General features: G+C 48.2%; 2 protein-coding genes and 1 pseudogene across 3 annotated transcripts; 1 reads left to right on the forward strand and 2 right to left on the reverse strand.

The window, feature by feature from the left end:
- Positions 1-8,601: 8,601 nt before the first annotated feature.
- Positions 8,602-15,859, reverse strand: LOC308260376 (small ribosomal subunit protein uS2B-like; annotated as a pseudogene). Its single transcript has 2 exons — positions 15,819-15,859; positions 8,602-9,360 (listed from the first exon to the last, which is right to left on the reverse strand). The product of its transcript is annotated as a small ribosomal subunit protein uS2B-like (transcript).
- A 328-nt stretch (positions 15,860-16,187) lies between these two features.
- Positions 16,188-95,747, forward strand: IL16 (interleukin 16; the record flags this gene model as incomplete). Its single annotated transcript, XM_080691671.1, has 20 exons — positions 16,188-16,227; positions 35,096-35,404; positions 35,459-35,559; positions 60,275-60,383; positions 63,445-63,587; positions 65,468-65,578; positions 67,930-68,044; positions 73,237-73,310; positions 73,992-74,208; positions 75,090-75,207; positions 77,363-77,495; positions 78,371-78,458; positions 80,742-81,223; positions 83,674-83,812; positions 85,788-86,874; positions 87,548-87,716; positions 89,632-89,733; positions 92,481-92,739; positions 92,912-93,034; positions 95,554-95,747. 20 exons carry the CDS (start codon positions 16,188-16,190, stop codon positions 95,745-95,747), a joined length of 4,113 nt encoding a protein of 1,370 aa, XP_080547797.1.
- Positions 95,748-98,553: 2,806 nt separating this feature from the next.
- Positions 98,554-106,588, reverse strand: STARD5 (StAR related lipid transfer domain containing 5; the record flags this gene model as incomplete). Its single annotated transcript, XM_080692527.1, has 6 exons — positions 98,554-98,701; positions 100,708-100,801; positions 101,483-101,600; positions 105,200-105,332; positions 105,691-105,740; positions 106,490-106,588. The coding sequence occupies 6 exons, from the start codon at positions 106,586-106,588 to the stop codon at positions 98,554-98,556; spliced, it is 642 nt and encodes a 213-aa protein (XP_080548653.1).
- Between the last annotated feature and the right edge of the window lie 6,082 nt (positions 106,589-112,670).

Below are 112,670 nucleotides of genomic sequence, written 5' to 3' on the forward strand. Positions count from 1 at the left end.
CAAATAGGACAATTCACAAAGAGGAGTGGGGGAAAGAAAGGAGGCGGAGACTCCGAGATGCTTTTGAAATTAGGCAGGGCTCACAGAGTGAAGGCCGTGCAGGGGGGGAGGGAGGACCTACTGCATAATCCTGAAGGTCCGCTTAGAACTGAGCTTGCAGGGGTGAAGTCTGCCGAGCTGTCCAAGGACTGTTACCTCCCTAGCAACTGAATTACCTGTGGACTTCAGTACAGTTTTCTTCTGATTAAAGAGTAATAAATGCTTACTGTAGAAAATAGAAAGAAAAGGGACAAGCCTGGCTGATCTTCGGTGTGTCCCCTTGATGAGTATTTTACAAAGCACAGACAGAAGCTGCCACCAGGCCCGACTCTAGGGATCCCAACCAACCAGAATCAACCACTCACCCCAAACACCAAACAGAAAAGTAATGTTGAAAGGCAGGACAGGAGGGATGTTTGTTTTGTTTTCTGCTGTGATATTGGGAATTAAACTCAGGGGTGCTCTGTCTTTGAGCTATAATTCTAGCTTTATTTTGAGACAAGGCCTCCCTATGTTTCTGAGGCTGGCCTTGAACCTGTGATCTAACCTCAGCCTCTGAGTGCTGGGATTACAAGCGTACACCACCCCACCCAGATCAGACAGGAGCTTTAATCAATGTAGCTACACCAGAGAAAAACAAGGGACCTATGTCCTTATCCCTGTCAGGAGTACTGGTGTTAGCTTCCAGATTACATAGGTGGAGAAACAGAAATATGCACAGCTAAGCAGTTTTGATTAAATTGTGGTCTGGGTGACCATTATTTTAGGATTGATCAGGAAAGCTGCTATGGCCCGGGGATACTTTTAATTCATCATAAGATGTTTATCTATTGAGCCTGTTGTTTGAACATTCAAGATGCTCAGAGCAAAGGAGACAGGTGCAAAACAGAAGCAGACACGCAGAGCTTTTTCTCCTGCTTTTCATTACCCAGGGACAAAAGCGAGGAGTCTGAGTCCTGTTACCTTGCCACACCCAAATTCGACTTCATGGGAGCCAGCCAGCGACTTGTGTTAAGCCACTGAATATTGGGATTCATCTGTGACAGCTATGGCTTGTCCTCTCTGAACCTTGTGTTGAAATTGGATTTTTGGTGTCACAGTGCGGACAGATGATGGGACCTTTAAGAGGCGTGTGGCTCCTTCATGCCTCTCTTGCAGGACTGGGCTAACTCCTGATGGGGCCAACACTCCTGCTTCCCAGGGCCCGGCTCCTTACTGTGAGAGTTCGGTACAGAGCAAGCCTGCCCCTTTTGTTTGTCTCTTTTGTATGTGCCTAGGAGTTCAAGCCCCAGACCCTCACTACCACCATGCCCTTGGAGTTGATACTTGTACATGATTCACATAACACAATTTTAGCTAGGCAAGGCGGTGCATACCTGTAATTCCAGTACTTGTGAGGTTGAAACAGGAGTTTGTGCAAGTTTGAAGTTAGTATGTAGTAACTTAGAGAAACCCTGTTTCAAAATTAAAAAAAAAAAATAGCCAGGCGTGATGATGTACGCTTGTACGCGCTTGGGAGGCTGAGACTGGAAGATCACACAGGTTTGAAGCCAGCCTCAGCTACTTAGGCTCTCAGCAACTTAGTGAGACCCTGTTTCTAAATAAAATATTAAAAAATAGGTCTGGAAGTATAGCCCGAAGGTCGAAAGCCTTTGGGTTCCACCCCCAGTACCACCAAAGAAAAAAATAATAAAATAAAAATAAAAAAATACATAAAATTACCAATACCAGTCTCAGTAGCTTGTATGGGGAAAGGAGAGAGTGGGTGGGATCTAGAGGAAAACATATCAAGTGTTGTGTGCATGTATGTTTCTATCCTCCTGAACCTCATTATGATGCATAATTATAATGCACTAATACAAATATATTAAAATCAACTAATTAATTAATTAAAAAGAAGACTGGGGTGTAGCTCAGAAGTAGAATGTTCCTGGGTTCAATCCACAGTTACACACACACACACACACACACAAACACACACTCCATAATTTTATATTCATTTTATTAACAGTCCCCATACTGTGTAAAATTAAAAACATCTTTAAGACATGATTTAAAAGAACATGATTCTTAATAACTTTGTAATGTTTCGTTGGATTATTTCATTGCTAATGTTCCATGCTTGGGAAGGTGCGGTGAGAAAGGTAAGCTCATTTGCTGTGCCGCGTGTAGGACAGCTTAGTGCAATTTTTCTGAAACGCAATTGAACAACGTGCTTCTCCCCTTGGGTCCAGGAATTTTGAGTTGCACAAATGTTCCCTTAGGAAAGTGTAAAGTTTATGGACAAGGTTTTTGTGGTGGCGTCACGTAATCATGCCGAAATTGGGAATCTTCTGTATGCTGGTGGACGGGACTGTGTAGGGTGGCCTGTCTGGGATGGAGAAATGAGCGCGGATCTGCTGCAACAGCTGGCAGGTCGGATGCCTGTCTCTCACACTGGATCTATTCATTCCCTGCCGACGGCCTCCGATTATGGATGAGGCTGGCCAAGGTTTTTCTCCTCTTAATTTCCTTGGCAACTCGTGGCTTCTGGCTGCAAATACTCTTCAGATGGTCTCTTGGGCATCAAACAGCTACAGCCCAACATTTGGTTACATAAAGTGCAAATGAATCATGAACACGTGGATCGTATTTCTGTTCAAATATGCAGGGATTTCAAATGATGGGAAACCGACTATGGGCTCTACAAATTAGCGCTAGACTGGGGAAAAGAGTAGAATTACTGAACAGATCCTCAATTTTGCTATGTCCATCTGCTCTTCCCCAAAATATTTCCCCTTAGCACCCTAGAAACGAAAGCTATTTAATTCACGGGGATGCAGAGAGCTAGTTCTTCCTCCAAGAGAGTTAGGAGGCCAAGCGAATTAGCTAAAGGCTCTTGAGGGTTACTTGTTTTGTCTCAAAGCCAGCAAATACTAAACAACATGCAAAACAGTCCCTCCCTTCCCCTTGGCTTCTGTATTGGAACTTTCCTAATTTTTTGTCTTTCTTTAGTCTCTTCTTTATTTTGTTATTGCCTGCCTCTTGCCTTGGTCATCCCTCAAATCCTGAGGGTCCTCTAAGTTCCTTTGTTTTTATTGTCCTTTCTAGGTCATTTTATGTCTGAACCCTTGACTTCAGCTGCTTTGTATGTGCAGATGATGCTCAGATTTTCTGCCCCACCGCAGATCTCTCTCCTGACCCCTCATGCCTGCAGCCCTGTACCCACTAGGCAGCTCTCCTCTCTGTAGTCCTGGATGCTCAGAACTCTGTGTGTCTAGACTAAGCTCACTGGGCTCTTCCTCCTTCTAGTCGTTCTTCCTGCACTTGCTATTTTAGTAGCTGGGAGTGTCAATCATTTGAACCACCCATGCTTATTTAATTCATTCAGAAAGTTTTGAGTTCTCGGTGTATGCCTGGCTCTGAGTCACATAAGAGAACAGAAAGATGAATATGACCTAGGTCTCACCCTCAATATGCTCATGTCTGGGTATGGGGGGAAGGACCTATAAATGAATAGGAAATGCAGAGCATCCAAAATATGCAAGAATGTTTAACATGAAAAAGGTCATGGATCCTATCAGCACTGGGTGTACCCAAAGGTGGCCTTGGAAGGATGATCCCTGAACTGAGAGACACCAGGTTTCCCTAGCTGCATAATCTGAGATCATCTGCAGGAAGTAGCAGGGCAAGAGAAGTCAGAAGGTGAGAGGTGTTGAGAATAAATAGGTGTGGTAACTTGAGCTGGAAATTGACAAGAAAAAGAAGTCTAGTAGCTCGTGGCTCGCCTTGCAGTTACTCCTCAGGGAGCATGGAGACCTTTGAGGCCCAGCCCTTCTCTCTTCCAGCTCATTCCCTCTGCAGGGTCTAGTCTGCTCTCACTGCTGAGCTGCTCTCTCTTTTTGTGCTCACTCCTGACCCCTATGTTTTCCAATCCACCCCACACTGCACTCTGGGCTCCCTGGTGCCCTTTCACTCTGCCCTCCGCATACAGGACTGAGATCCCTTCTTCATAACTTGACTCTAGAGCTTCCTTTGGGAACCAAGCTCTGATCCTTGGTGCCACCTCTCTGTACTGGAGTCTTCTTTCCTGGAGAGGAGGCCTGGCCATGCTGGACCCTGGCCTCCTTCTGGTCAGCATCCAAGCACATCCAGTGCCCCATGGAGAGGTGGGGTTCAGACAATGGTCTTCTGTCCCCTTGGCTTAGCACACTGCGTCGGCCTCCAGAGCAGCATTCTTACCAAGCCGTTGCCTCCCCCAGCATTCCCCAACTGAGCCCACAGAGTGATACAAGACCAGACTGACTCAATGTAGGGAGAACAGAACTTGCTTGACCCTCCCCACCCCCGGCCACCAATGGAGAAAAAGTGCATTATCTGCCTACCCTCCATAAAGAAGAACAAAGATATGATGCCCCTGGGCTTTCCATGAGGCTTAACTGTTGGTTCTGTTTCCCAAGACATTCCTGGGCTCCATATGCCACTCTCTGTATTGTCTATTGCTTCCTGGACCCCTGTCTGGACTGGTCCTGGATTCCCTTTAATTCTCATTTTCTGTAGTATAACTGACAGTCTGCCTGAACCTCCATGGCTATTTGGCCAGCCAGAGGGTGATGGGTATTATTCAGTAGTTCTTCACTTCCAGCCCAACTTCATTTCTAGTTTGGTGGAGATAACCAAGCTTCTGTGACATTCTCCAGTGTGATGCTGACCATAGTCTGCCTTAATTAAGAAAGGTCATAAATGTAAAGTGATTAAGATGTGCCTGGCATAGAGCTATACACCAGGGAAATGGTAGCTGTCATTATCATCACCACCACACTTACCGTCATCACTACTATCATCATTACCACTATCATCATTGTTACCATCATCACTGCCAGAACCATCATTACCACTACCACCACCACCACCACTAATACTACCCCCATCTCCATCACTAACATCATCATCATCATCATCATCATCATCACCATCACCATCTTTATCACCACCAATATCACCACCATCAATACCATCATCATCAACAATCACCATAATCATCATCATCACTGGGTACAGGTCTTCAATGGTCGGTCTTGAACTGGGAAGACACTGGCATGAAAAACTGAAGCTGGAATCAAAGAGGGAGGGGTTAATGTAGAAAGGCCAGGAGCTGAGCAGCAAAGGCCTGGTTCAGAAGTAGCCTCATGAATGGATGCATACCCTGTAGTGTTCCCATTCTACCAGCAGGTGATTTGAGTAAGTCCTATGAGGGCAGAAGGCTTGATGGAGGACAGGCATGGGGCTGCTGTGCGGATACCCCCACAGCATCCCCAGCAGTTCTTGCTGCATTGAGCAGACTTCCCGGTAATAGATACCAAGGTGGATTTCTTCCCTGCTACCTGTGCTTGCTTCCAGAACTCATACATAGTTAACTGGCTACTTTGAGAATTTTATGTATTGTCAATGGATAAATAATGATAAATATGTATGTATGTGAGCATATATGTAAATATAAGTACATATACATAAATACTTGTACATATATACACATAATGTGAAACATATGCACATAACATAAAACCTTCATATTAAAACAATAAAAGGATTCCAGGATAAAATACGTCTTTGTATCTTTGGGTTTGCAGAAAATATTTTATGATAAATTGAAAATAGAAGCTGAGACAGTATTCAGGAATGTGCTTGTGCAGGTATAAAACACATGAAAGACTGACAAAGAAGATCTATCCATTCCTGCAGTTTGCTGGAATGTCTTCCCACTGGGGAGCCCCATGGACAACGGAGACTTTGCCTGGGGCGCTTCTGGGCTTCTCTAGCTAGTCTTAGCTACAGCACATTGATTGCAGCAGGACTGTGTAGTAATGTTTCTGCACTCCTCTGCCATCAGCATGGGTGATGGGGTAGATTCTAGTGGCAGAGGAGTGGTTGGTATGGGTGTTTTTCAAGGTTCTCAACTACTTCTGTGGTTTTTTTGTCCTTGAGTGAGTCACCTTTCTGTCCAGACTTCAGCATCCTTAAGCCTGTGGTGAGAGGGTCAGTGTGAGACATGAGTTCCTCCAACATGCTCAGCAGAGCTCTAGGGGACTCTGAGGCAGGCTAGGGGTCAGGACAACAAACCTGTGACCTGTGGACACTCTGCATTCAACCCGAACCACCTCACTTTAATCTATTTTAGCTCTTGCTGTTCTGTGTATATTTGCTTGAAAACAGAGCTCTAGTCCTCTTAAAGCACATGTATTAAGTCATCCCTAGGCCATTCCAGCTCTGGTTCCATGATGCTGCTCACTCAAGCTGTAGATGGGGTACTTGAATCCATGCAGACTTCTTTGGGGAAAGGTGAAGTTGGTCTTTTTTGTTGATGTGGCTATGGAGTTCTTAGTGAAGAAACTGTCACTTGTCTGGTAACTATGCAAGAATGTGTATGAGAATATTGGGTGTGAATCCCATCCCCATCATCTCTTAGCTCTGTGACTACTGGAAAGTCCCTGTATCTATTACTGAGCACCATTAGTTGGTGGTTGATAGCTAAGCAAGTTCTGAGGTTTCCAGTATGATCATGGATGACCTGATGGAATTTCAGGATTTTCCCCCTGAGACCTGTGGTCAGCAAATCTTCCAGGTTGGAGGATGTCTTTTTTATTTTTTTGATGGTCCTGGGGTTCCTGGAAACCCTTTTACTTCCAGGTTACACTCCGAGACTTATTTTTATATTTTTTATTTGGAAACAGGGTCTCTTAAGTCAGTGCAGCTGGCTTTGAACCAGTGAGATCCTCCTGTCTCCACCTCCCAAGCGTGGGGATTACAAGTGTGTGCCACCACACCCTTGGATGATGTCTTGATCAACATTCTTACTGATATAATTCAAAATGAATGACCATACAACTTAGAGGAAGGAAGATTTAATTGATCAGTTTTCTTGGAGATTTTAGGTTCAGTCCATGTGAGGCTGGGGACTGTAGATCTCAGGGCATGGTGGTGGGAAGTGGAGAAAAGGAGAAAGCAAGGGTTTGCTCTCACATCATAGAGGCTTCAAGTAAAGAATGAGCAAGCACGGGAAGGAGGAACCATATACCTCCAAATCTGCACCACCAGGAACTCACCTCTTCCATACATACCCTACTGGTCTAGATTCCCACCAGGATAAATGTAATCTACTATAATGGATTTATTACCGATGAGATTGTAACCTTCACGACTTAACTATATTAACCCTGGGCTCTTCAGGGGACATTCTGTATCTGACCATAACATTCCATCCCTGGCCCCTGAAGAGCTCATGCCCAGTTTGGAATGCAAAATTTATTTAGTCCATCTCCAAGATTTCCCAAAGTTCCAACACAGCTCAAAAGTCCCAAAGTCTCCTCTGAGACTCAAGGTGAACTCTTGGATGTAAGCTCTTGTAAAAATAAATAAATAAATAAATAACAAATGAGTTATATACATCCAAAGTACAATGGCACAGAGTAAATATTTGCATCACAAAAGAAATAGGATCATAGAAAGAAGGAATGTGACCAAAAAAGTATTGAAATCCAGCAGGACAAGCATTAAATCCTGCAGCTCCATATCTGGCATCTGTGGCACATGGTGGTGAGATACAATCTCCAAAGGGCCTTGGCAGCCCTGCCCCTATGGCCTGGTTGGTTGTACAGGCAGCACACTTGCGCTTCCAGTCTGGCTCCATTCTTTGCAGCTTGAAGTTATTTCTTGTGGTTGTTCCATATTTCTTGCATCTCTAAATCTTGGTGGGGGGGTTGTCTTGAAACCTTGCCTTCTCTAGCACAGCTTCACAAATTGCCCTATTTGGGGCCTATTTGCAGGGATTCAGACTCTGCCACACATTTCCTGGCTTCCCAGGCCTTCCTTTGGAATCTGGGGAATGGGGGAAAGAGCCCATGACCCCCTTTCTTCCAGAAAAGCCAGCATTATGTGACCACTGAAATCAACCACCAGCAGGAAAGGCAGTCAGGACCTTTTCAGTCACTGCCGCCGGGCCTGTCTCCATCCTGACACCTTTGGGTTTGTCTTAATCCGGACTGCATCCAGGTGTTTTTCAAGCATAGCCACCACCACTGGGCCTTTGTTTCCATGTTTCTACGCTTGGACTTGAACTGCCCCAACCACGTTCCTTTCTTTGTTTCTAGGCAGAGCATTCCACCTCCCTTCAGCCATTTTACTTTCTTTCACAACACCATCTCTGTGGGCCCCAGCTTTAAACTTACCTTTCTGACCAAACTGAAAAATCTCTAAAGTCTCTTTGCTTTGCTTTCTGTTCCTGAAATTTGGTGTACAATTCGCTGAATGTGATTATCAATATTCATAATGCAGGTTGGATATTTTGCTGTTTAATTTAATATTTTGCTGTTTAATCAGCCCATTATTTTTTTTAAAGTGATATTTATTTTCTGTCAACCTTATTTCCCCTTTGTTGAAGTATCTGAAGAACAACAGCCTACGATCACTCTGTGGTTGTCCTGACCTTCTCTGTACTTGAGCAGTAAGAGCTGCAGAACAGTATTCAGCGTCTGGATGCGCACTCCAATTTTCAGCGGGGAACTTATGAATGGGGACAGAGGACACCTACATGCCTTTAGACCTGTCTGCAATCTTAGGCTGAGTAGCAGGAACTCAGGAGTTGGAATAGTCCATTCACCCTGAAATTCTTCCATAGGAATACATTTCTCAGCAGTGGCCTGGTCTTCCTTTTCAATCTCTTCATAATCTCTGTAGAAATAGAGACCAGGCATGATCTCCAAGAGTATTTCTGGTATATGGTGCCATCCATGCACAAAACTTCCCAGGCCAGCATCCATCACATTTGATCCACATAGTGAGTTCCCTTGTTATTGCATGGAATAACAATGTCCACATAGTACAAAGAAGAATCTATGTTGCACAGTGCATTGGAAGTTAGGTTGACATAGATTCCTCTGTGAGAGACTGGTGGTCAGTGCTGGGGTCAGTTACCACCAGAAGATGCAGCTCTCGAAAGGCTGCCTGGATCTGGTTGGTGAAAGTCCCAGAAGTGAAGAGTCAGTGATTGCAGTGGCTCCAGTGGCTGTGGAAAAATTAATCACAGCCCACTACCCAGTGTTCCTGGAGAATATGACGCTGACATCAGCAGAGTTTTCAATGGCATGAGCTATCAGCAGAAGCGTCTCCCAGGTTCTCTTCAGATTTATGAGGTAGATGTCATTGCCTTTACTTATGTACATATAGTGTTCCATCTGGAAATCAAGATTAATGCCACCTAAGTGGGTTCCTGCTGTGAGGAATGTGGGGACATCCTCCTCCTTCATTTGCAAGACATCAAGGGCTCCAGATGTTGTGGTAGTTTCCCTTTAAATTAAGCCAACAATAAAGAACAATGCTGTGCAAACACTTCCCTTGGCAGTGTGGAAAGGGCTGTCTATCATCTTCAAGTTCTCACACAAAGTTTCAGGACAGACAAAATGCCAATAAGGATTTTTTTTTTTTTTTGCCAGAATGTAACATGTGTGGCCTCTACTTTATTTTTCCATGGAGTCCTTTTTTCCCTCCAAAGTCTCCTGAGCACATTCTATCTTACTAGCCACATTCTATGCCTTCCGATTTCCTCTCAGAAACCAGTGCCAAAGACTCACAGAACACACGGTCAGACTTGGCTATAGCAGCAACCCCACTTCCGGTACCAATTTCTGTCTCTGTCAACATTCTCTCTGCTATAATCCAAAACAACTGACTATAAAACTCAGAAGAAGGAAGATTTATTTGATAATGAAGATTGTGGGTGCAGTTTATGTGAGGTAGGGGACCATGGATCACAGGGAATGGCAGTGGTAAGTAGAAAGAGGGAGAGTATAAGACTTTGTCTCTATCACATTATGGAGGCTAAAAGTAAAATGTGAGCAACCAAGGGGCAGAAAAACCTATAAAGCCCCCAAGGCTGCACCCCCAGGGACACCCTACCACCTCCAGCCACACCCTACCAGCCTAGGTTACTACCCAGATAAATCTTATATTAACCCTGAGCTCTTATATAGGGAATATTCTATATATGACCATAACAGAAGGCCAATCTGTGCTTGAAATTAACATAAATGTTGAAAATGATGAAACATTTAATATGCTATAAATTATATAATATATTATGTCTGTAATATTATGTAATACAATATGTCTGTAAAATCATTAAAGAAGTCAGTGAACATCTTAAGACTAATGGGTTGGTTGAATGGAAACACTGATTTTGGGATGCATTTACCATCCATAGGGTTGAAAGAGATTGGATTAATGATTATAAATCAAGCCAAAAAACAGTTGGCTGACTTTTGCTGGGCTGTCTCACCTCCTCTGGACCACTGCCACCGGGGCTGACGCCTATACTTCACATGGTGTGGATGCTCTGTTGGAGAGTGTGGGAAAGTGGCCGATGGAGAGACTGATTTCTTCTGATGCAGGACACAGCAGGCTGCTTACTATACATCCCCAACAGAGAACAAAGAGGCAGAGTCTTAGGAGTTTGTGATCTTGGGATGGTTCAGCTTTCTCTTCTGTGTTAAGTGCAATTTGACAGTGTCAGCAGGGAATTTGGAGAATCAGTGGGTTGTGGGAACTGGCCCCAGACTGCTGTGGGTCTGCTCCTGGAGAACACCATGGGTCAATTATGTAACAGGGAGTGGAGAGTTGGACTCAATGTAGGCCAATTGCTCTGGTGAAGTAGCCTGAGCTAGGCTCTGATGGGGAATTTAGCTTGCAGCCTTGGGAGAATAGAACCTGGGCATGCATCTTAGCCCAGTCTCCAGCTAGAGGCTGCCAAACTAGCTGGAGACTGTGTCAAGGGCCAGAGACTAGGACAGGCTCCAGGCTCAGAAATGGATGGCCTATTCACAGGAACAAGAGGCAGGCTTGGTAGATTCAGCCAGGACATGGGACTGAGAAGATGTTGGGCTTTCCAGCACTGCAGCTCCCATGCCCACAACATTGATGTCATCATGGGCCTCAGTGGCCAAGCTGCCTAATCAGAACTAGCTCAGTGCTGGGTAGGACCTGCCTCATAACTAAGGGTCTGTATCCACAGCCCTGATAGGAGGGGGAATTTGAGGAATGCTAAGAAAGGGCCTTGAATATCTAAGGAGAGCTTGGATATCTAAGGGAGGGCTGAGTAGGTGGGAAACTCAAAAGTTCAGAGCCCCAGGATTCTTACCCTAAGGGCTATCAGAGGCATGCCCAGTGGCCAGAAATAGGATGGAGAAGTGGAGTAGGGTGGGCCCCATTACATTTTTCCCTGGGCATAATCTGAAAGGAGAGATGGGACTTCTCTGGGTTGCAGAAACCTGGGTATCACAGAAGATACTTGCTCAGTCTCCCTAGTGCAGGGTAGGAATGATAAGGATTTGGGTTTGTGTGTGTGAGAACATATAGAAAAAATGGAAGAGATGGAGAGGTCACCTCCCTGAATATGGGAGCCCCCTTTATATTCTAGCTCCTCTAACTTGCCCTAGTTATTGAGGTTGTGCTGTCCAACACGCTCCCCATTTATTTATACTGGGGGTGTATTCTGAGAAGAAGGAGCAGTGCAAGGAAGCTTGGTAATCTGAGGTCACTGTCTGCAGCTGGTGGTGGCCAGGAACTCAGAAGCCAGTGCCTTCAAACCTAGACACACTTGCCCAGATTCTCCAGCCAAGCAGCCAAGAGTAACATGTTTGCCCCTTAGTTTCACCACTTGTGTAAGCTTTGGAAATGTCAACCTCACAGACATGGCATTGATCTAATAATTTCTACAACAACTCTGGAACTTCCCACTGAAGCCCTGGCAGCATGATGAATGAGATGAAGACTTTATCAACACTGAAACCAGGGCGACCAGGTTAAAGACATGTAATGGAGCTGAGGAAAGCATTCAGCCGCATTTCTTGAGCACTTTTTGATCAGCATTCTTACTGCTATAAACTAAAACAACCGATCACACAACTCAGAGAAAGAAAGATTTACTTGCTCACAGTTTTTGGAGATTTCAGGGTTCTGTTCATGTCAGGCCAGGTCTGTAGAGTTCATAGAATGGTGGTGGGAAGAAGAAAGAGAGAGATCAAGAGCTCTTCTTTCACATCATGGAGGCCAGAAGCTAGAGAGTCTAAACAAGCAAGGGATTCAAAGACAAAAGCACAGCCCCTAACAACACACCTCCAGGGGTCCACTTTTCCCAGCTACTCTTCATGTGCCTAGGTTACCATCCAGTAAACCAATTAGAATAGATTAATCTACTGATGTGATTATAACCCTCATGTCTTAATTACATCAACTTTGAACATTAATACATGAACTCTTCCATATTTATATATATATAGGGGCATTCTATATCTAACCTCAACACCTACTATGTATCAAGCATGATTCCAGGCTCTTGGAATAAATCAGTGTACAAAACAAAGATCTCTTTACTCATTGAGAGCACAACCCCTAAACCTATGTGTTGTTCTGACCCCAAGGCCTAGGGATTTCTATGTATGTATAGATTCCAGGAAACAAAATCTATTCCTATAGGGGGAGGAACAAATTAGAAAATACAAAGAAAAAGAAATCAAAAGAATGCGCAATCCCACCAGCCAGAAATAACCTGCTTACACCTTAGCATAGTTAAAGAAAAGAAAATATACACAAACACATAATCTTTATTTCTGAGATTGAATATAACTCTGTGTGTGTGTGTGTGTGTGTGTGTGTGTGTGTGTGACCTATGATCCACCTGACTCAGTCTCCAATTACTAGAATTACAAGGCATACATCACTATGCATGAATAGAGTTTTTTTTTTTTCTTCTATACTAGGGATGAACCCAGGGATGTTCTACCACTGGGATACTCCCAGATGTTTGTTTGTTTGTTTCTTTGTTTGCTTTGAAGCAGGGTCTCGCTAAGTTGATGAAGGTCTTGCTAAGTTGCTTGAGGCTGGCCTTGAATCTGCTATCCTCTTTTATCAACCTCCCAAGTACTGGTATTACGTGTGTGTGTGCCACCACACCCGATTTGGATGTAACTCTTAACCCTCCGTGTTTGTGGAAGATGGAAATCACTTTTTTGTCAATTTGAGTTAAATTTATTAATTCCCAATTGATGACTCAGCCCCCAAGTAACTAACCAGCAGGTTCCCTGCTGGCTGCTGTGTGCTATCCTGGAGTTCGCCAGGTGTGCACATCCTTCTGGCCTCTTGCTGGAATTCCTTTCGGAGATTGCCTGTCAGCTTCCCCATGGTTCCATTCTCACCATGTTGGCCTCAGACACATCTGTTTTCTGGATCCATAAAAGTCACTCTGGCCAGTTTCACATACTTTTTCAAAGCACAGAGGACATCCAGTTGCATTTATACTCCTCATGAGACTCAGGAAGTCTCTGTCCCAATACCCTGGTGGACATTTCTACTCTGGGTAGGTCAAGGACACTCAAATGTGGCTCTCTTCTTCTGGAATTCCAAGAAGAACATGGGACACAGGTATAGAAAATCATGCCTCTGTTGGTGTTCCAGCTCAATCTCTGGGTGGCAACTTCAGAGGAGGGCAAAGTCCTCCTGGGATCCCAACCTGTGGCTTTGAACCCGGTCCTCCCACCCACCAGGCAGATTTATTTACATCTCCTTTTGGATAAGACAGCTGCCCTGATGTCATTCTGTATTCTCCCCAAATCTATGGTTTATGACATAAACTTAAAAGCTCTGTCCTGCAGGCTTTTCTCTTCATAGTAAAGCCAAGCTTTTGACATCAAAGAAACGAGTAAAATAAAAACAAATGCAAATCGATGCATTTCCACACAAACTTAGCAACTTGAAACAACATAAAATATCATCTTACAGCTCTGGGGGTCAGAAGTCCAAAATGGGTCTCCCTGGGCTGTAGTCAAAGTGTTGGCAGGGCTACGCTCCTCTCTCTCGGAGCTAGAGGGGAGAACAGTTTCCTTGCCTCCCAACCTCTGGGGTGCTGCATTCTTGGGCTGGTGGCTCCCTCCTCCATCTTCAAAGCCAGCAGCGGGCCTTCTTAATTCTCTTCCTGACTCTGGCCTCCTCTGCTGCTGCCCTCTCCCATGTCTAAGGATGCTGCTATTGCATTGGGCCTGTGGCGATAATCCAGGGGAAAACCTTTTTTGTGGGATCAGTAGACTCACAACCTCACTTCCCCCTCATCATGAAGTGCAAAACATCCACAGGTTCCTGGGATCAGATCGTGGATGTCTTCAGAGAGGCCATTCTTCTGCCCCCACATGGGATAAATAATTCCTTTGTTCAAGGGCTTGATTCATATGACCCAAATCCATGACTTCTAAGATTATAGTCTTTGCTCTTGATTTAACAAAGTCTACTTGGGAATTTCAAAGGCAATGATTGGACTTAAAACATTTTTTTTTGTAATTTAAATTTTTTTCTATCATCCCATATATGGTCTGATTGAAAGCTATTGCTCCTTCCTGAAACATGAGTAAATATGATGGGTAAGAAAGTGGATAGCCCAAAGGGGTTTTGGTGAACATGGAAAATAACTCAATTAAATTCTCCAAATTTAATCTTGTTTCATGTATGTGAGTCAACTGTACACTTGGTTTTTGTAAACTATTTTATACCCTTAGCAATATCATGAAGATGTCTCTTAGGACCAAACGTGTTACCTTACCACTGCTACTTAATGTCTGCGATTCCTCTCCAGTTTATCAAGCCCTTCCTTTGCTGCTGAGGTTGGGGACTGCTTACAGGCAAGGCATCGTGTGGGTGTCCAGGTGCTTCTGCCCAGCTGTGGCGTCCTGCAGTCCCAGGGCCCCAGCAGGTAGCTCAGAGCAAGGCAAGGTAGGCCAGATCCCTACTGGCACCCGCACCCACAATGGGTGGGGCCGGCTCTAGGCAGCTGTTCTGACTCCAGGTGCAGACACCAGAGATGGCCCCCTCCTTGAGAAAGGACCGTCTAAGGCGGAGGCTGGCACATCCCAGTGACTTGGAAGTGGCTTGCAAGGTGACACTAATTTGGAGGCCTGAGAGGCAGCGGTGGGCAGCTGGCAGGTGATGGGCAACTCAGGACCGGGCAGGGTCTGTCTCTGGTGAGTTTTTTTGTCTGTCAGGTAGAGAGCGCTTTCCCTTCCATCCAATCGCACATCGCTGTGAGACACTCTTTAGACATCAGAGGTATTAATCCCTTCCCCCGATTTCCAGTTCTGTCTGCCCACTTATATGTTCTTTTGGTCTTTGCAGTGGGGATCCAAAGATTTACTTAACCCAGCAGTCAAATTGGTCATTTAAAATAACAGTCCATCTTGGCCAAGTCCAAAAATAAAATCTCCTGGTAGGACAAGGCAAGCCGGGGAAATTGAGCAGAGGGGGCAGAGAACATTTTACAGCCCACTTACTGAAGCCAGGGCCCCTGTCCTTTGATTCTAACATAGTGGGGGTCAGAGTGCCTGCTGTTTGTCTTGATGAAAGCCAGTCTCCACCTTCCCCAGAAAGACTGCCCTCTGGTACACAGGCGGCATTCAGCTCTGCCAGCCTCTGCAGAGTTATGAAAGGCGTTTTCACTTGGATTAAACAGGCCCTGTGTGTGCGTGCATGTGTGTGTGTGTGTGTGTGTGTGTGTGTGTGTGTGTGTGTGTGAGGGAGAAAATGAATCACTTCAACTAGGGCAAGGGCTTTAGGTGTGTTTGTCCCATGCAAGTATATAAACACACAAGAACTCTCTAGAAATACTGGGGGGCGGGGTGGCAGAGAGCAGGGTGCCTGGGATGATTCCTCCAGGGGAATGCATTTTCCATACATTCAACCTCCGAGGGAACTGGGTTCTTCTCCCTCACAACGTCTTCCCGGGTCCAAAGGAAAGTTTGAGGTTTTGCATTGCTGCTTGTGGTACAGGAAAAGGCTTATGATCCGAGGGCTTGAGTCAGTGAAATAACATCAGCTTCACACACATTCGCCTCGCAAGGCGAGCAGGAGTTGGAAGCGACCGTGGTGAAACGTTAAAGATTTTCTGGCAGAGGGAAAGGGATTTTTTTCCCCTCCCTCCCCGCCGAGGAAAAACAGTTCTAACGAGGAGTTACTTTTGTCGTCCTTAACTCCCATTCAAATACTCCCACCCCTAGAGGCTGCGGTTCATCCCTCCGCGGCGTCTCGTTCCGGGTCTGGAGGGACTTCTCCAGCTCGCCTCATCCTCCAGCTCTGTGGTCATGAGTCTGCAGAAGAGAGTGTTCCCCAGGAGGGAGCCCGGTAAGTGGAGCTTCTTCTTGTGTCTCAGGGGCTTTGACGGGGAGGTGGGTCGGGGGCTGAGCCATTGTGACATCCTCTGGGAGGATGGTTTTGGTTACATGGCGCAGTATTTGCGTGCACATGTCTCCTGCTACGGAAGCACAGCCTGCCTGTCCCGTGGAGGCTGGCTAAGCTCGTGGCATGAGCTAGGTGGAGGGTGCATCGTGGGTACAGGGCCCCCCTGGGACCAGAGTGGCTTCCTGGGCATCCTCCCTCTGTGAGTGCTCCTGGCAGTGCCCAGGCAGGAGCATCCCTGCTGGCATGCTGTAACTGTCAGGGTCCCTCCTAGCTGAGCTCCTAGAAGTGGAACAGAAGGGGGAGCTGCAACGGGAAAGGAGCTCTGGTCTCTAGAGCAGAGGGACCCTGGACTTGGGGGGTCTGAGAACCAGGATGCACCTCGGCATTGGCTGGACCCCTGCCTCCCTGCAGGTACAGCCCCTCAGATGAGACCATTTCTCATATATAGCAACCTCCTTCTTTTGCTCCAGAAGCATAAACAAACAGGCATGAGGGCAAAGGATTTTAACCCTCTGCCCAACTTTTAAAGTTGATGCTGGCGAAACCTCAGCTCTGTTTTAACTTTGGCTCAAGAGAGTAAACACATGGTTTTCTTTACAAAAGAGAATGAGGCAAGTCCAAGGCATATTCTGACTTTTCCGGCTCCAGAAAGATATGGCTAAAACCTTTGGGATGGTTTGGTCAGGTTCCATTCCTCTGAACTCTGAAGGCAGGCGGAGTGGGTGGGGGGACTGAGCGAGCACTGGGCTGGGTGTCCAGCCACCAGGGCTGGAACTTTGGCTCCGTGAGGAGTGAGCTACTCAGTCTGAGGGTATTCCCCTTTACTGGGGCTCAGTTTCCTCCTTTGCAAAGCAGCCGTTGTCCAATTCTATTTCACAGGGTAGGAGAGGCAAGGATGAGACAAAGTCTGTGAAAAGCCCTGAGTAGCAGATGGACACATCTGTCCTCCCCAGCAGGCTGCTCCCCTGGAACACAGCAGCCATCCCAGATACCAGACCTTGGGGTGAAGGTGGCTGCGGACCTCCCTCTAGCAGAAAGATGCCTGGGCGTTGAACGCCTTCCCTTGAGGGAGAGAGGACATGGACATATGCCCTGGTATTCAGTAGGTGGTCAATGTCCAGCACAACCATCTCTCTACTGGTATTCACAGGAGGTCTTACCACTTCCTGTCCCTGGCTACACCACGTTTGGTTGGTTTCCCTGGCAACAGACTCTGGGGCAGAGATTTATGTGTAGGATGTTGGTTGCCCAGTGCTGGGGAGCATCTTTGAGGGCATAGCAGGCAGGACTGGAGGGGCTGACTACAGCTCAGGCCTGGCCTGCTGACCTACCTAGTTGATCCCTCGGGCTCTGTGTCATTACACAGGGTGACCTCGGACCAGGCGTGGTCTTGGCAGGGTGGGTCTCTGGCTAAGGGCAAGGCCTGGGGATGTATTTCCCCTGAGATATCATGTCTTACCTGGGGGGACAAGTGCCTTCATTCTGGGACCAGGACTCCTCAGAGTATCCACCAAGCAAGTCTGGCTGAGCGCCTTCTCAGAAGATGAGACCTGAAGTATACAGACACCTGATCCCCTGACTTCTTCCACAGCAGTGGGATCTTGATGGGGCCCTTTTAATATCTGGGACTCAGTGTACCTGTCTGTAGTGAGAACAGAGAGGGGGCTGAGCTAGAGGCGACAACAGGAACCCTCCACGGTAGGTCTTTCGCTTTACAAGCGCAGATTTCTGAGCACATGACCGTGGCGTTGGCTTGTGTCTCCAGTTGTCATAAGGCCACAGGACCACAGGTACAATTCCTTCTTGGGGAAACAGGAATCCAGGTCCCTGAAGATCCTCGTGGGGGGACCCGTTGCCTGCAGAGGGGTGCTGGGTTGGAGAAGCAGAGGGAAGCGCCCCCTGGGGCTGTGTAGGTGGGAAGAGGAGTTGGGAGAAGTCTGCTGCCTGCAAATTCCCTCGGGCCCAGCATTTCCCCCCCAACAAAAGTACAACCACATGAGACACTGCATGCGCCTTTGATAGTTGAAAGCTATATAATGCCGCTTGTGACAGACATGGATATAGCTGGATTTGTTTTATGACTTTCCTTCCCTGACCCCCTCCCAGTTTTCTAGTTAGTTTTCAATATAGAGAGAGTGAAATCACTTTCCCGAACACTTGGAATTCATTTTCAACAAATTATTTGTTTAGAGCGTTCTATGCTCCAGGCCCTGTGCTGTGCTCTGGGGATATAATTGGACACAGTGGACCAACAAATAAATCTGCAAAGATGTAAAGACAGAGAGGGCTGCGGGGCACTGACCTGCCCGGCCCAGGGGAGGCTCTGCCTGAGCTGTTTCCACAGGGCAGGTGAAGGTCTGGGTGGGGTCAGGGTGGGATGGAGGAGCCCTCCCTGGGTGAAGGGACCAGAACACTGTTTCTGACCCACCAGCTCAACCAGCTGCCATGCCCTTTGCCAGGAAAATTTCATCCAGGCTGGTTTTTTGGTAGCATCTTAAAAAATAATAGTCAAAGTAGCTTGTTAGCTCAAGGACTGAGCGATGTTAGCAGATGAGGCAAGCTTCTCCCTGCATACCAGCTCACAGGACTTTCTTTCTCACCCTGCCAGCTGCCCTACTGAGCGTGCATGCTTAGTGGGGCCTCACTGCTCATGGCTTGAGATCCTTCCTTTTGGGTAGCAGTTCTATCTTTTGGTACTGGCAACACAGGCATTGGTTTAGGGCCTTGGTGAGCATGGCCTCTTCTCATCCTCCCCATCCCATGGGGGCAAAGCTCCTGTCTTTATTATACAAATGAACCAACACAGGGACAGGGGCTTCCGGGGTGCTGAGTGGCAGGACTGGGATTTGAACCTATTTGAAAGTCTGTGTTTGTAGCATGCCCTAGTGTTGGTGAGAGATAAGAGTGATCATAACAGATGTGGGGTTTTACACAATAATGTTTCCACTAGATGCTGGGTTAGGAGTAGCTTCTCATTTCTTGCAAAGTTCCCAGATGCACCCCCTGCAACCAAACAGCCTTGGATGCTATTTCCCACATTTTTTGACAATTTGGCTTGATTTCAATTTTATTTCTTCCAAAATATGATTGTAAAGATTTTTAAACATATAGAAAAGTAGAAAGAATTATAGTCGTATGCTTAATATCCACTCTTTAAATTCTAAGGTTGGTAACTTATTCCCAGATTGTGTCTGCGCACCCCTCAAACTTTCTAGCGACCCCTGCATCTATATTTTTGGGATATGGTTCCATATTGTCAGGCACCTTTGCACTTCAGGATGCGTGTAGCCAGCTTGAATTCAAACAGGTATTTTGCTGTTCTTTTAGATAAGATTTGCATGGAGTGAAGTGCACGTATCTGAAATACACATTCAGCTATCTGTGAAAAGCAGATATCCCTGTGTCAGGCACAAGACTAAGATTTGGAATGTTGCCACTACCCCACACAGCTTGCTCAGGCCCCTTTGTTTTTTGCCAATCAGATACAATGTGCTATTAAAATTAAAGACCTGGTTAAATAACATAGAACTTCCCCCTCTCTTGGCCACTGGGTTGGGGCCCTTGCTGTGGAGGACTCAGCTGTGCACAGGCCACTTGATAGGTTCAGGTGCAGACATTGGCTGGGGTCAGGGTCAGGTGTAGACTGGGCAGGTTGTGGGACATGGTCCAGGCTGCCACTGGGTGATGGGTTAAGTTTGTGCCTCTGGGTCCTGATGGTGGTGTAGGAAGAGGCCAGGGAGAAGATGGAATGGATGCCTCATAATGGAAACCCAATGGGGGGTGTCAAGGAGCTTCCTGTGTGTACTCGAGCATCCAGAGGGCTTCCTGTGGGACCCAGGCATCCTGAGGTAGAAAGGGGTGCTGAGTCGGGCTCTCTGTGCCTCCTGAGGCACAAGGGGAGGAATCAAGAAGCACCTGGAGGAACCTCAAGCCAGGGAACCAGCCCGTGACTTCAGGTTGGGACTTAAAACTTTTACATATTTTATGAGTCTAGCTAATTTCAGCATCATGTTCTGCAGTTTCCTACACTTTCTTGCAAATGACATAATTCACACTTCTCTCTGGCTGAGTAAAACTCTGTTGAGTGCTTATATCACATTCTCTTTATTCATTCATTTGTTGATGGATACCTAGGTTGGCTATTGTGAATTGTGCTGCTTTAAACATGGGTATGCATGTACCACTATAGTATTCAAACTTTATTTATTTTTGCAGTACTAGAGGTGGAACCCAGGAGTATTCTACCTCTGAGCTACACCCCCAGCCCTATTTTTTATTCCTTATTTTTAAACAGGGTCTCACTGAGTTGAAAAGGGCCTTACTCTGTAGCTGAGGCTGTCCGCGAACCATGATTCTCCCATCTCACCCTACCAAATGCTGAGATTACAAGCGTGCGCCAGCACACCTGGCTTCTAACTTTAATTCATTTGGAAAAATACTAAGGAGTGGTGTAGCTGGAACATATGGGTGTTCTATTCCTAGTCTTTTGAGGGCCTCCATACTGAACTCTGTAGTGGTTATACTAATTTACAGTCCCACCAAATGGCATAAGGGTTCCTATTTCCCCACATCCTCACCAGCATTAATTATTGTTCGTATTCCTGATGACTGGCTTTCTAATCGGATTAAGGTGGGATCCAAGCAGTTCTGATTTTTATTTTCCTATTTGCTAATGATGTTGAACATTTTTTTGTGTGTGTTGACCATGTAGAGCTCTCTCTTTTTTTGGGGGGGGGTTTCTATTTAGTTCAATTCCCCACTCACTGATTGGGTTATTGGGGGGGGGTTCATGTTAAATGTTTTGGATTCTTTATATATTCTGTATATTAGTCCTCTGTCAGATAGTAGCTGGCAAAGATTTTCTCCCATTCTCTGGGCCCTATCCTTGGGTTCTTGATTATTTCCTTTGCTGTGCAGAAGCATGCTTTTTCTTATATATGGAAGTTGGAAAAAAGAAGAAGAAAAAGAAAAAGCAGCCTCATGAAAATGAGGAGAGAGCCAGTAGAGTCACTGAAGGGAACTGGAGGAGGTGGAAGGGGAAGGAAAATATGAGCATATATGAATGTATCGCTATGATTCTATCATGTACAATTACAATACACCAACAAAATATTTTTAAAATATGTATTTTTTAACATATTGAGTCAGTTATGGTGTGACAATAACAAATTATGGAAAGAAAGAGGAATTTCTTCATCTTTTAAACTGCTGCCTTCTGATGCAAGGCAGGAAGCCACATTCCTCAGATAATTGTGTGGGCAGAGGCCGAAAGAGTGGGGTGATCAGCTGCCTGGCACGGCCAAGCGTGGCCCATCTCGGACTCCACTCCTGCCCAGTCTTCAAAAATACCAGGGGGCCAGACCCCCACCTTCTCTGGGACATCTCTGGCATCTGTAAGAGCCACATAAGTGGAGGGGCTCGGCTACCTGCACACTCTTGTGAAAGGCAAGACCTCAAATCTACACCTTATTCCTGCCATAGCCTCCTCAGGGCACCCCCACCATGTGCCCTTCATTGACTCCTGGCCCAGTTGCCAGGTGGAGAGATAAGGTGCTGGCGATTTGCAAACCCTTCCAATCTCAGCCTTAAAATAGCATCACCCAACTCTCTCTAGTGCTGGTGTTTAACCTTTTCAGAGCCCGCCTATTACAGGCTCCCCAGATGTTTGCTTCTTCTGCTTTCCTGGCTAGGACAAGGACTGCCAGTGTTGCCAGGTGACCTCAGGTCCACGCCCTAGCTCTGAGTCTCGAGAAAGTTGCTGTTGCACCCCACAGTTGTCCATCCTCCCCTCCTCACATGGAAGGGGAGTGACTGTGGTTCACTGGGGAGGTGGGTCTGTGTCAATGGTGCACAGACCCACAGCATGGTGTCTGACTCACAGCAGCGTTGCACAAACACCAGTGGCTACTCTCAGTCCAGCAGGGTTTTGCATCTCCAAGTGTTTTTTGTTTTGTTTTGTTTCCTTTGTCCTGTGGCTGTGAGTTAAACCAGGTGGTTCTGCTTGTCCAATCCAAAGGACTGCTAATGCTCTTGGAAATAAACTCTCTTCTGTTGGAGAGAACACGCTTACTATTCCCTATTGTATGGCCTTGAGGAGCTGGGATTGAAGATATGAGTATTTTGTTTTGTTTGATTGAAGTGCCATTTAAACCCAAGTCTAAGCCTGTAAGTTAGGTGGAGGAAATGTCTGTAAGCACTCTTTGCAAACTCTCAAGTACAAACAAGTGTGGAATATCATAGTGTGGCATTAGTCATTTATTTATTCATTCATTTTGCGTTGGTTCAGTCAGTAACTGTTTATTGAGCCCTTATAGGCCAGACATGTACCAGAGCTGGGGACCCTGAGCACGGCCCGTGAGCTCCCTGTTGGGGCTCAGACTCTAGAAGGGGCAGACGCATGCCACACAGCTGCCCAAATGGACCAAGAGGGCGCCTGCTGACGGAGGCGGGTTCCATGGGGAAAGTAAACCAGGGCCATGTAACGGAAGCCCTGTGGCTACTTTAGACTGAGAGGACAGGAAGGGCCATATTTAGGAGGTGGAGGTGGGAAGGAGCCAGCCACATGAAGATGAGAAAGAGAACCTTCTTGGAAGAGCGGCAGCTACAGCAGAATCTCTAGAGCATATCTTGGCCTGTTTAAGAACAAGCTGGAAGTTCTGCAGATGCCTGGGCAAGAGGACGGGCTATGAAAGTCACCAACTCCTGGGGGCTGTGGTAAGGATTTGGGCGCTGTCTTGTGGAACACAGAGCATTTTTAGAGCAATGAACCCATTCTTCGGGTTGATGCTAGAATGGTGGGTACGTGGCACCATATATTTGCCAAACCCCATAGAATTGTAAACACAGAGGGAACCTTCATCTCAGCCATGAACTTTAGTGTGAAAACAGAGGATCACAGGTTCAAGACTAGCACAAGACTTTGTTTCAAAATTTAAAAAATAATAGTAATAACAAAGGGTTGGGGGTACAGTAAATACCCCTGAGTACCAACCCCCAATACCAAAAAAGGAGGGAGGGTATCACATGAAAATACAGGTGGTTGATGATGAAACTTCAGAAATCATCAGAACGCTTGTTGAGTGTACTTTGGGGCTATGCTATGCAGCTGGAAGGGCTGATAAGGTGAGCACCACTCCCTCCTCCACACCCCCAGGCAGCAGCCCTGGGGCAAGGTCCAAGAGCTTCAAGAAACACAATATAGAGCAGAGTTGGGCAGCGATACACCGCAGGAAAGCCAGCTGCTGCTTCTTGAGCCTGGTCTTTCCACCTGGGAAATAGGTAGAAATAAGTAATAGGTGTGGTGGCCCACGCCTGTAATCCCAGTACTTGGGAGTCTGAGACAGGAGGATCGCAGGTGCAAGGCCAGTTTCAGCAATATAGTGAGACTCTCAGCAACTTAGTAGGACCTTGTCTCAAAACAAAGAAATAAATACCAATACCAATAATTATAAAAATAAGAGAGATTTGGGGATAAAGTTCTCTTGGAGGTAGGTAGATGTGTGGAAATTACTTCATAGAGTTGCTGAGATGGCCACATAAAATAGAGTGCTTCTAGAGCAGCCAGCACCTGGAAAGCTCGGTATGCGAGGTCACTCAACGTGTGTACATGTGCATGTGTGTATATGTGTGTATGTCAGAGTTGATAAGGAAGATCCGGTGCAGGCACATTTTTTGATTGGCTCAGGAAAAACTAAAGTACCAAGAAAAGCAGCCAGGCTCGCCCCCCTGCCCCTGCCCCACACACTCACTACAGAGCTGTGAGCAGGCCCCTCCTGCCCTGGGCTGTGCTCTGCAGCCCCTCTGTAGTGGGGCCCCTAGCTCACTTGCTCCTGCTGGGCCTCTGTCTCTGACAGCAGGGAGTGGGCCTCGGGGTGTTGGGAAGGTAGGGTTGCCCCTTCCCTGCAGGAGGCCCCAAAGGGCCCAGGTGTGATGGAGTCCTTGCCTTGAGCTACTGGCCACTCCGTATGGGTGGGGATGGGGCAGGGCCCCAGCACATTGGAATAGTGAGAAAGAATTATCAGCTGAAGCTAGAGGGAGAGGGGCGCTGCGTGCAGCTCAGGTACAGAGAGGGCTCTCCGGGAGGCTGGCCTCCAGAGGCAGAGGCACTGACATGCTGGTCGATGCCTTTCGGAACCTGGGCTCCAGCCTGTAGATCTTGGAGGCTGTGGGTGTCTCGGGCAGCAGCCCTGATGGACACCCCGCTCCCTGACTTCAGAAATCTCTCTAGCATACTCCAGCCCACAATGTGGCCCAGTCCCCGAGCCACCCACAAAGGCCACTCTGTCTCAGTCAGCCCTGGGAGGCCTCACTGGGTGCCTGGCTGGGCCCCGCGGCTGCACCTCCACAGCCAAGTCTGGTATTTCCAGGGCCTCCTACGGCTATGCCCCCATTCAGCCCCCCCAGCCCTGAAGTGTTCAGTGGCCAGCATCACAGGACATTCTGTACCTCAGAAAAGGTGGTCACATAGGTCCTAGCTGGCATGCAGGATAAGTTCAGGGGTCTGTGTTGCTCTGGGGGCAGGTGCCCAGGGTCACCCCGAGGTCAGGCACTCCGGGGGCTACAGGGCCCCCAGCCAGCACGTAGGACATAGGATGAGCTCAGAGGCCTGTGCTGCCCTCAGGAGCAGGTGTGCGGGTCACCCTGAGGTCAGGCACTCTGATCACAGAGACAGCCGCAGGCCACACAGACGTGCTACTCGCCTTAGCCTGTGGTTTTCAACACGCTTTGCCCGCATCAGGCTGTTGGTTCTCTGGCCTGCGCACCGGATCACCTGGGGGTGTTTGAGTGTGAGTCACCTGGAGGAATGGCTCCGCCTCCAGGGCCCGGGCCTGAGAACTGGCATTTCCAGCAAATGCAGCCTGGGGACCAGACTTGAGGACTTTTGTACTGCACAGGCTCCCAAGATCCAGTGTGACACTTGGGAAAGTCTGCCACAGAGAGGCCGAGACTGGGCTCTGGGGCAGGGCGTCTTGAGAGCTGGCTTGGCGTCTGGCTGGCCCTGTGACCTCGGGGAAGCTGCTTGAGGTTGTAGAGCCAGTAAGGACACAGGATCACCAACAAACGACACAGGAAGTAGGTGCTCCATGAGCTTCTGGCCGCGACTGTCTCCACTTGTAAAGTGGGTCTGATAATATTTACTGGATTGCTGGATTGTGCAAGATGAAGTTAATGGAAAGCTCCTAGCGTGTTCCCGGCACACTGTAGGCACCGAGCAGTGCCCGGGACCTTCCTGCCCTTCCAGTTCCTTGCTGTGGTCCAGGGAAGCGGGACAGCCTGGGATGGAGCAGGAGCCTCTCGGTGGCTCTGGAACGGGCTGCCGCCCACAAGTGCCCTGCCAGCCCAGCAGATGGTGGACTCCGCTTGGACGCTGAGCCTCCAGCCCTGGCAGCCCCTGGTGGACCAAGCCTTTCCACGTGGAGGAGTCAGATGGCTCCGGCTGGGGGTCTTCCAGCGAGTGTGTGCCAGGCTGGACACACTTGCCGGGAGTCACCTGTCCAGAGCAGGTGGTGAGGACCGCGTCCGACTCAGAGTCCCATCCCTCAGAGCTGGGTGTCACTCCGGAGCTGGACTGCAAGGGAAAGGAGCCATTCGTTCGTTCTCTGCAGATCCAACCCAAACCAGGCCCTGGCTTTCAGAGAGAAGCCAGGGAGTTGGCAGCCCTGCAGGGTGGTGCTGAGCGAGGACACCAGTGGGCTCCAGGTGAGTGACCCTCCCTCGGGCAGCGCTTGGGCTGAGTTCAGGAGCTGGCCTCCTGGCCTGAACAGGGGGTATCTTGGTCACTGGGATGTGCAGGCTCCCAGGGGATGGGATGGGAGGCTGAGCAGCAGAGGGAAGCCGCTCTTCCCGCTCCACTCGGTAGTGCTGGAGCTGGTCTTGGGCTCTCTGACGTAGCACCCCAACTCATCCCTGGTCCTGGGATGTGGATGGAGATGGAGGCAGGAAGGAGGGGGCAGAAGGGCAGTGGCGCCTGAGTGCGGCTTTCCAATGCCAGGCAGGTTTTCTCTCTGGCCATGAGCAGAGTGTTCTGTTGGCCTGCTGCCTCTCTTGTGCTTCAGGACAGGGTGTTATGAACGATTCCCACGTTGGTTCTCCCAGGCTGGGTGTTCCTTGGGTCCAGAACCTGCTTGTGTTCTGTTGCTGGGTTTGAGGTGGCCGCTGAATTGAGGATGCGCACAGGGACCCCTGAGATCACAGAAAGTAGCAAGGCTCCATGTTGGCTGGGCAAAGTCCTCTCTTCACAGGCCGAGCTATCCAGAGGCAGCAGCTTCCTCCAGGCGCTGAGCCCCGGGGAATGGCTGGCACTGGCTCCTCTTCTTCTTTCTCCAAACTCCCTGGGCAGGAGAAGAGGTCCTGGCCCTTATTCCTCCTCTCTGTCCTTATTGTCTTGGAGTTTGGGTTAGGAAGGCAGCTTGAAATCAGGAATTAGCTTCTTGGCAGGGTGGGTAGAAACGTGAAGAGGGCTCTGCAGGAAGAAGCTTAGAGCAGATGGGGATGCTGGGCACAGCTTGTGGCTGAGCAGGCGCCTGTGGGAGGGCAGAGTCCCGGGAACCCTGTGCTTGTTACCTGGAGAGGCTGGAGGGGCGGTCTGGACTCCAGGGGTGGAGTGTCCCTGCAGTGTGGTCCAGCTGCTGGGGGCCACCCAGCGTGGAGGTCCTCCGAGGTGTTGCTGGTGCCTGAGACTTGGCATGCTTGGTGGGGCCAGTAGCGCTCCTGTGATGGACAGGCAGTGTGGCTGGGATGTGGCTTCCAGGCTCTGCTCCTGGAGTGGCTGCCCATAACCCAGTGTGCTCTGCCACAGATTTCCCCACTGCTGGGGTGTGGGCCAGCTCACAGTTATCTTTCTGGGCAAAGCAGAGGTAGAGCAAATTCTAGCCCCTTCCTCAATCTTGCATTTGCTGTGAAAGATTCCACCAGGGACCTCAGAGCCCATCCTGGCCCCTAAACCTGGAAAAATCAGAGGTCATTGAGTCAGGACTAGCGAATGCAGGGCAGTCCATGTGCACATGAAGGGACTCTGGAAAGGGACCATATGAGACCTGAAAGCAAACGTCCCATTAAAAATTGCTTAGAAGCCAGGCGTGGTGATGCACGCTTGTAATCCCCGCACTTAGGAGGCTGAGATGGGAGAATAGCGTAGGTTCGAAGCCAGCCTCAGCTGGCTTAAGAGACCCTGTTTCCAAATAAAATATAAATAGGTCTGGGAGTGTAGCCCGGAGGTAGAAGGCCCCTGGGTTCCATCCCCAGTACCACCAAAAAAAAAAAAAAAAAAAAAAAAAATTGCTTAGAGCCAGGCGTGGTGGCGCACGCTTGTAATCCCCACACTTGGGAGGCGGAGACAGGAGGATCGCGTAGGTTCAAAGCCAGCCACGCTGGCTTAAGAGACCCTGTTTCCAAATAAAAAAAGTACAAAAATAGGTCCGGGAGTGTAGCCCGGAATTAGAAGGGTTTCCAGGAACCCCAGTACCACCCCCCAAAAAAATTGCTTAGAGAAGTCAGGAAAAACTTCAAACTAGTGGCTTCCAAACATGTCCCACTAGTGGACTCAAAAGCAGTGCAGGGGCTTGGGACCAACTTTGTGGTTGTTGTTAAAAAAAGAAAAAAGAATAAGATGTAGCAGAAAGTACCAGGTACTGAGGAAACATATTTTATATGAACTTTTTATGTTTTTGCACCACAGGAAGGGCATGGTTTCGTAAACCTTTTGTCTCGGTGACTACATATTTATGCAAATGTCTTATTTTTATGCAATATATGTACTTGCGTGGTATGTGCTCTGATGTGAAATTCTTCCCTAGGTCAAGATTTTTTTTTTTTTTTTTTTTTTGCAGTACTGGGGATGGAACTTAGGGGCTTTCTACCTCTGAACTACACCCCCCTGCCCTATTTTTTATTCTTTATTTTGAAACAGGGTCTCACTGAGTTGCAGAGGGCCTCGCTAAGTTGCTGAGGCTGTCCGCAAACTGTGATCCTCCGGTCTCAGCCTCCCAAATGCTGGGATTACAAGCGTGCACCACCATGTCCAGCTTAAGTCAAGATTTTAAAAGCTCGAACAGCAGCACCCTGGAACATCGGGTTGTATCTGGAGTGGTGGAGATGTATTAGGAGAGAACTTCCATTCTAGGTGTTCCCGGCCTCTCTCTTGATGAGATGGCCCACTCCCCATTGTCCTCGGCAGGGAGCCCAACCTGGTCAGCTATGGGCTCCTCTCCACCTTTCTGTGCCTCCCTCCTCCAGAGTGAATTAGTGGAGTCATGAGCAAGGGTAAGGGTTGGAGCAGGTGGGCTGGGGGTCCAGCCTCTGTGCCTGCTCTCTCCTGTCTGCCTCCTCATCTCCAAAGACAGTTGTAGCCAAATGGCCTGGCCAGGGACACTGCTGAAGGAGGTAGGGGCCTCTCATTTGCTAAGGCAGCACAGGGCAACATCTATCCTGCACTGAGCCAGCTTCCAAAGCAGATAATAAAAGTGTAAAAGTGTATGCGTGTGTTTTCGTTTGTGTGTGCGTGCGTGCGTGCACGCGCTTGTGTGTGTGTGTGTGTGTGTGTGTGTGTGTGTGTGTGTGTGATGATACACAGCCATTTGCCACAGAACATTTTGGTCAGTGTCAGAATGTATATATGATGGTTCAATGACACTTTAAGCAGTCATATAAGACACTAGTTTACCAAGTAATTGTCCACACAACCAGCAAATGAAAAGTGTCCAAGACACATCCTGTGGCCACGATGTAACTAAACTGGAATTTTCTAATAAAAATCAGGGAAGGAATTGACCAAATTATGTCATGGGCATGTACAAATATGTAACAAGGAATCCCACTATTATGTCTAATCATCATGTACTGATTAAAAAAAACTTAGAATAAAAATTTCAATTATAGGATGACTGAAACTTGGCAATTTAACCACTTAAAATCAACAATAGCAGTTTTCTGAAGAACTGAGTTTAATCTGGAAATCCAAGCTGCAATTACAGACCATTTCAAAAACAACAGTCAGAACATCATCTTTCAAGATGCCTGGGTTGTGTGGCCGAAGGAATCTTCAGAGGAGAATTTCTAGTTATAAGTAATAATGATGCTGCTGCCCACAGCGGCAAGAGTGACCACCCCACACACTGCTGGGAGATGGACATCCCGTATTCAGTTTATTATCACAATGTTGCTGCGAGGCGGCTACTGCAAACCTCTCCATTCCGTGGGTAAGGAAACTGAGTCACAGAGAGGTGAAGTAGACTTCCAAGCTTGGATATAGCAAATAATTGGACCGAGCCGACTGAGGTTTACCTGGGCTCTCAGATCACACACGTCACCGCTGCACGACATGCCCGTTTCTAAGATCGAAAGGATAGATTGGAGGAAATAGACAGCAGGCTCCAAAAGATGCGAAAACAGATAGAAGCAAATAAAATAGAAGAGGGAAAAAGTAACTGAAAAGAAATGAATCGGTTGGAAAGCAAACCAAAAAGAATAGTGCTGTTTTCTCCTTTCTTGTTGTTCCTCTCTTCTCTTTCTCCTCTTCCCTTTTCTTTTCATACTCAGGATTAAACCCAGGGGGATTCTACCTCTAAGCTACATCTCAGCCCTATTTTGTTTTCTGTTTTGAACCAGAAAACTAAGCTAAGTTCAGCTAAGTTGCTGAAGGGCTTGCTAAGTTGCTGAGGCTGGCCTTGAAACGGTGGGTGTTCTGTTTTCTACTTCTAAGAACGCGTCCTTTGAGAGGACCCATTGAACTTTGTCTTGCTGAAGACAAAGTAAAACATGGCAGAGGGGAAACAAAGCAGAAATCCACGACAAACAAGAAATCCATGACACTGGTGACCAGAGATGAAATGCACACACCGAGCTTCAGAAGGTTTTTAAAATGGTTAAGTCTGTGATGGACCAGTCTACACTAGTAAATTAGAAAATCTGAGTAAAGGAGCAATTTTATAACTGGGCAAGTGGTCAAAAAATTAACAAAGGACACAGGATTTAAAAAAATAATACTAGAAAGCTGGGCGTATTGGCACTTACTTATAATCCCAGTACTTGGGAAGTTGAGATGGGAGGATCCAGGTTGGTGGACAGCCTCAGCTACTTAGTGAGGCCTCCCTAACATAGTGAGACCCTATTTCAAAAATAAAGAATGAAAAATAGGGCTGTGGTATAGCTTGGAGGTAGAATGCCCCTAGGTTCAATCCCCAGTACCACAATAAATAAATAAATAAATAAAAATAAAAAAAAATAGAATAGACCAGTAACCAAGGAAATTATGGAGAAAGTTTCAGATAACCAATAAAAGCAAGGCCAGGACCAAAAGATTTTATGGAAAAGTGTTTTAAGCCTTTCTGGACTAGACACGTTTAATCTGTTGAATTAGTTCAGAAAGTTCGGACAGGCATCTGACTTCAGGGTCTTGATGGCAGTGCAGGTAAGGCGCCAGGCATGTCTCCGTCACCTGTGGATATGGAGACAGAACCCCACCATGTGGCCTAGAGCATGTGTGAGGGACCCCAGGCCTGACTTAGTCCGTGTCCTGGTATCTCACCACTTGCAGAGGATAATCTTCCAGGAGGCAGGAGGTGAGCCGCTCACGTGAGGCACCCATGCCATGCCCTATGGATTGTGCAGGGCAGTGGCTTCCAGAAGGTCTTTCCTGACATCTGATCTTCTCAGGGTCAGCTGTCTGTAACTTCTCATTGCTCTGGAGACCTTCATTCTGTCGCCTGGGGGTGGCTTTTCTGGGACAACCATCACAGTGCATTGGAAGGAGAGTTGAGAAGGAGCCTCTGAGACGCTCACCTGTGGTCATTTCCCAGCACACAAACACCCTACGCGTGCACAGCCCGCCATGTTCTGGGAGGTGAAACCAACAAGAGGAGTCTCTCCCCACCAGGAGGCGACGGGGGAGAGGAAGACAATCATCAGGTGTAAAACCAACTCCCATCCCCTGCTCTCCTGGCTGGTGGGGAAACCGAGGCCCAGCAGCTGCTTAGCAGGGACTGGGGCCTGCATCGGGCCAGCTGGCCGCCATGCCCTAAGATGTTCTTCTAGAGGAGGAGGACCCGCGCGTTGCCTCCTGGCCTTGGTTATCACTCAGGCATCTCTGGTTCAAAACACACACAAAAAGACCCCCTGGGCTGGGGTGACCAAACTTACAAAATTGCCTTTGATACAGAACGCTGTTGGAGAGCTCAGAAATTCAAAACACATTTTATCAACTAGTCCCCTCTCTCCAGATGGCTGTCCACCCTCTCCAAGTTCTCTAGTGAACGAAAGATGTTTTATCCAGATGGAAATGCTGGGGCCTTTCCTCCAGGGGTGAGCTGTGCCCAGCACTGCAGGCAAAAAGCATCTCTCAGCAAGTGCCTGCTGGATGGGGAGGAGGGACAGGGAGGGGAGGGAGCACGAGGAGGGAAAAGAGGGGAAGGAGAAAGGAAGGAAGGTAGGAAGGGAAAAAGGAGAGAGAGAGAAGGAGGGCTTAGGGAGGGAGGACCCTGCTCTGGCAGTCTGGAGCTTCACACCCATGCAAAGGAGAGCTACTTTGCATTTCAGGCTGTCTGGGCCATGGATGGCGGCTCACCAGGGTCTGCACTCTGAGATGCTGTGGGGAGCTGGTCCTCACCCCTGTCTGCACCGTCTGCTCCCGTAAGATGGGACAAGGAGACCCCTTCCCGCTCTATCTGGGGAGCAGCATAATCGAGCAAATGCTTACAAGGTTTTTTGGGGGTGGGGGTCCCCAGGCAGCGGAAGAGCAGCGTTCAGGAGAGTAGATTCACGGAGCTGTGGGGCTGGACAGTGAACAGGGTCCATCCTTTCAGAGTCTCTCCAAGCCTCCTGAGCAGCTGGGGAGGCAGAGAGGCCAGAGGCCATGTGGTCGAGGCTTGCAATGACAGGGAGTTTGGCCAGGCTCCTGGGGCTTGGGCAGGTGTGTGTGGGGGATCATTAGCTGCCTTCCAAAGGGAGCCTGGAGCAGGCAGGGCCGGTGTGCACTGGGCCCGCCCATGCTAGTTCTGAGGGGAGTGATCCGGATCCAGGGCCCTGAGCAGCTGCACAGCCGGGCAGAGCCACGTGACCACGCGTGTGTTTCCAATTACCCTCTCCTCCCCTGTGCCAGGCCTGGAGGGAAGGCCATCTCCGCAGAAGGCCAGCCCTAGCCTCTTAGCTCCAGCCCTTTGAAACTGTTCTCTTCCTTTTTCTCATTTTCCATTAGGACAAGCCTTGTTTTGAAAACTGTCTTTACTCTTAGCGGAGGGAGAGGGCCTTGACCCGTCCCACACCACCCTGTGCCCCACTATCATCCGGGTGCAGGCAGAGATGCGGCTATCTCTGGAAAAGTTTATTTTTAAGAACAAACAGTACTCTTGGGATATGTCTGCAAACAGCCTCTGGGGATCAGCAGTTTCCTCCAAGGGCCTGGATCCCTCTGCCCCGAATCCTCAGTGGCTGATCTTCTCACCTCCGAGTGCTACCTGTGATGTGCACCTGGCCCCAAAGCCCCCTGGATGTCTTTGTCCTGGAAGGGTCCAGTGATGGACCTGCCCTGGCCAGGACCATAGCTGTGGGTTGGGAGAGGGAGGAGCAGGAAGGGAACTGGGTCTGCATTCCAAGAATCCATGGAGACTGTGGCAATGTTTGGTGGAAGGAGAGTACAGGATCTGGCACTAAAGTGGGGACGGGAGGAGAGCTTGAGTTTGGCCTGGGATCACTGGCTCCACCCTGGCTTGGCATAGGACAGGAGTCTCTGGGACCTTCAGTGTCATTGCTTCCCAAGTCTCGTGCCTGCACCATCAGAGTGAAGAACCATTTTTCCACGAGAATTGTTTTTAAGTCATCAAAGGATTTTATTGGTTTACCTATCTGAATAGATAGAATTGGTTTCAGGTATGGCTGGATGTAGGTGTCTGTGTGAAGTCATTGGACTCAGTCCTTCTCATATTTCTTCCTGTCCTCCTCCCTCTCTCTCTCTCCCTTCTTCTTCCTCTCCACCTCTATGAATTCTGTACCTTCTGTGCTGGCTTCACTTTCAGGCAACTTGCTCCGCATGGTGACTCTCAGAAGCTCATGTTTATATCCTTCCTGCTTGATACTGGGGAGATTCTAGAAGGATTTTAACACAAAACCATTCATCTTTCAAGTTTTCAAATGACTAAGGGACTACTGCTCGCTGTGACTAGTACACACACACACACACACACACACACACACACACACACACACATACACACACGTTTTTCCTATGAATTTTAAATGCACCCTGAGGCTCTAATGAGGCTGATAAAAATGGAAAGAGGTTTAGAAATATTACTATCTTTAGTGATATTGGTGCTAAGGGTCACTAGTTGAGGTATGCATATATATATATATATATATATATTTATAGTATATATATAGTATGAATTGGCAGAGTGCAGGTGGAGAGGGGAGATGTGGATTTGGAAGGGGTACCTGCAGTACAGGAGGATTGTGGGGAGTGAACTCGGGGCTCCAGTCCCAGCCCTACCAGCCCTCTCAGCAGAAGCAGGGCTGGACCCAGCAGACCACACCCTCTGGACTCTGGGTTCCCTGCACACACAGCACTTCAAAAGCAGAACCGATAAAACAGAGTTTCCCTGGCTTCAGGGGAAGGAAGCTGAGCCTGGGTGGAGCTGGGTGGGTCGGCTTGAGGAGGGAAGGCCCAGAGTGCAGGGCGAGTGTCCAGTCACAAGGGAGTCAGCTCATGGGCTTTAAAGGACAGAGCAGAGCTGGGCACAGTGGCATGCGCCTCTCAACCCAATACTTGGGAGGCTGAGACAGGAGGATCACAAGTTCAAGGCCAACCATAAGCATTTAATGAGGCCCCTGGCAACCTAGTGAGACCCTGTTTCCAAACAACAACATCAAAAATAAATAAAAAGGACTGAGGGTATAGCTCAGAGGTAGAATGCCTCTGGGTTCAATTCCCAGAATCAATAAAATAAATCCTTCTGTGGGATGCTCACTGCATCAGGACTCCGGGACATTGGAAGGGAGCACTTGAGGAAACAGGGGTGCAGGTGGCTCCCACAGAAGCACCCTGCTCAGTTCCGTTGCAGGGCGGGCTTCACCGGTCCCTTTCAATCTGTCCCTCTGGTCGCTGGAGATGGTTGGTGAACTCACAGATAAAGCAGTAGATCTGTGCCATGCAGGTGTGAAAGATGGTAGGCGTGTGAAAGAGGGTCTACGCGTAGAGGTACCGGACAGTATCTGCTCCTCCTTATGCCAGCTGGGTGTGCTTGGACGGGCCCGGGGAGGGTACTTGGGCCGACCTTGCGGGTGGCCATCATGCGAGACAATGTCTGTCTGGAGTCTTCCTGTCAGCACGGAGGGCAGAACATCTGCGGTCTTTAGGCCAAGTGCGCTGGGTTCTGGGGTTTCTCTGGAGATGCTCTGGGAGTTACTGAGCAGAGTGAAGGAACAAGGCAGTTGGGGCCTGGGGCTCCTGCCCCTCCTGGTCTACTCTGCAGCCTGGTGTCGCTGTGAGCTGTTTTTGAAGACTGGTTCCAGGTTTAGGAAGCCCTGTGCCTGATCACTGGCCCTTCCACTAGCACTGTGGCTTACACTTCCCCCTCTCTGCCTCAGTTTCTCTGTAGGATAAGGGATGGCACCAGAGAAGCTCTGGGAGTGGAGAGTGTGGCCTGCTTGGGGGCACAGAGCCCCATTTGCTGGCAAGCTGGCAAGCTGGCGGCCCTGAAGGAGAGCTGCCCGTCTGTTCTGCTCCTCGGGCGCTGGCACCCACGGCCTGTTCCAGGCTGGGGTCCAGCTCCACTGTCAGCAGCAAGTCACATTGTCTTTCCCCGTTTCCTCTTTCCTCCAGAGACTCATGAAGGGGCGGCCAAGGCCGGCTCATTCACCGTCCGTCAACAGAGGGCCAAAGATCAGGAGAGGAGGAAGAGCGGCTTTGCTTCCTCTCTGAGGATGGAGCCTCATGGCCGATCTGGAAAAAGCCGCAAACCCACCACGTTCCGGTCCATCTCCCGCTCCCTGATCCTCTGTAATATGAAGACCAGCGACGACAACTCCAGCCCCGATGAGAAGTGCCCAGACCCCTTCGAGAGTGCCCTGGGCCAGGGCCGGCAGGGGGCTTTCCACTCATCCGTGCAACTGGCAGACACATCAGAGGCAGGCACCGGTGGTGGTGGTGGTGGTGGTGGTGGTGGTGGTGGTGGTGGTGGTGGCGGTGGTGCTCCTACCCCAGCACCAACGTCGGAGGCTCAGGCTCCACCCCGGGCAGCCGGGGGCGATCGAGGCAAGCACTGCCGGAGGATATTCTTCATGAAGGTACGCCTGCAGGTGGGGGCCGAAGTGCCGTGTTGATGTGCGGCGCTGTGAACTGGTCTTTGCATCCTTTCCTTCAGGAGACAGGGAACCAGAGACTTAATTCGAAGCAATAGCAAGGAAGGCGTTGAGGCAGGGCCCATGGAGCTGCCACCATGAGCACAGTAGCAAGTTGGGCTGAGCCAACACTCTGCCTCTAGGGAGATACTGGGTCGGTCCAAGATACACTGAGCCTAGATCCCAATGGAAATCGGTAGGGGCAGTCATCAACACTGGTAAGCACTCATCTGCACACAACCACCTGTCCTGTAGACTTGGGGAACGCCGAGGCAGGAGCGGGCTGAGGACCAGCAGCAGAGGGGGTGCAGGATGAGGGGCCTGGATGCTGGCTGAGCAGCTCCAGGTGCCCACTGCCAAGCTCAGCATGGTGTCTGTGTGAGGCCCCAGGTGGGCTGTGAATGGGGGGTTAGGGAGCATTTGGGCCCTTGCCAAGGTTCAAGATATTTCCTTTTCTGTTAGATGATACTTCTGTTGCAGAAGATTCAGGCTGGTCAGAGGATTTATTCCCCAACAGGCATTGTGCCTTTGTGCCTCTGTCCAAGGAGCCATTTCCCCTTGTCCAGAGGGCCGTGAGACAGGGCCAGTGCTGCTCCCTCAGGGATGGACCAGCTGGGCCTTCTTCCCTGGCCTTGGATCATCTCGGGGTTGGGAGCAGCATGCGGGGAGGGCACCTTTGCACAGCTCAGCTGCCCTCCTGGTGGGGGTGGGGAGCCACCACTAAACCCTGATGTAATATACAACGGCAAGTAACATTCCACAGCACGCAGAAGGGACAGTCCAATAATCCTCAGACACAGACAGCCTGAGGGCTGCTCCAGCACCCGTGATGTGACTTTCATCCGCAAGTCCTGGACTCACTGGATAGGTGGGAGGAGTATCCAGCATCCTCTGGGCTTGGAGGAGGCCCACCAGGCTCCTGTTTGCCAGGATATATGCAGTGCACTGACCGAGTGTCAACTTGATTTATAAGAGCTGAAGTCAATGAAATTAAGCAATCATTTTAAGATCCTAGGAGACCCTTAGAAGGGGTTCTTGGCTTGCTTCTGTTTAAATGAATAACAGCTGGGCACGATGGCATGCTTGTAATCCCAGTACTTGGGAGGCTGAGACAGGAGAATCAAAGTTTGAAAGATAGCCTCAGCAACTTAACACGACCCTCAGCAATTTAGTGAGACCCCGTTTCAAAATAAAAAATGAAAAGGGAGCTGGGCATGGGGTCACACGCTTATAATCCTAGTATCGAGGCTGAGGCAAAAAGACCATGGTTCAGTTACTTAGTGAGGCCCTCTGCAACTCAGTGAGACCTTGTTTCAAAGTAAAGAATAAAAAATAGGTCTGGGGTATAGCTCGGAGGTAGAATGCCCCGAGTTCCATCCTCAGTACTGAAGAAAAAAAAAATAAGAAAGAAAAGTAAAGGGCTGGGGGTGTAGATTACCCCTGAGTTCAATCCCCAGTACTGAAAAAAAAACCTTTTTTCATGGCATTTCCTAAACACCTACTGTGCTTCAGGCACTTTGGGATCCTGCATGGCTGAGCCAAGTTCTAGCAAGGATGGACCTGGAGGGAAGGGAGTGGCAGCGTCCAGCTCAGAACCAGGCTCCCCCTACTGTCTTGAAGGGGTGCAGGTGGTTCTTCAGGATGCACAATGGACCCTGAGCAAGTCAGGGAGCAGTATTCTGAACAGGTGTAACCGAAGGTGCCAGGCAGCACAGTGAGAGGCAGTGGTGGCCCCCATACCCTTTCTAGAAGCCCCTGAGTAATGCACAGATGCCCGCTTGCTCCTGGGGTCCCACTTGGGCTAGCTCCCTCCCCAGGGCCACCATGCACTGGGGCGTGACTCAGTTGGCCCAGACAGACTCCTCAGCATTCGGCGGTGCCAAGGGTACACCAATTTCAAAACAACATCTGGACGGAGGCCCTGTGACATCAGCCTCTCTTCTAGAAACGCTTAATGCGATGATTAAAGAAGAGGAAGTCCTATAAACAGCCAACTTGGACAAAAAGCCTTATTGGCTGGGTCCTATTTGGCACAACCAGGGCCAACCAGATCCCCAGGGTGCCAGTGCTGGCCCAGGCACGTGGAAGCCACGGTAGGCATTGGAGTCTGAGCTGTGCATTGGGGTGCTGGTGGACTTGTCTCGGGGGGACACTGTTAGACTCCGGGGACAGGTTCACATGGCAGAATGTAGAAGCCAGACTTTCTAGCTGACAGACTCATGCATGTGATTGCCCAGACATAAAACTGAAGGGAGGACCCCACTGGCTATTCCAAACCCACTGTCTGTTTTCAGATGGAAAGAGTCTTCCTAAACGCCCTTATAAGCAGGCTGTGAGGCCAAAGGGGAGAGAGATTGCCAGGTGGAACTGCAGCTCACCCACTCTCTTTACCCACCTCCTTCCTTCCCTTCCTTCTCTCCCCACCATTCCTTTCTCAGGCTCTCCAAATATTGGAAAGCCTCAATTTTAAGCTATCTGGAGATAAATAAACAAATCTGCTTCTGTAGCGTCAGGGAGCTTGTGGTCTAGAGTAGATGGGCGTGGTCATAATTCCTCTTTTCCCCTCTGCCCCTCCCACGTTCATTCAGTGTTTTTAAGGAAAGAACTTGTGCAGAGGGTGAGTGGTAGGGGAGTTGTAGCCCTATAAAGAGACTACTTTTAGGCTATCGTCTTGTTTGTTTTCTGTTGCTATAACAAAATAGCAGAGACTGGGTAATTTATAAAGGTAAAAAAGTTTGCTTGCTGTTCTGAAGCCTGGGAGGCCCCAGGGCACAACACCTGCAGGCGGCAAGGGCTTCCTGCTGCATCGTATCATGGTGGGAAGCAGAGCAACAGACAAGAGGGTGCAGAAGAGAGCACGGGGCAGGCTCGCTTCCTAACAGCCTGTTCTTGTTGTAACTAGCCTGCTCCTGTGGGATTGCTGATCCATGCACCAGGGCTCTGCCCCATGGCCCAGCACCTCCTCTAGGTCCACCTCCTACTGCAGTTTCATCCACAGATTTTGATATGTCATACTTTCATTAATTTACATAGAGATATATTTTTCCTATTGAGACTTCTTGTATGACTCATGGTTTATTTATAAATGTATCGTTTACTTTCCAGAAGGTTGAGTACTTTTGAGTGTGAGCACTCTATCTTTAGGTGTCTTGATTAATTCCCAGATGAATTGTTCTGTAAGAATAATTAGAAAAAGAAGAGTTAAGAAAAAGAAGAAAATATATTGTGAATGATCTTAATCATTGATAATTTGTTGAGACGGGACCTATAGGCATGTGTGTTGCTGGATGGGGTGGCCATACTTGTCTAATAGGATAACTCTGATGACGCTGTTTTCCATATCTTTATCATCTTTCCAATTTCATCTCTAATTGTTATTGAAAGACGTTAAAGTGTCCCCTTCTGGTTATAGATTGATCATCGAATCTTTTGAGTTCTGTTCACTTTTGCTTAATGTATTTCACAGCTGGGCATGATGGTGCACACTTGTAATCCCCATACTTGGGAGGCTGAGACAGGAGGATCTCAGGTTCACAGCCAGTCTCAGCTACTTGATGAGGCCCTCAGCAACTTAGTGAGACCCTGTTTAAAAATAAAGAATAAAAAACAGGACTGGGGATGTAGTTCAGAGGTAGAATGTCCCTGGGTTCAATCCCTAGTTCTGAAAAAAAAAAAACTATCTTTACATGCATAGAATTCTACAACTTTCTTTATTTTCCGGGTGGATGAATAGTCTTAGAATTTAGAAATTTGTCTAGTGATTCATTTTGCTCAAGCACACTAATATTGAATAGTGTTCTTTACTCATCTGTGGTTAGTGTCTGCCTGGTGTGGCCTGTCTCTCCTTTACCCTCAGCCTGTGTTCATGTAATTAAGGTATATCTTGAGTAAGTAGCACATATTAAAAATTACTTTTCTGGCTGGGCGTGGTTGGTGCACGCTTGTAATCCTCCCGCTTGAGAGAGACAGGAGGATCATGCAGGTTCAAAGCCAGCCTTGCTGGCTTAAGAGACTCTGTTTAAAAAAAAACAAAAACAAAAACAAAAACATAAAATAGGCCTGGGAGTGTATCCTGGGGGTAGAAGGGTTTCATCCCCAGTACCACCAAAAAAATAAAATTACTTTTCTTCCATTTTACCATCTGTCTTATAATTGTGTTTTTTGACACTATATTTAAGGTAATTTCAGATGTGTTTGGATCTTTATCTACTCTATTCCATGATTTCTAGCTCTCCCAAATGTTTTATATTCTATATTCTGTCTCTTCTTACTCTCTCTTGGATTAGTATATTGTCAACTATTCCATTTCCCTTTCAATTTCCCTTTAATTTTCCACGATCATTTTCATACTAAGGTATAAAAATAATTTAACACAATTAAAACAATTTAATTTACGTTAGTCTCATGTAAATTAGTATTTTCTACCATTCTCAGGTGATGCTAAGAAGTTAGGACACACAGCTGGTTGTTTTTTGTTGTTTTGGTCCATCATTATACATTTGAATCCTTCCGTACACATGAAACTTCAGAATGTGTCATCATTGTGACTCCGTTGCGTCAATGTCCATTTGTCACGCCCACCACTTTCGTTTCTTCCTGCCCCTCTGTGTTTTGCACTGAAATCCCCTCCCTCTGCCTGGAGCAGGCTGGCCTGTAACTCAGGCAGGACATGAGCCACAGGCCAACCAAATAAGTATTTAAAATTTATGTGTCAGGGTAAAAAAGTGTTTTGATGCCTGTATTTTCTCCTCCCGCCTTGTCAAATACACCTTTATAGGAACTCTCATGGCCAAGTGCAGCCGGATCCCTGGGCAAGTCGAACTGGCCCTGGAGGATGGTGGTCCAGGCAGCCCTCCCACTGCAGCTGTTGCCCACTCCCTCCTTTCCTGCCCTTCACAGCATGTCCATCACCACGGGGCCAGCACACCAGCATGTGGGTGACTGGGATTCTCTGTCCACCCGGATCCGTGCAGCCTGGAGCCAGGTGCACTGGTGTGAGATTTGTTCTTGAGAGCACAGCCCCGGGAGGGTTAGCGGGGTACAGGCCTCCCCGCTGGGCCCTTTGCTGCCTGTCTACCTGTGCTTCTCAGCCCTCTATAGCTGATGGTTAGAGGATCACCAAGTTCCTGTGCCTACTCACTCTGAAGTGGACACTCTTCATGACACTGCAGTACACAGCTTGTTAAGGCTAGGAACTGGCACATAGAAATTGCCCTCTACACAGTTGTGGAAAGAGCAGCTTCCAGAGAGGGGTCTCCGGGGGCCGCCCTTCAGGCCTAGACCCGAGTCATTTCTCTCGGACCCACACATAGGTTTATGTGGCTTTTAGCATTCCCGCTGGCTGGGATTGAGAGTTACTGAGATCCATCTTCAAGAGCAGCAGCAGATGAGAGCAGATGTGTGGCTGCTGGTCCTTCCCTCGGGAGGAAGGGAAGACCTGGATCTACTGAGAATGGCCTCCCTGGGGTGGAAAATCCTGCCTTTCCTGACAAATTCAAAATACTGGCCCAGCCAAGTCGCCACTCCTGTGGGGTGACTCAGGACATGATGAAGTCACACCAACTGTATCCCTGGCACCCACTGGGGGCGGGGAGGGATTCAAGGCCTCCTAGAGCAGACCGGCTCTTTTCTTGAGCTGCCTGAGCACAGCTCAGCTGTGGCTTGGAGGCCCAGCTTCCCCGGCCAGTGGGAAACCCAATCCCCTGGCGGCTGGCCTCTTCTTGCCACACAAGAGCCACTTGTGGGTGCCTAGAACAGCCCCAGAGGGAAGCTGGGGCTCCAGGACTCCCGCGGAGCCGGCCGCATGCTGGAGGGCAGGCAAGGAGGCGAGGGTGGTCTCAGGGCAGGAAGCAGGGAGGGGCTGCCCACAGGTATGACTAATGCTGTCTTGCCGACTGCCTCCCAAGTGCCATGTGAGGCCTACTTGCCGTTCCCAGGGCCAGAAGACATTTGCAGCCATTTTTCTAGAAGCTGATTTGATTGGTTAGTATTTTGAAACTCATTGGTTCTGGCAAGATACCATTTTGGCTAGGGAAGAGGGGTTTGGTGGGAGGGAGGTGAATAAAGGAAATCAGCAAGCCAGCTACCTTTCCACCTCTGTTTCTCGGTGTTGTTCTTCCCAGGTACACGCCAACCTTGGGCTTCTCCGGGCCTGTTAGAGTCTGGATAGGAAATGTCCCTGGAGCCTCATGTGTTGAAGGCTTGGTCCCCAGTGCAGCAGTGCTGAGAGATGGGTTCTTTGGGAGTGGCTGGATCACGAGGTTCAGCCCACAGCGGTAGATTAATCCATTTGTGGATCCATAATTGAATGGCTTGTTGGGAGGTGGTGGAAGTAGAGGAGGCTGTGGGGCCCAGGAGAGGGAGTGGGCTCTTGGGGCATGCCCCTGGGGGCTTTATCTATCCATCCACTTTGTTTCTGTCAGCTGTGATCTGAGCAGTTCTCCTCTACCATGCCCTCTGCCACGATGCTTCTGTTCTAGAGCCAGCTGTGATGGCTCATCTGGATGTCAATTTGAGTGGACTGAGAGGCACCAAGGATTAAGAGAATTCAGTGCTGATGAGATGATTGGCACATGGAATAGCAAATGGAGAGGGAAGTCCCGCCCCAAGTGTGGGCAGCACTCTCCAGTAGTCTGGGGACCCAGATGGAACAAAGGGCTGTAGAAAGAGGAAGTGGCGTGGCGGCAAGCTGGCTTCTTCCTGAGTGGGCATGTTCTCTAGTGCTGCTCTCATCTGAGGATACTGGACTCCAGGTCTTTTACTCTTCCAGCCTGGACGTTCACCAATGGTTCTCCAGGGAGTTTCTAGGCCTTTCCATCTTGGACTGAGGCTGCATCACTGGGCCCTCCTGTTCTGAGACTCTAGCTTCTTGGATCGAGAAGCGGCTGGCACCCCAGCTTTCTATCATGCACATGGCCACCCTGGGACTATACAGCTTCTGAATGTGTAAGCCAACTTGACAGATCCCCTTTTATAACATACATATCCTGTGGGTTCTGAGCCTCTAGAAAGCCTTGGCTAATACACCGATATTAGTCCATAAATGAAGTCTCTGAAACTGTGAGCAAAAACAAACCCTTTCTGCCAATTTGTTCTTCTCAGGTAATTGTCAGCAAAGAGAAGCTGGCTAACATGCTCTCTGTGTACACCGCTCACTGGCCATTGTCCCCAAGCCTCTGTTGCCACGCCAGGCTGGATACCTTCCTCCTCACGAGAACCCATTAGTTACCTTCCTAGGCTCAGTTGCAGTGGAGCAGTGGCCATAAAGCTTTCTCCAAACTTCTTCCCCAGTCTGCACTCCTAATTTCCACCATTCTCACTTGAAATAGCCAGCAATAAAAGATTTACATGTTTCTGCCAAAAACTAAATCCCATGTAGGTAGGAATAGCTGACCCTATCAATCTGTTTCAACTACCAGTGAAGGAGATAGTCTGAAGACATGTTTAAGGCTCCCTGAGATTCCCTCTATTGCATGGATACATCATGATTTGTTATCTTAAATCTTTAAAAATATTTTATTAAATATTAGGCATATAAAATAAATTTACAAATTTAGGCTGAGTGTGGTGGCAGACACCAGCAGCCTCAGTACTTGGGAGGCTGAGATGGGAGGATCACAGGTTCAAGGACAGCTTCAGTAAGTAGTGAGCTTCTTACCAACCTAGTGAGACCCTGTTTCAGAATAAAAATAAAAATAGGGCTGAGGGTATAACTCAGAGGTAGAATGCCCCTGGATTCTATCCCCAGAACTAAAAAAAAAAATACATACATACTCTAAAAAATAAAAATGTCCTATATACTTGTTTATCAATCATCAAGTTTAAGAAATAAACCTTCAATAAACTAAGGTACTTCTTGTTTTTTTATTTTTTCCTACTGAGTATTGAACCAAGGGCCTTCTCTCTCTGAGTAACACTCCTAGCCCATTTTATTTTTTGTGTGAAACTGGGTCTCACTAGGTTGCTGAGAGTCTTGCTAAATTGCTGAGGTTGGCCTCAAACCTGCGATCCTCCTGTCTCAGCCTCTCAAGTACTGGGATGACAGGTGTGTGCCACCATGCCTGGCTAATTCTAAGGTCCTTTGAGAGTCCCTGAATGGCACCATCCATTCCCACTCCTCTAGGATCACTGCTATCCTTTGTTTTGAGCATATCCTTCCCCCACTTTTATGTGTAGTTTACTGTATCTATTTGCGTACCTGAATGGTGTTTGCTTAAGCCTGTAACTTTTGGATTAATGTTTGCCTAGTATATTTTTTGTGTGTGTGGTAGTGGGGATGGGACCCAGGGATGTACTATCTCTGAGCTACACTCCATGCCCTATTTTTTATTCTTTATTTTGAAACAGGGTACCACTGAGTTGCAAAGAGCCTCACTAAGTAGCTGAGGCTGTCTACGAACCACAATCCTCCTGTCTCAACCTCTCAAATGCTAGGATTACATGCGTGTACCACTATGCTCGGCTACGTAGATTTTTTAAAAAATCCTTTTACTTTCATCTATCTATGTTATTGTGTTTCATATGAGTTTCTTACAGATAGCAATAGTTAGGTCATTTAAAAACTTTACCCACTCTGCCCATCTCTGTATCTTACTTGGTGTATTTAGACCATTTACATTTAAAGTGATAATTGATATGTGAGGACCTAAGCTGGTCATTTTATTATTTATTTCCTAGAGTTTTTTCTACTTTTGTTTTCTTCATTTTCTACTTCTGTTTTCTTCGTTTCTTTTCTCTTACTATTCTGTGAATTACTTGAACATTTTTTAAGTTCACTTGATTTACTTATAATGCTTTTTATTTATAATTTTTCACTTTTCCTAGCGTGTATCAACATTTATCCACATAACTTATCACATTACCTATTTATACTGACAGTTTTCTATTTTGAGCAAAGGATAAAAATCTTATTTAAATTTAGGCCCCATTCAACTTTCTCATTACTTAAATGTCATTTTCTTAAGTATTTCTTTGTTAACCATATCAGATAATATTAAATTTTTGCTTCAACCTTAAAATATAACTACAGAAACTCAAGGGGGAGAAATAATCTATTATGTTTACTCATTGTACTGTTTTTATCTCCTTTCAGAAGGTTCCAGCTGCTTTATCATTTTCTTTGTATTTGAAGAGCTTCCTGCAGGGATTCTTTAAGGTAGATCTTCTGACAAAAAACACTCTTAGTTATTGTTCATCTGAGAATATCTTTTTTTTCCCTTTATTCCTGAAGGATAGTTTTAACAGACATAGGATTTATGGTTAACACCAAGTTTTCTACGCTAGGAAAATATGCCTTTCCTGTGTTCAGATGTGAAACCCACTGTCATTTGAGTTGGTGTTTCTTTAGCGATTATGTATCATTCCTCTGTTTGTCTTAAAAAATTTCTTCTTTGTCATTATTTTTGAGACACTCAATTTCTATATGTTTTGGTGTCAATTTCTTTGGGTTTATTATCTTGGTTCTGTCACCTCCAATTGTTTCTTTTCAAAAACAACTCCTTTTGCTGGGCGTGGTGGCGCACACTTATAATCCCTGCGCTTGGGAGGCGGAGGAGACAGGGGGATGACGCTGGTTCAAAGCCAGCCGCGCTGGCTTAAGAGACCTGGTTTCAAAAAATATATATAAAAAAACTAGGTCTGGGAGTGTAGCCTGGAGGTAGAAGGGCTTCCAGGAACCCCAGTACCACACACACACACACACACACACACACACACACAAAACAACTCCTTCCCCCCCCCCCCAATATTTCATGTGTTTCTAGAGAGCTTGTAAATGATGGCTGAAGCACTTTAATGAGAGTTACTTTATTTGTCAGACAATTTTGTTACTGGATTCACCTTAGTGTTAGTGTTAGTCGATTGCTCTTGTCTGAATTCTGGATTCCTAGGTCTGGACTTTACAAGCGACTTTACGTTGCATCTTGAACATTTCGATTATTTTTTAAGGAGACTCTTGATGTGGTTTTGATCTTTTGTTTTGGCAGACAGCCATTGGGAAGGCAGAGCAGGGGAGTTTGGGTCTGCCTAGGTGGAGCATGTCATCTGGGTCTGCCCAGGTAGACTATGTATGGAGTTTGGGTTTGTTTTTGTGGGCTTTTGTGGTCATGACATCTTGGTTTTCAGAGCCCTCCCAATCCTATTTTAGTCTGCTTTATTTTCTGGCACGATGTGAACACTCACTCAGGTTCTGCCTACTGGGGCAGAAAGGCCTTTCCTGAGCCCAGGTATCACTGGGCGACCATCTGCTGCTTGGCGTGAGATGGCAGAAGCTGCCGGGCCCGGGTCGCCTCCGTTGCCCTTTCAGGTGGAGGGCGGGGGGTGAGGCACTTGCAGTACGCCGCCCCTGCAGGTGGACTAGACCACCTGCCCATGCCCCGTGGTGGAGGGGGGCGCGCTAGCTTGGGTCTGCTTCCAGGGCAACAGATTAGCCCACTCTCTGGTGCTGGCCGTGCTGGGTGTTTTCTGGCCTTCTCTAATTCCTGGTACTTTCACCAGGCTGGAGGAACAACCTTGTTTGCTTGCTTGCTTTCCTTGTGTCTGCCTATTGGCAGTTCTAGGCTGCAGCCCTCCCAGTTCCTACTCTGGGGAGTAGAGCAGATAGAAAGACAGCCAGGAAGCTCACCACATCGTCCCTGAGTCCTGAGGTTTCTCGTCAGTTCTTTGTGACTTGCAGAATCCCTGTATTGTTGCCCATTGAGTAATTTCCAGATTATCGAGCAAGGAGGAGGGAGCGAGCCTGTGCTATCTTGCCCTAGAACTGGAAGTCTCAGTTCTGCTAATTTTGGGCCATGACATCAATGGGATTGCATCGCAGTTCCTCTCTGGCTGCCTTGCTTCGGTTACTCAACAGCACATTCCAGAAGTTCATTCACGTTATTTTCACTTTGTTGTGCTCTGTTGGTTGGTTCTCATCCTGCTATGAGCCAAACTGTGAACTCCATACAATTTATGCAACCGGATGGACATGTGGCACGTCTCCCTTTTTTCTCCTTTAAATTAGCAGCTGTACAGCTGGGGACATCCTTGTGCAAGCTTCCAGGGGCTCTTGAAGTCTCAGGGGGAGTGGCCCTAGGTGCGGACTGGTGAGTCACAGGACGTGTGCTCTGTCATCTGTGCTAGAAAAATGCCAGCTTATGTTCTGAAGTGATTGTACTGATCCCCCACGAGCAACTGTGGATTTCTCGCTTGCTCTGCGTCCTCATCAGTTCTTCTTTTGTTGTTTGGTACTAGGGATTGAACCTAGAGGCATTCTACCTCCAAGAGACATCCCAGATATTTTTTTAATTTTTAAAATTTGAAGCAGGGTCTCGCTAAGTTGCTGAGGACCTTGCTAAGTTGCTGAGGCTGGCCGTGAACCTGCGATCCTCCTGTCTCAGTTTCCCAGGTTCTGGGATTACAGGTTTGAGTCACTGAGCCCAGCTTTACCAGTTCTTGATATCATCATATTTTAAACGGTTTCTAGTCTGGAGGCTATGAAGTTATTTCTTACTTTAGTTTTAATTTGCATCTTCCTGGTTATTAATAATGTTGCACACATTTTATATTTGTGAGACTTTTAAAGCCTTTTTCTTGTTTTTAATTTTTTATTAGTGCATTATATTCAAACATCATATTGGGGTAAAAAACTTGTGTGTACAAACATGTACACATCACTGATTTAACCCCTCCCCAATTCCCACCCCATTCCCTCCCCGTCCCTCCCTCCCTTGCTTGGCTTGGTGATTGACTTCGATATGTTTAAGTACATTGTGTGTTTTAGAGATTTTCCTCTCCCCCCCCCTCCTTTCTCCTTCTTTAGGTTGTCTTGTTTGCTCCTCTATAGGATTTCCTCTTTCAAGAGTTCCTCCTATGACCCATTTCTCCCTAACTCTCACATATTAGGGAAAGCATCTGATTTCTTATTTTTTGTGACTGACTAATCTCACTTGGCATAATGTCCTCCAGTTCTGTCCATTTCCCTGAAAATTATGTAATTGAGTTTTTTTTTGATGGCTGAGTAAAATTCCATTGTGTACATATCCCACAGTTTTGTAATCCATTCATCTTGGCTGGTTCCATAGTTTGGCTATGGTGAATTGGGCAGCTATGAACACAGATACACATGCATTAGTTTGGTAGTTTGGCTTCTTATCTTTTGGGTAGATACCCAGAAGTGGTATTGCTGGATCAAATGGTAGATTTGTTCCCATTCTTCTGAGGATTCTCCATACTGTTTTCCAAAATGGTTGCACTAATTTGGACCTATGCCCTCTTCAAGGAGCTTCAAGGTCTCTGGTTTGATTTTCAAGTCTTTGATCCATCTTGAGTTGACTTTTGTTCAGGGTGAAAAAGTGGGATTAATTTCCAATTTTCTGCGTATGGTTAACCAGTCCATTAAAACCTTTTTCTGCTGGGCATGGTGATGCACGCTTGTAATCCCCGCGCTTGGGAGGCGGAGACAGGAGGATTGTGCTGGTTCGGAGCCAACCTTGCTGGCTTAAGAGACCCTGTTTCCAAATTAAAAAAAAACATAAAATAGGTCTGGGAGTGTAGCTCAGAGATAGAAGGGCTTCCAGGAACCCCAGTACCACACACACACACACAAAAAGAAAACAAAAACAAAAAACCTTTTTCTACTAATCTTTTGGGTTGATATTCTTTTTCCTTTCTTCTCCCAGCTTTTAAGTTTTCCCTGTATTCTAACTGATGAATAGAAGTACTTAATTTTAATGTAAAATTGATCAATTTTTTCCTTTCTGGCTTGTGATCTTTGCTTCTCATTCCAAATTTTACCTTTTCCCAAAGTAATAAACTTATTCCATTATCACATCTATTTCCTAGTTTTCTGGACATCTAATAGTTTTGCCTTTTGTGTCTATATTTTTAGTTTACCCGGAACTGATATTTGTAAAGTAAATGGGTATTTGACCATTTTTTTTCCCACCTGGTGAATGAATTGGCCTCGGACGGACTCTATGTGAACTGTCTTTCTCCACAGAGCTAAAGTGCTAATTCTGTGAAAGTTCAAGTCTCCTCTTGTCATACGAGTCTATTTCCAGGCTCTTTACTGTATTCTATTGGTCAATTTTTATCCTATGAACATATGCTACTGTTTACATTACTCTGTTTTTAAGATAAGTATTATTCTCTTGTATGAATATTTCTCCTTCCCGGTGCTTATATAAGTATGCTTCTTTATTTGAGGCCTTTTTCTTCTTGATAACAATTAGAATAGGCTGGTGATGTTTTAAAAACACTTGAAATTTATTTAGTACTACATTCAATTTGTAGACAAATTTGGCGAACTGACATCGATTGTTTTCCATTTTTATAAACATAGTACAAAACTTTCTAATACTTGGGTCTTATTTAATGTCTTCTAGTAAGCAAGATTTGTAAAGTTTTTTGTTTCCCCAGAAAGGGCCTATAGATTTTTCACTAGATTAGTTCTCTTCTTTGTATCTAGTTCTGCCTTTTCCAGACTGGCATGTAAAATGAATTCAGATGCTATATAACACTGTGAGATCATTTGTCTTCTTTATTCTGTTAAAGGGGAAGATTATATAATATATTTCCCATATTAAACAGTCCTTTGGCTCCCTGGATGCAGTTGACTGCTATTTTGTTTGTGAATTTTATATTCACGTGTGTGGTTGGTCTGTGATTGCCTAAAGACCCTGGTTGCAAGGTCCCACTGATACCAGAACTTCTTTGCTCCCCTTTCCCTGGTCATTACTTCTTCTCCCTCGTCAGGTCCCTAGATCTTCTAGTCTTACAAAATGTGAGATGTGGGCTCACATTGCCTGTACTCTGAAATACTTTATCTACATTGGGAACTATTTATTTTCCGAACAATTTGTAGAACCTACTGTTTACAACCATCTGATACCAGTGTTTTCCTTGCGGGAAAGCTTAAAACTACTCAGTTTCTTTAAATTATACAGGCCCAGAAAGGTTTTTGTATTTTTTTTCTGGGGTTGATTCATCAGCTTTTTTTTTTTTCTCTCAGAATTTTTCTCATTTCATCTCATTGCTCAAATGTATTGTGCGAAGTTGTTTACGACGTCTCCTTAAGCATCGTTTTGCTCTTTAGTGCAGCTCTGACGGTCTCTCCTTTTTAAACCCTCGGGTTATTTGTGCTTCCTTTTTGTCTTGAGTAATCTTACTGGAGTGTCATCAACGTTTTAACTGCGTTTCACAGAACCCACTTTTAATTTTGTCAGTCCCCTATTAAGTTCATTTTTATTAAAAAATGTCTTCTAAAAAAAAAAAAAAGCTAAGCAATGCGGCGCACGCTTGTCATCCCAGCATTCGGGAGGCTGAGACAGGAGGATCGTGGTTCGCAGACAGCCTCAAATACTTAGTGAGGCCCTTTGCAACTCAGTGAGACCCTGTTTCAAAATAAAGAATAAAAAATATGGCTGGGGAGTGTAGCTCAAAGTTAGAATGCCTCTGATTTCCATCCCCAGTACTGCAAAAATGAAAAAGAAAATTTTTGTTCTAACCTTTACTATTTTCTCGATCCTACTTTTCTTTGATGGCTATCTCATCAGCTATTTTTAGCTTTTTCCTTTTTTTATATCAACATTTAAGATTGTCATTTTCCTATGCATATAAGGGTAATATGCATTCCTATGCATATGCATATTACTCTTAGTTGCATGCCACATGATTTGATATGTAAATTTTCATTATCATTTAGTACTAAGTGCTTTTAATTTTTGAACATGATTTCTTCATCAACCCATGAGTCATTTAGGATTAATTATGTTTGAAAAGACATCGTATTCTGCTATTAGCCTTACTGATTTTTGTCTGCTTGATCTATCAGTTTCTTAAGGAAGATCAATTAAAAATCTCACACTTCTTTTATTTATTTATTTATTTATTTATTTATTTATTTATTTATTTATTATATTTTGGTGGTACTGGGAGTGGAACCCAGAGGCTTTCTATCTCCAGGCTATACTCCCAGCCCTATTTTTTATGTTTTATTTGGAAACAGGGCCTCACTAAGTTGCTGAGAGCCTCACTAAGTAGTTGAGGCTGGCTTTGAACCTGTGTGATCCTCCTGTCTCAGCCTCCCAAGCGCAGGGATTACAAGCGTGTGCCACCACGCCCGGCTACACTACTTTTATTTTTAATCATCTCTGCACCTAATGTGTTATAAAGTGCAATAGATTTGTATTGCCTTCATGATTTAAAGTAGTTAATATGTAGTGGCTTAATCTCTATTAATTCTTTTTGTATAAATCTACTTTTTTTTTTTTTGCAGGTCTGGGGATGAAACCCAGGGCATTTGGCCTTCAAGCTACACCCCCTGCCCTACTTTTTATTTTTTATTTTGAAACCGGGTCTCACTGAGTTGTGGAGGGCCTCACTAAGTAGCTGAGGCTGTCCACGAACCATGATCCTCCAGTCTCAGCCTCCCAAATGCTGGGATTACAAGCGTGCACCACCACGCCCAGCTAAATCTACATTTTTATACAGTGGCACCAGCTTTGTTTTGATTAGCATTTGTCTTCTAATTTTGATTCTTTTCTTTCTACCACACCTGCACGTATACGTGTCTGCACGTAATGTTCAATTAATTGTTTTGCTGTCATTTGATGCACACAGTTTCTGTGAAGTGAGCCATAAGTAATTGTTTCCCATTTGAAGACAGTTTTGTCATTTCTCTATGACTGCTGCCAGAGTATTAAACCATCTGTAGAAACTCTTGAGAGTTGGACTGTTCTTTGGTCTATCTGGTAGAGAGCCCGTGGTTTTCTCAGGAACTCTATTTGTCTGGGTACATCACTGCAAAGACACCCAAGCTGACCCTGGCAGGTTGGAGGAGATGAAGGAAAGGTTGCTACGCACACGGGACAGGCCGCACTGGGTCCACTGTAGGAAGTGTGAATGAGCCGGGCGCAAGGAGCTTAGGTCAGGCCGGGGAGTGTCCGTGGGGGGAAGAATCATGGATGACGTGCCAGAAAATCTGTGTTTGGTCTTGAGTTCCTCAGAGACAGACCTGTGGGATTTAGCCAGGAAATCTCATGGGTTTCACTTGCATTTTGCAAAATCACGCTGGCAACTGGGCACAGAGAAGTTCAGGGAGAAAAGACCAGAGGCAGGGGAATTAGGAATGGATTAATGGCGAATGCGTTTTTAATGGTTTTATTAAGTCCCAACTCATATATCACACAACTCAATTATTTAAAGTATAATGTTAAAAGGTTTCAGGATACTTAGACTTATACAGCCATGACCACTCACTGATTTTTAGAATATTTTTACCACTCCATAAAGAAACCTGATGCCCTTTGGCATTTGTTCCCAAACCCCACACTTTGGCCTCATTCCTATCACTCACCACATTCGGTCCCTACAGATTTCCATGTTCTGGTTATTATATGCAGCATTAGTATATGTGGTCTTCTGCAACTGACCTCTTCCACTTACTGTAACATTTAATGTGACTTAATAAACTGCGCTGTCCCCAACGCCCGTGTTAGTACTCTATTCCTTCTTGTTGCCAAATCATAATCTATGTGATTAAAACACAGTTTATTCTTCCTCTCGTCAGGTATTAGACACTTGAGCTATTTCTACCTTGGGGATATTACGAATAGTACTGCTTTGCATGTTTTTGCATACATTTGTATGTGGATATACTTTTCTATTCCTCTTTGGTAATTACTTAGGAATGGGTTTGCTAAATGGCGGATGCACCATTTAAATTTCTGCCATCAAGGTCTGAGTGCTCTTTTTGTATCAATTCTATACTTCTTGGCACAGGGTGGGTGTGGTTACAGCCATCGTTGTTGTTAGAGTGAAGTGGTAGCTCATTGTCGTTTTGATTTGCAGTTCCTTGCTGCAAAATGACAATGAATTTTTTTTCATGTTGTTCTAGCCTTCTTATATGTTTTCTCTAGGAAAATGTCTATTCAGATCCTTTAAGATCCATTTTAAGAATTGAGTTGTCTCTTACTATTGAATTATAAGAGCTTTGCATATATTTTAGCTATCCCTTACCAGATATATGATTTGCAAATATTTTCTTAAGTTCTCTTGGTTTTTTTTTTTTCCATTTTTTAATGGTGTTCTTTAAAGTGCAAATGTTTACTCAGGTGTTGTGGTACACGCTTGTAATCCCAGTACTTGGGAAGATCGCAGGTTTGCAGGCAGCCTCAGCTACTTAGTGAGGCCATCTGCAACTTGGTGAGACCCCGTTTCAAAATAAAGAATAAAAATAGAGCTGGGGGTATAGCTTGGAAGTAGAATGCCCCTGGTTCAATGCCCAGTACCTCAAAAAGAAAAAAAAAGTGCAAACATTTTAAATTTTGGTGAATCACATTTATCTATTTGTTCTTTTGTTGCTTTTACTTCTAGTACCATGTCTGGGGTGGCTTTCCCTAACTCAAGGCAATGACTTGAGAACACTCTTGCTGGGCGTGGTGGCGCACGCTTGTAATCCCCGCGCTTGGGAGGCGGAGACAGGAGGATCGCGCAGGTTCGAAGCCAGCCGTGCTGGCGTAAGAGACCCTGTTTCAAAAATAGAAAATAGGTCTGGGAGTATAGCCTGGAGGTAGAAGGGCTTCCAGGAACCCCAGTACCACCAAAAAAAAAAAAAAAAAAAAAAAAAAAAAAAAAAAAAAAGAAAAGAAAAGAGAGAGAACACTCTTGTGTTTTCTCTTAAGAGTTTTATAGTTTCAGTTCTCACCTATAGATGTGTGCTCCGTTTGAGTTATATAGGATGTAAGGAAAGGAGTCCAATGTCATCGACCGCCATACTACCCTGAACATACCCAATCTTGTTAGAATGAATCCAACTTCATGGTTGTTCTGGCACTATTTGTTAAAGGTACTCTTTTATAAGACAGTTTTCTTAGACCCCTTGGGCTATTGAGATAGTCCAATCTAAAAAGAACACCCTGCACAATGCCGTGGGCAGCGAAGCTGGGGCTAGCTGGGGAAGTTGAAGAGGCAGGATTATAAAGATTTGCTGTTTGTGGTCAGGTCAGGCATCAGGAGGAGTAGGGGACTTCAGGAGAAGTGCTAGGTCTGGTCCCCTTCCCCCTCCACACCAGGAATCGCGTAGCCTTCCACCACAGGACCATGTGGCCATCCTTGTGACTTCATATCAAAGCCTGTTGCTGCAGGATCCACTGGATATCTGGAAACAAGCCCCAGTCAGGACAGTTAAATTTCATTTTGTGGTTCCGTACACTGGAGCAGCTATAGTTTATCAGTTCAAAGAGAAAATGCAAAGAAAGTTTTGTATGGAAGGAATGCAGTCAGCAGCTCTAGCCAGGTTCCCCATGGAAACCAAACACTTCAAACAGCAATGGACCCTCTCATTCTTGGGGTAGGAGGTTTGCCCCAGGATACTTCATCTTAATTCTAAGCACATTCCCCCTGGTTATGTGGGGATAATGGGATTTTACATTTCTTGGGGTTGGCTATTAAGCCCTCATAGCTGCACAATTAATCCTGACTTTGGGGGAAAATATGGTAAAAAGATCTCTGAACAGTTGATCTAAACCCCATTCAGTCACCACCGGGACCTGTACCCCAGTAATGACAGGGTGGGTCACCAAAGAGCAGCTGCCCAGAGTCAAGGTCCAGGGAAAGAAGGAGGGGAATGTGTTGTGTTTACGTGTGTGTGCGTGCGTGCGTGCATGCGTGTGTGTGTGTGTGTGTGTGTGTGTGTGTGTGTGTGTGTTACTGGGGATGAAACCCAGGGGCATTCTATCTCTGAGCTATAACTCTAGTCTTTTTTTTTTTAATTTTGAAACAGGATCTCTCTTAGTTACTGAGGGTCTCACTAAATTGCTGAGGCTGATATTGAACCTGCAATTCTCCTGTCCCAGCCTCCTAAGTACTGGGATCACAGGCATGTGCCACCACGCCTGTAAGTCCTGTTTCTGAGAGACTTTGCCAGCTCCCTAACCTCAGAGGAATCCTAGCTGCAAGAGCAGCCCCACCTTGGAGGCAGGAACAGAAGGGTTCTGTTCAGTGTGCTGGGGAGGAAGTCATGCTGTGCAAACCCTCTGACTCCTACAGAGACTCCTTTGATGAGAAGCCACTCCACCCAGGATGCACTGCCCAGGAGTGGCCGAGCTCCCCTGGGAGCCCAGGAAGGACAGCTTACCATGGTGAAAGACCTTCTGACCTGTGAGGGCTTTAGAGGGGGCGGTAGTCTGCAGCCTCTCAAGCAATATCAGGGGTCACATTCAAAGGCACAGAGCCTCCAGTGCCGATGGGGGTGTGTGGAGCACCCCTCCATTACAGAAGAGGAAACAGTGCCCAGTGGACAGGGTCAGAGTCAAGAAGGGGATCACACTGCAAGTCTCATGACCCTTTCTTGACTCCTACTCTTCACTATTAAGCTTGCTGTTTTAAGAATGAACAAGAGCAAACAAGACTTTGAAATGGCCCCAGAGCATGGATGAGTACTGACCCTGATAGGGGTTCCAGAAATAGAAAGTCCAAAAATGTATGTATCGCCTCTCTTTCGGGCTCTTTTAAGAGTCATACTTTTTAAGGGTTTTCTCATGGGTGGTAAAATTTTTCTCTTGGATCTCATCTTTGGTCATGCCAGCCCATCTTCATTCTTTCCTATAGCAGCCAGCCAGTGAGCCTGGTGCCTCGTATCAAGGCGATGCACCTCAATTTTACACTCTTCCCTGAGAGCTTGACGGTGGCAGCCACTAGATACAACTAACTGCAGCCTCCAGGTAGTGCAGAGACCGGCTAGTGGCAGAGGGAGCAGATCAGCAGCCTGTGGTCTCCCTCTTGTGGGGGGACGGAGTGGAGGAAGAAGGAGAAGGGCTGGTCTGCACAGCCTGAGCCAGCGCAGGAGCACTGTGGCTCTCTCTGCAAGAGGATGGAGTCCTGCTCTCCGTGGGAAGGGGTTGGACCACTGGAATGTAGAGACCTCCGGGTCCTTCGTGGGTCTGGCTGACTCTTGGATAAGGCTTTCTTCAGCCAACATTAAAATCCCCAAAGAAAGATTTCCTCCTCTGAATATGGGTGTTTGTGTGTGTGTCAAACTTTCCCTGCTTGTTTGTGAGATAGAGGAGGCTCCACTTCTATGATTCTCCTGTCATTGACTGGTTTTACTTATCAAGAAATTTCTAAATCATGTTTTGGGCATGAGACTTTGCAAGGGGGAAAAGAAAGAAATTTAGCTATAAATGTATGTTACATCTAGTAATGTGACCAGTGAAATAAATGTAAAATGAATACATGCTTGCTGTAGAAAATATAAAAAATACAGAAAGATGTAAAAAAAAAAAAGGCACCCACAGTCTCATCATTCAAATACACCCTTGCTAATTCACTAGAAACAGATCTTGTGTCTCTTGTGTTCTTCCAGGCTTAGTAAACATTTATTGACTGAATGTTACTATGTCTGTGCTCTTATGCCCATGTATATTTTACATGATTGTAGTCAGATATCATATGGTAGCCTAATATCTATAATATATAGATATTAATAATATTAATAATATTATATTTAATATTAATAATATATATATATATATTTTGCGGGTCTGGGGATGGAACCCAGGGGCATTGGACCTCCGAGCTACACCCCCTGCCCTATTTTTTATTCTTTATTTTGAAACCAGGTCTCACTGAGTTGCAGAGGGCCTCACTAAGTAGTTGAGGCTGTCCACAAACCATGATCCTCCAGGTCTCAGCCTCCCTAATGCTGGGATTACAAGCGTGCGCCACCATACCCGGCTCTCATAATAATATATTTTTAACCTATTATGATAACATAGGTACGCCCATGCAAAAAAACTCTTTAGAAACATATTTATTTTTAAAATTTGTTTTAAGTTATTATCATTCTTATTGGTAGTGGTAGTAGTAGTACTAGGGATTGAGCCCAGGGATGCTCTACCTCTGAGCTACAACTCCAGACCTTTTTATTTTTTAATATTTATTAATTTACTTATTTATTTATTGTGCTACTGTGGATTGAACTTGAGTTACATACCCAGCCCTTTTTTTTTATTCAGAAACAGGGTCTCATTAAGTTGCTGAGGGCCTCACTAAGTTGCAGAGGCTAGCTGTGAACCTGTGATCCTTCTGGCTCAGCTTCCTAAGTACTGGGATTAGAGGTATACACCACCACACCGGCTTTACTTTTTATTTTGAAACAGGGTCTCACTAAGTTGCTGAGGTTCACCTCAAATCTGTGATGCTCCTATCTCAGCTTCTCAAGTACTGGGATTATAGGTGTGCACACCGGACCTGGCTATAAACATTATCTTTAATGATGCTTAGTGTTCTCTATCTTATGTGTACCTAGTTTACTTATTTATTTACTCTTATATTACTAAACATTTAGAGGACCACATACGCTTCCAAGGTACCCTGTAACTAAGGCTTACCCTGGGACAAGCGGGTCATTATTTGCTGTTTTAGGGCCTGCTGTGCTCAGTGGACCCATAAGTGTTTTTGAATCACATTCTGTTATTTACTCCCATGGCCCCACTGTAGAGCATAAAGAAGTGGAAATAATGCCAGAGGGAAGTCTTGAAATTAGAATCAGGACATGACCTCATCACACTATTGTAATTAGGAAACATCTTTTGAATATTATGCTGTATGAAGAAATTGATTCAAAGATGTGGTCATGTGAAATACTGGAAATACAGTCTTAAGAATTCGACTAAACAAAATCACCTTCTATGTAATTCTGAGCGTTCTCTTTTCTCTCTCTCTCTCTCTCTCTCTCTCTCTCTCTCTCTCTCTCTGTAGTGTGGATTGAACTAAGGGACATGCTACTTCCGAGCTATACCCCCAGCCCTATTTATTTTAAAACTAGGTTTTTCTAGGTTGCAGAGAATCTTGCTAAGTTACTGAGGCTGGCCTTGAACCTGTGCTCCTCCTGTCTCAGCTTCTCAAGTACTGGGATTACAGGCATGTACCACCGTGCCAGGGTGTCTTTTGGGGGAAGTTTTACTGGGGATTGCATTCCAGGGTAATTCTACTTCTGAGATAAACCTCCAGACCAATTTTATATTTTATTTTGAAAAAGGGTCTCACTAGTTGCTGAGGGTCTTAGGGTCTTGCTAAATTGCTGTGACTGGCCTTGAACCTGAGGTCCTCCTGTCTCTGCTTCCCAAGTAACTGAGATTTCAGGGGTGTGCCAGTATGCCTGGCTCGGGCTCTCCTTTTAATGAATTGCCTTGCTAACCCCATAAAAGATATGTGATTTTGTTTAAGTTAATACAATGCCATCTGTTGCTAAAAGAAAAAATGAGCACAATGATACGGGGTGTCGCCTCTTACTGGGCTCTTGTCCGGTGGATTTTGACGAATGAATTCCAAGGAAAAATGAAGGGTGTAGGAATAGGAAAGTTTATTTGTAAGCCAAGGAAAAATAGGAAATAGAAAAACAGAATGACTCCCACACAGAGGAGGGGCTCTCAAAAGGGAGTAGCCCTCAAGAGTCTCAGGGGCCAGCTTTACTGCTTCCTGTAGTTTCTCCAATTCCCTGGTCAGAATTAAGTAATGGAGACCCAATGTCTCTTGCCCAGTTTCAACCCTTCATTTGCATCATTACCTTGCAGGATGGTGGACCAGTAGGCTCTAATCACCTGTCTGTCTCCCCCTTTGATCACCTTGGGAATTCATTTATATCCATAGATCTTGCCTGCTCGTTGATTTCCCCCAAAGCTTATCTCTCCTTGTTTTTGTTTCTTTTATGAATGTTTTTTCTTTGTCTTTTTTCCCTCCCCTTCCCATTTCTAGGTCCTCTGCTCTAAATGCTTAATTTTTCTAGCTTTTCACTAGGATTTCTCTTATTTTTGAATACTGACATATAAAAAACAATAGGGAATGGAGACGTGGCTCTTTCCAGGAGCCTGATGTGTCAGAACTGGATACGTTTTTGTTTTGATAAGTGGACTTCTACCTCCAACCCACTGCGGAGTCCACCTGACTAATCTCTCCATCTGTTAGAAGCTCCTATCAAAGTTCCAAAGGAATGCGCAAATGTGTCTGAACCCGACACAGCCACATTTTGGAACCCAAGGGACTCTGCCCAAAGCAGTGCAGGTGCCGATGGTCAGGGAATGTTCCTCTGCTGCCACTAACCACCAGGAGAGTCAGAGGAGTGAGACTGAGTGGGACAGTCTTGGCAGAGCCCCAAACTCACCAGCTCACAGTGCAGGGCTGGAGGTGAAGGCGGACTGTGGGCACACGGTGAGAGGTGAAAGGAACCTTCCCTCTGCCCGTGGAAAGGCACCAGATGTTGGAGACTGAGCTGACATGGAGTTCAGACCCAACTGCTCCTGCCTTCTGAAAATATAGTTCTTTTGGTTAAGAAAGGATGTCGGTGTCTCCCAGCAAACTCTTCAACAGAACACTAAATCCCGGAAAGCCGTCTATTATTTTTGGATCTAAATTAATCCCAAAGATTCTAAGCTCTGCCAATCACTCAAATGTGACAACTACAGAAAGACATTCTCAGACATTCAAGTACTCAGAGAGCTTTCCAAGCGCAGAGCTTTTCTGAAAGAAAACATGTACACACATCCAAGAATTATGGTAGTAAGTAATAAAACCATTCTAACTAAAAAGTTAGGTTGAGATCTTTGTAGCTAATAACGTTTTGTTGTTGTTGTTGTTGGTACTGGGGATTGAACCCAGAGGCATTCTACCTCTGAGGTATGACCTCAGCCCTTTTCATATTTTATTTTGAAATAGGGTCTCACTAAGTTGCTAGGGCTGACCTCAAACCTGCAATCCTCCTGTCTCGGCCTCTCAACTACTGAGATTACAGGTGTGTGCCCCCATGCCTAGCTAATAACATTATAAAATAGATTAACAGTCTCAGGAAGAGAAGTAAAATAATCAGTGCCATTATCCTCAGTCTCATTCTCTATCCCTACTGTACTCTATTCCTGAAATCCCAGGGTAAAGAGAGAGAAGAGAGTAAAAATTGTCTTAGATTTTCATCTTACAGAAAGAAGAGTATTATATTTTCTTCCTTTATTGACCCTGATAGATATATGAGCCCAATTATGTTGTTTAATATACTCCTTATAAGTATAATCCAGTGGAAATTATTAGTATTAAATATTAGCATAAAAAGGAGAGAAATTTAATCTAAAGGTACAGAACGCATAGATGGTTCAATATTTAAAAATCTATAAACATTCACGCAGCAAATGCTTTTGTCGGTGCATACTATTAAATCCCAGAGTAATGTTAATTATTGCACAGCTACCAGGCATCCTGTTCATGTGACTCCCTGTTTTCTTTTTCACTACAATGTTCATTCTCTGTAATTACCACCCACCTTTATTTGTTTGCTTGCCTACCATTGACCTTTCTCCACTAAAAGGCCTTCTCTCCAAAATCACTGTCCTTGTCTGTCCTGTTCACAGCCATGCCTCGTGTCTAATAAAGGACCTGTCATAGCTGATATATTTAGTGCATTTGTCGAGTACTTAAGTAATATCTATTCATTTAATACTTTCTCTTAAATGGATGCATGGACGTGTGTGGGTGAGTGGGTGGCAGTCACTCTACATCCTGGACCTACAGTGCCTGCCATTTAAGGGAGACAGAGAATCCACCCTGTGCTGCCGTGGTCAGCGTCAAAGCCCATTTGCTCAGTACACTTTCCCAATCTAATGAACTTGCTGAATAAAAGTTGGAAATTGTCTTGCAGGAATCTTCCACAGCGTCTTCCAGAGAAAAGCCTCGAAAGTTAGAAGCACAAGGCGGTAACTTCCTATTTCCTAAAGCCTGTCACCAGAGGAAACGCAGCAACTCTACCAGTAAGTACATCATCGACACTTCTCAGGAACAGAGCTCATTCCACTCTGTTGGACAGCTGTGATGGCGCCTGCCATTTAGGGGGAGACCAGCAATCTACCCTGCACTCCCCCGAGTAGCAGGCATACCAAGGAGGGAAGGAGGTTTGGGTATGGTTGATCTCTCTCAGTCTAGTTAGACTAAACCTAGGTGGTGGCCTGCTTTCTCCTACACTGGCTCAGTTTACCAGTTCTGAGATTGTTTTCTGCTTAGATAGACTTTTTTTTTTTTTTTTTTTTTTTTTTGCGGGTTTGGGGATGGAACCCAGGGGCATCTGACCTCCGAGCTACACCCCCTGCCCTATTTTTTGTTCTTTATTTTGAAACAAGTTCTCACTAAGTTACAGAGGGCCTCATTAAGTAGATGAGGCTGTCTGCGAACCACGATCCTCCTGTCTCAGCCTCCCGAATACTGGGATTACAAGCATGTGCCACCACTCCCGCCTTAGACAGAATTTGTTGGACAGTGGTACCTGTGGGTCCGTGGAGGAGGGAAGGCTCCCTTCCACTGAGCTGAAAGAAATTCTCCCTCTTAGTTTAAGAGAAACAGACACTGTGGATTGGCAGTCAACTCCATGCTGCAGGTTTCACTGGTTTTAACTTCCCCTGCATTGAAGGTGATAATTTGGATGCGTTTCTTGGCCGGCTGGAGTGCATCCACAAGTAATTTTTCAGGAAGAGTGGAGGATGGCTCAGACCAGCTAGACATTGGAGAAACTGCTCTGTCCTGATTCAGCCTTCCTCCATGCCCATCTGTACCCCTGGCTGTAGCAGGAGCCCCCAAATGCATGAGGGTCCTCTGGGCCAGGGAAAAGCAGAGCTGGGTGTGGTTTGTGCCCTCGGGCTGGGTTTGTTACAACTTTGCAGGTGGCCTGCTTTGTGAACCACTCCAGAGGGGAAGCCGGGTTGTCTTTATTTCCTCTGAACTCACACCATGCACGACTGCCCTCCCCAACTCACAGGTCGCCTTGAGCTGCCATGGATGGGAAATGGAAGAGACTGGCTCCCCGAAGCCTTTTGCTGCTCTGGAGCCCCTGAGTTTTCATTTCCTTACTGATGCCTTAGGTGTGAACTCCAGTGGGGCTCCCTAAAAAAACCTAAGATGGGCTGACCGCATCAGCTGGAGGGCCTGACAAGCAGACCCCACAGGGCAGCCTGGATCCAGCAGGTCCGGCCTTCTTGTTAAACACCTGTGTGATCATGTTGTGCAGGCAGGCCTAGGATAGATGGCCTCCCAACACCAATCCACGATTCTGTATCCTCTCTTTCCAGTACGTGGTTTTCTAAGTCCTCTGGCTTCTCCGTCCCAGTCCACCTGGGAGCCATCAGTCCCTGTGAGTCAGAGAGTCCCCCTATTCAGGCTAAAGTGGCTGATGGGGGTGGTTGTCCTGGTGGGAAAATGTTTCCCCAGCCCATCTCAGGAACCCAGCCTTTCCCTTTGCTACTGCCAGTTCCTTTCTAACCCTCCTCTAGCATCTCCCGTTCCCAGGGCTGCCCATCTTCCCTTTTCTTCTCCACCTACCCTGACCAGTAGCTCCCTCTCTTTAACCTATAAAAAAATATTAAAGTCTGTACTATCCTAAAAATAAAAACAACCCCCAAACCTTGGCCCATTCTGCGTTTCCTCTGAACCACCACCAGCCTCGCCTCTCCTTGGGGGAACTTTCCACAAAGGCCTGTCCGCGCACTTGAGCTGAGGGTGCTGGAAAGCCCTGTGCTTCTGAGCATCCGGTGCTCTGGCCACTGTGAGCCCTGAGCCCTTGAGCCTCTGTAGCTCCTTCTGTGGGCGGGAGGAGGGAGAAAGAAAAAGACACTGATTTGAAGACTAGGCACTGGAAAAAAAGGATATCAAAATCTCATTAAGATTTTTGTAAATCGGGCGTGGTGGCGCACGCTTGTAATCCCAGCATTTGGGAGGCTGAGACAGGAGGACCCGGGTGCTCAGACGGTCTCAGCTACTTAGTGAGGCCCTTTGCAACTCAGTGAGATCCTGTTTCAAAATAAAGAATAAAAAATAGGGCTGACAGTGTAGCTTGGAGGTAGATAGAATGTCCCCGGGGGGGGGGGTGTTCCACCCCCACTACCACGTGAAAAAAAAGATTTTTTATGTATTATGTATGTAATATATATATATATATATATATATATATATATATATATATATATATACAATAGCTTATGTATACTGAATTCTGTGAAATATATTATTAAAATTAACATCTCTTATTTGTTTTTACTTTTTTTTTTAACCATGGATACTAAAAAGACTTAAGCTGCCTATGTGGCTGACCTTGTACTTGGCTGAGAGCTGCTGGCCTAGGCAGCCACAGGGTAAATCAGATGGTACTGAAGTTTTTCACCTGTATACAGTGTAGAGTTTCTGGTTGGACACAAGGAAGTCTGGGATTCCCACAAAGAAGAGACTGGATATTTTGCATTTTGTCAGATCCCCAAACATTTGCGCGTCGTCTCTTTATGAATGCATATGTGTGAGTACGTGTGTGTGTGTGTGTGTGTGTGTGTGTGTGTGTGTGTGTGTGAGGCAGGGGGCCTGTTTGGGGCTGCTCTGCTGCTCCATCCCTGCCTCCTCCTCCCCTTGCATGGTCCCAGTTCCACCTGTCTCGGGACCCTTCTGGGCTTTCTGGCTCTATCTCCTGAGTTGAGATAAAAAATTCCAACATCCCAGAGAGGATGTGCTGTGTTTTTCTGAGAGATCAGCACCCAGTTTGACGAGCAGGAGACTCCTCACAACTCTTGCTGCATTGAACTAGATAAAACAGGGTCTGCTCTCTGGATGCTAGAGCCTTGCCTGCCCCCTGCAGCATGAGAGGCAAGAACGGAGAGAATAAAAATGCTCCGTGTCTTCGCAGGCCACCTCTCCCTCCACGCAGCCTGTACTGAGCACCTGAGGGCTCTGCTCACCGCAGCCCCTGGCTAATGAGGGGCGGGTGGGATGCTGCTCCTTTGGAGCTTTGTATATTGAGAGCCCAAGTTGATTTCTTACTATTTTTCTCTCTTGGTTTAGGTGTGAATCCTTACTGCACAGGGGAATCTGATTTTCCTGTGACTAAGACATCTGCGGCTTCTGCAGATGGGCAGCCCTACTCTCTCTGTAGTAACAGGAAGTCCCTCTCACAACAGCTGGACAGTCCGGCAGGAAAGTCTGTGGTAAGATTGGAGGGGGGAGAAGTGGCAGGAAGAAGGGAGGGGCCCAACGGAGCGAGGCAGTGGCTGAAGAAGGCCTCCTAGGAGACTTAGGTCCACAGAACTCCAGAGAAGTTTGCTTGGCAAGCAAAACAATCACACCAGGCAAAGAATCACACCAGGGATGGCCAGCTTTCGAGCACCCCCTGGTGCTAGCCACAGGCAACTGCTGCCACTTCTGTGCCTTTAGGAGCATGCGCTGGACTCAGGCTGATTTGCATGCCCTTTGTTTCACCTGCACAGTAACCCCAAGAGGTAGACCAGGGACTAGGGTTTGGACAAGTTAAGGAATGTATGCAGGCTCACATTGCTAATAGTGGCGGGGCTGGGACCGAGTCGCCTCTGACCCCAAAGCCTTGACACTAGACCCCTGACGGTGATACAGGGACCCACTTCATCAACATTGCCACTCATTCTGAGAACAAGCCTAGACAGGAACGTACGACTGGCTACTTGTCCCAAGGCACAAGCAAGCTGGCTAGCAGGCAGCCCTCTAAGCTCATAGGTCTTAAAAAGTGAGGGACCAGGATTGGCACAGCTCCCTGGTCTATATCCCTCCCTCCAAAGGACACCAGCTTACAGGTCAGGACGCAGTGCAGGTGCCCTGCACGTGCACTTCACCTGCCCATGACTTCCTCCTTCTTTCTCCAAGCTTGGGATGGTCTGTGGTGTTTTACCTCAGCAGTTTAGCCCACTACTCCTGTTCACCAACACCTCTGTCCCCAGCACCTTCCCCTCCTGCAACCCTATCCTGCCCTTCAGAACCTTCCCAGCATGCCTCTGCCTGGGAGCACACCAATTACCTCCCCAATGAGTGTGCCCCTCAATCTCTGATGCTGGCTGTCGGGTATCAGGCATCTAGACTTCCCACAGAGCTCACCAACTGGCCTTGCTGGTGTCCAATAAGTGAGGAAGTCATAGCATCCTGACAAGTGGGTGGGAGCTGTAGGGTATGCACACCGGCGGCTCTGAGCCTCTGTGGCTCTCCTGCCTTCTCTGTCTGGGCTCCACAGGGACAGCATGGGCCTGGGAGCAGCAGCCGGGCCCTGGTCCCTTCTGTTGGCATCTCAGTTCTCAGTGACAGGGCAGCTGGTATGTCCACTTTGGGGGCACTGTCGGCAGCCCCAGTATCCAATCACACAGTGCCCAGAGCAGCAGGTGCTAACAAGAAACAGGTACAAGGTCTTCCCTACCTGCTGGGCCCCATCCTAAGCATTTGCACAGAGCTGTTCTCCAACAACACCTGTAGGTAGACCCTGCTCAAACCTTGACCTTACAGTGGAAGAAACCAAGGCACAGAGGGGCTAAGTCACTCCCCTAAGGTCACCAGCTGAAAACTGGCTGAGCGGGGAGAAGCCAGACAGGGGTGCTCTCACCAGCACGCGGCACCACCTTCATCGGCGGCTCCTGGCACACACCTATAAGCATCCTTTGCTTCTCTGTGCAAGGAGTCAGCCATCTTTCTGCCTCCTTGGAATTCAGTGCTGAGTTTATAGGTCTTTGGGTTTCTACCTCTTGACCCTCTTGCCTTCAATGCATGTGTCTTAATTTGGACACAACCTATAGGGGGCACTCTTGCCACTTGGGGACTTGCCCCACGGCAGTGTAATCTGCAAGGCTACCCTTGACCTCCTTCCTTGGCAGCCTTAGGAACCTTTGCTGCTGGTCTGAAGGAGATCAGTCTGAGCAAAGCCAGCTCTAAGGGCCCTGGGGCCAGCCCTCCCTGCCAGTCCTACTATACCTCATCCCCAGGCTCTGCGAATGAGGAGGGAGGGGCCTCCTCTCCCCAGGAGGCACATGCAGACAGGAGACTCAGCCTGGCCTGTTCTGGTTCCTCACTGCAGGGAGCTACGAGACCCACAAGGTCGCTGAGCACGGCCCAGCTGGGACAGCCATCTGGGGGCCTGCAGGCTTCGGTGATCTCCAACATCGTGCTGATGAAGGGCCAGGCCAAGGTAAGCACATGCGTGGCCAGCTTCCACGGCCGCTGTGTCAAGGGGGCGGCAGGGGCACTGGGCACCAGCTGAGCTCCCAGGACACACACCCTTCTGACCAGACCTAGGCATTGTTTCCATTCCCTGCCAACAGCCATGGCTCTTAGATCCTTTCCTAATTCCTCCCCAGTGCTATCTTCCAGGACTGTCTCTCTGACACATAAACCACATCCTTAACATAGATCTGTGGTCTTCATTTCATGTCCACCATGGAGACATTGGAGGGAGAAAGCTGAACTCGTACACAAGTCAACCAAACATGTCGTCTGCTCCGTGTGGATGGGTCTGTGGTCTAGGCCACTGCCTGGAGCTTCCTGGGGGAGATAGAAAACTCTGGCTCCTCTAGCTGCTGAGGCACCGTGCTGAGAAATAATCAAAGAAGTATGGATGGTGAAGGAGCATCCCAAATGTTTCTTTGTGTTGATCCCAAAACCTAGAGCATGGGACTGGCGTGCTACTGCAGTAACTGGGGTAGGCACAGGGGGTAGCTGCAGAGCTCTCAGTCCATCCCGTGTGGCCCAGGTGCTGAAACCAAGAAAGATGGTCTTCTAGTCCATCTCATGTAACTCTGGCATGTGGTGCATGGGGAGGAGTTGCTTGTGGCCTTCCTAGGGGAGTATCCCTTCTCTCCATCTCCTGGGACGTGAGGAAGGATCCATGGGGAACCTGGAACAAAGGCCCTCAAGTCCCCAGGGACAGCTGCCCCCTGTGTATTTTCTCTGAGCTCTCTGATTAGAGAATATCTTTGGAAATTTATTTTTTAATTTTTTTGGTAATGCTCAGAGAAAGCAAAATGGAAAAGGCCACTCACACTGATGGAAAGATGACAAAATGGACTCAGATTATCTTAGTGCCCATGTAAGTGACCTTTAGGGGGCAGAAGAGAATGAAGTGTGTTACTCGGTGTGGGAAACCTGGCGTACAGCTCAGGGAGGTGGGTGCAGACGTGAGGGAGGCGCCCCCTGCCTGATAGAGGACCTGCACCCCTGTGGCCTTGGCTGGAGTTGGGGGAAAGAGGGAAGGAATCGGGGCTGGATCAAGCAGCAGGCCCTCCAGGCAGAGCAGAACCGAGTGAGCCATGGCATCGGCCACCCAGGCCCAGGCCTGAGGCTGAGGGTTGTGAGGGCAGCTCTTTCCCCATCTCCGAAGTGCTGTTAGCATCTTTTTTGCCAATGAGTAGGTTGAGGGCTGGGATGAGTTGGACCCAAAGACTCAAATTTATTCCTCAACATGTCTGACTCCATTACTGGCCAGAGGCCAGACACTGACCAGCAGGGCACCTTCATTGCCCCCAGAGAGCTTGCTTGCAGAGGCCCAGCTAAGTGCACCAGGGACACGAGGGCTCCTTTGTCTTTAGCTATAAGACACTGTTGTGCGTGCATTTTCTTTTCTACTCTCTGAGTCTGCCCTGGTCACTGGGCTAGCCCACTGGCAGGTTATGTCCTGGTCCCAGGGATAGCCCTCTGATGTATCTGCAGGGAAGCTCGGCCTTCTCTGCATCTGCCCTGGTCACTGGGATAGTCCACTGGCAGTGCTGCAGGAGAAGCCAGGTCTTCTCTGGGTCTGCCCTGATGTCTGGGCTAGACCACTGGTGTATCTGCAGGGAAGCCAGGTCTTCTCTGAATCTGGCCTGGTCTCTGGGCTGGCCTTCTGGTGAGTCTCCAGCGAGGCTGGGCCTTCTCTCATCCTCCTCTGATGTAGATTCATGCCTACCTCTCATTCTATTCTCCTGCTCCTGACCTTGCTGCTGCCTCCTGGTGACTTCTGCAGCTGAGAACTCTTTTCAGACCCTAGCTCCTCCAAGGGCTACCTGCGCAGCTCCTGGGCATGACCTGGGAGACTGGCAGGGAGGACTGGTACAGGAGCAGCCAGTGACTTGAGTGGTGTCTAGAGAAGGGTTTGGGATGTGGCATGGAGGGGAACGAGGCCTTGGGAAGAGAGGGGATGCTTCCCCATCGTGAACTGCACCACTGTTGCTGTTGTCGCGGCTCTGTGGTGTGGTTGCCAGTGTTTTAGTTTCAAGCACAACTTGGGAGTCGGGCAACATTGTCATCATTGTACAAGGGGACACTGAGGCTCACAGGCAGGAAGTGCGTAGACAGAATCGCCAGCTAGAGCGGCAGAGCCTGGGCACCATCCCCCAGCCTCCTCCTGTGTGGGATCAGCTGCAGACCCTGCACAGTGAGCTGGCCGGATGCCACTGCTCCTCCATGCCAGTTAAACCTTCTCCTTCCTGACTCCTGTGCCCTCCAGTGTCATTCTTGGGAATAGCAAGAAACATGCCTGAATTTCATTTTCTCTTCTTTCTCCAGGGCCTGGGCTTCAGCATCGTCGGGGGGAAGGACAGCATTTATGGCCCCATTGGGATTTATGTCAAGACCATCTTTGCAGGGGGAGCAGCGGCTGCTGACGGAAGACTGCAGGAAGGTAGATTTCCCACCTCTGATCAGACAGTGGAGGAGTCAGAGGCAGACTCCAGAATGGTCAGGTCACAGCAGATACTGGGAATAAAAAATAAGCTTGAATTTCCAGAGCATGGCTTCCATGGACTCTGGCTCTGCCAGCAGTGGGGACTTTCTCCCCCAAGGGCTTCCTGCTGGTTGCCCCTGGGTCGCCCCTGGCGCCATCACCTCCTGCTGGTCCTGTGGCCAGCCTCCTTTCCTGCTTCCTCCTCTGCCCTCAGCTCCTTCCTTCCCATGCTTACCCTTCTCCATGGAGCAGAAGCCCCAGCCATGCTGGTAGTGAGGGCCGGGGAGACAGAGCTGCCTGCCCTTCTGTCCTGAAGGGCCAGGCATCCCTCCTCCATCCTCAACCCCAGGCCATGTCTGGATTATTGGATCAGAGGCTTGGCCCAAGGGGGGGAATCTTCACTTCAGGTGGGAGGCAAAGTTCAGGGTCAGGTGGTTCCAAAGAGCAGGGAGGCAGAGCAGGCCAGGGCTGGGTGCCCACAGATGTCTACAGAGAAGCCACTTCTCAGAGTCCCCCTCTTCCCATTAGGTTGGGGTCTGTAGCTGCTGCTGCTGGCCTAACCATCTTTAACCTGCTTAGGGGAGGACAGACACTTTGCAGCTTCGCCACCAGATTTTATACAGCTCACTAAGAAATACAGGCATTGATCCTTTGACAGCTGTGAAATGGGAGGAAATTTAAATTTCAGCGTCCACAGGAGCACTCTGCCGGGACGCAGCCACGTCCCCTCCCTTCCCCGCTGTCTCTGGCCAGATTGTTCATAGTGACCATGTAGAGGAGTTGTGACAGAGACGGTGTGACTCACCAAAATGAGAAAATCCATGGTGTGGCCCAACTTGGAGAAGCACGAGGCGTATAGATCTAGTGCCTGGACAGCAGGTGCCTTTGGAGGATTTTACCATATGGAAGGGACCAGCTACAGACTTTGGGTGATTCAGGGAGCAGCAGAGTATAGGAGGGAGTGGGCAGCAGGAGACCAGAGGTAGGAAGAGTGATGGAGGCAGGAACCTGCCAAAAGCCAGGGGCAGGTAGGGGAGGTCAGGAGAGCTTGCGCTTCAGGCTTCAGTCCACTGGAGGAAGATGATACTTTGTCCAAAGAGGAGGCAGTGGGGAACCAGAAGGAGGAGGACCAGTGAGATGTCTGAGTTGGAGTTGCGAAGGACAGGATAGACCGTGAGGCGGTGCTATCCAGCAGGCCACTGAGAACTCAGGCCAGGCTCAGGAGGGTTAGAGGTAGACTCTGAGGCTCTTGGAAGCCTGGAAAATAGCTGAGGTTAAAGAACATGGGAAGAGAGCATGGAGGAAGAAGAAGGAGAAGCAAGGATGAAGGCATAGCTCTAGAGGAACCCCTGCATCAGGAGAAGGCCAATATAGAAGCCAAAGAGAGAAAGAAGAGAGGGGGTCAGACCTGGCTGCCCTGGTATGTTTCACCATCTTTCCTACATGGGTGGGTTACAGGAAGGGTGAGGGAGGGTTGAGGCTGCAGGAGAAGAGAACGTTGTGTTTTGTTTTCTTTCCTGAACTCAAGCCCATCCAAGCTGAGCACCATTGCTTTTTTTTGGGTATTTCTCCCTCAGTTAAGAGCCATCATAGAAGTGGGGAATTTCAGCCAGCCAAGACATCTCTGCTAGTACCCAGTCCCTGGCTTTTAATAATTGGCCAAATCACTTTTGGTAACCTCTTTCAAAAGCAAGGTTTTTTGAATCTGTTCTTAAGTCTTCGGGGACATGTTGGTTGCAACAGAGTTTTGTTGTGCAGATCAAGGCTACTGATGGCTTATTTTTATTCCCCTTCCAAAAAAATGATTGTGTAAGATGCACTTGGCAAAACTGAGGCCCATCAGTTTTCACCCAATATGACCCAAGAAGGAAAGGATGGAAGCACCTAATACTACCTGCGGGGCCCTATCGGGAGAGCCATCTAGTAACTTGAGAAGGAGTCCAGACTTTGTGTGATTACTGACATTCTGAAGTGTTTTCTTTATATTTCTTTGGCATTCTTTAATTATGTTTTTAATATTTTTAATGTTTCTGTTCTCGCTCCTGGACTTGGAGTCTTGTGAGGAGCAGGACCAGGTCCTTCCACATTTCCCTACGGTTCCACGGCTCACCATACAGAGCTGGTCTTGATCCTCCCCACCCTGCCTCCGCTCCACACTCCAACACATAGACAATTTGAATAAAACAGCATGTCTGAACTCAAAGGCAAGAAATGGAAATGCCTGGCTACTAGAAAAAAAAAAAACAACAACAACAACTGTCAGTTCACATTTGGCAAACTCAGGAGCTGGTGACATGGCCCCAGGGGTATCTGGAATGCAATGGACCTGGGACTAGACCAAGGACCAGAAACCCACACAAAGACAGGGCCAGGGCCAGGGCCATGCGAGGCTTCGGAATCCTGTGAAAATCCTTCATATACCCCTCCTGCAAGGCCGACAGGCCCCAGAGCAGAACCAGGAAAATGTCCCTCTGCCCATGGCTCCTGCATGGGAAACATCTCCCACAGGAAAATGAATTTCAACCTTGCTTCATGTGTGGGTGTGCAGCCACATACATAGTCTCTGTAAGTGAAACCTGATCAGGGAAATCAATATTAGGACTAGTCCAGAGTTAGGCATGGTGAAACCTTATATAATTTCAGGACTTGGGAGGTTGATTCAGGGGAATCTCCAGTTTGAGGCCAGCCTCAGCAACTTAGTGAGACCTTCAGGGACATAGCAAGACTATTTCAAAAGAAAAAATACAAAGGGCCGGAGGTGTAGCTCAGAGATTGAATGCCTCTGGGTTCAGTCCCCAGTACCAAACCAAACCAAACCAAACTAGTTCTGAGCCAGCAAATCCTTGGTGTGCCTGGTGGAAATGAAGGAAAAATTGGTAGTACCCTGAGGTACATGGGAATCCCACAGGAAGACAGAAATACTCTGAAAAAAATGCATTCACTGTAAAGTCTATACACTATGCCAAGTCATGTAGAAATTAAAGAGAAATGTGAGCCTTTCAAGATTTATGATAATGAAACAATATAAAAGAGACTATGGAATTTTTACTGTGTTTAAAATAATTTTAAGTGAAAAAAGGAATATAAATTGCAAAGGAAGAACAGAACACAGTGAAAAATCAGCTGAATATAAAAAAGTAACTTCTGGAATTTTTTTAAGCAGTCGTTGGAATAAAAATTCAATGAATAAATGAGACCGTGGATTATAGATAGAGCTATATGAAGAATTAGTGAACTGGAAATTGTTCAATAGGCCACACAGCAATAAAAAAGTAAGTGAAGAGAATTAAAGAAACACAACAACATCAACAAAAGAAAACAGATTGAAAAGAGCCAAAATCTATCTAGAAGGAATTTTAGAAAAAAATGAGTAGAGCAAAGGAGAGGGACAATGTATAAAGAGACAGTGACTGAGAATTTTTCATGATTGATCGAAGGCATGAAACTGTAGCTTGGGAAACATGACTTCCTTCTGCCCTAGTACCTTTTAGGTAGTACCTTTTAGTTTCCTTTTAGACAAAGGAAACATCCTGATATGTAACCAGAGTGAAAAATGTATTATATACACTGGAACTGTGATTGGTGACAGAGAGTGAGGGTACAAACGGTGTTTGCATCTGCACTGCCTGGCGCAGCATGGAATGCAGAATGTGCTCCCTGCTTGCACATTGACTAAGAGGAAGAAAGTGTTTTCATTCACATAAAAATAGATTTTTCAATAGAGGAAAAAATATCCTCTGGAGGGTACAGTGCTGTGAAGAAAGAACGGGGATTCAAAAGACCCAAGTCTTAATTCTTTCTACCATGTGACTTGTGGCTTCTCTAAGCTCTGTAAATGGGCCTACACTGAGTTCTGGAAATATCATATCCAACCCATATCTGCTGAGCATTTGGTAGACCTTACCCAGGATTGGCCCTGAGAACCCACTGTATGTCATATGAGGCAGTCCCTTCTCCTAAAGAATGGCTACCCTGGCCAGCAAATGATGTTGGAAGGTCACCAGTTACCCATACTGTAGTAGCAGTAGGTACTGGGAGCCGGGAGCATTAACAAACAGGATAAAGAAAGATTAGGAAAGGGCTGAGCCAGGCGTGGTGGTGCAGGCTTGCAATCCCAGTACTTTGGAGGCTGAGACAGGAGGGTCACAGGTTCAAGCACAACCTCAGCAAGTAATGAGCAAGTCATCAACCTAGTGAGACTCTGTTTCAAAATAAAAGAAGATCTGGCTGGCTGTGCAGCTCAGAGGTATAATGCCCCTGGGCTCAATCCCTAGAATCCCCAGTACCCCCCCCCCATACACACACATACACGAGAAAGCAAGAAAGCAAGGAAAGAAAGAAAGAAAGAAAGAAAGAAAGAAAGAAAGAAAGAAAGAAAGAAAGAAAGAAAGAAAGAAGAGGAAGGGTTGAGCCAGGCATGGTGGCTCACAACTCTAATCACAGTACTTGGGAGGCTGAAACAGGAGGATCGTAGGTTTGAGACCAGCCTCAGTAACTTAGCAAGATCCTGTTCCAAAATAAAAAGGGGCTGGGGGTTTTGCTTGGAGGTAGAATGCCCCTGAGTTCAATCTCCAGTCTCCCCCTCCCTAAGGAAAAAAATGAAAAATCAACAAAGGGCTGGATGAGTGACTCGGGTAGGTGAGAAGACCAGCACAGGTATGTGCCGCCTAGACCATTGTGGGAAATGCAGGTTCTGTGGCCTCAGGGCTGGCTGCCTGGGAGTGAGGTGTGAGGGTCAAGAGGCGGGAGGGACAGAGATGAAGCTGAGAGGCCCCGTGCTGCCCCGCCTTCCTCCAGGGGAGGGAACACTCTTCCCTATGCTTTGCACTCTGTACCAAATGCTAACTGGGTGTGGTATTGCACATCCAGTTACTCCAGTACTTGGGAGACCAAAACAGAGGATCGCAGGTTTGAGGACAGACTCAGCAAGTGGTGAGACTCTTATCAACCTAGCGAGACCCTGTTTCAAAATCAAAATAAAATAGGACTGGGGATGTAGCTTGGAGGTAGAATGCCCTGGGTTCAATCCTCATTACTACGCAAAAAATAAAAATAAAAATAAAAAAGCCAGCGGGTCCAGAGTTCAAGGCAAGGGCAATGTCTCAGCTGGGCAACACTGTTCTTAGCTACTATTCTCCCCATCCCAACAGGTGACGAGATCCTGGAACTCAACGGTGAATCGATGGCTGGGCTCACACACCAGGCTGCGCTGCAGAAGTTCAAGGTGACTGTCTCTTATCAACACACGGCCCCAGGCCAGGGCTTCAGGCCACGGTGCCATGCGCTCAGCATCACCCTCCTTCACCCTGACTTTCAACTCAGAGATGCAGGATCCTTTATGTGGGCACAGGGTTGAAACGACGTTGCTTGGAAAATTAAATAGTGTAATCAAGATGGTTGTTTCAAGATCTTTTAAACTACTTAAGATTTATTAAGGCTGCTTTCAAACACTCTATGTGTTTATGCTAATATATTTACAAATATGTTTTGAGTTTGCAAGACATTGCTAAAAGATATTTTTGAGTCCTTAGTATGTCACATATGAACAATACACACAGTTATATATCATCAGTACACGGTACATTTTCTTTTTCTTTTCTTTTTTTTTTTTGCGGGTCTGGGGATGGAACCCAGGGGCATTCGAACTTCAAGCTACACCCCCTGCCCTATTTTTTATTCTTTATTTGGAAACCGAGTCTCACTGAGTTGCAGAGGGCCTCACTAAGTAGCTGAAGCTGTCCGCGAACCACGATCCTCCGGTCTCAGCCTCGTGAATGCTGGGATTACAAGCGTGTGCCACCTTGCCCGACTTGGTACCTTTTTTTAAGAAGCATTTCATCACTGTTCCTCACGGGGCCAGTGTCCTTTCCCTCTGGCCATCCTCACTCCCTCTCTCTCCTCTCAGCAAGCCAAGAAGGGGCTTCTTACGCTCACTGTGAGGACCCGCCTGATGGCGCCGCCGGCGCTGGGCAGCCACCTGTCCCTGCCTCTGTGCCGCTCCCTGAGCTCCAGCACCTGCGTAGCCAAGGACAGCAGCCCCTTTGCCCTGGAGGGCCCCGCATCGCCTGCCAGAACCGCCAAGCCCAATTACAGAATCATGGTGGAGGTTTCCCTGAAGAAAGGTAAGGCGCTGCCTGCTGGAGACCTCCCCGTCTCCTTCGCCTCCTGAGGACGGTGTTCCAGCTTCCCTGTTGGGATTGGTCCAGAGTAGGGCAGGATGCTGATCAGGATCCAGGGCAGGGCAAGATGCTGTCGATTAGCAGATCCTAGGGTTCTTGTTGGGCCAGGCAGAAATTCCAGTCCTCTTTTATTTATAGAAGCTGAAGATGTGCCATCCAAACTCAGTCACTGTGTTCTGATGCAGACGTTAAAACAAAACAAACACGGAACACATATGCACACACACAGTCATGAACAATGGCCCAACACACACACACACACACACACACACAGTCATGCACAATGGCCAGGGTTATAGCTCTGCAGCTGCTGTGCTTGGTGACCTTGGGGGAGGTCACTTATTCTCCCTGGGCAGAAGAGCTGAAGCTCTTTCTAGCTCTGACATTTGGTGACGCACAGCCATTGGCTTTGCCACTGCAGGTGGAAGGCAAATCCTATAGGCTCAGGAAGCCCCGTCTGCCAGAGTGCAGCTGAGCGGAGGGGCAGAGGAAGGGGCGGCCTGGCCAGAGTGAGGCGGGCAGGGGGATCCTTGAGATCCACACACTTGGCAGAGGTGGAGAGAGACCAACTGCACAGAACTCGGCAGGTCCACTCTGCCCCAAGTGCAATTGAAAGTCAATAAGAAATTCTAAGCAGGATGAAACACCCCAGGGCACACTTTGAAAAATATCTCCTGGGTTTCTCTGTGGAAAATGTCCTGTGCCATGATAGAAGCAGAGGCTCTCAAACTTCTTGGGACCATGTGGGTCAGAGGATGGAGGTAAAGCATTTGGAGAGAGGTGGCAGGGTGGTGGTTGACCCTGACACCCATCCTGCCTTGCAGAGGCTGGCGTTGGGCTGGGCATCGGCCTGTGCAGCGTCCCCTACTTCCAGTGCATCTCGGGCATCTTCGTCCACACTCTGTCACCAGGATCAGTGGCACATCTGGACGGACGCCTGCGGTATGTCCTCGCCCCTCTTGTTGAAAAGGCTGCAAGTTTCAAGGGAGGGAAAGAACTCCTTGGACTATCTGTCAGAAGATTGACTTGGAGATGAGCTGTTCAGAGGGACGAAGTTATGGCTCAGAGCTGTGCTCCTCAAAATATCTAGACCAGCATCATCTGGGCCCTGGGTTCAGTTCTCAGTGCTCCTGGGGCGGGGATGCAAGATCTCGGATCACTCAGAATCTGCCTTTTAACAAGACCCCTGGGGATCTGCATGCCATGATAGATTAAGAAGCCAGTCTCAGAGAAAGCTAGTCTGCAACAGGAAGTAAAGTGAACAGACTTTAACTCAGACTTAGCTAACAGAGAATTCGTAGGGTCACAGGAGTTTCCATGGAGCTTACTGTGAGCTATATATAGAAAAAGCAGCTTCCTAAGCAGATCAGCGTATAAATATAGTTTCTTGTTGCCATACATAAAATAGGTTCAGGCAACCCAGGTAAATTTCTCTCCAAATAACTTCTAAGAGAAGTACAGATCTAAATTTTCTTTTCAGTAAGTGATCTGATTTTCACAAAAATATCTTTTTTTCAATTAACTTGTTATAATACTTTATACTAGTTCCAAAATTCAAATAGTACCAGTATATCTTCTTTCACTGGATTTGTATTTTGCTAAATTGGGAGTTTATTTATTTATTTATTTATTTATTTAGCTAAGTCAGGAGATTTATTATTTATTTATTATTTATTTATTTATTTATTTAGTGTGTGGTACTGGGGGTGGAACCCAGGGGCATTCTACCTCCGAGCTACACCCCTAGCCCTATTTTTTATTCTTTATTTTGAAACAGGGCCTCACTAAGTTGCAGAGGGCCTCAGTAAGTAACTAAGGCTGGCTAAGAACCTTCGATCCTCCTGTCTCAGCCTCCCAAGTACTGGGATTACAAGTGTGAGCCACCATGCCCGGCTGAATCAGGATTTTTTTTGGTAAAGTTTTCTTATAATTGCAGTCAGTATATGGAAGGGCAAATCCTGCATAAGACGGTGTCTTGATGGAGACACACATTTGCCACAGTGCTCTGGAGTGGGTGGGAGCTGGTTATCTGGGCCTCTGTGCTGGTTCTTGTGGCATCATTGCTGCAGGTTAGTGCAGTCCCAATGCCCTCCACAGAGAATGCCCAGCCTAGACCTGCAGTGGGGCAGGGATTGCTCGGGAAGCTTCTGCTTTCCTTGGTGTTTGGGGTTGTATGACAGTGACATTCAGGCACAGCAGCAAAAATGTGTACTTTCTTACCAAAGGTGAAAGGGACCAGCTCAGCAGAAACATAGCAGAAAGCTACAGATCGGCAGGACAGGAGAAACAGCACAGGAGACCCGAGTCCCATGCTGGGCCTGCCGATAATCAGTGAGGCCAGGGGCCTGAATATTGCAGTCATCACTTGTTTTTTGTTAATAAAGTTTTATTCTAACAGAGCCGTGCACGCATGAGTCTGTCACCCACGCTATAGCAGCCATTCTCCAATGGTATAGCTGGGTACTTATGGCAGAGATGGAGTGGCCTGCAAAAACTAAAGTGTTTACTGTTTGGTCCTTTGCAGAAAGAACATCAACACTTGAGCTAGGCTATATCAGGGAGATAGTTTCACCTTCTGCACCTCAGTTTCCCCATTTGTGATGGCGAAGGGGTTTGCATCGCACAACCTGGTGGGGGTCTCTTTCTTACCTGAATCAGAGCAATTGTAGGTTTCTTCCATTCCTCCTTTGAACCAAAATGAGTCCCATCGCCTGCTTTCTTTCTTTTTGTAAGGAGCCCAGTTATTTCTTTCTTCTTTACTTTTAGCACATCCTGCCCAATTCTTCCTCCCACCCATTCTCTTTATGAGAACACTTACATCATGGTTAACCAGTTTTAGATCATCTTGACTGACTGCAGTTAAATGGGAAAGGAGGAGGAAAGTCCCAGGCAGACTTCTCTCGTGTGGAGCATGCTGGGTGCAGAACGTCGGCTGCTCTGTGGTCATGCAGTCAGCGCTGGGGGTGAGCTGCTTTGCTCTGCCCTGCTCTGGGTCTTGGTCGCTTGGGGAGGGAGGTCCACTCATGGATATTCATTTCATAACTTGACAACAGCCAGTCAGGGTGACCCTCATTAGCTTCCTGTGGTCCTTCCACAGGTGTGGTGATGAGATCGTAGAAATCAACGATTCCCCTGTGCATTGCATGACACTCAACGATGTCTACGCCATCCTGAGCCACTGCAGTCCTGGTCTGGTCCCCATCATCGTTAGTCGGCATCCAGACCCACAGGTAACACCCACTGGGTTTTACTCTTCTTCCCAGGCTCACTCTTCCAGTGCCAAACTAGAACAAGAAATAGATGAAAATAGCATTGCTGGCTACAATTTGGACCTTATTTCCTAAGACCCAGTTACAACTTTTTATAGTAACAAGTATCTGCAAGAGAGGTCTATTAGCAAACTTCTAATCAACAGAAGCAAATAGCACCAAGTCAGGAAAGCTCTTCAACTGAGTTATAAGCTCCAGAGTGGGAAGATACAGAGCTGGGGTCTCAGATAGCAGATGCAAAAGATTTGCTTTTGTATGTGTCTAATGGGTATCTGCTAAGGGGGTGTCTGGAGCTTGGTACTGAAGATACAGAGATAAACAAGTTCGCGGTACCCAGTCCTGCATAGACATTCAATGATGGCAGGGATGATGATGATGATGATGGTGATGATGATGATAGTGATGGTGGTGATAATGATGATGGTGGTGGTGATGATAATAATGGTGGTTGTGATGTGTTGTTGTTAGTATGGTGATTATGGTGGTGAGAATGGTGGGGATAGTGGTGATGATGATGATGGTGGTGGTGGTGATGACAATGGAGATGATGGTGATGATGATGATGATGGAGATGGTGGTGGTGTTGGGTATGGTAATGATGGTGGTGGTGGTATCAGCACAGCATCATCAAGGATGGAGTAGCTTGATGTGATAAACTGAAATGGTGGCTTTGTCTAGAGTTTTACAGCAAGCAGTGGGGAGAGAGTCGAGAGAGCCACCTCAGGAACTCCTTTATTGGAAGACTTTGGACATTATTTGGAAGATTCTGGGGAACCACTGATGCCTGGAGTATTTCTGGAAATGGAATTTGTCAGCTGTGGGTTGATGTTTTCTAGGTTTCTGAACAGCAACTCAAAGAAGCCGTGGCGCAGGCTGTGGAGAACATCAAGTTTGGGAAGGAGAGGCACCAGTGGAGCTTGGAAGGTAAGGGAAGTGGTGGACTTGGACTTGAAATACCCACCTTCTTAGAAAGCTGGACTTTGACCTCAGGAACAGGCGAGAACAGTCATCATAGACAGAATGGCACACAGGGTGGAAGGCTAGGGGCCCACCTACTCACTTTGGCTCCCAGTTTTGCTTTGTTTGGAAGGTCCAAGATTTTAAAAGCACCTAGGTTTGAATTATTTTCTTTCTATTTTTGTATTTTTGGTGGTACTGGGGTTCCTGGAAGCCCTTCTACCTCCGGGCTACACTCCCAGACCCATTTTATTTTTGGAAACAGGGTCTCTTATGCCAGTGCGGCTGGCTTCTAACCTGCGCGATCCTCCTGTCTCTGCCTCCCAAGCGCGGGGATTACAAGCGTGCGCCACCACGCCCGGCTAGGTTTGAATTATTTTAAACTTGGCAGGCATCCTCCAGTTCTGTGAGGCCCCACCATTCCCTGTGGGCTGCTATTCACACACACTGGCCCTGATCACACTGAAGTTCGCAGGGCCTATTCTGTAATAATAAACTCTTAAGAAATAATATCTAGTAATATCTAGCATTTACAGAGTTCTTAGTATATCAGACATGTGCTAATTCACACATCACTGAATCTTCAAATCTAATTTGCACATTTTATAGAGAACACATGAGGCCCTGAAAGGCTCCCTTCGCCAAAGTTACACTATGGGGGTGTACAGAGGATCTGGAACAGGAAACCAGCTGGCTGGGTCCCAAGCCCAGGAGTTGGACATTAGCAGTCATCATGGGAGAGCCACACGATAGAACAATGTGTCGCCATTAGCTCTGATGTTGACAAAGAGATTAGACCATGTGGGAAACATTCAGAGAGAAGGATGGACACAAAGCTTTACTTCAGCTATGTTCTACTATTTCCACCAACCCAAGATGGCATATCCTCAGGAAAAGTTGACAGAGAAACCCACCAGAATTTTAGCTGCAATTTTTCTGCAGGATCAGAACATCATCGTTCCTGCCTTCCATTCCTTCCATTTTGTGGCCGTGTTTTCTCCAGTGAGATTGTGTTTATTGTGTGACCAGGAGAAAACAATAGAAAACTTTTCCTTAAGAAGGACTTGGAGCCGGGCATGGTGGTGCACGTTTGTAATCCCAGCATTTGGGAAGCTGAAACAGGAGGATTGTGGTTTGCAACCAGCCTCAGCTACTACTTAGTGAGGCTCTTGCAACTTGGTGAGACATTGCTTCAAAATAAAGAATAAAAAATAGGGCTAGGAGTATAGCTCGGAGGTAGAACGCCCCTTGGTTCCAGCCCCAATACTGCGCGGGGGGGGGGGGGGGCGGGGAGACTAGGGCAATGACCCTGGCTGGCATTGGTTCTCCTTTAAGGTCGAATTGTTCTCCCATGGGGTTCTGCTGATTCCTTCAGTCCCATAGAACAAGCTTGGGTTTAGTAGGACACCAGGCCTCAGTCTCCTTGAGCCATGATTCTAGAAATTGGGCACCTTCGATCCCTTACCACTGGAGAGAATCTCCCAGGAATTCATGGGTGGCTCTGGTGTGGGAAACTATTGAGAGGGAACCAGAAAGAAGAGCTGAGGTGGGGAGAGAGAGGGGGAGGGGGCTTTGGCAAGAAACAATGGCTTCCTGGCATCACCTTATCTTCAGCTGGAAAGAAAGAATAACCTCTTGGCCTGAAAGTGCCTTCAGAAGTATTCTTTCTTTGATATTGGGCCTCAAAGCAAGCCCAGAGATCTTAGGATTACTATCCCCATTCTACAGATGCAGAGATGGAGTGTATAGGTTGAGTGTACAGCTCAAGAAGCTAACCTTGAGATGAAATTTAGCATGCAAGATATTCCCTGAGGATTAACACCTGTGGACAGAAGGGGAGAGAGTAGGGCTGGGCAGATGGGTGGGGCTGAGGCCAGCAGCTCTGAGCCCCGCAGTTCATGTGGCCTATTAGCTTTGTACCCATCTCCATGACTCACTGGAACCAGACCAGCCCCTTGGCAAGGCTGCTCCCTGCAGCAGAGACCATGTTGGGGAGAAGATGGCTGAAAGCCTTCCTCGGTGGGTAGTCTGAGGGGTTCATGTCTCTACCCACCGAGTGCATTAATGATCTTCCCATCCCAAAGCTGAGCAGCTCTTTGGGGACCAAACTCAAAGCTACTGGGCCCCACGTCCAAGGTGGCGCTCCTGAGCAGCGGATTGCTGTACAGCATGTGGTCTGTGGCAGTGGTGGGCAAGGCCGGGGTGTCTTCCCAGGCTCAGCTGCATGGTTCTCTCCTGCTTCCCACACAGGTGTCAAGAGACTGGAGAGCAGCTGGCATGGGCGGCCCACCATGGAGAAGGAGTGGGAGAAGAACTCTGCACCCCCACACCGCAGGGCTCAGAAGGTCATGGTCCGTTCCAGCAGTGACAGCAGTTATATGTCTGGGTCCCCAGGTGGCAGTCCCTGCAGCCGCAGTGCTGAGCAGCCACCCCCTGACCTGGAGGGCCAAGAACATAATCCCAGCCTGCCCCCAGGGCAGGAGCCAGGAGAGCTTCCTGCAGCATCATCCCAGCCACCCCAGGAGAGCCCGCCTCTCCCTGAGAGCAGGGACAGCCACCCACCTCTGAAACTGAAGAAACCCTTTGAGATTTTGGTGAGAAAGCCTACATCCTCCAAGCCCAAGCCTCCGCCCAGGAAATACTTTAAAAGTGACAGCGAGCCTCAGAAGAATCTGGAAGAGAGAGAGAACTCCGTATGCCCTTCCGGGCATGCCTTGCACACCTGCAGCCAGGTGAGAAGACACACCCAGGGGACTGCATGGCCTTTGTACCACACACAGGATGTTTTTGTACATCAGCAGAAGAGCTGAGTGGCAGCCATGGTGGAACAATATGGTTCCTTCTGCTCCGGCAGAGAGCAGCTGATGTTCAGGAATGGGGCGCAGCTGCCCTGTGCAGACAGGTTTGATGCTGGGCAGATTCCAAATGGAAGTCCCAGTCCTATTCTCTGGCTCTGCGCCCCCCACCCCCAGGGCTCTCTGGAATTTAAGGTCCCTTTGTGTTGGGAGTTTGTCACACACAGTGTGGGGTAGGATGGGAGGTCTTTGCACACACAGTGTGGGGTGGGTTGGAGGTCTTTGCACACACAGTGTGGGTGGGTTGGAGGTCTTCTCCAGGCACTCTGCTTGCAGGGAGAATATACCCTAGGGAGCTAAAAATAGGCAATAGCTAGTTCCTTTTTTTTTTTTTTTTTGCGGTACTGGGGTACTGGGGGTACACCCTCGGCCCTATTTATTTTTTATTCTTTATTTTGAAACAGGGTCTCACTGAGTTGCAAAGGGCCTCACTAAGTAGTAGCTGAGGCTGGCTGTGAACCGTGATCCTCCGGTCTCAGCCTCCCAAGTGTTGGGATTACAAGTGTGTGCCGCTGCGTTGGCTCCCCTCTTTTGAAAGTGACTGGATGAATATAATTGTGAGCGACTGGCCCATTTCCTCCAGTTCGCTTTTCCTTCCTTGGAGGGGCTGGGAGGACACGGCCTCTCTAAGCCTAGGTCTCCCTCTGTTAGTTGAGGATGCAGTTTCCCGCAAAGATGTACCGAGAGAACTGAATGGAACTAATTAAGTGAAATGCCTAGCACAGGCTTGGGCACAATGCACTCACTGCTGTGACCATAATGTCCCTCAGAGTCCTGCCTTCTCATAGTCCTGACCCACCTGGTTAAAGACAGGCAGGCAGGCAGACAGACAGCTGCTGTATCTTCAGCCATTTTTATGTGCAGGCCCCAGGCTCAACACTTTCATGTACGTTTCAGTTGATGCTTGTGATGATCTGAGGGTGAGGGTCCCGATGACTCAGAGAAATAACCGAGAACCTGCTCAAGTTAACATTGCTGGTGGCTCCAGTTTACCCACAGGCTCTGTGTCTTCCTCAGGCAGCTTGCTCGACTGGGCAGGTGAAACAAGGCCTTGGGAGTCCCTAGAAGGAGCTTTACTTATGGTTGACAAAATTCAGAGATTAAGAAACCCCAAATAAACCCCAGATTAAGAAACGAGGTGGTGGTGGGGAGGTCTGAACTAGGAGGCCCCGGTAGAGAGGGCCAGGTTACTGGACAGGAAGTACAGTCTTGCAGACAGACAGGGGCGGGGCAGGGCTGTTAGCAGCACAGGGCAGCACTGCAAAGGCAAGCGTGTCATGTTCCTTTGGGCTTAAGATTTATGAATCCAGAATGGAAAACCAGAAACATCTGTGGACATCTCCCAAATCTTGCCTTGTACTGCAACTTTGGGGGGGCTTAACTTCCACAACCAAAATGGCCTTCAGGATATTTTTATTAATAAAGTACTGGTTTTCTCCTTTTTATAAATGGGCCCAAACTGTCACCTGCATTAAAACAAACAAACAAGAAAACTACTCTCTTCCATCCCTATCAAACCCATATCTCTAGTCCTCTTTCTTCTCCTTTCCATATTCGCAGAGCACTGTGCCAGGAATCGCTTATCAGAGAAAAAATTGTGTAAAATCAAATTTGTTGTTCAGCATGGTGGTGCATGCTTGCAATCCCAGTCCTTGGGAGACTGAGACAGGAGGATCACAGGTTTGCGGCCAGTTTCGGCTGCTTAGTGAGGCCCTCCACGCTTGGTGAGACCCTGTTTCAAAATGAAAAAAATAAAATAGGGTTGGGGGTGTGGCTTGGAGGTAGAATGCCCCTAGGTTCAACTCCCAGTTACTTACTTGCACACACACACACACACACACACACACACACACACACACACAATCAAATTTATTTCAGAAGCTAATTTTAAAAACCTCCCATACAGAGGATGCAACTTCAGATGTGTCGCTTAAAAGGCAAAACAAATCTGTGTCTATACCAAGAAAGGAATATAGAGGGCCGTTTCTTTGTCCCCTTGCTTCCCAAGCATCTCAGCATGCTCCTGGCGCAGGACATTGGCCAGTTTGCTATTGTCAGCGAAACAATGCATCCTTCCACAATCCAAGCTACTTGTCCCCATCACAAAGAGCCAGCATCTTCCCCTGTATCCACAGAAGAAACCACAATGTGGTCGCCAGGAGGCTGGAATCCAGGAGGAGCTGCTTCTGTCACGTCATGGAGGGAAGGACCCTCCTTACAAGGTTGCTTCCCCTGGACGTGGCTCAATATCCTAATCAAAGTGTGTTGCCTCCTTGCAGCTAGAGGCTACCGTTTTGACATGATCTCGCTTCCTGTTTACACCACAGGAAGCCAGAGAGCTGCTGCCACCACAGGAAGACACAGCAGGGAGAACGTCCTGCGCCCTGGCCCATGGCTCCGGAGCTGGGGCCGACCTGCAGCCTTCGTCCTCCACAGAGCGCGAGCCAGGGAGGAGAGCCAGCCCAGGTAAGCTTGCTTGGAGATCTTCCGGGTCTTCCTGGGGGAAGATGGAGTGATAAAGTCAGGGTGGGAGTTTAGTTTAAGGATCAGTGTGTTGCCTGGGCCCAGCCCATGGCACAGGAGGGCTGTGGAAAGCCTTTGGGTCAGATCAGGGATGCTCTGGTGGCAGTAGGGGTTTGGGGGCCAGGGAACAGGTCCAGACGCTCCTCCCAGCAGGAGCAGTTGCCTGAGGGCCAGCTTTCTAGCATGCCCAATGCAGTCAGTGCTCCTAGGTGGGAGAAGCCTAAATTAGCTGGTGGTCACCATGTCCACCAGGTGGACAGTGGGTGTATCCTCATGCAACACTGGGCCGTGCTCAGACTGACTTGTGTACTTAGTGACTTGCTAGAAAGAGCTTAGGGGTTGGGGTCAGGAAAACCTGCCCACCATCAGCAGGGTGTCTGCCTGTGTGCGCCTCTATTCACTCATCAGCGAGGTGCAGAGGTCACACAGAGCCCCAACACATGATTCCGTTCAGCAAGCACATACTAAGATTAGTGGATCTCTGCACTTGGTGCTGGGGAAGAGAGACGAAAGAAAGGGAGTTCCCAGCTTTGGCGAATAGATAAATATGCAGGTTACATCCCATGTGCCTGGTTGAGAAATGGTACAGAAAGGCACAGGAAAGGTTCTTGGAGAGTCAGGGATCATTTGGGGAAAGATGCAATGTGCCCACCCTAGCAGGTGCTCCTGTGGGAGGTGCTCCGCCCCCGCGCTGTCTTCCCTTAGCCATCTGACTGAGGAACACCCCGGGGATGTTCACCCACCCTCCGCTGGCAGAGGGTTCCCCTGGCCTGGAACTTTGACTCTTGATCCACAGCCCCTTACAGCTGAACAATTTATAACTGCAGAGACATAATGAGAGTCCCTAAGTGGCTGGTTCCCAGCTGGACTCTGGACTCTGCATCTCTCTGATGTCACCAGGGTTAGTGCCCTCCACGGTTATGTTCCCTCGAGGCCTGGCATGGAGACAGGGACAAGAGGGCGGGGCTCCTCTCATGGGGTTGTGTTCTGGCATCAAGCATCTCCCAGCGCACATGACAGAGGCAGCTCTGCTTAGCCAGAGAGAGGCGAGACCTGGGGACACAGCAGGGCCACCTGAGACTTGACTTCTTGGCTGTCAGGGCTCGGGGCCAACCTCTCCCACCCCGTAAAACAGTCTGCAGAGTCTCCTTTACCCATTTGGATGGGAAGCTAGTTCCCTCGAGCTGGCCCTGGGGTGAAGGGCTGAATATGGTGGTTTGCCTGAGGTCCTCCTGCCCAACACCCAGGCTGCATCCCACGAGTCACATCAGACTTTAAGAGGGGACCCTCCAGATTTTGATGTGTAGTAGCCAAGGCTGAGGATATGTCACAGAGCTTTTTAGACAGTTCTACAGACAGGGAGGACACCCCCTTGCTGGGCAGGCTGATCGAGGACTTGGAGTACAGGCCAAGTAGAAAACTCACAGGACCCCAGCGCCAGCAGATGCGCAAATGTGTGAACTGGTGGCCGTTAGATGGCGTGCGGAGGGCGTGGGAAGCCGGAGGGCACCCCGGCTATGGGCATGCATGCTCACAGTGTGCTCAGCAGTCCAAGCTTACCTGGTAGCTGATTGGCTTAACAGTCTGGGGCAAGAGAACCGCTTTGGCTTTTACAGTGTTAATGAGCCACCTGGGTGGCTGCTTTGGGCAGCAGGAAGGACATTGAGTTGGCAGTCTAGAGACGTGGGGTCTTGCCCTGGCTCTGCTTGAGGGTCTATACTTGAGGGTTGGAGCCCTCAAGTATAAATGCAGAGGTGACATCGGGTGACAGCAGTGGAGTTGGCCCATATGGTGGCTGCCACCTCTACGCATATTCCTCTCCAGAGTCCTCACTGCTCAGCTTGGAGATTAGACCTTAGGAAGAAAAAAAACACAATAAGCTCTAATGCACAGCCCGGGCCTTGCCTCTCTTCCCTAGTGAGCCAAGCATCCTCCGCTAAACCTCCTCTGCTGAAGAGGCAGGCTTGTATGGACTATAGCTTTGACACCACGGCCGAAGACCCCTGGGTGAGAATCTCCGACTGCATCAAAAACTTATTCAGCCCTATCATGAGTGAAAACCACAGCCACGTGCCTCTGCAGCCCAATGTTAGCCTGGGAGAAGAAGACGGGGCACAGGGCCACCCAGAGGGCACCTCACCCAAGCTGGACCCTGCCAACGGGGCTCCCAAAACTCACAAGCCAGCAGAGAACAGCCCTGGGAAAAAGGGCCCCCCGGTGGCCCCCAAGCCAGCTTGGTTTCGCCAAAGTCTGAAAGGTCTGAGGAATCGTGCCCCAGACCTGAGACGGCTTCCTGGTGCACCTCCATCCACCCAGCCGACCCCTGCCTCCAGGGAGTCCCCCGGGCCACACCTGCGGGCCGCAGCCTCCATCAGACAGAGAATCAGCTCCTTTGAGACATTTGGCTCTTCTCAGCTGCCTGACAGAGGAGCCCAGAGGCCAAGCCCTCAGCCCTCCTTGGCAGGAGCCCCCACACCTCCTGGGAAGCAAGAGGGAGGACGGCATGCTGGCCTCTCGGGGTGTAGTGCTGCCCCCTCCGCTGAGCACAGGCAGCCGGAGCAAGAGCAGGTGCTCCCCAGCTTACCCGCAGCCTCGGAGACCAGCGACCCAGGTGTGTCTGTGTCCTCCGCTGTGGGGCCGCAGCCCGATCAGAAAGCCCTCTGCCCTGACCCGGACGCTCTCTCGAGGCTTCTGCCCACGCAGATTGAGGACTCTCGGGGTCCAGTCCTCAAGATCCCGAGCCAGCGGGCCCGGAGCTTCCCGCTGACCAGGACCTCATCCTGTGAGACAAAGCCGCCGGGCGAGAAGACCAACATGCTCTACTCCATCAGCAGCCAGGTGTCCTCCGCTGTCATGAAGTCCCTGCTGTGCCTCCCTTCTTCCCTGTCCTGTGGCCCCACAGCCTGCGTGCCCAAGGAGGGGGCATCTCCAAAACCGCTGGCCAGTGCACACTCAGGGGGCCACAGTGCCAAGCCGGCTGCCCCAGACTCAGGCTTCTCCCTGAAGTGAGTGGGTGTGAGATGTGTCTTCAGCATCCCACCTGCCTGTCCTCTCTTTTGCAGTCCTACGCGCCTCTAAAGACTTCTCAGCTGCTAGTGCTAGTACTAGCTGATGGCTCTTCTGTGTGTGTGCCTGTGCTTTAGCGCTACTCCGCATGTTAGGGAGGAGTTTTCATGACCCCTGGGTGGCGGGGGATGGGACTGGCCTCCTCACAAAGTATCCCTGGAGATTTGGAAGGCTGGTGCATATCTGAAAGGTCCTGTTCCTAATTCAGGAAGACCAGGAGAGAGCCAGAAGATGGCCTCTGGGTTGCTCCTTCTGCCCCCAGAAGGAATCCATCTGAATTTGCACATAGGCTGGCCCCCGGGCAGGGAATCAGGGCCCCTGGGACCGACTCTACCACCCGCAGGTTCCTTCCGTGCGCAGTCTCAGCTCCTGCTGCAGCAGCTGTTAGGGGTGGCTGGGACGGGCAGAACTGTTGGGCCTTGGTGTTCCCTCCTTAAGGAGAGCGGCTCTGCATCTGTTAGTTCTGTTTATGGTCCTTATGCTGCGAAGACATAGATCTGTTGTGTCAAGTAACAGAGTGCCCGTGAGTGCTTAGCATCGCGCCTGGAGTAGAAATGACGCACATTGGCTCTGGCCACTATTCATGCTGCGCGCCCTTTCTCTCTGTGAAAGCCTCTCAGAGCTGAGGGAATACACGGAAGGTCTCACTGAGCCCAAGGAGGCCGAGGACAGGGCCCACTGCTCCTCTCAGCCCGGCCAGTCGGTTATCTCTCTGCTGAGCTCTGAAGAGTTGAAGAAACTCATCGAGGAAGTGAGAGTTCTGGATGAAGCAACGTTGAAGGTAGGCTTCCTCTGTAAGCGTTTATACGGCGGGGCTAAGTAAACACTGTGGTTTGGGCCACAGCAGAAGCAGCACAAGAAGCCCTGTGGCCCCGGGCTGGAGAAGGCGGCCCCAGGGCTGACGCTGGCCCAGGCTTGTCCCCAGGCCGAGGAACTCTGTATCACCTGACTGTAGCCCAGCTTCCTGTGAGAAGGATGCATCTCAGCCTACAAATCACATCAGAGCACAGACTTGCATCGTTTTGCCCCTCTTATAAATGGGAAGGTAAAGGAGGTCGCAGAGCCTGAGTGCTGTCTCCAAGGTCAGGTTCAGTACTGTGCCCCCGCCCTGAGTCTCCGGGGCCATGCTAAACATTACTGCGAGTGACGTGGGGCCTGTCAAGGATGCTCAAGCTTCACCCAGGTCACTGAAAAAGCCCCACTTCCTCTATTTTTGAGCACAGAGGTGTGTGGAGAGGAAGTGGCCAGCAGAGCATGGGCCAGCAGCAGCCAGAAGAGCCAGGTGCATGGGGAGGATGGGACGAGGACAGCGGCCCCTCCTCTCCTGTGAGAAGAGCCCTTAAGGCTGCCACCCCAGGGTCAGCATGGCTCAGCCAGTGGACACAGATGGGCCCAGCCTCGGCTCTCTCCGTGGCTCCATCACCCTCAGCTGGGCATCGCTCCCCAGGCTCTGATTTAGCCCAAATGAGATACAGAGGCCGAGAGTATAAAATGCAAAGAGCTGCCTCCCAGGGTGTTACTGGGAGAGGGTTTGCTTTCCACCGTGGCCAGAGCACACGGGCAGGCGACCTGGGGTCTGGGCTATGCTGGGTAGTGAGGGGCAGTTGACCCTTTGTTGCTTCTGGGTCTTGGGATCCAAGTCAAAGGACCCCAAACCAGGCTCTGAGGTGCCTGAGCCAATGAACTGGAGGCAGAACTTTCCTCCCTAGTGGCCAGGCGCACACTGGTGGCCCAAGAGCCATGTGGACCTGCATGTGGCTTCTTTGGTTTGTGTGGTAATTTTGTTGTTGTCACTGAATTATTTTTTTAATTTTATTTATTTATTTATTTATTTATTTATTTATTTATTTATTGGTGGCACTGGGGTTCCTGGAAGCCCTTCTACCTCCGGGCTACACTCCCAGACCTATTTTTACATTTTTTATTTGGAAACAGGGTCTCCTAAGCCAGCGCGCGCGGCTGGCTTTGAACCTGCGCGATCCTCCTGTCTCTCGTCACCGAATTCTAAATAGTATAAAACCTGGATTTCTGACCCTTTTCTTTAAAGAGAAGGGTCTAGCAGCACCGGGTCTGTGTTCCCAAACAGCAGCATATCCTTCTGGCCTCTCTGTGGCCCCGATACTCACCTCTGCCCTCGGGTGCATTTAAGTGATTCTCTGGCCTCTGTAGCCACTGGAGCTTGAGACCCCAGCTCTAGCTGGAACTGGAGTCTCTGACTTTGGACTATGAGGGAGGTTGTCCCGGCTTGCATGTAGCCCTGCCTGCTGCTGCCGTAAGAAGCTAGAGGAAGAAGGCACAACCAACCCCTACAAAGAGGACTGCACTCTGCGCTTTTGGCTCCAAAGCCCTACAACCCATGCCCATCCTACACAGACAGGCTGTTTCTAGCTGACCGCACAGCACTTCGCTCAGTACGTAGGAGCATTGGTGTGGATGGGTAAGGATGAAAGAAGAGAACCATGTTGCTGTGTTGCATACTTCTTTATTTCTCCTCCTAAGCTTTATTTGGCTCCTGGAAGGACCTTCCTCTCTTCAGAGATGGTGCAACTGAAACTGAGATTTAATGAGGAGCCAAAACCCAGAGCCGGCCCCAGTTGGGACTTGATGGAGCGCATCAGTCTGATGCGAAAGTACTCACTGAATTGCTCATGCTGCTGCGGTACAGGGCTTGTTAACATGCGTGTTTCTATCTGCAGCAATTAGGCAGCATCCATGTCACCATCTTGCACAAGGAGGAGGGTGCTGGCCTGGGCTTCAGCTTGGCGGGGGGAGCCGACCTCGAGAACAAGGTGATTACGGTAAGTCGTGGGATGGGGACACATCGCGAGGTGCCTCTGGGGGAGGGAGTTTGCCGGGGAGGGGCCTGTGTGGGAGCCCGGGATGCAGGCAGCAGCTCACTGGGCAGGCAGGGCAGGATCTTAGAGAAGAGCCGTCAGGATCCCGCTCCCCACGAAGCATGATGCAGTCACCCGTGTGACTCCGTAACGACCCTCATCCCGCTCTTCACCGCAGCAAAGGTGTCTGTGCATCCCAGAGAATGTTCATGTACCCAAATAAACCCAAATCACCCATGGTGCTCAAAAAACCTGTGTGTGAGCCGGGAGTGGTGTCGCACGCTTGTAATCCCAGCACTGTGGAGGCTGAGACAGGAGGATCGAAGTTTGTGGACAGCCTCAGCTAATACTTAGTGAGGCCCTTTGCAACTCAGTGAGAACCTGTTTCAAAATAAAGAATAAAAAAAAAAGGACTGGAGAGTGTAGCTGGGAGGTAGAATCCCCCTAGGTTCCATCTCCAGTACCAAAAAAAACCCCAAACCAACCAACCAAACAAAAAACGTGTGTGTGTGTGTGTGTGTTCTACCCCAGAATATCTGAATCAGAATTTTGTAGGGTTGAAACCCTAGTGCCTACATATTTGAAGGTTCTAAGGGAATATTTTAAAACTTGAAACCAAATTTTACTTGGGATCCTGTCATTTACTTTGGAAATATGGGCCTGGCAATCACTTAAGATTTGGATAAGAATGATGTGTGATCACAAGGGCATTTGGGAAGGCAACCAGATTGAGGGCCGGCTTGGGAAGGCAGAGCTGGGAAAGGGCGGCTTCCTCGCTTACCACTAGGAGAGGGATGGTATCACCTGGACAGTGAACTGCAAGGCTGCCCTGGTGGCAGAGCACAGGGGGCCCCGGCTGGAGGGATGATGCCCTTGCTGCGCTGTGCAGACCACACTTCACTGTGAAATCCCGGGGTGTCAGATCTGCTGGCCTGGCTGCCATTCACAGAGGACCCACTGAGGCCTGGGATGGCGTGAGGAGGGCAGAGACCTAGCCACGTGCATCTCTGCTGCAGATCCCCTGGTTCTGGCCAGGCGGTCTGATCAGCATTGGCTTCTGACCTCTGCTACTGCTTCAGGTCACCTGCCCCTGGCCCAGGTGGCTTCTGGCCTCCCATCTTAATGGGCCAGCTGCTCTGCCCTCCACGGCTGTTCATGGTTATCCTGCAGCTGTGCCACATCAGGGGATGGGTTATGTGCGCCACGGTGAGCTCATTTGAATATCTTTGCCCAGCTCAAAAGAAACCCTGGGCTCACAGCCTGGGCCAGCATTAACCTTACCATAGCCTTGCTGTGGACTTTACTCGTTCCTGTGTCGCCCCAGCGTCCAGCAATGTAAGCAGTGACTTCCTTGATTCCTAAGTTCTCTGTCATGAAAAAGCACATACAACTTAAGAGTACCTAGTTCTGTTACTAAGAGCGTGGGAACAGCACTTTGGGTCTTTTTCTCTGTGATTGAGTAGTGATTTTTCTCCACACCATCTGGCTGGCCACCCCTGGGAACTGTGGCCACCCAGAGACCAGAGAAAGCAGCCATGCTGGCTGCACATATGCTCAGAAACTTCCTCTTTCTCCTTCTGTATTTGAGCAGCTCTCTTCCTTCTCAGGGTCATTGAAAGGGAACTAACATAGAGCAGTGTCCCTGGCCAAGTGCCATGCTGGGACCTCAATGATCTGCTGTCTAAACTAGTCTTCCCCATATCTTGGGTTGAAGAAACAATAATACTTTTGCTTGTTTTCTAGAGAGCGACTTGAGATTCACAGTGGAATATCTGCTTCATGGCTGTGGTTTTCAGCTTAGGGATTCTAAGATCTGACTACACAAAAGAAATTTTTTTTAACATCAAAACAATGGAAAGAAACAAGGAACCTGTTCATATCATAAAAAGTAAAATAATCTGTAGCACCTTTTAGTGATCGCCCATCATTCAGTCCTCTTAATTATAATTATAATTTAGATCATTAAATTATAAACTTAATTATACTAAATTATACACTTAATTATAATTCATATCATTAAAGCGGGTAAGGCAAAGACATAAGACTATTATGTCATATTTTGCAAAAAGGAACCAAAGAGTCACTGGAGTTAAGGAATCAGGATTTCTGGGGAAGAGCTTTAAAAATGTCTAGGCGGCCTTGGATAGTGTACACCAGATGTGTCCTGTGGAAGATGGGACTGGAGGGAACATTCCTCTTGGGAAAAAGAATTCTCTGTTGCAACACTTTCAGGAATCACCATGTTATAGGGCCTTTTCTCAGAGATCTATGCTTATTTGCCTTGTAGAGTTCCTAATGCTTTTAAACAAGTAGACATTACCGAGCTTTTGTTTAACCTGGGATTCTCCACATTTCTTTGATCTTGGAAACCTTTTCTAATACATCATCTATTAATATGCCACAGAATCAGTGCCTCAAGGAAACTAGTTTGGGAAATGCTGACCAAGGGCAGGTGAGTCAGATCTCCACTGCAGGTTCATGAGGATTAAGACAGACCAGGGCATGCCCTGGGAAGGCTTCTGGGTCTTGCCTGGCTATTACTGCTGCCCATCTCTGCTCTGGATGGAGAAGGACGGCCGCTGGCCTCTGTGCCAGCATTTCTGACCTAGGACACAATCGGTTCCAAGTTTCTTTGACCTGGAAATCCCCAGGTGGGCCACCTAATTGGTTCGCCTGGGGATTTCTGAGTCCTGACTTCCTGGTTTGCGCAGGTTCACAGAGTGTTTCCAAACGGGCTGGCCTCCCAGGAAGGGACAATTCGGAAGGGTAACGAGGTTCTTTCCATCAACGGCAAGTCCCTTAAAGGAGCCTCACACAGCGATGCCCTGGCCATCCTCCGCCAGGCCCGGGACCCCCGGCAAGCTGTGATTGTCACCAGGAGGCCAGAGCTGGAGGCCACGCCGCAGGTGAACTCCTTCTCGGACTCTACCGGCCCAGCTTCTGCAGCTCGTGACATTTCTGTGGAATCCCGTAAGCCTTACCGCCTTTGCCATTGGAAGCCAGTCTGGGGGTGGGGGGACCCAGCAATGTGTGGCCCACCCCACATGTGGCCTGCCTGGTGTGCTTGAGCTGGGTGTGGAGTGGTGTGGTGTGCGCGGTCACAGCAGGCAGCCCTGGCCCTGACAGCTTGTATCCTCTGCAGCCGAGTCCACAGTGTGCACGGTGACACTGAAGAAGACCTCTGCAGGGCTGGGCTTCAGCCTGGAAGGAGGAAAGGGCTCCCTGCACGGGGACAAGCCGCTCACCGTCCACAGGATCTTCAAAGGTGAGGCCCGCCTCTGCTCTGCGGGGCTGGTACCTTAGGCCACACTGCTTTCCCACAGCACCATGTCCTCTCGAGGGGTACAGGCCCATTTAGGGCTCTGTTCTGCCTTTAACCCTTTGCTCAGACATCCCCCTCCCTGCTCTGCCCTGCTGGGTCCTTGTAAGTGAAGGAGGCCAGGGCTGGGTTCAGCTTTGCAGGGTGAATGAAGGGGCCACCCGAGGCTCAGAACTGTAGGAGGCACCAAAATATGTAGACATCAAGACTAAAAGTAAAAATTAGTTTAAAAAGATCCATGATGAATAAGATATCAAAGTTTTAATTAAAGTCAGAGCCTGTCTTTGCACCGACCTCCACTCTCCAGGCTGGCTTACCTGAGCCCTGACTCATCCACTCCTGTCTTTGCTTATGATTTTAATATTTTGTTCATCATGGATTGGTGTGCAAGGCAGCCCGACACAAGGGGGGTGGTCTTGGATTTGGGCTTTCCTATGAAGACTGAGAATGGAGCCGGGGGTGGTGGTGCACACCTATAATCCCAGTTCTTGGGAGGATAAGATAGAAGGATTGCAAGTTTGAGGATCGCCTCAGCGTTGTAGCAACCTAGCAAGACCATTTCAAAACTAAAAACAACAAAATAAATAAAAAGGGCTTGGGGGTATAGCTCAGAGGCAGAACGTCCCTGGATTCAATCCCTAGTAGCAAAAAGAAAAGAAAAGAAAAGAAAACTATTCATGAAAGCCCTGCAGCTATCTTGTAAATCAACTGCAGACTCACAGAGCTTCCTCAGGCTGGAAGCTCTGGGCCTCAGAGTGAGTCTCGTGGAGATAGGAGCCCTGGAAGGGGCCGAGCCCTTGGCTCAGGGTTAGTTCTAGCTCTTGTCTCCCAGGCCAGAAGCTTTGAATCTGGAGGAAAAGGAGGAGGAGGAGGGGGAGGAGGGGAAGAGGAGGAGGAGGAATAACAAAGAGTTTATGTAGGCCTCCTGGCTCTTCCCTGTACTCTGGGGCTGCTGTGGCCAAACTGGCTTTGTTAGCAGAAGCTCCTTGGCGGCTGTGAGGCCGAGAGCAGGGCTGAGATGGCCCCACGTCTGTGCCAACTTCAATTCTGAAAAAAGATGTTTTTAACTTTCAAAGATTGGTTTGGAATAAGCCTAGTTCCAGATAGAGATTTGGACCCATAAACTTGGAATCTAGTGGTAGTTCTGCCCCTCACAGTAGCGTGACCAGGGGCCAGTGTGTCACCCCCCCCCACCCCGTCCGGGCCCAGGCACCTACATGGGTGTGCACCAACTGCAGGGTATGTGGTACCACGGAGTGTGGATGATGGAGCCAGAGAGCCCGGGTTCAAGCCCAGGCTCCATCTAGCAGCTCTGAAGCTCTGATCCAGTTTCTGGGGTCTGATTTCCTCATCCATGCAAGGGAACACTAAAGGTCCATGCCCCCCAGGATTGCTGTCATAAGGGCCAAGCAGTATCCAGGTGTTGTGGTGCATGCCTGTAATCCCAGGACTTGGGAGGCTGAGATAGGAGGATCACAGGACGGAGGCCAGTCCATCACCTTAGGAGGACCCTCAGCAACTAGGCAAGATACTGTTTCAAAATAAATAGAATAGGGCTCAAGAAAAAATGCCCCTGGGTTAAAACCTCAGTATCCCCCCCCCAAAAAAAAATAGCACCATGCTTGCCATAGCAACCACCCAATACACTTTAGCTCCCTTATTATTTGCACTATTTGTGAAGACTCACAATTTATGTCACTTGGATGGAAGATTTTCTTCCAATGTAAACAGTAAAAACAAGTAAACAAATAAAAATAAAATGTGCTAGCTGAGTATGGTGGAACACGCTTGTAATCCCGGCACTTGGGAGGCTGAGACAGGATGATCACACATGTTCAAAGGCAGCCTCGGCTACTTAGTGAGGCTCTCAGCAACTTAGTGAGACCCTGTTTCCAAATTAAAAAACAGGTCTGGGAGTGTAGCCCAGAGGTAGAAAGCCTCTGGGTTCCATTCCCAAGACCACAAAAATAAAATAAAATGTGCTATTTTAGCATGCAGCTTGAAAAGCACATGTACCGTGTGGAATTGCGTCCTCTTCCATGGGCAAGGTGGACTTTTTCATGCACTTCAGAGCCAAAAAGCCCCATGAAAATGCTTCATAAGAAGCTCACCAGCCAGGTCCCCACACCGCCCAGCCTGCTATCACCAGGAGGGAGGCCATTGGCTGGGTATCCAAGGGTCCGTGGAGTCTTCTATGGACTGTGCTGGTCCCTCTGGCTAGGCTCTGGCCTGGAGCTGTCTGAAATATCCTTTCCCTAAGAATGGCCAGAGCGGAGCAGGACTCTAGTGTCAAGCTCTGACTCGCCACTTCACTGGACACTCACTTTCAAGGCACCAGCAAGCTCCTGAGGGACGTGTCCTTCTGTCCCAGCGGTCCTGGCTCCTTGCAGACCTCAGGCAGGAGGTCACCTTCCTATTTTCCCTGCCACCAGAGGAGCCCATTACCATCTTCTCCCTCATTGCAGGGGCAGCCTCAGAACAAAGCGAGACGGTCCAGCCAGGAGATGAGATCTTGCAGCTGGCTGGCGCCGCCATGCAGGGCCTCACACGGTTCGAAGCCTGGAATATCATCAAGGCATTGCCTGATGGGCCTGTCACCATTGTCATCAAAAGGAAAAGCCTCCAATCCAAGGAGACCACCGCCAGCGGAGCCCCATAGGCGTGCTGCCCACGCTGAAGCCAATACCAAGGGCATGCACGACGGTAATGTGGATTCTCAGGGTCTCTGTGCTGCCCACCTAACCCAGGCTGGGGGAAGCGGCTCAGGTCCAGGCTTCTGAGTCACCATCCAGGAAAAGGGTGGTCTCAGAAGTAAGGGCAGAGCCCCAGTGGGCTGGCCAAAACAAACTGTAGACTGTATATTACAGAGAGTTTAATGATAATGTGGTGCCATAATAAATAGATATATTGCAATTTGCTATAATACCCAAGTCCTGCTTTGCAAAATTTTACAAGTACTAAAACTGAGTAACAATCTACCTAGTAACAGCAACACTTATTTTTCTAGTAAATCTGTAATGTGGCCCGGCCTGGAGGAACAGCTCACCTCTGCTCTGCTGGGCATCAGCTGCAGCAACTCCCAGGCTGGGGCTGGACCAGGTGAAGGACCAGATATATTCCCTGCAAAGCTGAGAGTTGATGCTTGCTGGGAGGCTCCTGGGGCTTTGGCCTAGATACTTATGGGTGGCCTTACTCTTGGCCTTGTGTTCCTTACAACATGGCTTCTCTGGGTGAGCAAAAGCTAGGCAGAAGCTGCATCGTTTTACACCCCTGCCTTGTCTTGTAGCATTCCTTCTATTGCATTCTACTGGCTAGAGCTGGTATAAACCCTCCTCAGGTTTAAGGGAAGTATTGCCAGGGGCATTTTTTTTTTTTTGGTGGTACTAGGGTTCCTGGAAATCCTTCTACTTCCGGGTTACACTCCCAGACACCTATTTTTTATATTTTTATTTGGAAACAGGGTCTCTTAAGCCAGCGCGACTGGCTTCGAACCTGTACGATCCTCCTGTCTCCGCCTCCCAAGTGTGGGGATTACAAGCGTGCGCCACCACGCCTGGCTTATTTGTTTTTTTATTTTGAAACCAAGTCTTGTTTAATTGCTGAGGAATCTTGTTAGTTGCTGAGGCTGACCTCAAACCTGTGATCCTCTGGTTTCAGCCTCTCAAGAACTGTGCGCCACCATGCTGGGCTGCAGACAGTCTTTAGCAGGTGACCTTGATAGAAAGTATGAGGGGGCTTTTCCCAGGATGCCCATGTTCACTGCTTTGCACAGCATTTTATGGAATCCCACGTTATCTCATCTGTGCCCAAGCGCAGCCATAGACTACTCTGGGCTTGGTATTTATACCTCTACATTTTAAGTCAAAGCAGACATGCCTTCTGGCTCCTTATCCAGGGCTGTTTCACCTGACTCCAGCAGGCGCATGTGGGCCCATGATACCTGTCCCCAGCTGACTGGTCTTACAGCGGCCCCACCTGGTAACACCACTACACAGGATTCTGCAGCAGCATGGACCCAGGGGGCAGCCTGGAAGTTCTGGGCTCCTTATTTGGGGGTTCAGCTCATACGGAGCTAATACAGTACAGTGCTCTGCAGAGTGGGGTCCTAGCAAGCACTTACTGAATGCATGGCTGGATTCCAAGCAAACTGAAAAGTCTGGCGGAAATTTCTTGCTGCGATGAGTTTGCTGGTGACCACATGGCATTAGTGTGGGGTCTGCAGATCAGGAGAGCAGAGAGAAGGAGCTTTTGAACACCCGTGTCTCAGAGCTTGCTCACATCTTGACATGCTCAGGAGACCATCATCCCAGGAGTCACCTCTGCTGCTATCACACGAGGGAAGTGTTTTCCATTTGAAGGAACAAACTGGAAGAGGCTAGGGAAACATCCCGCATTAACAGGAGTAGCTGCAACATGAAGGGCCTCTGGTCAGACAGGAGGGGTCCTCTTTACGAGGCGGGTGGTGTGAGCACAGATGCGGTCGAGAAGGAATGCTAAAGGATCCCTCTGGCTCAGCAGCCCCAACTGGAAAGGAAGTGGTGTGCTGGCCATCTGCTGAGCTTTCAGGGGACAAAGCTGTGTTTCCTGAACATGCACCAGGCAGGTATGGCCACTGCAGCCCCACAAGAGATGCCAGAGGGAGAAGTCAGCCTGGGATGCTAGAGGGCCTGCCCTGCCCTCTTCCTAGTGGCCATAAGGTCCTGCCACAGCCTCCATGACAACAGGAGGCAGACGCCCAGGGGAAGGAGGCTCTTGTTTCGACTCCCACACAGACAGGAGCAGTGCGCCCAGTTTAGCCACTCCCAATGAGACACGTAGATTTGGTCCAGGCAGACTCAAAGCGCCTAGTTTTACTGGGGATACAAAAGTTAATACAGAAAAGAAAGAAGGTAGAAAAAGAACTGATTCCAATAAAAGATACAAAAAAAAAAAGGAAAATTAAAAATGGTTTTTCTTATGGCTTATCCCATCATTTTTCAAACAAATATGTTTCTCAGGGGGAAGATCTTGTGCATCATTAAAAACACACATGAGGGTCTGACTCTGAAAAATACACACAGGATTCTGCAGCAGACCGCAGAGAGCTCCCAATGCTAACGAAGACAGCAGGCTGGGGAACGCAGTGTTGCTGATTCTCCAGGGCAAACTGGGGCAGGTAGCTTCTGACTGTGACTGGCACCCGAGGGCTCTGGGAGGCAGAGCATCTCAGGCTGCCCGAGCTCAGTGCTTGCTGGGTGGCCAGAAGTTGGGGTCCAGCCACCAGAGCTAGGATTGCACCGCGGGCAGAGAGAGCAGCGGAGAGCAGGAGGGTAGAGGGGCGGGCCATGCCTTCTCAGAGACGAGCCGCCCACCAGGTTGCCCCAAAGGGCAAGGGCAGGTCTTTGGTTCTCCCAGCATCCGTGGTGCCCCGGCAACTGCAGCTCCGCCAATAGTCCACAGGTGTTCTCTGCCACCAAGTGAGAGCATCAGTCATGGAATTCCCTCACTGCTTTCTGAAGGTTGGCATAAAACCCACTCATGCTGCGAGGGAAGAAGGAGTCCACCACGCTCTGGGGGAGGTAGCCGCTGAGGTCCGTCTGGAAGAACGTGACCACCTTGGTCTTGTTGGGCTCCCTGTGGAAGCAGTGGCAGAGAGGCGTTAGTTATCTGCTGCAGAGGCACCAGGCACTGCGTCAGGCCAGAAGAGTCCCAAGCCCAGCAGAATTGGCTGTTACAGAGCGATCACACCCAAACTCTTGCTGGAGGCACCGCCCAGGGGCCCTCTGGACCTTCTAGTTCAGGACAGGCACCTGTCCTCTGGCAGATACATCCCATAGCCCAAAAAGGCAGCTCCTTCTGCCTCAAAGATGCTCTGGAGAATCCCTCCATGCCGGCCCCGGGAGGAGGGGATGCAAAAGCTGGCCGTGTCTCTGTCTACTCTGGTGGCATTTCTCAAAGGGTCAGGAACTGCTGAGGATACCACTTTCCTGGGCTCTGCAAGGTCAAGGCTATTTTTGTAACAAGACAACGATATGAATTGTCCTTTTCACATTTGTGCTTTTAATTAGTTGGCAGGAGCTGGGCAGTCAGTGCCTGTTTAAAACCTGCCCATTGCTAGGTGTGGTGGCGCGCACTTGTAATCCATGTACTTGGGAGGCGGAGACAAGAGGATCGCACAGGGTCGAAGCCAGCGTTGCTGGCTTAAGAGACCCTGTTTCCAAATAAAATATAAAATAAGTCTGGGAGTGTAGCCTGGAGGTAGAAAGGTTCCATCCCCAGTACCACCAAAAGAAAGAAAAACCTGCCCACTGGCTAGGTTTTTTTCTGGCCTGAGGCTCATCATATTGTGTTTTCCCACCAGAAGGAGACCTCTGAGAGTCAATCCCCGGGGGGAAGGGCTCCGTCTTATTCTGAAAATGCATCTCCAACAGACCTGGATGCTGGTTCTCACAGCTGACCACCAGGTGGGGAGGAAGCCAGGCAGAGGCGGCGCCTGCAGCCCAAGCAGCGAGCCCGGCACCTCCAACCAGAGCTGTGTGTCTTGAGGTCTGGCTGTGCTGTGCTATTTTCAAACTCAAGATTTTTTAACATTTGAGTAAAGACTTTCACAAGCTGCTTTAAAAGGCAGCGTAGCAAACACAGAATCACAAGGAGGCTAGGTCTGGGTTTCTAATAAGACCCTCTGGCACCAGGGCCACCTCCTGGGACTGCATGTGAGAGCCCAGCTCTCCCACCTTGGGGTTGCAGGGACACACCAGAGGGTGCCCTTTCCTTCACTGTTCTCGTGGGTGGTGACTAAGGTAAACTGGTGACTTCAGCTAATTTACTATGTAGAAAGCACCTGCCACTGAAACCCTGGCCCCCGCCTTTGAGGAGGGTTCCTGAGCTCAGCCCCAAGCCTGACACAGTGTGTTCCCCCATTTGCCCTCTGGCCCCTGAGCTCCATGCCGCTGCAAGCTGGGAAGACAGCCACCATGACTGTGCTACACAGGGGCGGCACTCCACGCCACTGCTCTGGGCCAGTGAGCAGAGTCCAGAGAGCCCAGAGGAGAGTCATGGCACTCAGACCCCACTCCATCAAGGCCTCCAACCTTTGACAGTGAACGATCACTCTACCACCCCAAGCCTCAGTTTCCTCGTCTGTGAAGTGGGATTATGACATTCACCTAACCTGCCTTATGGGGCTGGAGGGAAGATTTTCCACATCAAAAATAATGATAATGTCAGGTGTGGTGGCGCACACCTATAATCCCAGTACTTGGGAAACTAAGACAGGAGGATCACCAGATCCAGGGCAGCCTCGGTCACTCTCAGGAACCTAGCGAGAACAGGGTTCAAAACAAAAAGTAAAAAGGGCTGGGGGTGTAGCTCAAAGGTACAATGCTCCAAGGTTCAATACCCAGCGCCCCACTCCCTGCCACGCACAAGTTAAGGCTGACACCCTGAATAACTCCTCCCACGGGCCAGGGCTTCATGCTTGCCTCTGACGTGCACCGTGTATATATGAGACGGTGTTGTGTAACACCAACACCTGAAGAGCTTAGAGCACTTTTATCTTGTGAATCGTGAGGGCTCATTTTCCCAGTGTTCACAGTGAAGCCAGTTAGGTGACAGGTGTGTCACCCAGGAGACAGCCTTACCCTGGCAGAGGTTCGCAGAAGCAGCCACACGGATGGTTGAATCCTCTCACGAAGTTTGGTCGCTGGGGGCACAGCGGATGTTCCACGTGCTTGGCTGGAAGGCAGTCCAGATGGGCGGTGACCTCCAAATTCACACAGACAGGCCACCGCCATGGACATACCACAGCACTGCAGACCAGGCACCAGGCCAGGGGGTGGCAGGGGGGTGCCCGCTGCTCATCCTACACCCGCCTTCCCAGGCAGGCATTTGCACATGCCCTCAGATACAGATACACATACACTACACTCCCACACACAGCCACCTCAGGCCTGCAAGGTTATTAAGGAACATTCCAGATCACCAAGTTTGAAATGGAAAAGGGTACCCCTCTTAAATCTCAGCCAGAGGTGGAGATGTCCCCAATTTTACCCAAGGTATAGTCCAAGGACCAGCAGGGAGGTGTGGGGCAGGAGGGGAGTGGACGGCCCTGAGCTTCTCAGGACCTGCACGCACACGGCGAATCCCAGCACAGCACAGGTTAAGGCCACCCTATGGAAACCCGCACGTCCATGGCACAACTACAAGTTCTGGCAGGAATAAAATGGGGCATGCTGGCAACATCTGGGACATAAATATAAAATTGCTGGACCATGGCCCCCATGGCACGGGACCCTTGGAACCCGACAAGGTAAAGCGCACACAGAGGACAGGAGACAGGTGCAAATTCTGGCTTCCTGGAGGACCCCAGGGCTTGGCAAGCCCACACCCCGCAGGGCTGGCAGCACCGGCACTCACCGTGGGAACCGATGGTGCCATCTTCGTATCGCCTGACCAGGACCAAGTCCACAAACTCCCTGGGAGAGATGAGCTTCATGGCGGCCGAGGGGGTCGACGTCCTGCTGATACATAGCATCTGCCAAAGAAATGGGGAGCGCGGCTGAGCCCCACGGCCAGGCCCCTTCTCCAGGCCTTCCCCGCCCCACGACCAGTGAGCAAGAGAATGTGGTGCCGTGGACAGCAGCGCCCAGAAGGAGACCCCCAGGGTGGGGCTGACTTTCAAGTGAGCCCACACCTCCTTTCTAAAATGACCTTCCTAGGAACATCTGCATGGTAGCTAGGGTCTCCTTTCCTGCTTAAAACAAAAACACCATGGCACCCCCTGCCCAGCTAGAATTATCCTATCACGCGCAGTTTGCCGGGGTGCAAAAGACAAGCAGGAGTGCCAACTGGGAAACTGAGTCAGGTACTATGTAAGGGTTAGAATTTCACGCTTTCCCCTTTCTTAAGCACTTAAGCACACTCCAAAGCTTGGTGCTGGAAACACAGCAGTTTGCCATTTCTGAATTCTGTTACTTTATAGGGAATGGTAGGGGTGTGTGTGCATGTGTGCGTGTGTGCGTGTGCATGTTTATGTGTGTGTGTGTACTTTTTTTTTATAGTCATGTGGCTTCCGTCCCTTCAATACACCATTTCTGAGCGTGTTGGGACACCAAGCTAAAGAGAACTTCAGTGGAAACACTGAGGCAGCAGCAGAGGTCAGAAGTACACAAATTCATAGGCTGGCTCTGCCTCTCATCCATCCATCCATTTATGAGAGATTCCACCTGTTAGAATAGATATCAATTAGAACATCTGAGATTTGTCCAAATCACACTGAGAAACGCCAACCTGAAAGGAAGGGCCTTCTTCCTATTTTCATTGTTTCTCTGCCTTATAAAGAGAGAGACTTTCTCTGTTCTTCTCTCCTCTTCTATAAACCTAATCTCACCAGTAGTCCACTCTCTCCTTTTTCAGTTAGTATCTATGGAAGGTTGTATCTTGTATCTTTTCCTGGAGCCACGAATCAATTAGGACAAATGGTTTCCATTTGTCTCATACAGAGATACTAGATATTTTTCTTTTTGTGTTTTAATAATTCTTCATCAAAATTTATAATGCTATAATGTTATTTTAATAAACCACACATCCTTTAATCCAGATTTTTTAAAAAAAAAACAGCCTTATAGTTGCTGGAAATACATAAATTAAAAATAATTTCTATTTATAGGCAAATCTACCATATAAGATGATGATGTCCAAAAGTTATTATATATCATATTAGGATAAAATTCAATGAGCCGTGTGGAATGAAAATTTGAGTTCAAGGAAAATAATCATATGTTATTTCTGACTAAGAAAAATTTACTCATGTATTTTTTAAAATGGGTGATGGGAACTACATATGCTTTTCAGATACAACTAAAAGAATGATGTCATTGCTTCATTCAAGATTGACAAATGTATATGTCAAAAATGCTGTATTCTGCAACTTGTGAACATTTAGATGTCAAGTAGGTGTGTGGAGATGATGCATGTTTCTTTAAATCCTGTTGGAGGCATACGAGCGAAGTCTGAAGACCCCTGTGCCAAGGACTACTGGGGTCAGGCAGGGTACGCGGGCTGCCTGGGCTGATGCTGTCTAGCCTTCAGGAATGTGGGTGCCAGGGCTGGGGCGTCTTGTGTTGTCTGGAGCAGCACAGGAAAGCGGGATGAATGGAGACAAAACAGGTTGCTCGAAGGAGCAGGAAGGCCCTGCCGGCACCACCCACTCAGTCCCATGGCAAGCTGGCCGAGAAGGCAAGTGCCATTCGCACCAAGGTAAGATTCTGCATAGGTGAGCTCACAGCCATCATTGGTCCTTGGGAAGCTGGGAACAGTGAGGTAGTTACCATGGATCAAAGAGGGAAACACAACCCTGTGGGTCCTGAGGGAGTGGGTCACCAGGATCCAAAACCCGGAGGAGGGATTAGAAAGAGGCTCTTGGGTCCCTCGGGCAGATGGCAGGCACCTATCACTGTTGGGAGCTGGGGTCACCAGCCAGTTCTCAGCTGTCAGCCCTTCACCTGTGTGGGTGTAAAGTGTGGGTGCTGTGTTTACTCCTGTCACACGGTTTCCTTGCCCCAGGGTTTTAGTTCCAGAGCTCTGAGTTTATAGCACAAGGACCCAATGAATGGCAGCGCTCATGACTTAATCCCCTTACGCAGCTCCAGTATCACCCTCTCACCTTCTAGGTCGCTCTCTCCTTCTCCTTCCCCTGCACTCACTGTATCAAGATAAAGTGCAAACAAGCTAAAGAACTGCAGCCCCTTTATCTTCGGGAAGAAAATCCCATTTGGCCCACTGGTTATTACACTGATATTGTTTTAACTATCTTCTTTTTTATTTTTGCTATCTCTGGTATTCTCTCTCCTGTGAGTCAATTAATATGGTTCTCTAAATGTGCTTCCTTTGGAAGGCTTGGATCAACTGGTTTTAAAAGGAAGCTATCTGATGGATAGAAATACAAAGAATCACTTGCCATACTTTTCAGACAACTACAAAGCATGCCTAGGAGGACTTTCTGGGTTCTAATCCTGAGCCTGAGGCCAGCCACTGATCTTGTTCTAAAGAAGCCCAAAGGCACCCGAGAGACTCTGCCCTTCAAGTTATCAGAAGGTTAACGAGGAGCTGAAACAGGGCCACTTCCTCACTGTGACCCAATTTCAGTTGTGACTGTTAAGGGCCTAAAGTCACCATTTATACCCTAGGGATAGAACCCCCGCCCTTCAGGAGACCCTGACATAGGCTCCAGTCTTGATAGGGGGAATGAACTGAACTCTTAGGCTAAAGAAAAGATTCACCAGTGGAGAACTTCTGCTGAAAGTTTCAAAATGCCACTCGTGTAAACACCCAGGAGGGTGCCGTGTAAACACCCAGGAGGGTGCCGGGCCACAGGTGTCAATCCAGATACCATTCAAATCAGACAGGCCAGCAGCGCTTCCCACAGAGACTTGTTTATTAGTTTTGGTTACAACTTTTCCTTGAACTTCTGTAATCAAGATAAGGCCAGACCCTAAAGCTACCCAGGGACTCCAGGGTGGGCTCATCAATATCAGAGCTGCCTACTGTGGTAGCCATTAGCACCATGTTAGATTCATTCAAACTGAAGAAAGTTAATTTATTTTCTCAAACTAGCCACCTTTATGCTGTGGCCACACTAAGCATACTAGACAAAGGAAGTACAAAACATTTCCATCACTGCAGAAAATCCTGCTGGACAGGGCTGGTCTGGATGGCACCCATTTTACCAAAGGAGACTCTAATGCAGAAACGACCACCTGGGCATCTCCACAGCTGGCAGAGAGTTCAGACTCCCTGGCCTGTTGTCTCTCATTCAGAGGCCACATTTCAGACTAATGCTGGTGAGCTTGGCATCCTGGGTGCCCAGCATCCTGGGCGCCCGGCTCACTGCACCTCATCAGTACTGTGGTCTGAACTCTCTGGGCTCTGCGGAGAGCTTCTCTGCCTCTGAGTCATGCTGCCTCCTACCTGTCCCTGGGCCGAGGCCGGGCTCCAGTGTTGCAATCAGTGTGCAACTCGTGTGTAGGATACTCCTCTTGCCAAAAGGTGGGCCCCTCTGGAGGGGATGGGCCCAGGCTGCTGCAGCAGGGCCCAGGCACTGGGGGAATGGATGACATGCTTGGGAATACTTACCTCTGTGAAGCTCTGGATAATTTCTAAACTGGTCACATTCTCATCCCACTTCACACGCAGGCCCCCGGCAACTGGCTTCAAACAGTCCCACACCTTCTCTGGCGCCCCACACACGACCCCTTCTCCTCGATACCTGCAGCATAAGAAGGTGTGTGGCCACAAGGCGTGAATTGAAACTGTCTGTCCTGAAATTAGATCTACAGAGCAGGTGGAGCACACTATGTCTGTCCCAGCTCTTCAGCACAGGCTGGAACAGAAAGGGGCCAAGATTGTGTTACCCCCCCAGCCCCCGGCGTGAGAAACAGGTGGCAAAGCTTTCCCAGGGATGTGGCTTGCTGAAGATGTTTTAGTCAAAAACAGAGGCTAATGCTTTTCTGGAAGATAATCAGGGAGCTGATCTTAAGGTCGTAGGATTGATTATAGAGGCAAACCCACAGACACCAGAAAGGGTGTGGCACCTTGGACAAGCTGTGAGCAAGGCTTGCACTTACAGGTTCCCTGGAAACTCCACAGATGGCCTCCAGGAAACTGAAACTCCATTCTGTGGAAAGGCACAGAATCAGAGAACTTTAGAGCTAGAGGGGCTTTGGGAGCACACCTGGCTCTGTCCCTGTCCTGGGAAGACAGGCCAGGAAACTGAATAGCTAGCTATCTGTGATTCTCCAAGGCCGCCCAACACATCCCTGGCAGAGTTGGGGCTAGCAGCTGTCCCAAAGGTGGAGAGTTGCCTGGGGCTTAAAGCCAAGAGAGCTCTACCTCTGAGCTGCATCGCCAGCTCCTCACATCCCCCCAAACAGAGCCTGGCTAAGTCACCCAGGCTGGCCTGGAACTTGCAATCTTCCTGCTTCTAACTCCTGAGTAGCTGGGATGACTGGTGGCATCGCTTAAAAACCACCACACATTTTGTTTCCTTAGCCAGTTCGCGCCGTTTGTAAGGAAAACAAGTCGCATGCCCACCTTTGGGGCAACAAAGAGAGAGGCCGGCGCTCTAATGACCAGGAAAAGGCTTGGAGTCTGGAGGTGCGGGTTCCCAGTCTCACCACTGACCAGCGAAGTGGCCTTGGTTAAGTCGCTCACGGAAGAGGGGCAGAGTCTTAGCTTCTAGAGTCAACGTGGACGCAAGGAGCCTACTATTTATTAGGGGGGGAAACCTCCAACGGGACCCCTCTCCATCCAGCTGCCAGAGTAGGGGTGCGGAAATCCGCAGGGAGAGGAGAAGCCCGCGGGCTTCGGGACCGGCCCCAGGGAGTAAAGACTCCACGATCCCTCCCCGCCCAGCTCTTGACTCACGCCTTCCCGGCAAATCTTCCAGCCTGACGCGTCCCGCCGGTACTGGAGCACCTTCTCGGCCACCTCCTCGCCCATCCGCGTAGCCTGCTCCAGGTCCATCGCACCAAGGAAGTGAGCGGGTGCGCAGGGCGCTGAACCTGCAGGGACCTGGAGGCCGGAAGCCCAGCCTGGAGCCCGCCTCGCCCCTCCCTGCTGCAGGACTGGTCCCCGCCCACGGGTGATCCCGCCCCTCCCGAGATTGGCAGGTCGGAGGCGGGCTGCCCCTCCAGGAGAGCTGCTCGGAGGTCTGGGCTGTGAGCCCAGGACGTGGGCGGGGCTAGAGGACAGCGCTGGGCACAAAGCCCGGAGGCCCGGGCCAGGTCGCCTACAGGCTCTGGAACTGCTTCAGGATCATCTGCTTTTGTCCTTAGTGTATCGAGGACCTTGGCCATCAAGACAACGGGTTGCATCAGAAATTATCCAGGGGGCATTTGGCTGGTAGAGTAGGTTGGGGTGAGGCAGGACGGGGAGGTGCAGAAAAGAGGACCAGTCTTAGAAGGTTTAGAAGACAGATTGTAGAGGCCGTTGCTGCTGACTGCCGAGGTTGGAGAAGGATGACCCCCTTCCCCCATCTCTGACTTGGCCAGCTGGTGCTTAGCTAAGATACAGAAGAGAGAGGCCCTGGAGCCAAGATGCTGGGATCAGCTCAGGACATTTAGTCACAGGTGTACCAGGGGCCGCTACGCGGAGAAACCCAGGAGATGGTGCCAGGCGCTGGCATCTGGAGAGGCCCTGGCTTCAGATGAGAGACCCATCCAGAGTTCTCTCCGCCAGAAGGGCTGGCCGGCGGGAGTGAGTGGGGTTGCATCCCTCAAGGGGAACACAAGGATGGCCTTGGTTCCTTCCTCTTCAAGGCTATATCTAACTAAATTTTGGAGGTCATCACTGAGATCTCTAGATTTTCTTTCTTTTACAACGTGTTCGTGGTTTCCTTTAAAGATTTGATGGAGGGGTGTGATGACACAGTGATAACTTGGTGTGCCTTTGGGAAGCTGTGAGGGGCTGCCGGGCTGTGAAGAGGTCCTGGGTGGGGCACTGGAGACCTGAGGTCATCCAGTATTGGTTGTTGTATGGTTTGGAATACAACCTTCACCTCTTTGGGCATCATTTTAATCTGAGGTGAAATGGGATAATAATAAACATCTCTCCGTGCCATGCGGAAAGCATGTGAGTTAATATCCATGCATATTCCTGGGGACACAGAGAAGAGATAGAGAAGTTAACCATGCTTAAAATCTAAGCACACCAAACAATCATAGAAAGTTAAACTGAAGTTTTTAAACTAAAAGTTAAGTTTTCTCATGGCACAGCCTGCTCTGACAAATCATTAGAAAAGTTTCAAGCAACCCAGTAAGGCAAAAGAAGTATCAGACAAGGACAGCTACTTTGTTTAAAAAAAAAAAAAAACAACAACCAACATGACTAATAAAGACAAAGGTGTAGAATCTCTGTCACAGGGAGTTACAAAGCAAACAAAGAGAAACTACTTCTCCTACCTGATAGGCAAACTTGAAGAGGTTTCTTAAACCCCTGTGTTAATGAAGGCGTGGAGAAATAGCTGTTTTTATACTGTGGAACAGACTATAAATGTATGCAGCTCTCTAGTGACAAAATTACAACATATATTAACTGTCGACTTAGCTTTTTCTTTGACCCAGAAACTCTTCACCTGTAAAGGCATAAAATTGATCTTGTAGTTGGAAGCAACTTGTTTGTCAATATATTAAGGTTACAGAATATTCATTTAGTGGGCTATTATGTAACCATTAAAATAATGAAGTATGAAACTGGAGAGGCGCCTTGCCCAGCAAGAGTTGAGGCTGGCAGTAGGAACTGCTGTAAACAGATCTTCTTGGCTCTTCTCACCAAGAGCAGATGCTCTCTCTTGAGGACAGGAATGGGCATTTAAAACAACATTTGCCAGGTGTGGTAGTGCACACCTGTAATTCCAGTACTTGGGAAGCAGAAACAGGAAGGGCACGGGTTCAAAAGCAGCCTCAGCAGTTTAGCAAGACTCTCAGTAACTTAGTGAGACCTGTTTCAAAACAAAAAATAAAAAGAGCTGGGAGTGTAGTTCAGAGGTAGGATGTGCTTGGGTTCAATTCCCAGTGCCACAACAAAACAAAACAAAAACTTAATATTAAATTCTTACCTTCTGGGAATAAATTTTGTCATATATGAACTAATGGGAAAAGATATTCATGTATTACATTATATAGAAGGTCGCAGATACAAATTGAGGGGTCATAGCATTGTGTACCGGGGCTCAAGTTAGATTGCCTGGGCTCGGATCCCAGCAGCAGCATCTAATATTGACCTTGGCGAGTAACTGGCCACTACTGACCTCTGTGTTTTCATTTGGAAAGTGAAATAAACAATAGTACTTTCAGTGTTGACACGAGGGTCAAAGATTTAATAATAAATATAGTGCTTGGCATACAGTAAATGCTTATATATGAGATCGCATATGTGCTCCATTATATATGTAAATACATAGAAAGAGTGAAAAAGAGAAATAATTAGAGATGTGCTTAATTATGTCTATGTGTGTATATACAGTCATGTACCACTTACGGGTTTTTTTGCCCATAACAGTGGTCCTCTAGGATTTCATCATCGAGTGACATCATGACCATCTTAGTCTGTGTAAATACACTCTCTGATATTCACACACTAACAGGCCATCTGACAGTACATCTCTCAGAATGTACTCCGATTGTTAAGCAACATATGAATATGTACATCTGCTGTATATGTTTATGCTATCTATGTTTAGAATATTCACTTTCAGAAAAGTATAGAATAAACTTTTTTTGAGGTGCTGGGGAATGGAACTCAGGGGCATTCTACCTCTGAGCTACACCCCCAGCTCTATTTTATATTCTTTATTTTGAAACAGGGTCTCACTGTTGCTAAGGGCCTCACTAAGTAGCTGAGGCCGGCTGCAAACCTCGATCCTCCTCTGTCAGCCTCCTGAGTACTGGGATTACAAGTGTGCGCCACCACGCCCGGCGCGTGGCAAGACTTTTTAAATAAGAAGACTTATTAAGCTGGGCATGGTGACATATACCTGTAATTACAGTACTTGGGAGGTTGAGACAGGAAGCTTGAAGATTGGCTAGCCTCAGCAACTTAGTGAAGTCCTCAGCAACTTAGAGAGACATTGTTTCAAGCTTAAAGATTAAATAAAATAGGGCTGGGAGTGTAGCTCAGAGGTACCATGTTCCTGGGTTCCATCCCCAGGAAACACACACACACACACACACACACACACACACACATCTCATTAAAATGCAGTATGTGGGACTGAGACAGGAGGCTGGTGACTTTGAGACCAACCTCAGCAATTCAGCAAGACCCTGTTTCAAAATATAAAAATTAAATATAAAAAATTCAATCTCCAGTACCACAAAAGACAAAAGGAAGAAGAAAGAAGAGAGAAAGAAAGAAGAAAGAGAAATCAACAATGTAAATCATTTCCATAAAATTCTAAAGTTTTTTTTGAAAGCTGAGTCTGGTGGGGCTTGTTAGAATTGTGTTTGAGCTTACAACAAGGTTGAGGGAAGGACTTGATGTAGAAGTGACTGGTTCAATAGCCGACCTTCAAGAGACAATTGATTTATCAAAACAGAACATAAAGTACAGATTTATTTACTTATCTGTTATTTATTTTGGGGGTACTGGGGATGGAACCCAGGGGCATTCTACCTCTGATCTATATTCCCAGCCCTGTCTAGGGATGGAACCCAGAAGCATTCAACCTCCGAGCTACCCCCCCCCCCCACTCTATTTTTTATTTTTTAGTTTGAAACAGGGTCTCACTAAGTTGCAGAGGGCCTCACTAAGTATTAGCTGAGGCTGTCCGCGAACTGCAAACCTCCGGTCTCGGCCTCCCGAATGCTGGTATTAAAAGCATGTGCCACCACGCCTGGCTCCTATTTTTTATTCTTTATTTTGAAACAAGATTTCATTAAGTTGCAGAGTGCCTCACTAAGTAGCTGAGGCTGTCTGTGAACCCGTGATCCTCCTGTCTCAGCCTCCCAAGTACTGGTATTATAAGCATGAGCCACCATGCCCAGCTTAAAGTACAGATTAAAAAAAAGAAAAACCTCTATATCACTTGTAATGGTTTCAATGTAGAATGCCCTCCTAGCCTTCCTGGAACCAGGAAACAAGGCAGCAGTGTTGGAAGCAAGGCCTGGTTGTCAAGTAGAGGCCCCTGGGCTTTGACCTTGGGAATTGATTCCTCCTCCCCCGGCTTGCTCTCTGCTGCTGGCCACCAAGCCCTATTATCTGCAGACATCTCCCAAAACTGAGCAAATAAATCTTATATCCTCTAAGTTGTGTGGTCAGTTGATTTGGATTACAACAGTGTTAATGTTGACCAAGACAGCACTGTAGAAACCTTTCATCTTAATCTCTACTCTCCCCAAAGGAAAAGTCCTGAGACCCTGTTTCAAAATAAAGAATAAAAAACAGGGCTAGTGGTGTAGCTTGGAGGTAGAACACCCCTGGGTTCCATCCCCAGTACTGTAAAATAAATAAATAAATAAATAAATAAATAAATAAATAAATAAATAAAATGAAACTGAGGACAGCTTAGGCTATCCAAGGTTACATCGCTAGTAAGGGACAGTTTGTGGGCAAACACCAGGTTTCCATTTCCAAAAACCACCTGTGTGCCATGTTTTATTTATTCTCACTTCCTATAAGCTAATATTTCTTTCAAAAAATTTAGAAAGAAACGATTTGTTCCTAAGGCCTGTAACAAACTGAGCACAGCAGATGGGTGAGGCCCGGAGGCCTGGGAGCAGGCAGCTCATAGGTTTTGCCACTAGAGGCTGACACAGGGCAGGGGTAGCCGCAGCTCCAGGCCCCAGAGGAGCTGAAGGGAGAAGAGAAATGACTTCCTTTTGCAAGTTCCAGGGATCAGGCCACCCCCACCCACTGCCCTCAACATCCGCAGGCCTCTCCTTGCCAAGTTGTCTACAGCAGACAGAACAGGTGTTTATATGGGAAAGGTCTAGTAGCACTTCTACGAGGTCTGCTCAGGAAAAGTGCCAAGTGAATTTACGTAAGCAAGCATTTAGACACGTCTGTTTGTTGTTCACACAGCTCTTTGTTACTTCACAGATAGTCCTTGCCAGGTACTGGCCTTGAGCTTTTATCTGTTTCACACCTTTTAACCTCACAAAAAGGTGAGGGAGAGAATACCATCCTCAATTTGCAGGTTAAGAAACTGAGGACGAGCCCGGCATGGTGGCGCATGCTTGTAATCCCAGCATTTGGGAGGCTGAGATGGGAGGATCGCGGTTCCAGGACAGCTTCAGGTTCTTAGTGAGGCCCTTTGCAACTCAGTGAGACCCTGTTTCATAATAAAGAATAAAAAACAGGGCTGGGGTGTAGCTTGGAGGTAGAACACCTCTGGATTCCATCCCCAGTACTGCAAAATAAAATAAAATAAAATGAAATGAAACCGAGGACAGCTTAGGCTATCGCTAGTAAGGGACAGTTTGTGGGCAAACACCAGGTTTCCATTTCCAAAAACCACCTGTGTGCCATATGTTTTATTCTCACTTCCTATAAGCTAAACATATGCAGTGTTCACCACGAAATGTGCAAAGATAAAAGAAAACAACCCAAAAAGAAGAAAATACATGCTTGTGCATGTATCCACCCCCACGCCAACGCATTCACATGCTCTGAGTAACTGGAAAATTCTACCTTAGATGAGGGGAATTGGTCTTTGAAATGTGCAGAACGCTTGTCTGGAAATTTCCTGGTTTACTCCAAAACACAAGCAGCAGTGGAAGGAAGCATCCCTGGTCATTAAGACGTTCACCAGACTGTTCTCCTCAGGAGGAACCCACTCTCTTCCTGATGGATATAATCATGCTGGTCTCTGAGACTTGAGAGGAGTTTGTTATGTAGGTGTTTTTAGGAGACACTTTCAATAATGCCGTAGGTCCTCAGCACTAGCTTGATCAAAATGCAGAAAAGCATGCCACCTCTCTTGTCATGGACTATTAACAAGATATAAAGGAAGATTGTGCAATCACAGTTTTGCAAATAATGTAGGTTTGTAATTATTCTATTGCTGCAGCCTAGATAAGGGCAGAGTTCAGAGAATGGAGAAGGATGG

The sequence above is a fragment of the Muscardinus avellanarius genome, assembly GCF_963383645.1.
Source record: "Muscardinus avellanarius genome assembly, chromosome: 3".
NCBI lineage: Eukaryota > Metazoa > Chordata > Mammalia > Rodentia > Gliridae > Muscardinus > Muscardinus avellanarius.